Source organism: Lycorma delicatula, chromosome 5, assembly GCF_047948215.1.
Source record: "Lycorma delicatula isolate Av1 chromosome 5, ASM4794821v1, whole genome shotgun sequence".
NCBI lineage: Eukaryota > Metazoa > Arthropoda > Insecta > Hemiptera > Fulgoridae > Lycorma > Lycorma delicatula.
Window position 1 is genome coordinate 56188142 of NC_134459.1, and position 121896 is coordinate 56310037.

At 29.0% G+C, this 121896-nt stretch overlaps 2 protein-coding genes across 4 annotated transcripts; one reads left to right on the forward strand and one right to left on the reverse strand.

Annotated features, from left to right (window-relative positions):
* The first annotated feature begins 10065 nt into the window (after positions 1–10065).
* On the forward strand, positions 10066–24465 carry LOC142324435 (odorant receptor Or2-like). Of its 2 annotated transcripts, XM_075365266.1 has the most exons (5): positions 10066–10247; positions 13400–13499; positions 15121–15222; positions 17052–17207; positions 24340–24465. In XM_075365266.1, exons 2-5 carry the CDS (start codon positions 13470–13472, stop codon positions 24394–24396), a joined length of 345 nt encoding a protein of 114 aa, XP_075221381.1. In that variant the 5' UTR covers positions 10066–10247; positions 13400–13469; the 3' UTR covers positions 24397–24465. The 2 variants fall into 2 exon arrangements, with proteins under 2 accessions (XP_075221381.1, XP_075221382.1); XM_075365267.1 differs by lacking the exon at positions 13400–13499.
* An 8546-nt stretch (positions 24466–33011) lies between these two features.
* On the reverse strand, positions 33012–121053 carry LOC142324969 (venom protease-like). 2 transcript variants are annotated; one of them, XM_075366146.1, is made up of 8 exons: positions 120994–121053; positions 48529–48628; positions 42889–43266; positions 41351–41483; positions 38760–38923; positions 36509–36619; positions 35491–35645; positions 33012–33583 (listed from the first exon to the last, which is right to left on the reverse strand). In XM_075366146.1, the coding sequence occupies exons 1-8, from the start codon at positions 121036–121038 to the stop codon at positions 33425–33427; spliced, it is 1245 nt and encodes a 414-aa protein (XP_075222261.1). In that variant the 5' UTR covers positions 121039–121053; the 3' UTR covers positions 33012–33424. The 2 variants fall into 2 exon arrangements, with proteins under 2 accessions (XP_075222261.1, XP_075222262.1); XM_075366147.1 differs by lacking the exon at positions 120994–121053 and adding an exon at positions 99732–99886.
* Positions 121054–121896: the final 843 nt, after the last annotated feature.

Below are 121896 nucleotides of genomic sequence, written 5' to 3' on the forward strand. Positions count from 1 at the left end.
TAAAGACCGCTGGAAGATAGCGACGACGATGGAAGAAGCCCAGCAGTCGTCTGACGAAAGAGCGAAGAGACACTTTACCCTGTCTTGTCCTTTTCAGGGCCACAGGTCTTTTAAAATCTGTAAATTATTTACAACCGGATCTACAAAAAGGCAGGCCAAAACCAAAAAGTCCAATACCTTAGTAGAAAGAGGCTAAAGAAGAATGACGTAATTACGTCTCAAGATTCAAACCCGCCCCAGCGTGACCCGGCCAATGCAAGACAAAGAAGATGACGAGAGTGAAAAGAGGTTAGTAAACCTTATTTCACGAACCATCCTTTTTTCCTCTACCTTGCAATTTAAACGCATCTTTAGCACATGTGACTCCCTTCGGAGAAGGGAGTTTATTGCATCCACCAACAAGTAGAGTCCAGTTAGGCGCACTCCTGCTAGAACGAAAAACATTGGCACCGAAAGAACTTCAATGGTCGGACTGAAGGGGAATCGTGCCGGGAAAAGACGCACATGTATTGCTAGCCTCTTAAAGTCAGCCCAAGTAACGATTTTCAGATTGATCTGTAAGGATCAGAACGCAATTTACAATTCCGTCCATAAAAAAAAAAACTAGTAGATAACTGATATTAATAAACAAATACTTGTCCTATAATAAGAAAGACCAAGCAATAAGGGATTCAGTTTCTTCGATTAGTAGGGCAATCTTCCGCTATTCTTGCGTTCCGTTCCGGAGCGACAGTTTTTGTTTTTTTTTTCAACCCACCGGGTTGGTCTAGTGGTGAATGCATCTTCCAAAATAAGCTGATTTGGAAGTCGAGAGTTCCAGCATTCAAGTCCTAGTAAAGGCAGTTACTTTTTTACAGATTTGAATACTAGATCGTGGATACCGGTGTTCTTTGGTGGTTGGGTTTCAATAAACCACACATCTCAAAATTGGTCGAACTGAGAATGTACAAGACTACACTTCATTTACACTCATACATATCATCCTAATTCATTCTCTGAAATAATACCTGAACGGTAATTCCCGAAGTTTAAACAGGAAAAAGAAAGAAGTTTTTATGTTCGAGTTCGATGTAATGCGCAATAAACGCGATCACAGTAAGTGATCCCTTTTCTAAAGAAGAAAGACGTAATTACGGTCGCTCCAGCCGTGACCCGGTCGATGGAAGACAAAGAAATCAAATTTTAATTCACCAACCAACTTTCTTTCCACTACCTTACAACCTTGGTTCATCGTTAGCATATGCGACTCCCTCCCGAGAAGGAAATTCATTGCATCCTCCAACAAATTGGGTTCTATTAGGTGCCTAAGTAAATGTTTGATAACAAACTAGTGAAGAGTGTGTCACGAATGTTCCATTTCCACGAGTGTGTCACGAGAGTTCCAACGAGGGGTTGAAAACAAGAAGCTGTTCAGTGAGTTATTTGTGAACAGGAGTGAAAATGAAAGTATTCATTCATAAGTGTAGAGTATTTCTTCTGTAAACAGTAAAAGTGAATAATACTTGCAGAAGCAAACTGTAGATTTGCTTGTTTCTATCTTATTGTTAATTCAATATTAGTTTCTATTAGTTATTATAACGTTTTTAGTTAATCGAAACTGTGTTTGATATTTATAATTTAATTGTTATTAAATTAATTTTGTTTTTAATTATTTTTTTAAAATTTTTTTCATACTCGCATCAACAATTAAAGTCATTAGCGACTTATCAGTGTAATGTAACCGTACCGGTAAATTTTAGTCTTGAACAAACTCAGATCGACTACTCCTGAGACGTGTGGTTAATCAACCAACCATCAAAGAACGCCGGCCTTCGTGGCGCGAGTGCTAGCGTCTTGCCCTTTCATCCGGAGGTCTCGGGTTCGAATCCCGATCAGGCATGGCATTTTCACACACGCTACAAATTATTCATCTCATCATCTAAACAATACCTAACAGCAGTCCTGGTGGTTAAAAACAAAATAATAAAAACACACCAAAGAACACCGGTATCCACGATCTGTTATTCAAATCGTATAAAAGTCTTCATTATACCTTTATTAGGATTTGAACCAGAAAGCTTCGACTTCAAAATCGATTGATTTACGACGATTTTAATTTGAATTACTATTTTATTATTATTCATTATTTAAGTGTAATACACTGTACGTTGTAAGAAATATATACGTGTGTTAATCTCCCAGTATCTTTATCGAACCGCAAACACGCTGCAGTATGATTGCCGTGATTGGTTATATTTTATCGTTTTCTGTTTAGGAGAAACAAAATCAATTATCGCGTTTGGGTCACATTTTAGTCTGTTTACGCAACTTAACTCTATGTTAATAATGAATCATTATGTTTTAAATAATTTTTAAACGACTTTCAAACAGCCCTCGTTGATATTGTAATTTATATATTTATTATACTAAATGAATGAATTCCCATATATTTATTCAGCATGCCGGTGCACTTTCTTTCTTTTTTTTATCGACTGCTTCGGTCATTTGTAGCGTATAAAAAATGCCATGGATGGGGTGAATCTGGGACCTCAGGATGAAAGGCTGAGATCTATCATTCCGCCACGAAGAACGGCACTTTCAAATTTTCCTTATTATTTATGAACTATGATGTTTAAACAGATGTTTACTTTTGCCCTTTAAAATTTTTATATTCAGTCAGTAACGAAAATGTAATCATTGTCATAGTTTTCATACTAACATCCCGAATGAATGGACGAATAAACTAACGAAGAAGCCCAATTTTATTTAACGATGGAATTATTTTCTGGGTCATTTTATTTATTTTTTTGAGATGTCAGTTTTTACAAGCTTGTTCTTATCTTTGGAGCCTAGTTTAACCGATTTAATCCTTTACCGTTATTCCTTGTATTGTATATAGACAAACGTTTGTGTAGAATAAAACCGATATACCATAACCATTTACAAAATTTTTAACGTACAAGAAAAATGTATTTCCTTTATTCATGCTATTTTTTATACTAGTATTCAAAAGAGTTTGTGTTTTGTATAGTAGTATTTTCATACTATTTTTTTTTTTATGACTTAGATATAGAAAGGTTTAATCATAAATGTTTTATCTTTTCACAAAAGAATTGTTACCTTTTTATTTTTATCAGAAGAGAAAAAAGCGATAGACAGTATATAAATTTTTAAAAAATGTCTATTTCTAAAACCGTGAAACCACGGCTCATAAATAATTCTTTATTTTTATTCTTAGTCAGACAACAAAGCATTTGTCATGACATATTGTTCGCGGACATATCGCCTATATATTCTAAACTGTTCAACTCTACACTACCATTTCAGTGTAATTTTGATCAAAGTCTTATGTGTTTTATCTTCTAGTTTGATATTAAATTATCTCTTGTTTAAATTAAGATAATTGAAATTACGAAAGAACTAATTATATGAAGAAGAATTTGATACAAGATAAAAAAAAAAACAGAAAGTTAATTTTAACATATTTATTCCTGAGCGATTTAAGAAGTAGATTATTTAATAGTAAGTACGAGAAGATTAGTTGATAATAAGTTTTTATTTTTCAAATCATTTTTGATACTGTGGTTATCAATTCACATTTTAAGATGAAGGTTTTATCTGGATATTATTAAGAATAGCAGTTATGTAATAATACGTTTGTCTTACATTCAAAATTACGGAGAATTTAAATATTGTGTTATTCACTAATCAGGCAAGAACTGCCGATCCAATTTTAACAAAAATGTAAGATGAATTTGTCTTAAAATTTAAGCATAATCCAAAAACATTACAATGAAATTGTAAACCGTACGGTAAGAGTCTCGCAGATATGATTTCTTCCGCTCAAAAAACAACAATTTTTGTAATATAAATAAGAATGTTTTTAAAAAAATTATACTGTTATCAAAAAAGCTAAGACACTACATTTCTATTATCAAAATTTGTTATTAATTTAGAATTTTCTTTAAAAAAATTATATGTTAAATATATGCAATAGAAAATAGATATATAATAATAGATAATAACAATGTTTAAGCGTTCCATACAACAAACAAGAAATAGAAAAATTTGTTACAAAACTCTTACCGGACCGATTTAATTTATTAAACAACGAATAATCATAAGAATTGTATTATTTCTGTAAATCTGGTATGTCTTACATATAAGTCAAATTTTTGTTTTTTGAGCGGAAAAAATTATATCTGCGAGACTCTTAGCGTACAGTTTACAATTTCATTGTAATGTTTTTGGATATCACTGCGTTTTGTTAGATTGTTTTATTTTTATTTTATTTTTTTATGTATTACTGATTGTTATCTTATGGATTTATTTTTAAAATTTATTGCTCTTCTAGAGCAAACAAATATACATTTTTTTAAATTTCTCAGCCAATTTTTTTTTTTTTATAGTCATATCATTCACTTCATACCATATTTTACCTTTTTTAATAAAACTAATATAATGAATGACCTTCATGAATTGAAGATCCGTGATGTAATATTGCACTTATTACTTTGTAAGTGTAACCCTCAATTTTTGTAGTATCCGTGGACACAATTTTTATATTGTTATTAAATGAACTTTTTTTTATTTCTTTATCAATTATTTCAAATATCTAGTTGTAGAATAAAAGTTTTACCAGTCGAATTTATTTTTGTTTTATGCATCAAATCTTTGTTGCTACATTTGCAATGCTTCCCTACTGTTCGTGTTTATTGTGTTTTATTAGCAGCTATAATCTCTTATAAACCAATACTTTTATTTTTTTTAATGATATGATGGGAATTAAAAAAATTGTTTCATCTTCCGTTCTTCCATTTGCATAAGAGAATTTACTATTAAAACAAGCTGTTGTATATTTTCTTTTAAATTTTATTATTTCAAGTGTATTATCATGTCTTTGTACGCTACCTAGTACTATCAAGTGCTGCTACCTAGCGGCGCAATTCGTAAACCCGCCTTTTTGAGGAAAGAGTGACATGTCCCGCGGTTCATCAAATGGAAGAAAAAATGTTGTCTAACAAAATTCGAGGTATTTTTTAAAAGTATTCTTATTACAAATTTAATTGAACTGAAATCTGTTTTCATGATTATTTTTTTATTTTTTCCCCATTCTCATTTCACTTTCAAGTTAGGTCATGTTTAAAACTGTAAACATAGTTCGTTGACTTCACCATGCCGTCCAGTTCTGCGGACTCTTACCGGCGAAGTTCTAACGAACTCATGATTATTTAAATTTTCAAGTATTCAAAAATTTTAATTTAAATTCAATTATTCAAATAAGGTATAAATTAATTTAATAGCTAATTACCTTCAGTTTCTTAAAAAATGTATTTAAAATCATAAAATGAATTTTTTCTCAAAAAATATTTCTTAAAAATATAATGAAGAAAGGGTATCCTGAGCGATATAATTGATAGAACGTAATATTTTATATAATTTCAACATACATGAGAGTTTTCTGTACACAACCAATCAATACTCTCTCTCTCTCCCTCTCTCTCATTAACCACGAATTCTAATAGAGTAATTCAGATAATAGCTTTGTATTGTATATGTTACAACGTCGACGGTACGCCCTTGGTTAACAGCGTTGCGGTAGATTTTAGAGCGAGGATGGACTGTATGTGTTCATAGGTGATGAATGAAGACAACCTTGTCCTTGTTGATTAAAGAAGGATTGTTTAATTGTAGGCCGTCTTGTACTTGTTATTATTTTTCTTTTATCAATCTCATACACATTATATTTGTATAAATATAAATATATATTTTTATTTTATTTTATATATTTATAGTGATGGTCGTATAACCCATGAGACCCAACAAAATATATATACATCATTGAAATTTAGCAACACGGTACTGATAGGAGAGAAAGAGCTTATAAAATAATTTAATTCCAATTAAAAATTCCGACTAATGATACAGAAGTTGTTACGTTTTCACACCCTCTTGCGTCGGGTGCTGAAACCTAGCGGTGTCTAGGGTTCCCACGGCAAACTATGGTAGCCAGACCATCACGCCACTCTACGTCGCAAGCTGCTCCCGGAGCAGTGTACGTAACCAGTCTGCACTCATACCTGCTCCAAGGCGGTCGCGTCCGGATAGACTTTCTCAATTCTTGTTCGGCTGAACATTACTTTAAGTTTTATTTAGTTTATGTCTGCTGTCTTTAATGTTAAGTTATAAGTTACAAGTGCTATGTTACAAAATTATTTTAAACCGCCAAGACGGCGTACAATTAAACAATCCTTCAATAATCAACAAGGTGTTGTCTTCATTCATCACCTATGAACACATACAGTCCACCCTCGCTCTAAAATCTACCGCAACGCTGTTAACCAAAGGCGTCCCGTTGACGTCGCAAGAGAAGTCAAATACGTTTTATTTTTCAACAAGATTCCTATTCTACTGGATTAAATTCTTTTTACATTTATTTCATTCCCCACCAAAAAATTAAAGAATTAATTCACCATTAACTTCGCACAGTACTAATTCCTATTACCAGTCCTCGAATACCACAAAAGATAGTTTCTATAGATTGAAGCCCTACCCTGAGAAGAGACATCCTGGCAACCAAAAAAGGTGGTCACGATGATGGGAGCCAGCTTTAAGCTGCATTCAAGGGGAGGGCTAACTTACAGCCACGTCACTTAGAGTCGACCAAGACAATGTCTGCAAGGCGATTAACGGTTCCCCCTTAGTTAAAAATGGTCAAAAAAAAAAGTTTGAAGCCCTACTTCTGAACACCCCCCCCCCCCCCCGTAGGCTAATTTTTGTAAAGCACTAGGGAAAAAAGGCAATATTTTTACCTAAGCGAAAAAATCTTATATTTTGTAAGCCGATTATATTTTATATGTTTAAAGACCCAAAAATCAGGTGTATATTTAATATTTCTACTGTTTTCGACCAATTATTTAAATAATATCGTACGATTTAATAATAAAAAAAATATTTTTTTGTGAATTTACTCTAATGACCTGTATTTTTTTTTGGATATTTTCGCCTTTTTAATAGCAGTACGCAGCAAATGTAACTGCAATTTGATGCCAGTTCTTTTTATACGTATAATATTTAATTACGTGTTTTTTTTGTTGGTTTGCTTTTTCTTTTGTAGGTGAGCAACATTGGTTATTATTCTGTCACTAAACAGCATCAATACGATCTATGTCACGAAAATTTAAATATATAACTCTTCTAGGATATGATAAAAAAAATGGATCGTTAAAAGGAAAAGGTTTATTTTATTTTATATTGTTGTTTGTAACAATTATCGGAAACATATTATTCGTAATACAGTACTGGGACAATATGGAGGATAAAATAAACGCTTTAAAATCACTTACGCTAATTAGCGTTATTGGCTTCATTTCAGCTACTTTGGTTATAAATTGGAAAGTTTTTATAATGACCGTTGAATTTATCGAAAGTAATTATTACAAATTCCCTTATAATTATACGACGGAAAGAAATAATTTGTTACAAGATCTCAAGGTACATCTAACGAAAGAAAATGATTTCACTCGAAATACCGCGATACTTTTTCTCCTTACATTAAGTTTACTACCAGCTGTTAATGCAATAACCGTACTGATGAGTTCCGATTACAGTAATATAGATATCGAAAAACTTCCTTTGTCATACCCGTGTCGTTATCCCTTCCGATTTAAATCGTTATTTTTATATTTTGTAATATATGCGTTGCAATCTATTTTCAACGCGTACGTGACGGGTTACGTTTATGTAATTTATACAACTACTTTTAACTCGATGCAAATTGTAGCTAATGAAATGAAATTACTTTGCTTATCGTTAAAAGAAATACAAGATATGTTTTCTATCAGAAATATTTACAATAATAAAATTACATCAATTATATATGAGGATCTTCCTCGACAAATTTGTACAAAATATGATTCTGATGTCGATGAAAATACACCGAAAATATATTTAGAAAATGAAGTTCGAATAATGAAAGATTATTTTAGTTATTTTATTCGACATCATCAATATATTTTCAGGTAAACATCTATAATTTCTCTTAATATTATAAGTTGTTCACAAAGAAACAGAACTTATCTTAGCAAGTCACACAAGTTGATTAATCAACTTGCTTGATGTTGCAAGATCACGGACATTTACGTAAAAAAAATTGAGTAAAAAAAAAGTTTACTATAATTATTACGTTCCACTGACACGGATATTTTATTTCACCTTATTTAGAAAAATAGATTAATGATGTCATAAAATATGTATAAGAACATGTAACCTTTAAGAACATCTAATGAATTTTTAAACGGCTATTAGCTGATATTTCTTTTATAGGATTTTCATACGTAGATTTGTTCAAAATTATTCGAATCGTATATTCTATCTTTAAAAATATCTTCATAGATTCGATAAATTTTTAAATGTAAAAGTAGGGGTTTCCTAACTATTGTTACCGATTATCAAACATAGATACAGACGCTATGATCTTAACCACTCCACTATACCGCTCTATGAAACGTTTCAAGTATTATTTCTTGTTAAACATTGCATTTAATAAAGTTATTTTCTCTGCTACTACTCGTAATTGAGGTAGTTAGCCCATTTATTGAATTATGTCAGAAATAAATAATATGAAATCGTCCTTAATTTAAACCTTTGCAATAGAAAACGTTAAAAACAAAATTAAATATTTTTCTTGTTATTATTAATCTACCGTTTATGACTGCACTTATTAACAGTAAATATGACAATAAATTTATGACTATTTACATACTTAATGTACTGCATTTACAAGTGTGTACTTTTCGTTACTTTTTTTATAATGATTCGATAAGTAACAGAGCTCAGATTTTTATTTCCTCCATCGCTCAAATTCCATTTATTCATAGTCCGGTTACGATATTTAAGGTCATTCGCCTTGCCTTATAAAAGGCAGAGTTGTCTTAGACGAGAGATAATAAAAGTGTCTCTTTAATAACTAAACACTATTATACCAGTAAAAAAAATTGAATTGTATAAAAATAAATTGGAGTTAAAATCTATCTTTTGCTACGAAATCGAAGGTTCTTTTGTTTGCAGTTAATTTTTATTTTGTTACGTCTGCATGTATGATTTTTTATTCGATATAATCAAGTTAAAAATTTTTCCTTATCAGGAATTATTTTTATAAAATAATGTGCACAAAATATTATGCATAAGAACTTTAATGAAAGAGTCTTAATGTAACTCCAGAAAGAGAAGACTACACGTGTTTAATCTCAATAGCAAGGTTACTAATCTATTTCAGCCAATCCAACCAATCGGGTGCAATTTAGTTAAAGAAATCATCTGACGATGAATATGCGGTAGTGAACCATCTTGTTGGATTGTTTTTTACTTTCTTCTACGAAAATTGTATTACAACTATTTGGCGCTAGGTAGTACAAGCTATATTTATCAGCCGAGTAAATGATGTGCTATGTAGATATGTGCTTATGGTCTTTCTACTGCTTCATAGCGATGTTTGTATTTGTATCCTTTTGCGAGTTTACGTTGAAGTAAAAGGAAATGATTTAAAAAGCATCAAATTTACGCAAAAGTTTCTTCAAAAAGCGAAAATTCAACTAATGTTTAAGCAAATATTTTGTTATCCTGCTTTTGGCCAAACACAAACATGCAATTCGAATAAACGTTTTAAAGAGAAAAACATTTAATTTGATGATGATGATGACAGGCATTCAATCGAACACACGTTTCAAAATATAACAAAAATGCCAACCAGCAAAATCGAAAAATAATCCACGACATTTGCGAGATTTAGAACTACCGTAAAATGTTTTACCATGAATTTTACTCCACGGCGGGAGCGCAACTTGCAATGCTAAATTACTTCCAAGTGTCGAACTTGGTGTTCAAACTTCATCTCCAGCATTCACTACTAGAATTGGAAGAGTTTATGGTTATGACTCTACAACGAAGCAACGGTCGTCGAAACATACGAGTCCTATGTAACTACGGTCAGAAAAAGCAAGTCAGGTTTGAAGCAGTATCAAATCAATATTGATTTGTTTTGTTTACTATGTTTTCATGCACAATAAGTAATTTTTACCAGGACAAACTATGAAAGCACAACTCTACATCGGTACAGTAAATTATTATTTTTTTTCTCTGACGTAATTGTTGATTGAATCAGTGCGTAGAGTAGACAAACCTCGAATAAACGTAGTAGCTAATTGAATCGGTGTATAGTAGAATAAGTATTGAATAAACATAAATTTGAGCTTGAATAAATATGTGAAGTAAGTAACCTCAAACATAAACATAACTTTGAAATTAGTAGTTGAGTAGTGTAATATTTCAACGCTACTTCAACTTCATGCAAATGGTGTAAACATGATTGTGTGTGTGTGTGTTCGTGTGCGTGTGTGTCTGAGTGTGTGTGTAAAACACAAGATATACATATATCTTGTTAAGAGATAGTTTTACATGTGTAACAGGATTTACTATAAAAGTATGTTGCTAATACGGGTAATAAATCACAAGTACTGTGGTTTACTTCCATCTATGGACATAATTCTATGGAATTGTATCTATGGACAGATTTCTTATTTAGGTAATAGATAGCAAAACCTCCTAATAAATAAATCGCTTGAGAGATGCTAGAAGATACAATGCATAATGAACATCTCAAATAGTAGATTAAGTAAATATTTTGAAACCTACATATCTGAATGACTTCATTACATTAATAATTGCTCTAAAGGATAGTAACCACAAATACAAGATGGAAAAACTTACTAATAAGTAAATCGCTTGAGAGAGACCAGACGATACATGTAAAACTGTCTACTATATAATGCTTCTCTTGTAAAGTTGAGTATCTGCAATGGATAAATGAATTCAGATAAGAATTACCATGTTAAACAGATACCATGAAAAGTACAATAAAAATCATTAATAATTACTTATTCATGTCTTCAAAATCTGTAATAATTATAGTTTATTGATTGGCTTACTAATTATTCCATTTGTAGTTTTTTATATCTACAACACATACTAGGTTGTCTAACCACATAAATATCAAGCTATATTAACATTGTAAGGGAGCGTAATTTTTATCTGGTATTAAAATTAAATCTCCTTGATATAAGTTTTTCTTAACAGTTCGCTATTGTTACGTTTGTGTAACTGATGTAAATAATTCTTAGACCACTATTCCATATAGATCGCATAAATTTTTAATTGACTGACAACAGCCTAAGCAATTAACAGAAGTTTTAGCGATATCAGGATGTAATTACAGCAGATTTGATAAGGAACTAACCAGGAATCAGAGGTTGTGAATCCCTGGAATCAAAAGATATAGTGTACAGTCAGTACAAATGAGTTCAAGGTAGCTTCAATTTGACAATACTGTAGATAATTCCTTGAAATTAAAAACAGTTTGTCCTATGACATGACAAAAATGATATTTAACACTGTTTATCCTGATTTCCCATAAGCCGACAAACTGTGGAGCTAAAGGAGGAATAAATGACCAATCTATTCATTGTGAAGGTCTTAATATTGTGTTGAAATTTCTTGAATTAAGTTTTGAAAATAATTCAGGTAAAATATTATTTGCCTATCGGTATGTTGAGCAGCTAATTAATTCATCACTCCATGGAGGGAGCGAATTCATAAAAAATATACAAATTTTTATAATTAGGTAATGTTTTATTTTAATATTTAGCTCACTGTTTTCATATTGTTATTAATTGTAGACAAATTATACAATAATTTAACTTGAACATTTGTATTAAGTTTACGTTACGTTTTATGAATATTACTTATACATTTCTAAATTGTTATATTAAGTGTTTAAGTTGACTCGGATATTACATTTTAAAACCCACCGGATTGGTCTAGTGGACAACGCATCTTTGCAAATCAGATGATTTCGAAGTCGAAAGTTCTAAGGTTCAAATCCTAGTAAAGGCAGTTACTTTTATACGGATTTGAATTCTAGATCGTGGATACTGGTGTTCTTTGGTGGTTGGATTTCAATTAACCACATATCTCAGAAATGGTCGACCTGAGACTGTACAAGACTACACTTCATTTACACTCATACATATCATCCTCATCCATCCTCTGAAGTAACCCTGATGATGGTACCAAAGGCTAAACAGAAAAATAAAAAATAAAAATATATTACATTTTAACTAACTAGAAATTATGTTCTTAATAGAGAGTAACAGTTAAAAAGAAGAAGCAATTTAATATAACAAACCCACCTAGTGGTCTAGTGGTGAACTCATCATCACCAATCAGCTGATTTTGAAGTCAAAAGTTCTAAGGTTCAAATCCTAGTAAAAGCAATTACTTTTATATGGATTTTAATACTTGGATACCAACCAGTGTTCTTTGGTGGTCAGGTTTCAATTAAGCACATATCTCAGGAATGGTTGACCTGAGACTGTACAAGACTACATTTCATTTACATTCATGCATATCATCCTCATTCCATCCTCTGAAGTGGTTCCAGAAGCTAAACAGAAAAAAAGTATAACAGACCAATTCGATAAGAAGAAATAATACATATTATTCCTTGATCGAACATAATCCGTAACATAAATACGCCACAAACAATTTTTATAAGCAGGAAATCACAAAAAACATAACAGTAATAAATCAAAAAATGTTTAATATTTATTTTAAAACACTAATTTACAAGTGTCTTCAGGTACAAAAATTGCCAAGACATCTGAATTACTACATAAAGATTTATATTAACTATTTTAGGTTAAAAAGAATAATAAAGTGTTAGTATTCAAATCCAGCTTAGGAATGAAAGATGATTTTACTTCTGATGCAACTTAGTTAAACAATAAGTATAATTTGAAAATTAAATCGAGATACCAAAAAAGTGGTTGTTTATAATTTTTTTTTGTTTTTTTTAATAAACTGTCAATTAAAAATTTTTAATTACATTGCAAAGGTTAAAAATATTAGAAATATACTCAATTTAGAAGTACCATATTGAAAAAAAGGGATGAAAAAGAATTAAAACAGACCACCTTCAGACCCAGAAGAAGGAAAATTTAAATAAATCTAGATAGGTAACTGGATAGGAATAACGTAAGAACCAATATAATTTAGCTGAAGCAAGCTGGAAGACTTCAGTGAAATTATATAAAAATCAGAAAACATTTTGATATTTATAAAAACACTTCATGAAATTGTTTTATAAGTCCTTGTCAATAACAAAAAATATAGTGTTGGTAACAGCAGTCAAAGTAATTAATGGCTAAGACAGGTCGTCACAATCTAATGACAAACAGGAAAACAATAGAAGCTACTAAATGAAGAAACCCCTGATAAACAGATAAGTGGCAATTATAAAAATACAAAAGCAGATTTAAATAAATATTTCATAGATTTTATTTATTTTTATTTTGCTTGTTTGCAGGAAAAGAAATCTAGTGAATAATGGAATTGAGTGGAACGTAATTGTACACAATTACTTGGTTTCTGTATTTATGTGCATGGAAATTTATTTTATTGTTCAAGTAACTAAAAATATTTTTATTATAAAATATGAATATAATAATGATAGATTAGCAAATTACATTAAAATCTTCATTCTAGTATTAGTACATATTAAAATTTATGTTCAGCAGATATAGTCCAATTAAACTAATCAATAACCTTTGATTGGTGGTTTGGAAAAAAGGCAGGTAGATATTGAAAAGTATTCTGTCTATAAATTTTTCTCATGACAATTATATTATAGACTTTGAGGATCACCACCCACTGATTAAATACAAGATATTGCAATATCGTAGTACAATAGAAGCTGTAATGACATCAGTCAGAAGTGCATTACTAAAAACTGTGGCAAACTGAAAGATAAATTACCTGGAACAAATTGGCAGAAGCATTATGAAAAATGTTTCACTCAATTAAGTAAATATGCTCTGAAAATCTTTTTCACAGCATTTGTTCATGTAGGCACTTTTAAATGGCATCAAAGCTGTTCAAATGCTGTCATGGATATTTCACAGAAACAGATAATGCAAATTTGTAATCAAATTTTTTTGGTGTATATCATGTTTGAGAAGGCTTGAAGTCTTTATTTTTCTTATCTTTATATCTAAAAAATCAAATTGGACATATATTTCAAAATCAAATTAATTAATTTAATTTAATTTAATTAATTTATAAATCAAATAAGACTGGTTATATTTGTAATCCAAAACTGGGATTAAGAGAATTTTATGCATTTTGCATTCAGTGATGATTTTTGTCTGTAGAATCCAAAGATCAAACTATCAAAGTGATAGATCTTTGCAATCTTTCATAACAACATTTTTGACATTACCAGCAAATTTTTAACTTAGATTGCATTTTTTTTTTTTTTTTTTTTTTTTTTTTTTTTTTTTTTTTTAATTTAACCTCCAGATCCACAGTTAGGCATTCTTCAGAGGATGAAGATGAATGATGTGAAAATGCCATGCCTGACTGGGATTCGAATCTGGGACCTCTGGATGAAAGGCATTTGAATAATCATTTCCTTCACAATGAAGTGAATTATCAAAGAGGATAATGACTCATGGACTGACTAACCTTTCAGGAGTATAGTGTGCAAAAATATTTAACTCAGTTTTTACAAGGTTTTGATTATAATTATTCCATTACTTTGAAAGTTTGTTTTCCTCACAATGAGACCCTATGCTTCAAGGCATAAAAAGTAAGGAACTGTTGCAGAGCAACATTTCAATGAAAATTATGAATTGCTAGATGTATATCTAATCTGAACGTAACTGAACACTCACTCACTTTAGATCTGTTCTAAAGAATTCTGTTGAATTTTTAATGATTGTAGTTGTCGATACATTGTATGGGGCATTTCACAGCTGTTCTCTATGAACGTTTATTGCACCTCTGTCCTAAATGATTGTGCACTATTCAGAAAGATAATGGTACTCCTGATAATAATGTAAATATATGTCTAAACAATGGGTTTTGCAAACATGAAAATAGTAGGAAAAAATAAGGTAGTTTAATTTTGAAGGAAGTGCTGTTTCTGATTTGATTTAAGTTTATTAATAATAATAATAATATATATATATATATACTACATAAAATATATGATATAAGAAATTTGTGTAATTTTTTTTTTTTTTTTAGAAAAGTGACATTTTATTTAAATTATCAGAAGGCTTGCTATGCATTGTTGCAGCTTATATGACTTATTTACTTGATGCAACCGGAGAAAAAGTCATTACTGAGGTAAATTAATACATTTCTTTCATATATGTACTGCATATAAGCTGTTCAATTCGAAAACTTAATATTATATCCACATATAAGTATATGAATAATTTTTTATTCATTAATATATCTAATGCTATTTTATCTATATTTAGTAGAAATAGTTATTCTTCACAATCATTGACACTCGATTAACAATGAATATGAATCTAGCAATTTTTTCAAATGTTAATAAGTCACCACCTGCAGTGGTTAAACAACTGACAGCTACATGTTCTTCATGAATTCAGGTTTTGTTGTATAAAACCTGAGTTAAAATATTGTATACACTTTGTACAGTAAACTATTGTGAATAGTCACAAGTATTAAAGATAATCTAGTACAAATGAACTGTAGATTATTTAATCTATTAACTCTTCATAGCATTGATATCTTTAGTTGCATATTTTGTAACTAAAACAAACATCAAAGTCTGATAGCAAATATATTTAACACAAGGAAGGGAAATATTTCTAGAAAAGTATTTGAATTATTCTGTCAAGTTCTACCACCAGATTTTGCTTGATTACAGTAAATAAAATTTAAGGGTGGTCAGTGTTTTAAACTGTTACCCATTTACTTCCCGTAAGTATAATAAATCATTGAAGATATTGATCACCAATATGTTACTGATCATTCAGAGTGGTTGTGAATATGTTATCATAATTTCTTATGGAGTATTTAAAAAATAGTCTTGTCAAATAAAAAAATTAGATTCTTAATATTGCAGGTGATTTTCCCTCTTTAAGTGAAATAACTTTTGAATGTTGTTATAATTTCTTAACAGTCTACTCACTTATTTGTTCACAAATAACAAATACATGACTAAAATATCATGTATAAAAATGGGTAAGTTGATAGTTCAACTGGAAGCTTCTATGTGGTATTAATCGATCCCTAATTGTTGCCCTGGATGGAGATTGATTGCTCAACCAGCAAATAGGTTCTTACTGCTTACAATTCTTGTCATGATACAATAATCACTTCATTGTATTATTAGCTGTACCCTCAATACTTCAGACATTTCAAGAAGAAATACTTCACAGTTATGTGTTTTTTTGATTTTCTAAACTTTGTCAAGTAATAAATTGCTCTGAAGTTGAGTTACAAATTTTCTTTAAGAAGCCTGATCAACACTGAACTTCATGGCCCGTTTCAATCTTAAAAAAAAATTTGTATTGTCACACATTTCAGTAAGTCAATAAAAAATCACTAATCAGTAATATGCTGTTTCTATACTGAGTAAAAATACTTCAATCTTTCAGGAAATTACAAGTACTTGAAGCCTTAAAGTACTGTGGATTTGTTTGTCTCATTTTTCAGCCCCTTTGTTCTTTACTTCTATGTAACTAAACAGTTTCAAGGATAAGGAAAAGCACTTAACCTAGATCAGTTGTTGCTCCAGATGTTGTATGAATTTTGGCTTGATACTCTGTTTTATCTGTTGTTCATTTCACATTCCCAAATTAAGACTGCTATTCTATTTCCACACAAAGGCAGACCTCCTAATCCCTCTTAGCCTTGATTACTTGTAATATACAAATTACAAATAACCTCTATCTTTCAGAAATATTCTTCTTTTGACAGTGAAAAATTTAAAGTATGCACCCAAAAAAAGCTATAAAAATACTCATGAAACATTTCACATCTCAAAAAATGTTATCAAAACTTGTTTGTTTTTGGTTGTACCAAAAAGTGAGTTTCCAGTCAATAAAAATCACTGATACTGAACCTAAAAATTATTGAAGTTTACTTTTAAAGTTATTTTCAGTTTAAAGAAAAAATCTTAATAAATATAAGTTTTTCAGGGTGAAACTTTAAGAAATGCATTATATGAATTTTCATGGGTCGATAAACCAGAGTGGTTAAAAAAATCTTTACTAATTATTATGGGTCAAAGTAACAGACCAGTTGAAATTAAACCATTTCGTCTACATGTGCTGAATTTAAAAAATTTTGCTATGGTAAGAATATTCTTATAATCTATAATAGAAATATTATATAAATATAGTGGTTACATAAATTATTGGTTATGAGGTCAGTATATGGATATTATTCATTCACCACTTATATTATAGTCCCCAAGCTTGATTTTGTCTCTGAGAGCATTTTTTTTTGAAAGCATTAGTCAAACACCATTATTAATTTTTTTTTTTTTTCATTAATAACATCTGTTTCTAAAGTCAAAGATAGTAAGCAACAAAACAAATATGAATGCATAACAAATCAACTATATATAACAAAAAAAATAAATAAATAAAATCTTCGTAGAAAATAATAATCTGATAAGGATGCTACATGACTTACTTGTATGCCTGTTAAATTACATATACACATTTTTTTAAATTGAAAAGTATATAAAATTTTATATCACTAATAACTTCTGATATTTTTTCTATTTTTTTTTTTTGTTATTGTTATTATTGATTTATTATTTATCATATTTTTTTTACAATCAGAGTTTAATAATTATTAATAAATCAATATATTTAAATTAAAAAAAAAAGGTAAAAAAAATAAAGTATGATCGAACTGATGTGCCTTCCCCTTTCAAGATCAAATTATTTCATTGATTAAATTTCATTTGACCATAACTCTTTAACCAATGAAAATAAGTACCACTTGTGTTATATCATTGAAAAGCTCTTAATGAGGGTTTATTATTGCAATTAAGAAAAAGTCCAAAATTCAAAAAAGAATTTGTATTCAGTTAAACGTTTTTGAGTTATGCGAGATGAAAAACAATGTATATATGTATGCTTATACTGATGTCACACCGAAACTAGTTAAAATCAATTCAGGGATGGTCAAAATGGATATTTCCGTTGAAATCTGAAAACTAAAAATTTTCACGATCACAATACTTCCTTTACTTCATACAAGGAAGTAAAAAATGAAAAACAAATTAAAAAACTACTTTTATATGATATAAACATCCACTATTTTTTCTTTTTGAAGAATTTGATAAAAATGTTTAAAATATTGACAAAAGTTCCCATTGATAAAATAATGTCAGATTTTTAATAGAATAATTTTGTTTTTAATAATAAAGCTTTTTTATTATGATTCTAAAATAATTGCCTCAATTTTGTGAAAACAACTTTACCCAAATGAAATCATGAATTGACTCTTTGAAGCATACCCATGGAAAGTTTTGTATCATACAAAACTACTTTTTACTTCCTTGTGAAAAGTAAACAAAATATTGTGATTGCAAAAATTTCGGTTTTCAGATTTAATTGGAAATATACCTTTTGAACATCTCTGAATCCATTTTGATTAGTTTCAGCATGATGTCACAGATTTAATATCTAGTTGTGCACCGCCCAATTTCATTGCAACTGACAACCAAAAGTGTCCAAAAAAGCCCAAAATTCAACTTTGGATTTTGGACTTTTTCTTTACTGCAGTCATAAGCCCTCTCTGAGAGCTTTTCATTCATATATCATAAGTGGTAATTATTTTCATTGGTTCCAGAGTTATAACAAAATAAAATTTTAATTAATGAAATATTTGGATCTTAAAAGGGGAAGGCACATCAGTTCGAATTCGACTTCAAGCTTTTTTTAACTTTTTTTTTAGATATATTGATTTATTAATAATTATTAACTTTTGATAGAAAAAAAATTTTACAATAAATAATAATTCAATGATAACAATAAAAAAAATAAATAAATATGAAAAAATTCAGAAGTTAATGAAATAAAATTTTATGTACTTTTAAAAATGCGAATATGTAATTTAATTGGCATTATTAAAAATCTAGATTCTGATCATTAGTATCCTTATCTGATCTTTTAGTATCTTTATCTGTTCTTTAGTAACAGATTTAGTGAAACATCTAATTATTTATTATTAATTGAAAATTATAATTTAAAATCGTATTATTTTTGGATTTTCTAGTTTAATTTTATCTACATTAAAGTTAACTATAGAATGACTGAAAGATAGACCCTACATGAACAACATATAAGCTGAGGCATACATACCTGCCCGATCTTGAATAAATTGAAAAAAATTCTTTCAGTTCATTACTTCTCTGATATTGTCAGACAATATTCTCCCTTAGTCAGAGTTGATCATCAATTCGTTTATTTGTTTTTTGTTGCCAGTCATTTAATCACTCTTTGGTTTGATATAATTCTTCTGATCATAATTTGTATGCACATTCTCTAGTTTTCATATTTTCTCTCTCTTTATATTCATCATCCTCTCTTAACTTTTTTCTTCCGTTGGTCTTAATGTTTTCTTCCTGTTTATATTTATATTCTCTTAATCTTTTTATTCTTTCTTTAGTTTTAACATTTTCTTCCCCTTTATATTTATCATCTTCTCTTAATTTTTTTTATTCTTCACATTTTCTTTCTCTTCATATTAATCTTCTTGTCATTTTTGTGAGATGTATTTCTTCATGTTATCTTTCTTTTTCCTGAATAATTGTTTCTTTTTCATTTTTGATTATTCACCAAATAATCCAATAATAAAAAGTGAATATTTTACACCATAAGGTCGAAATTAACATTTTTAACCAGCATACAGGAGCTCATTAAACAGAATAGTTTAATTATTATTAACTTTTATTTATACGACACACTAGAAATCTGAAACTTTTGTTGATCAGCAACTCACAAAGATATGAATAAACTTGATCTGGTAATACAAATAATAAAGGGACTTGAACTCTATCCTCATATTTCATATAAGATTGTTGAATTAATAATTGTATAAATATTTGATGTTAATAACTAATATTTCAGCAATTGTGTAACTCCACTTTATTAAAAAATTGGAGGATCATATCTAACTTTCAAGTGAAATAAGTTTAAGTAAAGTGCAGCAAAATTGGGTATATGTAATTTAATAGGCATACAAGGAAGTCATATGGTGTCCACATCTGATTATTTTTTTTTAATAACCACTTTGAAGAAGGTTTGTTTATTGAAAAGATTAAACAGGACTCTTCTTACATATAGATTATGCTTTTTTGATTATAGTCATACATAAAAATGATCAGTGTTAAGGCATTGATAACGGACGTAAAAATCTATACTTTGTAATTAAATGTTTTTTCTTAGTCTTTAAATATCTTTTGTTTTCCTTTGCAAACACGCTAACAAAAAAAAATCATTTTTTGACAAAATCATATGCATCAATAACAATTAAAGAAAACTTTACTTTCTATCAAGTATTTCGGTTTCTTTGGAAAACTCTTTTCTCTGTTCCTCATTTATTGAAGTCATGAATGTGCATGCCAGATTTATATTTTCTTAAAGAATATGAAGTAAACTTTCTAATAGTGATACATTTTTTCCCTGCCTCCCGGAACCTCACCCAATTAAGCTTGAACACGGTTCCGGGAGGTGCCTTTGCCTCTAGTCGCCAGACGTAGGAAATGCAAGGCCCGGCTATGCCGTTCCCGGCCTCCATCACCCAGCAATCGGGACTCGGTCCTTTGTTCTTCGCCTCTAACGGGGACACCCCCGAAGGAACGGCCTCGCCGCGACTCAGTCTTTTAGCTCAGGGGCTGGAGAGTCCACGCACTTCATCACACCGTCCATCCGTGCAAGCACGGACGAACGGCAGCTCCGTACGGAGCTGTTCCTCACCCCCCTCGCTTCCCGATATTTGAGTTGCAGTATTCCCGACACAAACCCCGTTATAGTGTCGAAGTCTACTAAACTTCGTAACATCGTGTGATGATCCTCTGTGATGGTCCCCACCTCGAGATGTCCAGTTACGGCAGTACAGTCGCGGCGTTCCTCGTCTCACCGCGGGCACTGGAATATGACGTGTTCCGGCGTGTCTAACTCCCGACAGTAGGGACAGAAGGGGTCTTCAGCCCTTCTTCGTCCACACAGGTATGATCGAAAGACCGCATGGCCGGTCAGGAATTGTATCAGCCAGAGTCCCAGTTCGCCAAACGTCCTCTCGGCCCACGGCTCAATGTGCGCGATCAAACGATGCGTCCACGTCCCTTTCGTGGACTTATCCCACATGGCTTGCCAATCGCTGTAGACAGTTCTGTTGGCATCGTCCTTAGATACACCCTGATAAATTTGCATACGAGCCGCCACCAGCTGCTGAAGTGGCGGCATCCCAGTCACCACCAGCACCGCCTCAGTCGAGACAGGCGTATGACGATGCCACCTTAAGAGCCATACGGCGCTGTACTCCCTCCAACAGTGTTCTGTTACGCCCTACCGCCATGGCTCTCTTAAGCCATGGCTCACACTGGCGCGCCATAAAGAAGAATTGAGTCCGCCACATGCGCGTACAGCCTCCTCTTCGACTTCTGAGGCCTTCCAACTTTCGATAATAACTTAACCAAGTTCTTGACAGTCTGCCCAGCTTTCTCACTCACCGCCTGGACGTGACGAGTGAATGACCGCCTATGGTCCAACCACACTCCAAGATATTTTGTGGCCTCTCGTGATTGGATCATCGCTCTCTCCATCGAAATCGGGAAAGCCATCAGTCGCCGCCTTCCCGCCATTGGGACAAATAGAGATTTATCGCAGAACAAATTGAGTTCCACCCCGGCCATCCACTCACTGACCATCGCGATAGCGGCATTCGCGGCACGTGTCACCTCCTCTTCGGTCTTTGCCACCACCACCACAAGGCTAAATCATCAGCGTAGGCAGTAGGGGTGACACCCCGCTATCGCAACCGGTGGACTTCATCGTACACGATATTCCATAGGTGCGGGCTCAAAACGGAGTACTGGGGAATCCCACAGGTGGACCGGAACCAGAGATCAGCGTCACCAAGTTTGTATACCAGCTTCCTATCGCTAAGATAGTCTTCCAACATCCCAGTGTTAAGATAGCCGCTCACACTCCACCCCCTCAGCGCTCGAAAGATGGAGTCCCAGCTGAGGGAGTTAAAGGCATTTCGGACGTATTACCACCGGAATCCTGCATGTCCTCCAAGTGCCCGCCGCTGCTGCATCCACAATCTTCATCACCGCGTCAATTACATCGACCGTCGACCACCCTGGTTGAAAGCCACATTGCCTCATGTGCAGCCCTCCGTTCACCATAATCTCCTCACGGAGTCTGGAATCGAGCATCCTCTCGAAAAGCTTCGTAATATTATTAATAAGGCAGTTGGGCCTATACGAAGTGGGTGCCTCCACCGTACCAAGTTTCTTTACCAATACCAACCAAAAGGAACCGCGGCACAGCATGGTATTAAATACTCGAAGGACCTATGCCGATGTCTCCTTCACTAAGAGGCAGACTACTTCGATCGTTATACCATCTGGGCCAGGACTCCTTCTTCTTTTTCCTGTTTAGCCTCCGGTAACTACAGTTTAGATAATTCTTCAGAGGATGATATGTATGAGTGTAAATGTAGTATAGTCTTGTACATTCTCAGTTCGAACATTCCTGAGATGTGTGATTAATTGAAACCCAACCACCAAAGAACACCGGTATCCACGAATCTAGTATTCAAATCCGTGTAAAATAACTGGCTTTACTAGAACTTGAACGCTGTAACTCTCGACTTCCAAATCAGCTGATTTTGGAAGACGCGTTAACCACTAGACCAACCCGGTGGGTTGGGCCAGGACTCCTGTGTAGTCTCATCCGTCTACTGGCCCGGACTAGTACCTCGACCCGAAAGGACGGAATATCGTTAACCACCAATCTCGCAGGAGGTCTTCACCATACGAGAACTGCGCTCTCATACTGGCCCGTACCTGCTCCTCTGTCAGAATCGGCAGCGATTGGCCAAACCTCCCAGTCACAACCCGGTATCCCCGGCCCCACGGGTCTCCATCAACACTGTCACAAAGTTCCCTCCAACACCTCCTCTTCGCCTGTTTAATGGCATATCTTAGAGCCGCCCTGTCTGTTAGATACTCTCGTCGTAAATCCTCGGAGCGTACAGTGTCCCATCCTTTACTACGTTGGTAGGCCCTTCTCCTGACCGTTGTGCAACCTGTCAATTTCCACACTCCACCAATAAACGTGCCGTCGCCTCGGTCGGGTGTAAGTCACCCGAGAAAGCCTACATTCGTCCACTGATATCTCTGCAAACAGCTCAGGAGACTCAACTCCGATCAGGTGCCCTGCAATCCTCCGGGAGAACTCGATGCAGCTTACCTTGGAGGTGACCATTCTCGCCGGAGGGTCAATTCTGTGACTTGTCAGAGAATCAAATATGATGAGCCTATGATCTGATAGGCATTCCTCCTCCAGCAGCTTCCAGTTACAATAGTCGCCAACACGATCCTCCGTAAGAAATGCCAAGTCTATGGCCGATCTTGATTCTCCCCATTGGAACGTGTCGCCTTCTCCGTTAATGCAGCTGAGACCCAGCAGACTCACCCGCTCACTTAGGTGAAGGCCCCTAATTGATGTTACTCGACCAGCAAATTCAAGGGACTTTGCGTTAAAGTCCCCCACCACCAGTACACTCCTGCTCCTATTCCTGGTGACATCTTCACTCAGATCGTCCAAGAAGGTAAGGAAATCCTCTATGTCAGTGTTGGGCGACTGGTAGCAGCTGTATACCACCAAGCCAGCAAGGTCAGTCCATATAAAGCCTCTCTCTGATCCCCAGCCAATCACTGGCACACTAGCCAATGGGAGCCCAATAGTCGCCCCAGAAGTCTGATCCACCATCCAGCGAGGTCCCCCCTCCATCGCCTTGTTCAGCTCAGATACCAGGATCACATCTACTGCCTCTCACTGAGCCACCTTCCAGCACAGATCCATGGCCTGTCTACACCTAGTGATACAACATTGTAAGTATTGTACAGTACTGAAATCTTATTGTCTGATATTTCAATAAGGTAAAATACATAATAATAATTGTAACTGCTATATCATTCTGCCTCAGAATAGGTTTAGAAAAATGATCACATTTTAACAGTTTTTCCTATCATAATCTCCTAACTGCATCCCGGTGGCTAGTGAGAATGTAACATTGACATTATTAATTATTTGTATTGATTCATGTAATGAATTTTAAGTTACATTGATTTTCAGAATTCATTTCCAAAATCCTTTAATTTAAGAAGTAAAGCATTTATTTGAAAAGATTTTTCCTGTAAATATAGCTAATTTGTTTGTGCCTCCATTTCAGGCTATAAATGCAGCATATTCTTATTACAACTTATTGAACACTTTCAATAAAAAATAAATTAAAAGAATTTAATACAAATTTATAACTGGTATGTAAAAAAATATAACTTTTAAAAATATGTAAAACTGTTAATTTTATTAATGACAAATCGAATGCATTTAAAGTATCATAAAAGTTCACATCTTAATGTTTTTTTTTTAGTTACTTTTGTAGCTTAATTCATGTCTCATATTGGTATATTTCACTTAGTTATCATCTTAAATTTTTCCTAGTAATTTATAGAGTTAAGTAGCTACATAATAAGAATGATAAAAAGTATGTTAATTGGGCCCATTCATTCATTACACCATTATGTTTTCTCATATTTTCATTAATATATATTTCATAAAATTTGAGTGTTAAAATGTGGGTTTTGTCCTGTTTATGCAGAATGTGAAGGTTGTAGTTTATGTTGGTAGATCATTAAAGTTATATGAAAATTCTACATTGCTAATGAGTGTTGTTATATGTTGTTCAATCATTGTGTGTGCGCGCGCACGTGTGTGTACATTTTTTCTAAAGTCAATCCTTACAAGACCTCCCCCCCATACCTCTCTATACCAATATATTGTATAGACAAAAACCAATTTGATCCACCCAAGTACAGAAATTAAAAAGTAAATGAGATGACGCCATATTTTTTCATTATTATTATTCCAGTAACGTTTTCATGGTAAGCCACTCCTCAGTTGTATTTTTTTTTTACTTTTAAGTTGTTTTTTTTTATCGAGTGTATACAATACACTCGAATACAATTAAAATATATAATTTGTTTATATATAAGTTCCAATTTAAAATTTAAAACCACTTATATAAAAATTTGACATCATATTTAAAAGTTAAAGTTAAAATAAAATAAAATAAATAGGATAAAATATATTTATACTGTGTAACCTGGCCAGCCAATATTAAAGTACTGAATGGATTTGAATTAAATTAGATGTATATATTATGATTATTTTTATCTGAAGGCTGCAATAGATGGCAACACTTTTTCAGATTAAAGAGTAATATCTAATTTAATTCAAATACAGTCAGTACTGAATATTGGCTGGCCAGCTTAAAGTATAAATATATTTTATCCTATTTATTTTATAGTGTAACACCGCTATAACGTTGTTATCGGGGTACTTACGTGACACCCGCGTTATAGGCTAACTGTGTTATTTCGAGAAGTAAATTTTAAATCACAAAGAGGACCAATTAAAAAAATAGGTAAAAACTCAATCAATAATGGTTTAATAAAAAAAAAGCCAATACAATATAATGTGTGCTTAAATAGAAACAAAAGTTAAGTGGGAAGATACGATATTTTTTTCTTTAAATGTAAATTATTTTTTAAAATAAGAATTTATTGTTTTTTGTTTTTTCTTTATAATATATGACCTTAACACTTTGTAAATGTAATAAACGACAGTAATCACTATCACTTTGTTGCTCCATCCATGTTATTACATTATTTATATTTTCCATAACGTCCTTTATTGAGGGTGTAGACCTCTCCGTAACAGCGACCGCTGCAACTCCTTCCCCTTCTTCATCCGACAAATTATCGTTAGGTTGTAGAACGAAGTTTACAATTTCTTCGTCGGTCATGTAATGGGCAACGGATGTTTAATTGTCTTCTTGAACTCACCGATTAAGGGTCATCTACAGACAATTCTCACCCGGTTCCAGTGCGTGTTCGTCAGTAAAAATATGAACATTTCCTGTTTCAATTTCTTCTGTATTATTATGTGACAATATCGACCAACAATTTTTAATTATAATAGAATTTACGTTACTCCATGCTGTTCCAGCGCTGTATACAACACTTTTTAATGACACAGTTTTAAGAAATTCTATTACTTGTAATTCTGAGTAAACGATAGCGGTCAGTAGCTCTCGTCGGTAATAACCTTTAAATGCCCGAATAATTCCTCGGTCTAATGATTGGATCAAAGATCCAATGGTGGTGGTGTTCTTGGGTAAAAACATTGCGATTAGTTTTTTGAATAAGTCAGTAGGCGGATGAGGAGGGCAGTTGTCAAGAAGTAATAAAGCTTTTTCTTCCAATTTTCGAGCTCGTAAATAATTTTCAACACAAGACACAAATTCGTCGTTAAACAACGTTATAAAAATATTACACTTCAAGCATTTTTACTATTTTTAAAAATAACCGATAATGGATTCATAATATCGTGTTTGAAGCAACGTGGACTGGCGTACTTGCCAATGAGCAACGGCTTCAGTTTATGATTTCCTGACTTAAAAAACACACAAAAGAAAAGTTATCCTTTCTTTGTTCATTTTCATACCAGACTTATTTGGTGCCCGCTTCGCATCTAATGTTTTTGTTGGCAATACAAAATCTAATAAATTAACCAACGTAATAAACCTTAACGATAAAGATAAATACAGTAAAAGCAGCTCGGAATAAATCACAATACGTAACAACATTCAAATACCATATGTACCTTGCACTGGCAACACATTGATGGTCGTATCGTTACAGAAAATGAGTCCGTCTGCAGTATATCATAAGATTTTCTCCTATTACCGTATTAGAATCATAGTTTAATTTTATTGAATAATGTTTCTGGGAATTCCAAGACTTTAAAATTGGTCGTGATTAATTGACAGAAGTTATATTAGAAGCGTATTGTTAACAATTTCAAAAGATTTATGGTGGGTTATACACCGATATCAAATACAATAGGGTGACTAGCATTTCTTCATCCTATTTTATTTCTCAGATAATCAGATATTTTTTTGGGGGACAGGTTATAATCCGTGTTATATCTGTATCCGCAGTATATCGAGCAGCGTTGTAGTGGAGCTGTACTGTATTTTGTTTTAACTTTAATTTTAATTTTTAATTAAGACGTCATATTTTTATATATGTAGTTTTAAATTGTGACTTAAACAAAAGATTATATATTCTAATTATTGTATTTAAAATTTTATTTAAATTTTTAATTTAAAAAAATTATTATATTTTATTTTTATTTATATTTTTATATATTTTAATTGTATTCGAGTGTATTGTATGGTTTTTAAAAAAAAAACTTAAAAGTAAAAAATTACAACTGAGTTTGTGGGTTACCAGAAAAACGTTATTGGAATAATAATAATAATAATAATGAAAAAATAACGTGTCGTCTCACTTTTTAATTTCTGTATTTAGGTGAATCTCATTCAAATAAGAAATTAAAATGAATTAATATTGAAGACTTTGACAACATAATATATCATAACATAATCTATATTTTATAAACATGACTTAAATTTTGGTTTAATTTGTTTCAACAACTAGCTGAACTATAAAAAAATTTGTCATAACTGAAATTATGTTATGAAAAAATGCCAAGTTGTATTCTGTAATGTAACCATGAATAAAGGTAACTGTAGAGAAATAAAAAAAAAATTAATCATTAGACATCACAATACAAAAAATTGGATTCTATTATTTATTATAATTCACCAACTTTAGTTTCAAAATTTGTTTCAAAATTTATTTTATAGCAACACACTTCTCTAATCATATCTCTCTTTTACCTTTTAGCCTCTGAAACCACCAAAAGGTATTACATCAGCAAATGAATGATGATGATGTGTATGACTGCAAAAGACTACACTTCATCTTTTGCATTCTCAGGTAGATCATTACTAAGATGTGTGGTAAATTGAAACCCAACCACCAAAGAACACCGGTATCCACAATCTAGTATTCAAATCTGTATAGAAATAACTGCCATTACTAGGATTTGAACCTTAGAACTCTCGAATTCAAAATCAGCTGATTTGCGATGACGAGTTCACCACTAGACCCCAAATTCTAGAAATGATCTCTAATCATATCTAATATTTGAAAGTTGCTGGTAGTTGTATTTAGGTTTAGTCTTCAAGCAACTGATTACAGTGGAAAGCTTCACAATCAAGACTCTGCAGTATGCTATATGTAAACAAAAACTATTACAATGTATAACCTAAAAAAAAAATTAAAAAAAAGGTTATTAATAAATATTTTTAAAGATTATGTCAAAATCCCTCCAGAATATAATGATATTCCAATTTTATATAAATTAATTATTTATTAAATTTGAATTTTTAATAATATAATAAATAATTATCTAAATGTAGTTTATTTTTAACATTAGTATTTATTGTATAATAAATAATGACTATAATTTCTTTTTTAACTTTTTAATAAAAGTAACATTAGACAAGCAGTTTACTTTGTAAATTATAACTTTTATCTGAAGGCATCAAACAGAATTTTAAAAATTAAATTCTGAATCATATGTCTTCTGTTGGAAAAATAGGACAGCAAGGCAAGTCATAGGTTCCTCTTATCTGCTGTGATTCTTATACAAATTTATTAAACAGCTGGCTAAGTGAGAAGCTTCACACGCCTTTTGCTGTTCCTCTGGTATGAAGAGAGTAAAGTTAAGAAATATTTGGATATTCTAGTCTTCCTTCAGCCATGAGACCTATTGAAATGATGAGTATCCTGTTCCAATTCCATCAGAAAGCTTTAGTGAAGAAAGCTATAGTGAATTAGAAAGAAATAAAGAAGAAGAAGATCCAGATTTCCAAGCCTAGACCTCACAAAATTAAGTTCAAACAGAACTTAATGATATGATGAATGATCTTAATTTATCTAAGATTCAAAATTGAAAAAGGTACTAGCTTCAAAGTTCTTTCTTTTTCCTGTTTAGCCTCCGGTAACTACCTTTCAGATAATACTTCAGAGGATGAATGAGGATGATATGTATGAATGTAAATGAAGTGTAGTCTTGTACAGTCTCAGTTCAACCATTCCTGAGATGTGTGATTAATTGAAACCCAACCATCAAATAACATCAGTATCCACGATCTAGTATTCAAATCGTGTAAAAATAACTGAATTTACTAGGGCTTGACTCTCGACTTCCAAATCAGTGATTTGGGAAGACGCATTCACCATTAGACCAACCCGGTGGGTTACTAGCTTCAAGGTTAAAATGCTGGAACCTCCTTAAAAGTGGCACCCTATAGTTTGTTTTTTCTACATTAGGCAACAAGAATTTTAGCACCTGCTCTCCTTACAAGATAATATAATGTACTGCAATGTTGTAAATTCTTTATTGGATTTACTAGGACAGTATCAATCAAAATCCTAGGGAATAGAGAGATTGTTTATAGATTTCTCTAAAAGAAGTATGAAGGAAAGCTATTCTCTTTCACAATCAAAATTAGGAACCATAAATTCTTCTTTCTTATGCAGCACTAATGAAGGAGACGTATGACAACATGAGATTATTACTGATGATTACTACGAAACTTTATAAAAAAAAAAAGGCTAAGTGCAAAGCTACATCGTATGCCCTTTGCTGTTCCTATTGTATGAAGAGAATAAATTTAATAAATATGTTGTGTACTCCACTCTTCCTTCAACCGTAAGACCTATTCCAATGAAGACTTCCAGTTCCACCAGAAACATAGAATTCTGTAAATCTCTGTGAATCTATAAATAATTTTTACCTAAAGTAACCCTAATCTATGTATTATATAGAGTCTTAATGCATGACAGATATTTGCTAAAATATTTAGTTTAAAAACAAATATAAAGAGCAATTGTTAAAAATTTAACAAGCTGTGTAATTATGGTGATAAATGTCTAAGTACTACTATAGGAGTAGGTGGCAGAGGTACTAATTTACATTATTTTGTAAATTATTTTCTAGTGTTAACACCTGTTAACAGCTCTAGTATGGTTTGACCACACCAGTTACAGGTTCCAAAAATTTCATAACGGTGTGATACTTGCACCAGCAGTCTGAAAACAAATTATTATATCTTTAGCAGATCACTGTTAAGTGTTTAATTGTCAACACTAACTCTCACAAATAAAGCATCAAACAATTTATGTACAACAATAACAGTATGAAAATAACCAATAAATAACCAAGCAATTGCAATATCAGAAAGCAATTAAAGAGTACAAGTATCATGTTTTAGATGAATCATATATTTTGCCTTTCCCCGTATACAGTAAAATTTGTTCTGATATTAGTGATGATGGCTTCAGAAATCACTTTTAAAAAAAATAAAAAAGATCTGTTAATAATGTTGTTAGAGGTGACATGGAATTCATTTCTCTGCACTTTGAATTTGACAGGCAGGGAAAGCATATAATGATTATCAAGATCAAATGAATTTCATCCATTTTGTCAAAATAAACTTACATAAGTTTATATTGACTGAGACCGCAAAAAATTCAAATTTTATACTACTCGCACTGTAATTTTTTCCAATATTGACAATGGTTTTATTATACAATAATGAAAGAAGTGATTGGGGAAAACTCCCCATTTTCTTTCGTATTAAGCTATCTCATTTTATTGCAAAACAGAATCTGTTTACAATTGAATATAAGAGTAACTAATTAAAATATCATTTCTTACTATAATTTAATTAGATAAAACATAAAAAAAAAATGTTTATGTTGTTGAATCAATATTTATTAATAACAATGTAATAAAATATTTTGAAAAAGGGTGAACTTAGTTTAATAATTCTTCTGTCAAGATTACTTTAAAGCCAGTATAATCAGTTATATAACAAATGTTATATAAGAAATTGTTGATTTACTATGTAAATTTAAGAAATATGTTTCATATACTAGTCTTCCTTCAGCCATAAGACCTACTCCAATGATGAGTATCCTATTCCAAGTAAGCTTCAGAAGTTAATAAATCATATAAAAACTAGATCAATAAAAAAGAGATGTATACCAGTGGAATTATGGTATGAGAGGAAGATAGATCCAGAAAATATAAATATTATAAGCATATCATTAAGTTCTGCTTGAGTAATTTTGTAAGGTTCTGTGCTTTCAGCTTGGAAATCTGGATCCTCCTTTTCTTTATAACTTTCTAATTCACTATGGCTTTCTTCATCATCAATATGTTCTTCTAAACTTCATATTTCTGGTGGAACGGGAACTCTTCATTAGAATAGGTCATACAGTTGAAGGAAGATTGGAATACGCAACATATTTATTAAATTTACTCTCTTCATACCACAGGAACAGCAAAAGGCATGTGAAGTGGCTTCCCACGTAGCCAGCTGTTTAATAAATTTATTTAAGAATCACAGCAGATAAGAGGAACCTATAACACATGTCTTGCTATCCTATTTTTCCAACAGAAGACGTGATTCAGAATTTAATTTTTAAAATTATTTTTGATGCCTTCAGATATTAGTTATTATTTACAAAGTAAACCGCTTCTCTAATGTTACTTTTATTAAAAAAGAAATTATAGTCATTATTTATTACCCAATAAATACTAATGTTAAAAATAAACTACGATATATTGATGTGTTCCTTTGTGTGTTTACATTCAGTGACTGATACTGTTATATTTCACTTATTTATGTGCTTATGATATCCTAGTTGTTTTATTGAGTTAAGAAAAATACATAATTAGAATGACAGAAAGTATGTTTCATAATGTTTGAGAATGTTAAAATGATACTTTTTTTCATATGTGAAAAATATCAAAGTTGTTATTAATGAAAGAGATGGTGAAACATTGAGGTAACTGTTATACATAGATTCTACATTGCTACAAAGTGCTGTTATGTATTCGTTGAATCTTTGTATGAAACTGCAGTGTTGTCTAATTTAGAAATATGAACAGTTACAAAAATTTACTTAAAAATTCAGAAGCATTCATTTGTTGATGATTATGATTTACGTTTATTGATTAGATTAATAACAATACTCAACTATTACATTATATCTCAACTAATTATTTCTCAGTTTTTTTTCTATGCTTCATTATAGACTGCCCCTTCCTATTTGTTTTTCTAATTTCTTCAACTCTTAATTTATATTACAAATAATATCATCTTTTGGATATGATTTATTGAAAATATATCCACTGTGTTACCATATTCATTTCTCCACCAAGTTGATTAAATTGACTGTAATCCTTATTAAATGATCCATGCTTTATATTTTGATGCATGAATAATTTCAGTATTGGTTATTAATCATATTTAATTTAAACATCATTGCTTTAGTATTCTAATCAAACCACCTTAAACAATAAATGTAAAAAAGATTATATACTTCTCAATTTCATCCTTATTTGTCAAGAAAAATGTTTTTAAAACATCATAATCACCATTTAATTAGATCCAAAATACAGAAATTTTATAAATTTATATATATATATATATGTATCTTATAAATAACAAATTTAAATGAATTACGTTAACTTTGACAACATGTTTACTTTACATAACAAGACTTAATTTTAATTATTGCAACAAATAGTTCAACTATAAAAGGACCTGTCATTGAGATTATGTTATGAAAAAATGCCAAGTTCTAAACTTGATGTAAATGTGGGGAAATAAAAGATAAATCATTAAATAGACATCATCACACTACAAAACATAGTTGCAAAACTTGAAAATTGATTTTACTGCAGCTCACCTCTCCAATCACACCTAGAACCAAGAGTTGCTGATAATTGCATTTTGGTTTAGTCTTCAAGTAACTGGATACAGTGAAAAAGTTGCACAAATGAACTGGTATTATGTTATATAAAAAAAAAATATTATAATTACATAATACATAAATGAAAAAAATCAACAAATAAGATCATAACAAAAATTTATTTCAAAAAATTTAAAAAGATGACAAATACTTCAGTTTTATATAAATTAATAATGTATTAAATATGTATGTTTTAATATATTTCTCTAAATATAATAAATAATATTTGTGATTTAATCTTATAATGTTTAATCTAATTATGTTTGTTTAGAAATAAATATCATAAATTTATTTAATTGCACAGCAAGTAAGGACTAACATTAATTTTTATAGTAAAAATAATAATACACAAGGTATTTTCTTTACACAGACAATAAAAATAAAATTCCATCAATTAGCAATTGGTATTTTCTGCGGATAAAAAATATAGTAATAAATAAAAAATGAACTGTCCTAAATTTTCAATAATGAGTGAGATATATTTAAAATAAACAAAATGTTTTTTTTAAATTATCAATTTTCTGTATTGTCTGCTATCCAGTCGAGATATTCAGTTATTCTTGTATAAACTCCTGGAAATCCAGGTTCCGCACATTTATGACCATATGAAACAACTCCATATAAATAAAAGAGCCCTTGTTGAGGCAACATTAAAGGACCACCAGAGTCTCCCTGCAACATTAAAAGCCATAAATTAATCACTGAGAAAAATTTATACAATATCTTGCTTTTTTAAAAACATAAAATACTTTATTAAATTCCTACACTTTGTGCTTTTACCAGCAGTTATACCCATCTGATTGGCAGGTCCAGGGGATATGTGTTTCCTGCTGCTTTTTTATCCTGTTAAGTATTATTATATTTTCATACCTTAAACTTTGTAATAAATAAAAACAATTGTCTTAAAATAATTGAAATGGGTTTTTTTCTGCTCTGAATTTATTAAAATAATAAAAATAAATGTTGGTCCTCGAATGTAAAATTATTTTCAATTTTATATAATATAGTAAACTGTATTCCTTTCTGCCTAATGATTTATAACAGCTGGACTGTTTCATGTAGTAACATTCTGTAGTAAACAGTATTCCACAGATAAACAAAGTTAAAGATTTGATACAATTTAACTGCATGTTACTTGCATTTATTAGTAGTTAGTAACCATGGTAGTCAGTGCCACTTAATATCTATTAAAAAGAATGTAACAGTTTATCTTTTACGTATATAATACAGAATATCCTACATTCCACATAATATTTTTTCAAATGGCACATAGCACAAAAATCATTTTGTGAGCAGTTATATACTGCAACATCCATCCCCCATTCTAGATATTTCTTTTTCTGTTCAGCCTCTGGAACTACTGGTATTACTTCAGAGGATGAATGAGGATGATTTGTATGAATGTAAATGAAATGTAGTCTTGTACAGTCTCAGGTCGACCATTCCTGAGATGTGTGGCTAATTGAAACCCAACCGCCAAAGAACAACACCATCTAGTATTATATCCACGATCTAGTATTCAAATCCATATAAAAGTAACTGTCTTTACTAGGATTTGAACCTTACAACTCTTGACTTTGAAATCAGCTGTTTGCGATGAAGAGTTAACCACTAGACCAGCCCAGTTTGCTCCCCATTCTAGATCTATCATGACCCAATTTCACATAGTTCATGTTTGCTAAGTATCACAAAGCAATTCCTCAGATATATAGATATTAAATGTGGTTCTAATGGAAATTTTTAGGTTGAAATGAAAGGGAAAAACCTAAGTTTTAAGTAGCTTTTAATATCCAAAAGAAAAAAACTCTTGTTCAGAATAACAACAAAACAAATTTTATAAGGTTTATTTTTTGATTTTATACATGAGTTTATCAAATGCCTCTAATAAATGAGCCACTTGGAAAGGGTGATACATTAAAAGAATAAAAGTAAAATAAAACAATTATTTATAATAAAGATTAATTAATTAATTTAAAAATGTAATAAAATAAGTAAAATCTTATAAATGTTCAAGTTCTTTTAATTATAGATTAAATATTTGTTTAAATTATTAATGAAATAATAATTAGCTATTTTATTAGTTAGCAAATTAAGATTAATTATTATTTTTTAAAGAATACTTGTAAATACATAAATCATTACATGTAACTTATAGCAAGAAAATATCATGGGTTACATTAATACTCCAGTATACTATCCACTTCATGGCAAAGAAATTCCAAAGAAAACTGTAAATTATCACATCACATTGAGAATTTTATGTAAAGCTACTATTGTCTGTCATAAAATACAGCCACACAAGTCATGGAATATTAACAAATGTTATGTTGACAATTACTACTAACCTTTTTCTACTAACCTATATTTTTTTTTAATTTATTCAGTATTTTTGACAGTGGTCATTTTATAATTACAGTTAAAAGGGCATCAATTTAGGAAAATAGTCAAAAAATCTCTACATTTTTTTTTAATGAATATGCTAAATCAAAGGATTCATATATCAAATAACTTAATACAAATAATCTCTAAATAATTTTTAACACAGTTATTGTAATTATAAGAAATGATGTAAAACTTACAGCACATGCATCTTTCTTTCCTCCTCCAGCACAAATAACTCTGTCATCAATAACTGCCGGATTCCTTGGCAATTTTGAGTAAGCAGCAATACATTCTTCTGTTGTCCTTACTTTAACCTGAGCTTCATACAGTTGTGTTGGATATGGCTTTGGACCTGCAATGTAGCATCCAAAAAGCTCATATTAAGAAAAGTTTGTTTCATGTACATATACAGAGTATTTCAAAAAAGTGTACATGGATATGAAAAATACTATCAAATTAGAAGTTGGTTTGCAGATTCTACCAATCAAAATGAACAAAAAAATAGTGTGTTTATTCCGTCTGTTATTTTGTGTTTTTTGAAGAAAAATGTGTATTTCAAGATCAGGTGATAAATCATTATAATACTTTATACATAAGTTTACACCAACTTTCTCTACTAAATAAAAACTTACGGTATAAACATTTACAGATTTAAAAATGGCAGTCACGTCAATCTTTTATATCTCACAGCCATTAGTTTTATCAAAAAAGTTTCATTAGTTAAATGTTAAGCCTTTTATTGTAAAAAAATGACATCTTATTTTTGAAAATTGGTCAACAAAAACTAAGTTATCTAAGAAAATTGTTGATTTAGTTTTCAATCGAATTTCATTTCAAATACTATTAAATGAGTGTAATTTGAGTGTTATTTTCTGCCATTCGTAACATTGTCACTCTAACATTCTTTAGTTGATGCGTTTCAGAGTAAATCCATTCTTAAAACTATTTTTAGTACTGTGTCTTCCTAAGTTGGTATCATCAGAAAATCTCAATATTAAACTCCCTCCATCCACACCCCCTACTCTCATGGTCTTTTCTTTGTCCCTCCTACTCTTTTTTAAATAAATTTAAAGCAGAACAGTATTTAAGGCCATGACAGTAGGGATGGCCATGACAGTGGGGTTGGGAGGAGCTTAATATTGCTATTTTTCAACAAACCAAACTTAGGAATCATTATTTCTTTAAATTGCCATTTTATAAGAGTAAAATACTCACCGTAATCTGTCCATGCTAAAGCACCCCATCCAGCAATAAATGGTGAGAAGCTTACAATAGACTTTGTTCTCAAATTTTGTGGGAAGGGCAGGCAGATGGGTTGGACATCAGCTGCAAAATAATTGAAACATACAATAATTATAAATAAATAAAATTAATAAGATTATATATATATATATATATATATATATTTGTCATCTGATCATGTATAAAATCACTAATGGTGACATGATAAAATGACATGTATTTGTAATGGCCAAATTATGTTCAATTTAAAATATGTTTAAAACAAAATTATGCCTAAAATAATCACAAAAAACTAAGATGTTTTATAAAATATTCCTAGTAATTACTGAGTATTTATAAAAATTGACTAAATTTAATGTGAGATTTATTGTTTATTAGATGGCTATTATCATAGTTATATCCTAAAACTTGTAACTGAAAGCCTTGAGACATACATATATAAAAAATATTATATATATATATATAATTGTAACGGCACATGTGAGATGTAAAATTTAAAAATGAATAATATTTAATGTGTAAAAAAGTAACACGGTCTGCCTGGGTAGTCTTGAACTCAATTGCCTGGTTGACTCGATATCTGGTGTGTTAAGCCCCGCAGCTACATCAATCTGCCAACCGTATAAGTGAAATTTATTCTACGTAAGTTGTGAAATTACAGCAGTTTAGTTAGTCGCTGCTAGTAATGCCACACCTGCATGAATTAAATACAGTATGCACATGCGCTTTAGTTACAATCATTGAATTAATTAAACAAAAAAAATATTGTATTTAAAAAAATGATAAATATTTTAAATTAAGTTATATGTGTAAGCTGTGCATCAGAAACAACCCACAGTTGTTGGACTTTACCAGAATGTGGCTTTAGTTGCCTGATGGGAAAGTCCTACAACTGTATTGTCAGCTTTTTTAAACACGAATAAGCAAATCTTTTAATATAATTGGAAAATGGTAAGAGCAAATAATATTTTTAATTAGCAAAAATCCTGAATTATATTATCAAAATTTTATTGTATTTCAATTTTAATATTTACATTTAAAATTGAAGTATTATTATGTAATTATATTCTTTATTTATATATATATTTTTATCTATTTTCTATTTCATTGAGAAGATTGCTACTGAGAAGGTTGTCACATGGTTAACTTCCCCTGGTAAATAATGTTTGAAGATCTCAGTAAGGCAAGCAATATAATATTAATAAAAAGCCTAAATTGAAATCATACTTCGTTTAAATTAAAGAGGATGTAATAAAATATCATTTAGAATTGTTAAAAATATTTTTCAACAGGTGATAGTTAATTTAAAACATTAAGGTTAATTTCATTATCTGAAGAACACAAAAGTTACAGTGAAAGTGATGAATTTAAGAGAAAATCTGCAAGCAATATTATTATAAAAAATACAGAAAAACTCTTAATAATTACTTTTATTTGAAGTATAATATTACATCTTGGGGCCACTTAAAAAAGAATAGGGTTTCATGTTAACAAATATGGGTTCCACATGTTTCTTTAGTAGTAGTAAGATTCATGTACACAGATTTTTAGTAAATTAAAAATTTTGATATTTTTATGGATTCACATTTATGGAATGATTGTATGTCAGCAGTAATTTCTGAAAAAATAGTTATCAAAAACCTAAAAAATTAAAATAATCACTTGTACCAAACCAGTCAATTTAATTATTATTTACTTGCTACACAATGCAGTACTTTGAGCTATGAGAAAGGACTATTACAGTCAGTTTTACTTTAAACAAATGATCAAACAGTCTTAAAGAAAACCCAACTAATGTATTTAATATAAAATTAAAAGACTTCTTTTATGTGTTTTTAAACAATAGCTACTGATAAAAAAAACCTAAATTTTTTTCCATACTTTATTAATTGTGAACTTAAGTACTACTACAATTTTAGTGGGTAACATCTTTAAAACTGTTGTGCACCTTGTGCACAACAAAGTATTATTACCTGTGACAATTATTTTTCTTTATTAATATGTATTTTAATTAATTCTCTTTTATATATATAATTTTCTACTACTTAAGGCTGCTGTTATTTAAGGGGTTTCTATATTTTACTAGATGCTTCAAGGCTAATGCTAAAACAGTTTTTTTTTTACAATAAACCTGTTTCTGTTGTGATCTGTAGAATATATAATTAATTATGATCTGAATAAAGAAATTGTTTATATATTTGTATGAAATTAAAATAAAACTTACGGCTGAAATTGACAGGATTTCTCAATCTTACAATTGCGATATCTGTTGTATGTCTAGCTGCATTGTAATCATCATGTACAAAAGATCTGTCAACTGGAATATCAACATGATTAGCTCCGTCACTAGTTGTATTTAAATCAAGATCACCTAAACGTACCATTACTCTGCCAAAAAAAAAAGATTTAATTACAAAATATATTTCAAAACTAAATTTTAAATAATTTTATAAATACCACAGATTTAATTTATGTAGATCTTTTTGTTTAAAAATAACTTTCTGTTACAGGAATTTTCTTCATTGTTTACCTTTTCGTTATTTATAACGAATATATATATATAAATATATATATATATATATATATTAAAAAATCAATAACTTAACCATCAAGTACAACAGAAAAACCTAAAAAACTAATACCAATGGTTGACTTTTACAGGATTCCGCATCATCAGTTAGTAAATAAGACCATAATTATATCAACAAGTAAATACAAAAAAGAATTAAAAATTTAGAAAATATAAACCCTAACAACCAAAACATTTGTGACAACACAATTCCTCTGTCATAATGAAAAAATTTTGTGGTTGTTAGGGTTTATGTTTCCAAATTTTTAAGTTTTTATTTCTTTTTTTTAGAATTGTGTACCGACTGCTGATGCAGGATTCCATGAAAGTCAATTATTGGTATTAGTTTTTCTAGGTTTTTCTGTTATTGTGTTTGGTGGTTAAGTTGTTTTTTTGATTTTAATTGGCAAAGTGTTCAGTATGTTGATTGATTATTTGGATTTTCATAAAGTTTTACATATATATTATATGAAATATAAACCATCAAAACACAGTAATTAGGTAAGTTAAACTTATAATATTAATTTACAATAGCTAGTTTTTGCGGTATCTTGCATCTTTAATTGGTATTAAATTCTATATCTATTATATTAAAACATATTCTCTTATTGGTTTGTCATATAATTTGAAATTTTGTTTTATATTTTGAAATTTTGAATAATATTATGAGCATTTATGTAAATTTTACTGTCCAGTACTGAAATGATTTTCTGAAATTTTTCTTGGAATGATTTTTTGGCCATTTATATTTTATAGAGTATTAAATTTTATTAGCACAGTGGCCAGTAAGTTAGTGAACTATTTGAATATTCAAAAAATACATATTTACAAAATATACGTTTGCAAAATCTTAGATGGCATCAACTGCTGTATGACATTTAAATATCATGTACACCAGTTAGCATTAAAACTGTATACCACAAAAAATTGTTAACTATTGATTTACAGAAAGTAATTAACTTAACATAGCTTTAGTCATTGGTATTTAATTTCACATTCTTCAGGTTATAAGATGCTACTCCATAAGACTTCCAGTTACTATGTAACCATTAGTTACAAGAATATAAGTATTTGTAAAAAGTTATTTGTTAATTATTTTATAAAATTGAAATAAAAAACTGACACATTTTTCTAGATTAAAACTGTTAATTAAAGCTAGTCAGAGTAAATAAATGTAATGCATAAGATTATATGCTCTTAAATACATAGTTATAGAAAAAAAAACATATACTTATTGAAAGTCCTTTTATTAAAGAGTAAGTTGCTGACAAATTTAAAATTAGGTTGGATTTTTTTTAGTAACATATATAAAATTGCCATGTGCACTCTTACTACACACTAAAAATAGCTATTCATAAGTTATAAATTTTAGTACTTAACAATAAAACAATATTATCATAATTTTTTTTTTTTTATTTAATAAATACGTAAATAAACGGTTGAGACACTATTCAGATTTGCTATCTCTGAAAGTAATGTTATTTGTATGACTGAAAGACTGTACATTTTAAATGAGAATAATTTGAAAAATAATGAAACTAATAATTATTACAAAAAAAATAATGAAACTAAATATATAATTTTATGCCTAAAAAAATTGCATTTAGTGAATTTAGCATACTGATGTGTAACAGTACATTTAACTTTGAAAAAGGAGGGCAGGGAAGCTTCTTTTCTCAGTACTTTATTTATCGCCCTTGAGATGGGATCTTATTGTTCTTGAGGATGACTAGTATATCTGTGCCAAAACTGTAATAGAAAATACCATCCCAAAAATGCAGTATTCTTTGATAAAGTTGTATCTCATCTCAGTTTGTCAGCTATTGTTATGGTTATGTTTGGGCACTAATGTATGGTTATATTTGGCAATTATATTATTGTTATGGTTATGGCACTAGACAAAGCAAAATGTTTACCAAACATACCTATTACAAAACCTGTAATATAGTGGCTTGGTAAATGTAATTTTCTGAATTGCAGTTTTAGGTTTTTAGTGATAAATTTCAAAACTAGATTAATAAAATAAATTTCTTCTTCTTAGAACAACGTACTCTCACCAAATTAATTTTTTTTGTATAAATAATTTTTGATTTTTCAAAGGAATAAATTTCTTTAATAAAGTTAATAAATTAATTCAATAAAGTTAATAACTTAATTTTTTTTAATAATTTAACATAAGTTATTTTAACTTTTATCCATAAAGTAGTTTTAATTAACTTTTTTAGAGAATAATATTAAATACTTACAGCCTTTTATTAGCAACACAATGAGCAGCTGTAACTACATGTCTATTAGTAACGAGTGCTCCTCCACAGCTCCATGATATTGGTCGTGTGTTACTACTTCTGTAACCCAATGCTACAACCCATGGCCACGCACCTGTAACCACATATAATTTGTTACATAAAACTGTATTTAATAAATTTAACAACAGACATATAAATTTCTCTTTGCCTAACTTGAGTAGAGTCCAATAGAAATGATTCTAAAGGAAAGGATTAAACATTAAATATATCAAATGAAAAAAAAACATAAAGCATAATTAAAGTGAAAGATAATCTATTATATATATATATATATATATATATATATATATATATATATACAAAGACTCAATAATGAGAATTTTACAAACAGTTTAAACAATAACTGATACATTTTTTTTAAGGAGGGTGGATAAAAATTAGTCATTGTAATCTTGTCTTTACCTTTAGCCAGCCAGTATCTTGTAGAAATTATGTTTAAGCTAAATATTGTAAATTTGGTAACAAAGTTTTTAAAAAATAATAGAACAATTGTTAATTCTTAAATGTTTTAAAATGTACTAAATTACATGAGACATTAAAAAACATACATAGGAGTTAAAATTTTCCAGTAGTTTACCCATTTCCTACAATATTCTCCATGATCAGGCTTGTTACAGATATATAAATTATCTTTAATTTATCATTAAATAAATTAAAGATTTATTTAATAATAAGTCATTGTTTCATTTAGATACCAATGAAGCAGTGATAGATTTTGATGGTGGGGCTTTGAAATGATGCCAAACCAGAGTCTTCCCAGTTTAAATTATAATCGTTTGTATATTTTCTTTGTAAAACAGGTTGTTTGCCCAATTTAAGTATATTTTCCACATTTATATTACTCAGGTATGTTCTAGTATATTTGTCATTTAATATAAAAAAGGAAATGCATTTTTTGTCTTCCTGCTACTTGTCTGGTTACATAATTGATCTAGAATGTACATTTTGATCTTTCATTGAGTTGTAGGATTTTGTTATTGAATTTTAGGATGTCTATCTACTTCATACATTAGACACAAAAAAAAGGTAAAAGTAAAGCTATTTTTCATATAATAAATAAAATCATTTCCAGCAGTAGAATTACACTAGAAATCTATTCCAACTCACATATCTTTGTTATTCTGTTCAAAGTGCAACAATAACAGAGTGGTACTGCAATAATAACTTAAATAAGAAAAAAATAATTAAGTTAATATCTTTATAGATTTAAAAAGTAAATTATGTACTTTACTTTTTAATAGAATATAAAATCAGGAAATAAAACAATAAGAAATATTAAAAAGTAAATTAATAAATTTACTTTTGTAGTAATAAGCTAAGACATTTTATTTGTCAAATAAGTTCACCATGATACTATTTAATGTAATCACATCATAAATATAACTGAAAAAATTTATGTAATATTTGATACTAATCATTTTAGATACTAACTAAATCTGAATGACTAATATGTGTAAAATATAAGGAAATATATTTACGTAGGGTTGCTGGTCTTCCTCCAGTAATCCTGTTAACTGAAGATTCAGTTTTTCCGCATTGACGTGGAAACTGTGATGGTGACTGATTATCTGATTCTATTAAACGATCATTTGTTTGTATTGGACGCTCTGTTGGTGGTGTTTGACGCTCTATTGGTGGTGTTGGACGCTCTAGTGGTAGACGTTCTTTTTTACAACACATTTTTGGATCTTTACCTTCAAAACCACATCTTGATTGAAGTAGAAAAGTTTTTGCCTGAGGATCATTTCTAGCATCATTTAATACTTTTAATAAAAATGGACATTGTTTTATATTAATACATGTTCCTTCTTCATCAAACGGAGTTCTGCACTCTGGTTCATCATTAGAATTAAATTCTGAAAAAAATGAAACTTCTAGACAACCTACAACCAACTGTCAGTAAAAAATATTTATTTTTTTAAAAAAGAACAACTATTTAAGTAACATAAAAATTTTTATTTTGAAAAATAAGACTAAACCAGACTGTACAGACCTGAGACTGTACAAGACTATACTTCACTTACACTCATACATATCATTCTCTGAAGTAATACCTGATAGTGATTCCCGGAGGCTAAACTAAGGGGAAAAAAGTTACTATAAATAAAATGTTATCTTTTAGACAATGTTATTAAAAATTACTAATGTAGCAATGTCCACTTTCATTGTTTTCAAATTTGTTGGTTATGTAAATTCCAACAAATACCATAGCTGATTAAAGATTTTTAAAAAATGAAAAGATACAAACTGTTTTGTTTCTACAATTATTTAAGATGAAGATTAAGTAACACTAATGGTAAGAGTTGGTGTGAGTAGAATGTGCATTGTGGGTTCAATCTTTTTTTGAAAATACAGTTAATAATGATCATTATTGTGCTGTTTTAACAAAGTTCATTAGTCAGTTAACAGAAGTGTTCATCAATCATGTTTGGTTCCAATAAGATGGCACCACAGCACACACAACTAACAGGTCAATAACGTTTTTACAAAATGTCTTGGTGAACGAATCATTTTGAGGGGTTTGTGGCCTACACGATTGTCCGATCTGATAACCTCAGATTACTTTCTGTGGAGGGCAGCAAAACAAGCAGTCTATCGTAACAGGCCATGAACTAAAAACCTCAGTAATGGCATGCTTATAAGTTATTACAGAACATCAGCTGTTTAAAAAAAAATTGAAACGTGTCCGGTGTTGTAATGATGTTGGAGGAGGTTTTTTCTATACCTTTTATAAACTATTCCAGTTATTGCAATACCCATTTCTATAAAGAAATGAGAAAAAAAATACAAAGTAATAATAAGAAAGTTTCATCATTACACAGCCATAATTCCAGTGCTCAGCAACTTTCCGAACACACTGTTTAAGTAAATTCTACAATAATATTTTATGTTCTAATCTGAATGAAGTATATATATTTAAAAGTGTTTATAACTGGTCACTTTACCATTATTTAAAACTGTGTTCTCTTTCTCTAATTTATGATTTTGAGCATCCATATCACAGAAACTGATATACCATATTAGTTAATAGTAAATTTAATTACTTTTTTATGATTTCAGATCATATTTCATTAAAGCTTATTAATTTATTTTATCTCATATTTTTTATATTAATGAGATAAATGACTGAAAATATTTTGACATACCTAAAAATTGTTATTATTTTAAATCTGGTTCATTTTATCAAAAAATATTTATGTTTGAAAAGTACTTTTGTTACTCTTAATTAATTATTATTAAAACCTTTATTCATATTTCTACTCTTGCTTTGAGACAAACTGCTACTTTAATTTTTATTTTTAGCAGTATATATATATATACTGCTTATACTGCTATATATATATATATATATATATATATATAGCATACATAGCATATATATATATAAAATTTGCATACTTACGTAAGTAATATATAAGTGCTAATATATTACAGTAGTACAATATACGAGTATAAGTTACATATATGTGGTTAAGTCAGAAAATAAGTTTCCCAAATCCAGCCAATTATGTTATGCTTAAAATCAAGGAAACAGAGAGACCAAAAAGAAAATGCATTTGTGGAAAGTGTGATGAAAATTTATTATTTAATCAAGTTTATAATGGGCCGTGAATGCTATTGGCAGCATTGTTTTTGAGCAACCACTTTTTCCAAAAGATTGGTAAGCAGTTACCCTGATGACAATGCTGGGCATTCAGATTTCAGGGAGCCCAACCACCCAATCATTTGAGGGAACTAGGAGAACTGGAGCTCCAGAGAAAAAATTAAACATACAAGGACAAAAGAAAATATTTTTTTGGTACATACGACATAAATTTACTTATTCAAATAGAAAAATTAAAACAACTAACATCAGAATTGAAAACAATAAATATTAGTTCTTCAAGAACAATGTGTAGATATAATGGAATCAGAGGATTCAGAATTTTTAAAGGAAAAATTGGAAAAAAGATGCAAACAATGCCACACCTAGGAACAGTGTTTGTAATAAATACTAAATCTCCAAACTTCTCTAAACTCAGTTAAAGAAATTAAAAGTATTAACCCAAGATTGTGTCTCTGCTGTTTATTAAATCAACCTATAAGACTTACACATTAATCAATTGACATGCCCCTATAAATGAAGACAATAAAAAAAATCCAGAAAAAGTAAAAGAATTTTGGGAAACTTTAGAGGATGAAATTACCAACCAGTAACATTAAGATACTAATGGGCGATTGTATTACCCAAAAAGGTAAATAAAAGAAATGTAATAAAATGATTGGAAATTATCCTATTCAAAGAAGAACCAATAAAAATAGTGAAAAATTAATAAGATTGTGTCAAAATTTAAGTTTAAAAATAATTTCGTCCCATTTTAAAGTACTACCCAAAAAGAAAAAGACATGAGTATCTCTAAATATAATGTCGGGCAAATCTCAATTGAATCGTGTAGCAATCTCAAACCATTGATACAAGGAAATACATAATCTTAAAGTAAGGAAATCTTTAAATGTAACTTCAGACCATTACCTCTTTCAAATCAAAATGAACTTCATAATAAAAAAAATCAGAAGGTTTGTCACTGACCTTTTCAATATTAAACAAGATGAATTCCAAAATAATCTTAACACTATGAATTCATGGGATGAAGCAACAAATAGTTTAATTCAACATCCACAAAACTTAGCTGATAAAACTCTTCACAAAAACACCCGTGGTGGACAGAAAAATGTTTAACATTAGTACAAAACAGACTTAACTTCTAGAAATTGTGAAATTTATAGAAAACATAAGAAAAATTTGAATTGTATAGTAAAATTAGAAAAGATACAAACAAAATTATCAGAAATGAAAAAAGGAAATTTTTAAAACTACAAATATCGAAATTAGAAAATTTCAATAGAAACAACACAAGAGAATTTTATTTAGTTTTTCAAACTAGGACTTCAAACTAGAGTGCACCAAGTGTGTGCTTTAAGAGGAAATATAGAACTTTGCAATAAACAATGAAGAAAATTATGAAATTCTAGCAAATTATTTTGATAATCGTATAAATTGTGAAACTCCTAAAGAAAGATTATCTTTCATTAAAATACCATGACATCAAATTGTAAACCACCAACCAAAGAAGAAATTAAAGAAATCATTAAACTAATGAAAAATAACAAAACTTCAGGTGAAGATGGAATTATTGAAATATACAAATGATGAATTTACAACAGGTGTAACCAAACTTTTTGAAAAAATTTGGCAAAATGAAGTTATACTGGGATGTTGGGAATCTGCTTTAATTCATCGTCTTCATAAAAAAGGCTCAAAAGAAGATGTAAATAACTATAGAGGAATTTCACTACTTCCAGTAACATACAAAATATTTTCTAAACTCCTAATAAATAGGCTACAACCATAACTTGATTCTAAGATTGGAGAATATGAAGGAGGATTTAAAAAATGTAGATCATGACAAGAACAAATTCTAAGTCTAAAATTAATAATTAAAATTCACATATTACAAAACAGACCAGTATTCATTTTATTTATAGATTTTCAAAAAGCGTATAACTTCGTGGATAGAGAATCATTAATTAACTGTATAGAAGAATAAGACATTGATTCCAAGACAGTGAACTTTTAAAAACTTACTCTTACAGATACAATTTTAAAAGTTAAATTCTGGAGAGAAATTAGCAAACCATTCCAAATCAAAATAAGATTAAGATAGGATAAGATTAGATAAGATGGGGAGATCAAGAGGCCTCATCAGTCAGTAGTTTATATTAAATGTATATTTTTGTTAGAATTGGTGTGAGATGAGTAAAAATGTAGTAAATGTTGGTACAACTGGAGCCTGTTTATTGCCTGCTCATTTGATTATTGCCAGTCTGTGTTGAGCATTGGTTTTTGAACAAAGTTACTTAATTGTGTATTGTTGTTTGTTAAAATTCAGTTAACTGTTGAAGAACATGTATTTGTGATTGAAACTTATTTAGAGATGAAGTCTCATTTTGTATGTTGTTGATTATGCTAAAAGAGTTCACTACTGTTAATGGTTCAAGAACTTCATTAGAGGCAACATTGTAATTTTAGATCAAGTGTTTTTTTACAGATAAAGAGTGGTTTCATCTTGGTAAGTATGTTAATGTTATGTCAGAACTACTGGACCTGAATACTAAAAACCCAGACAGTTTCTTTGAATCTGCCCTATACCCACAAAAAATAGGCGAGTGGTATACAACAAATAATAGTAGTACTCTTGTTTTTTTTTTTGAAAAACTGTGTATCTTGATGTCTACCAAGAAATTATTCAAAAGTTCATAGCCAAACTGCAAGAGGATTAGGGTGACTGCAGGTTGCAACCGTACAGCACCACTTGCCATACAGCTCATTCACTCTACTATGGAGATGCTGCAGGATTTTTCAGTGGAAGAATCATTTCTAAAAGATTGTGGCCACCAAGATCTCCTGATCTGACTAGTCCAGACTTCTTTCTGTGGATTACTTAAAAAAAAATTGTTTGTAGAAGCAATCCAACTGAAGACAAACATTACCAATGCCATCCAGGAAATTGAAGGATATAGCTAATAAGAGCAGCTAGGAACGTGGTCAAACAAATTTTCACATGCATAGAAGTGATGGAAATAAATTTCAGCACCTGTTGTAAATAATTATGTAAGTGTTTGCCAATAAACTATTATTTATAGACTAAAAAAAATGAAGGGGCCTCTTTTAAGTTCAGTACTCTATAAAAATATATGATGTTTATTTAGAAAACCCAGGTATTTAAAGATTATTTATTACTCATTTAGAAAAACATGCTAATTTCTTTTTAAAACATTTATGAACATAATTACTATGCTGTTTAGTCCAGAAGGATTGAATAGATTGAACATACTGTAAAAAAGTTAAAATAGTATATAAGGTGAAGAAAATCAGATTATATTAAAAAGATAATTGAGAATTAAAATATGAAGTACGTTAATACAAAGAAATTAGCACAGTATAGAAAGGAATGCATATTATCAAACCAATCAAAGTACTAAAGATAAAATTACTATATGCATACTATACTACAATATTACATGATGTATTATACTGTATAATTTTAAATTCATGTATATAATATGAATTTCCATACCTTGTCTTCTTTGTCTACCTTGATTAAAAAAATCAAATCCTGATGTATCACATAATGCAGTGAGTAAAAAAGATAAAATTGTTATCTTCCACATTTTGTCCTGCAAAAAAATAAAGAATATAATAAATGAAGGAAATCAGTAAAATATCTTAATTAGCTTAAATTTCATTATGATTAAAGATTTAAAAAATTTTTTTTTTTTAATTGTAACTATGCAAAAACAATTTTTTTCAGTATTAGCAGTATTTTAAGTGAACACTAAAAAATCTAGTAATGTTATCTTATAGGAAATGCAAGTAGGACACTTAAACCAATTCTGCCTCAATTATTTATATTCATTTTAATTTTTATAAACATGAACTAGAGGTTTTTGTGGGAAAAATAATTAGATTGATCAAGCAAGTTATTCAAGTTACAATTAAGAATGTATTTTTTCTTTTCTTTCAGTTAGTATGGATTGTACTTTGGTCCTAGGCAAAAAAAAATATCCAAAAATTAAATCTAAGTTTGCATATTGCATAATACCAAATAAAAACACATAAAACTACTTTGCCAGATTCATTGAAAAATTGAGCAACAGACAACTCACAAAAAGGGTAAAGTATGTGGAAGATGTTTTGAAAAGAAGAGTGAAGAATCTTGGTGACTAAGGAAATCATGAGATCTCAAGTGAAGTTTAGAAGATTAGTGGAATTTCTTAAGATTTATGTTCAAACAGTAGAAGGAAGATAAAGCAGAAGTTTATTAAATTTTTTGACCCATCAGGAAAATATCATTATAAAAAGTTATTCTACTTATATGGTCAGATAAATCCAGAAATTTTTGTCATAACATGTTCTAGCAGATTCCAAAGTGCAGTTTTTAAAGTCTTTTGACTCACAATAAAACATTATTATAGACAAATTACTTTTTTATCAATTTACTTCGCCATTAATATTCATTCATTCCAGTGCTATTTTGTGGCCTGAATAATCTGTGACAAATGAAAGAAATTATAAGCCTTTTTAGATTTTATATAAAAAATCCCATAGAAGATAATAAAGTCAAAAGATTAAATTGCTTGAGGCAGTTGTAGCTATAGGAAAAAGTAGTATGTTAGAAGAAATTTTCAATTTATTAGACTGACATATGTCTTGGTAAATCACCAATTAAAGAGTTTAAATTACAATTACAGTAGTTTTTAACTATCTTAAAAATATAAAATTACAAAATGTGTGTGCATGTATACACTCTGGATGAGTGTTTGATTGTGTCAAAAATTGAGTTTATATTTCTGACTCTTGGTTAGGCATTTTTCATGCATCAAAAAATTCCATTTCCATATGCCAATGACAAGCTTCAAGCTAATGTAGTGAGATAATCAAGCAAAAAAAAATTTCAGTATAAAAAATATAATATTTGATAAATTATTCAAATTCATTATAGGAGTATTTGAAAATGTTATAACTAAACGATATTGGACTGAAGAATGATATGGATCATAGACCACAAGATGCAAGTCACTATACTAAATATTTATTTCTCAGCAAAATAAAAAATATATAAATAGTACAAATATTGATTGTTGAGTGTAAACAAATTGGTGCCTCCATCATGCTCTAGCAGCATTACAAACTGGTTTTTCTCCAAACACTACTTACACTATAGAGAGTAATTAATACGTTGTATTTTATTACAACTTTTAATAAATTTATGCAAGATATGATTGATAAGATCTCAGTTTTCTTACTAAGTTATTTTTTACTATATCATGCTAATTTACTGCAATCTTTTTCTATTACCATTCTTCTATTTCACTGAAATCAGAACTTTAATTTTTAAATTATATTCTTTTACATCTGAATGAAACTATCATAAATGATTCATTTTACTATATCCTCTATATTTTTAACTGTTTTAAATTATTACATAATCTTTCCAATCATCTAATTTTAGTTATTTTCTATTATAACTCATTTAATTCTCTGTTTTACTGAATTTCTTTCCTCAATATTTCATTGTTGTGAAGTATTACATAAAATAAATATTTTAAGAATGACTTTTTAATTTTTGAATCCTGAAAACAATGGTAAATACAAAAATCTAGGCTGTAATTTTTTAACTGACGACAAATGTACTTGTACTTAAAGAACCTGGCTTCATCAACAAGCCACCAACCATGTGATTACTGTGTAACCAACACACAGAAAATGGAATATTCCACAGATCCATATGCTAACTATCTCTTGTCAGATTAACCATTCAGGCATGGCAAAGGTTTAGGTTGAGGTCAATGTTAAGATTCAATCCAAATTTACATTCTACAGCTACAGAATCCAATAGGCAAAAAAGAAATCAAGAAAAGGAAAACAGAGAGGATGATGAGAAAGTACAATCTTGTCATTGAAGAACAACAAAAAGCAAAAATGTATATCCAAAGTATTACCATATCCATACTGTCTTTAAGTTCTCTACTAGGCAGTGTGGATACTCTTATCAGTCAGAAATCTTCAAGACAGAGAATTTTACCTAGGATGAATGTAGCATTTTACTGTTGGAGAGCAGTAGTAATTCATTAATTTTGTTATTTATTGTAAATTCCAGGAAAGTAAGAAAAATAAAAATCAGTCAATGGTACTAAAATTAATGTATCAACATATTTCATACAAAATTGATTTACAATGAGAATGAGAAAAGTAATAATTATACTTGAATATGTTTATTTATGAACATTTATATTAATTAAGGCAACATAAAAAAAATAATAAAAAAATGTTGTAATTTTTCTGATTATATATTTCCAATATTATAGCATAAACTTTTTGTATCTACAGGGTAATAATTTATTTTAATTATCCCAAGAAATACAAAATGCAAATAATTAAATGTAATTAATCATTAATTTATATCTTCTGACCTTTTATAGTTTTTCTTGTTACATAAGGATACTTTTAATGAAATTCAAGAATATAGTATCAGTTTTTGTATTTTATATAATTGCAAATTTGTTAGCAAGGTCAAATGAGGTTAAACAACTTTGCCAACTGGCAGTATGCTTGCAAGTTTTTTGAGATTAGGATAAACTTGACAAAATGGAATGCTATGTCATCTGCTTAGCTATAAATTATTAAACATGGAGAAATAAAATACACGTAATACTGCCAGCTGGCAATATGCTTGCATGTTTCTTGTGGTTAGGATAAACTTGACAAAATGGAATGCTGTGTCATCTACTTAGCTATAAATTATTAAACATGGAGAAATAAAATACACTTAGTACTGCTTGTAGCATATTTGTGAGTATAAATATATTGTGAATATGTTTACATATATTTATATATATACATGTATAAATACACATGCATGTGTGCATGCACACACACACACACACACACACACACACACATGCCCACATGCACATATATATATATATATATATATATATAGAGAGAGAGAGAGAGAGACATGGAAGCATATTCATCAATTAATTAATTGATTAATCATCTAACTGATTAAAATCAACGGTGCTAAAATTTTATGATGTTAAAAATGTACTAAACTTAATTCAATTTAAAAGTTACATTAACCAGTTTAAAATTTAAAATAGTTGTCTTCTAAAGGGATAATGGAAAACGTAACAGCAGTTATGTCATTTGAATGGAAAAACCCGGTTATAAATATAAAGATAAAAATCAATGAAATTTATAGGTTGGTGTTTTATTTAAAATGCTTAGGATGTAATTTCATACACAATTGTCAGAATGAATGAAATAACTTCCATCACTTTTGCAGTTACCTTGTATATAGAAATACTTCACAGGTAGAACTATTCTTTTTATCATTAAAGTATCTTTTATTTATATAAGTTTTATTCTTACACTTATATTTACTACTACTAATATTTCCTTGCTTCTATTGATAATGACTATTTAGGAACCAAAATGCAAAACTAATTTTAGATTTTTATCCAATGAATTGTTCTTCAGCATTTTCTTTTTTAAATCTGGCATAGTTCATTACTTGATTTTAGAATAGTCTACTATTATCATCCAAAAACTATAATAAAAAATCAATCAGTGATATATATATATAATATACAATAACACATGTGAAGATGTAAAATTAAAATTTGATGTAATAAAGTTATTATCCAACACCAAGAGAAAGCTGATGTTATGAAAAATCATATTTGATATATATATATTTGATAGGAATATATTTGATAGGTTCCTAAAGGCACAACTTACCTACCACTAGAATTGTATGACTTATGATCACATTGTATTATCACACTGATAATACACTAATATTATCTCACTTAACTAAAAATTATTCTGCCAAACCCCTTTTGGAATGTTTAAGAAGTATAATTCATTTTATGGTTTTTTTAATTGTAAAAAAATGTAAAGATGAAAGTTATGAATATATAATTAGATAAATTTAAAAACTTATAGGTAATGTGTAAATTAAAATAAAAGTTTAAAATATTTCACTGATTACTTTTTACATATATCTATTTATTTACGCATGTATATTACAGGTAAAATTATCAACAATTATAACTTTTAAATTATATTTATTACATTATTATTCTATTCTTCATTAAAGACTGAGTTGAAACTTACATAAAACATAATTAGCATTTCAAATTTGTTGAAAATCATTTGTTTACTTTTCTGTAAAATTTCAGTGCGTAATCCAGAGATTAATATTACAAAGTGGACAAAGTGGAAATAAATGAAGATGGTGATTTTATAGGTAGATAATGTATCTAGTCTTATACATAAAACAATGCCACTCTCATATTCTTGTTAGCATTTTTTCTGTCATTATTACAATTTTCTTGTAACATTAATTAATTCAGAGTTTTGATTAATCTAACAAAATGTAGTCCCTGAAACCCTGATTATTAAATTTCTACTATATCCCATGAATTTAATAAAGAATTAATTAGTTACTTTAAAAATTGAACGAAAACTGTTTGGTGTCCTACTACATTATTTATGTTTCTCATAAATAATGTAGTAGAATATTTTTTAAGAATATTTTCAAGAGTGAAAACAAAAATAGATTTTTGTAACAAATAGTAACTCCCACCTATTTTAATGGATGTATTTTGCAATGATAAGTAAATATAGTATCATTAAAGATGAAAAATCTGAGTTAAAAGGAATATTATGTAGGAGATAAAAATTATAGTGACATCATTAGAAAAGAATTTTGTATAACATACATACACTGATTACAATAAATAAAAAAAAATCAGAGAAAATTGGAAATTACAGTTGAGCCACATCTACTGAATCATTAAAAATGAAATACTTAGTAGGTTATTTACCAATATTAAAAATTTATTATAAGCAAGGAACCAGGAAGGCAAACAAACCAAGAAGTATATACATTGCACCACCACATGTTATTTTACTTCTTAGAATATTTAACCATGAAAAGAATCACAATTACAAAGACCACAGAGTAACGAATGATCAGTTGGTAATTGCATATAAGTATTTTTATATAATTTTCCTTTGTGCTAGTTTACAATAATTTGATGGAACCTAACCGCAACAAAATTAGTTAAGACCAATAATTGCATTCAGTAATTATTACTAATCATGAACTCTTTCTAATATTGTTTAATATTTTATAATTTACACATCACTTTACTGCAGTTAAAAACTGTAGTTTCTTAGATTAATCATCAAAAACATAAAGAAAGAAGAAATATTAATATCAATAAAATTCAGCTTTACTTATTCCATTTCAATTCTATATTACCCAAAAATTGTTATATTTCTGAACCCCCATTTCTTTTTTTTTATTTCTTTTTTTCTTTTAATTTATTTATTTATTTTCCTTTTTAATCCAGAATTACGTAGTTTTATAATAATTGTTTACCTTATTACACTTAACTTTTGACTTGGCTCTTAAATTGAAATTTTTAAGATAATACAGAACTGGAGTAAACTGAGAACACATTAGATCCATATTCTGTAAAAAATAGTTATATTTATACAGCAGACCTGGCAATGCTTTGCTATTGCTACATTTGAATATATATATACCCAAAATAGATTAGATTAAATGAACACAGTTGAAAGTTTGACAAAACATTAAAAACCGAACAGTACAGAACTTCACAAAATACCTTTCACTTTATCCCTTTAACCCTTTCTCATTTTCACATCCACTTTCCTCCTCATTCTCCCTTTCACTTTGCCCCTTTTCTTTTTCCCTTTTCCCTATTTCCCTTCTTTTTTCCCCTATTTCCCCTTTTAATTTCTCTCTTTTTTCCCTTTTCCTACCTGTGACCTGATTAAGTCACAGGTAACTTCTAATAATGACAAACATTTTTCAGAATACAAAATTTCAGGTTACCTGTGAAAAAGAGAATTGATAGATCATTGGCTTGTTTACTGAGCTGAATATACACCTGACCCCGTAGGAGAAGACACCCTCCATGTGATGATTTCAGTCGCCAGGCCATCCCCTCCGTACCTAGCTCTTGTGGGCTTTACTGGAGGTTATCTTCAACACTTTGGCATTGAAATCTTTCGGTCTAGCTGCAGCCAGGATGCCATTGATGCAAATGCCACAAGTGACATTCTCATTGGTGTACTACTAACTACCATGAACTCATAAACAAAATACATCATGCCTAGTCTTAAATAAGACCGAATGGACTACACAGTAACAAAGGAACTGAACTACCTACATAAGTAGGCAAAAGCGAGTTCAGCATACAAATATTGTTGAATATCAGCATAACAGCCCACCAAAATGGAGAAGAAAGCAACTGGTATTTCTTATTACTCAGGCATTCTATGTACATTGTGGTCACAAGAAAGACTGGGACAAATAATGTAAAATAAGTAAATAATGTAAAATAAGTAAATATTATTCATGCTAAAAATACTTAAATAAATGTAAAATTAAAATTTTATATATACATTTTATATAATTTTATAAATTACCTAAATATTAATTCTTATAATTTTTTTTTTCTGGAGGCTCATCAAAATTATAAAATTATTAAAAATGCTACATTTTGCATCAATGAAAATTCTTTCATTTTTCTTAAGATTCATTGACCGATACATAAATGTCACTTTCAAGAGTTTTAAAATCAATTGAACAATTTATTCGTGCATTACAAAAAAATTTTCTTTTACAGCTGGAGTAAACCTTAACATTGGAATCCAGCTTACTTTGTCGATCCCACTTCTTTTATAATGCTTGTACGAATAATAAAATTAACTCTTAAATTAACACTTGTACTGCTAATGTAAGGCTTTTCTTATGCCGTACTCAACACAAAAAAAAAAAAATTAATAGAGTACAAAGTTGTGCTTTGTACAAAGATAATGTTATTAAAGATAATGTTACAATAAATTAAACATTTAAAATATTTTAGAAAAAAAATTATGTAAATTTTTCAGATGTGGTTTTCAATCAATATGTTGAAGGTAATCATATTATTTTAATCAATGTATAAAGTAAATATCATCATTAAATAGAAAATAATAGTATAAAAATATTTCAAGGTCTAATGTTAAAAATAAATTTAAAAATATCTAAAGTTCTTTAAAGGAATAGTTTATACAAAGCCCATAGATCTTACATAAGTACACCTTATATAGAACAACAACAAATAAAGCAACAAATTACAAATAAACTAAAATAGATCACTTGTATATATAATTATATCTTATAACATATCACTTAAAATAAAGAGTACATCATTTAATATTTATTTATTTCACTATAATTAACTATTTTACAAATTTGTACTTCACAGCATCATTTTTTGTCAGATTCAATATTTATAACCAATTAGTTGCTGTATAATAATAATAATAATAATAATAATAATAATAATAATGAAAAATACATTTTTCCTTTCACTTTCCATGTGTTTTATTGCGCTTGTGTAGTGGAAATTTGCAGGTGTGTTTATTGGTGTGTGTGTGTGTGTGTGTGTGTGTGTGTGTGTGTGTGTGTGTGTGTGTGTGTGTGTGTTTGTGTGAGATGTGATTTAACCCCTAAGGAAAGACATATCTGTGATCGTTCTCCTAAGTGAGCTGGTTGCACACAGGAGAGTGACCATTCCCTACTGTACTCAGTAGCTTCACAAGTACATGAAATAATAATAATGATTTAGATCTAACTTCTGATTGCAAAAAAACTGATTTTAATTAGTTATCTATTTTTATATTAAAAAATTAATCAAATCAATTTTTATTTCTTGTACGAAGTCAAGGAAGTATTGTTTTTGCGAAAAATTTCGTTTTTCAGATTTCAACAGAAATATCAATTTTGACCATCCCTAAATCCATTTTTTGGCGTGATGTTTGTATCTCGCATAACTCAAAAACGATTAGCCGTAGAATGTTGAAATTTTGTATTTAGGATTGTTCTATTATCTAGTTGTACACCTTCCCTTTTGATTGCAATCGACTGGAACAAAAGTGTCCAAAAAAAGCCCAAAATCGAAACAGTTGGAATTTTGGATTTTTTCTTAACTACAGTAATAAGTCCTCGTTGAGAGTTTTTCAACGATATACCATAAGGGGTACTTATTGTCATTGGTTCCAGAGTTATAGCCAAATAAAATTTTAATTAATGAAATATTTGGATCTTACAAGGGGAAGGCACGTCGGTTCGAATTCGACTTCATGTACATATATTTCTTTCAACTTTTGCTTTCTTAATTTAAATATATTGATTTATTAATAATTATTAACCTAGGATAGTAAAAAAAAATTAGTAACAAATAATAATTCAATAATAACAAAAAAAAAAAAAATGGAAAAAATCAGAAGTTATCAGTGAAATAAAATTTTATGTACTTTTCATTCTATTCAAAAATGTTTACATGTTAATAATTATTAATAAATCTATATTTAAATTAAAAAAGAAGATGAAGTCGGATTTGAACCGATGTGCCTTCCCCTTGTAAGACCAAATATTTCATTAATTAAAATTTTATTTGGCTGTAAATCTGGAACCAATGAAAATAAGTACCACTTATGATATATCATTGAAAATCACTCAATTAGGGCTTATACTGCAGTTAAGAAAAAGTCCAAAATCTACATTTTTTTAGATTTTGGCATTTTTGGAAACTTTTGGTCCAGTGAATTGCAATCAAAAGAGGAAGTGCACAACTAGATGTCACAACAGTCCTAAATCCAAAATTTCAGCTTCCTACGGCTAATCATTTCTGAGTTAATGCGAGATAAATACGTACGTATGTACAGACGTCACGCCGAAACTAGTCAAAATGGATTCAGGGATGGTCAAAATGTATAGGATATTTCCTTGAAATCTGAAATTTTTCGCGATCACAGTACTTCCTTTATTTTGTACAAGGAAGTCAAAATTAGAAGAGAAGTAGAAGAGAATAAATATTTTTATTAAGATTATTATAAGTTTTGACTAATAACTTTAAAAAAAATCCCCATCAACAGTAATTAATACTTCTATATTAAATGCTCTTACAGAAAAGTTTTGTTTGAATTAGTTTAACTTACAAAGAGAGATGGTTGTAATGTAGAGATTATAACTGCCACTCTTCAAAACTTATACTGCAGAAGTACAGTTAATTTAAAATAAAATTTAAAAAGAACAGTTAGGAGAGCAGGTATAATTAGGAAAGGGAAAGAAAATTAATGATTGTAATTAAGGTATTATATATGATCCATACTACTACTACTACTACTAATACTAATTATTATTATTATTATTTTCTAACGAAGAAGCGTTTGCCACCCTCCTTCCCTTGCTTGTCGGGGATGAGGTTGTAGACACCAAGCCGGCCGTGAAATATCTCGATATGATGATTGACCGGAACTCAGGTTTGATGAGCAGTTACGGAGAGCTGCCGACATAGCCTCGAGGGCTATAACCGACCTTAGCCGACTCATGTCGAACGTCGGCGGACCGAAGCCCCGCAGAAGGCGACTGTTGATGTCCACGGTATATTCCGTTTGTTATACGGGGCGGAAATGTGAGCCCAGGCGTTAAGATTTGAGAGAAACCGGAAGTTGCTCGCGCAGCTGCAACGCACTGCTGTCTTACGAGTTGTTTTCGCGTATCGGACCGTTTCCGAGTCTACTGTTCTGGTGTAGCCGGTGTCATACCCGTTGCACTTTTTCCGAGGGATCGCCAGGCGGTCTACTGGAGGGGGCAGGTAGGCGAAGATGGAGAGACCATCGTCGGGAAGGAACGGACCCGAACGTTTCTCGCCTGACAAGAGACCTGGGGTTGGGATCGTGAAAACGTGAGGACGATGGACATTAGGCTCTTTCCTTTGAACAGAGAAAGATACTTTTACAAAACAAAAATGATCGAAATCGAAGAAAAACGTACGAACCGAATTCTGAAGATCTCCTATTTTTAAAGCTGTTAAAAAATTATGTAAGTGTGCAGGCCCGTGAGATTATATATAAAAAAGACAGAATTGATTTTATATCAAAAACGTATTAACGTACAATCATTAAATTTCATGATCGCTTTTACGTCAAAGGGATTAATTCTATTATTCTGTTAAACAGATTTTATGAATTGATAAGGTGCTTCATCACGAATTGATCAGGGAGCAAATCGGACTTTATGAAATTAATATATAAAAATTATGAAAAATAAAGTCTATCGATTATTTTATTAGTAATTTTTGAAAGTCGAATTTTAATCGACTTATATGACAGGAAAGATAATTAATAACCATTAACGAATTTTCGTAGAACCTCCTCTACGCCTGAATATTTAAAATCACTAATTATCACAGTGGTTTAATGTATAATTAATTAATAATAATAATTCATTTTACCTTTCAAACATAAGCTTTCCATAATTTTTTTTTAAATTTTCACTCTATAAACTGAATGACTGAAAACATGTTTATAGGTTTTTTTTAATCAAGTGTAATCCGGATGGAAATACCTTTTAATTTCATTCCAGAGACAGACGGTAATAATTTAAATTATTTTCTCAAAGTAAATATTATATTCAATTGAGATGTTTTGAGCTTTGTTTTATATTTCTAGATATCTTAAGATGGAGCCCTTTAGTATTATATTATATTCAAATATAGTAAAATTCAACTTATAACAGATCGACTAGAATTTTTTATGATTTTTTTTTTTGCTTTATATAAGAAGATATGTATACTAAATAATAATGATTCCAACTTCCATTACTGTGAAAAGTTAAAATTATAAACTTATTTTTAATGTATTAATTTCGAATTTAATACTGTGGTGAAGTGCTAGCGTTTTTATTTTTTATCCAGAAGATTCATGGTAAGCTTGTTATTTTTAACTAGTTTAAATTTAAATTTTGAAATTCTTCGATCAAGCAAGCCTTTAGGCTTATTATGATGCATTAATTATTAAAAAATAATTTAAATCAAAATAAATTATATTACTTTCCAACCTTAAGTAACTATCAGCAAAATAACCAAACACCTACTCACTATAAAAAATATTAATATTTTAATTTATAATAAATTTATTCGGTTTATCTGTGTTATACATTGATTAATAGTATCCTAGATAAATGTTGGCTGGATTGTAACACATTATTACACAGCACACTATAATTATGGCCTCGAATTAGCGGATCTATATTAATTAAGTTAACTAACATATCAAGGTAATTGTAATATCTTCAATCATGTTAAAACATTTAGTAAAGTAGGTAGAAAAATTATGATTAATATTACTGTAAAATACGTAATGTATTACATGAAACTTGACCTTAATTTTGTAACTGTGGTAAATAAATATTTTCTGCATTGAAGGAACTCGAGTGATCATCATTTAACTCGATAAAAATATTTGTATTAGCTTATATTTATTAGAATATAATATTTAAAAATAACTATCATATTATGATATTTAATTTAAAATATACATTTGAAATAACTAAAAATAGTTCAAGGTCAAGCTGTACACAAAAACTTACGTACTGTACGAATAGAAAAATAGATAAATTTCATTTATTAAACTATAAACCTTAAGAAGATATTTTCCTACCTAATAGATGATTCATAGAATAATGCAATGACATGACTTTGTCATAAACAGAGCAAAAAATAAACTTAACAACTCATAATACATGTGTTAAATACATAAATTGTGTTAATAAGAATGTCCTTCCTACTTGGCAAAAATCTTTGTGAAATACCTAATAAATAGTCGGATTTCAGTGGAATAACTTTATGTGCTTTTCACGAAATCTTATATAAATACTACATGTTATCTTACCTATTAGCATTTACAGTAAAAATAATATTACACATTAGTCATAGAATATTCCCTCGCATAGTAAATTCGTTATTGCGACATAAGAAATGAGGTGTGGTGACATTATTAACGTTAAAATTAATCTATAAATAGCTATGTACGTCGGGACGTAAGTACATAGAATATTAAATTATTTCACTCGAGAAATGTACAGACCACTTCTTTGTGTGTTTAGAATTTGCCTTTTTAATTAAAACTGTTCTTAAGTAATATATTTATACCATCGATTTCAATATTTAAACTATTATTTAGCTGTACGACACCTTTACTCTGTTCATCACTTGAATTGATGTATAAAGAATATCATTACTCTCAGGAAAATCAACCAGTGCTTCTTGCACCGTAGTTGTTTTACATCACGTTACAACCAGGAGAAAGACTGGGTTAGATAATCTAACGCAGCAAATTATTGCGTCTGTCAAAACGCCACAGATAATTACACACCCTCTTTTCTCATTAGTAAAACCCACGCGTGCGCACATTCAGATATATACATATTACATACACGAAAATATTATTTTTTTAACTTTTAGGATTACACCGAGAATTGCATACATTTTTTTAAGTTAAAAAGGTCATTAAATTAAACTTCTTGAGCTAAAAAATTGTTTTTATTTTCCATACTGTCAAAATTAAAAAATAAAATACACAATAATTACCGTAAAAATAAGCTTATTTTAACAAAATTTCTCTTCTTTTAAATTGCATCAAGTATTTATTAATTCATTAGCCACTATTTTGAGATGATTTTTTATCAATTTTTCAGATCGTAACTAATAATTAAACTCATCTAAGAGGCGGTCAACAATATTTTAATTTTGGATTCTTTAAATAAGACAAAATAAACTTTAAAATATAAAAAATCGACTTCAAAAATTATACAAGAAATTTCGATTTCTAAAAATCGAAACTTAAATTGAAACTTTTTTTTGAAGTCATTTTTATTTTTATTAAGTTTATTTTCAACTATTTAGTTTGATTTTTATTACTTAAATTATGGATAAGCTTTGAAAATATTACTCGTATGAAAAACTTCGTTAATAAGAAACGCAAATATAAGAAAACTATGTCTTAATAAAAATAAGGGAAGTAATCTATGAAATAATGTGAAATAACTATCGTTGAATGTAAAGTACAGTTCTCAAAAATACAAGAATATATATATATATTTTTTTTTTTTTACTTAAAGCAAGCTTTAAAAGTAATTTTTATGAATTTCGTTTAAAAATATCGGAATTACAAATAGATATATTTCATTATGATTTGATTCATTTATAAATCTTTTTACTACCCAACATGTATTTTATGATATTTGTTTAATATGTATACTTAATTAACATATAATATATATATCTTGTGTAATATGTATTTTTATCGGTACACGTGTTATCTATAATATAAATTGTCAGTTGACGTGTTATGTATTTAATTCATTGATTAAATTATTTAGTAGATATTGGTTGTTATTCATGTTTTTTTTTTTTTATTTTAATGTGTATTATGGAAATAAAATCAAATAAATATTAATCCATAACGACAAAAAGAAATAAAAAATATTATAATTCTCCAATTTAATCGACGCGTACAACTATCGTCAAAAATCTTTAACTTAGGAAAAAACTGCATAAAATATTTTTAAAAAATCATCTAAATCTATTCATTTGCTAAAGAATAGGTTTGAATACAAAAAAAATAATTTCATTCTTTTACTGAAGTCGTTAAAAAAAAGGAAATTCATTTAAAGCATTTTCAGCATCAGCAGTTGTAGAAAATCTGAATACAGAAGATTTAATTTTTAACCGTAAATTAGTTAAAAATTATTTTTTCGCAACCTTAATCACATTCTAAACATATGAAATATTGTAAAATTGAATAAAAATTAAACAAAGGGAAGTACATATACATATTAACTAATTTAAAATGTTTTATTATATTTACGCTATAGTAATATTGTAACATCAACGAAGCGTAAAAATGGAAATTCCATTTTTGTGATAGGCACACTAGTAGAATGTGAAATACCGCAGGTAGAAAACAGTTTCATTGGTCATGGGAATTTTTAAATTACGAATATTAATAGTGTGCAGTAATTATTACATATAAAATTAGTTTACAATCTGACAGGAAATTTGAATCATAACAAAGATTAATATTAATTAGAATGGTTTTATATGTGGAAACTTTGTGCCCTAGGAATAATAATTGTGGATATTATAATTTTACAATTAATTTTAATGTTCAGTAATTAGGAAATTCAATATAACAAAAATTCTTAAGTATTACTATAAAAACTTAGTATTAGTAAATGCTCTTACATTAAACAACATCATTGTCTTTCATAAAATAGTATATTACTAACAAAATTCTTTAAAATGTTTCTTCCTTAAATTATACAATAAAATGTAATAACTAGTTTCTTTATACTAACTCTATCTTTGAATATTTTAGGTTAGTCTCGGACGTAATCTCAAATTTACACGAATATTAAGAGGAATATTCGATTTTACATTAAAAAGGTGGTCAAGGGTTTTACTTTTCCAATTATTATACAATATAACAAAAGGAAAAATTGCTACCTGACAAAAATGACCCATCGAGATATAAATATATATATAGGTACATATATTTATATAAATTACACTTAAAAAATTATGAAACATGAAATTTTCGTACTTAAGGAATCACGAAACATCGAGATAAAATCTACCTAAAAAACAGAAAACAAGAATTTGAGTATGTCTTATTATAGATTATAGATCTCTCCTCCCTCACTCAATCTCTCTCGCTCTCTCTCTCTCATTCTCTCTCTCTCTCTCTGTGTGTGTGTGTGTGTGTGTGTGTGTGTGTGTGTGTGTGTGTGTGTGTGTGTGTGTGTGTGTGTGTGTGTGTCTATATATATATATATATGTGTGTGATGAAGAAACTTGAAAATGATAGGATGTTTTCTACATAAGGTAAGGTTACATTAATTCTATTAAATGTTTTTAAGAATTCGTTGAGATACAGAGATAGTCTCTCTCTCGAAAAAACCTCCAAAGCGCAAATTTTATTTATCTTTTATCTACCGTTTTTATGCTAATCATTTTTGCAAAAAAGAACGAGAATGTCAGCTTAATCAGAATAAGGTAGCTTATACACCTGGAACGTATCGTAAGAAAAGAAGGATTGACTAAAACAATGCTAGAAGGATTAGAAGAAAATAGAAGCCATAAAAAAGTAAATATTATAGACGATCTGAAAGAGAATGGAACCTTATGAAAATCTTAAAATGTTAGTCTGGAATAGCGGAGAATGGAAACGGACGTACTGCAAGAGACCTATCTCAGGATAGAAAGCTATATGATGGTCAATTTTCTATAAAAAAATAATAGTAATTTTTATTTACTACAATTTTTATATTAGGCTTCTTAAATACACTATAAACGAATTAAATATTAAGATTAAATTAAAAAGAAAAAAAATCGTCAACCGAGTTGCTGGTTCTATTGTCAGCATTAGTTTTAAGATAAGACAACTTAGATAGAATTCGAAGTTATGATAAAATCCCTGAACAAGAAGTTCTTCAAAATCGATTTGTTGTTCTCTCGTGACACGCAAAATAATAAATACAGTACATTAGCGTTAATGCTCAAAATCTTTGTAGCCTATTTACCTGCAAATTGTTTCGTACAACTGTGATCAGTGTTGCATGAATAATTCTAAGTAAAAGAAAAAAATATTAGATTTAGATGAATTTAAACTCTAGATAAATTTGATCTGATTTGCTCGTTTTACATTGGGAAAACAGAAACATAGCTCATAATACTTCAACTGTGATTATAAACTAAACTAGCACTAATCTGCTGAATTTATAGTAGATAGGTTTTCTTTTTCTAATTTTTTCCAAATAGTTATATCCTAAATTCCAATACTAAAAGAGTTCTACCTCACAAATTGAATAAAACGGGTAAAATGTGTAATCCGAAAAAAAGAAAGTATTTAAAAAATATTAAAGGCTTTCGTAAAAAAGTGACGCATGCAGTAAAAAAAAAAAAAATTAAAACAGAAATATTCACGTAGAGAAAAGTTTATGAAACTACTTTAAAAAACCGCATTGAAAAATAATTTTGAATTTTGCACCAAGTTAACGGTTACAAAAATGTTTGATAGTTGATAGTTGTATTTTGGATGAAATTTAATAAAAAATAATATATTTTTTTAAATTATTTTTGTTTTTATTTTTTAATTTGATTAACATTATTCATTACTTTTTCTATTTAAGATATGGATAAGCCTATAAAAAAGCGACATCCACATGAAGAATAAGAATTGATTGAAATTAAAAAAAAAGCAAAAACTGAGAATCCTAATTCTTGATAAAAATCAATAAAAGAATGAAGAAAAACAACATTAAATAACTATTATTGAAGATGAGCTGACTTCTTGGAATGTGTGAGTTGAATAATATTTACATTACAAAATACGTTTTAATTTCTTTAGGAATCTTTTAATTTACTTTTTAAACGACTATTTTTCATTGAAATCACTGACAGAGTAATACTGAAGACTTGTAAGCACTAAAAAAATGATCACTTATTCTTAAAAAATAACAATATCCAACCGTTATCGTATTAAAAAACGGAACTCTTTTCGTATAACTGAACACAATACTTCGGCCTACAAGAAAAAGTCTTATTATTCTTCCGCTTTTAATAAACTCCCGAACCATTTGAAGAATCTTACCACTAATTTATTTAAAATATAATTAAAATATTTTCTTTTAAGGAAACAATATTACCTTGCTGATGAATTTTTAAATAATACTAATTAAAAAAGAACGTTTTTTCTGCATCCCGTTCAACGGGTACGTAAATATCTGCTCAAAATAATTTTCAATAGCGGTTTCTGAACTGTGAATTATTTTATAAAAAGTATTTATATTTAAGGTATTTACCTTACCATTATCTCAAGTGTTTTTATTTAAATAATTATTACACACTTTAAACACATCTATATTTATCTTATAATTTGTTTTTAATTTATCTTATATTAACGTAATCTGCAGAATGTTTCTAAATTCGTAGGCTGGCTATACTTTTCCGGATTCTACTTGTAAAACTAAACAAAAAATATCCTTAGGAAAAATGGCAACTTCTCCTTCGTTCTCTCCTTGTCCGCCATTTTGTTATTTTTATATAAAAATTTATTTCTCAAGTTTGGATAGATGAATCACATTAATATTTAGTAAGCGTCTTTATAATAAAGTTTTAAAATTATCAAAAAATAAGGACTTAAATACCTTCGCAAATTATAAAATGGCGGCCGTGATTATTTTTCAATCCGTTATATCTCCACAAATATTAATTTTTCAACATTTATGTTTTTGTTAAAATATTAAGCTTTTTATTTTGAACAAAATGACATTTTATTTTTTTTAAATCTATTAACAAATAGTCGAGTAATGGAAGAAAATTGATGTTGTAATTTTGTGTCATAATTATTAGGTTTATTATTATGAGATAGTTATTACTTAATTTGATACTAATTTACAATACTAGAATTAACAATAAATGAAAACAATTAATATTTAATCGAATTGAACGTAAAGTGGAGGACATGAAAACAGACAAAATTACAACAATTTTCTGCCATAAATAGACTATTTGTTAATTGATTTTTAAAAAATTAAATGTTATTTTCTTCAAAATAAAAGGCTTATATTTTATTAAATAACATAAATTTTGATGAAACTAACATTTATGGAGATATAACAAATTAAAAAATAAACGTGGCCGCCATTTTGTAATTTGTGAAAGTATTTAAGTCCTGATTTTTTGATAATATTAAAAATTTATTACCAAGACGCTTACCAAATATTAATGTGATTCATCTAACCAAACTTGAGAAATAAATTTTTATATAAAAATAACAAAATGGCGGACAGTGGGAGAACGAAGAAGAAATTGCAATTTTTCCTAAGGATATTTTCTGTTTAGCCCACCATTTTAGAAACATTCTGTGTGTGTGTGTGTATATACAAATTATAAAAGGGAAGATGCATGTAGTATTATAAATAATAATTACTATTTCTTATAAAGTTTAACATAATTATAACATATATTTATAATAATAGAACATATCAATGTCATACTCTTCCAATGTCATTTAAAACCTGTTTCAATAGACCTACATAAATCAAACATTAGATTTATTTACTTTGTGGAATTCCCTCTTATCCGGAAATGGTTCAATAAAACATTATTTCCAATACCAAGTCATAATATTCTTTTAAAAATAAAATAAAAAATCGTATACAATAATGATATTTCATAGTTACATATTAAAATCAATAAATAAAATTAGAAAATGAGCAAATTTACATAAAGAAGTCGAGGTTATTGGCAGTCTGCAACTTCTTTGTAACAATGACCTCTCAAACTTCTGAATAATTTTACACAGTCAAATACTTTCTAACGATATAAATAAATAATGAAATGTATTTTAATTCGAATTGTTACCCATATATTTCTCTTTTTTTCATAAGTAATTTATCTAACGTGGTGGTATATATGATTGACGCAAGCCATAACAATTGCTATTTTTTTTTTATTATTATTGTTGTTGTTATTATTATTATTATTGTTATTAGATAATGCTGAAATGCATTTGTATTATTACTTATATGTCTTCAGTATTATTCTGTCATTGATTATACTTTTATAAATCGTTCTAGAAGTAGATTAAAACATATTTAAGAATAATAATCAAAGGTTAACAAGTCTTATAATAGTAGGTTCAATTATTGTCTCCTTGAAAAACTACCTGAATTATTCTACGAAAACTATTGTAAAATAAAGGAAAATGACTTGTCAATGATATACAAGTACAAATTAATTAATAATTGTATTATTTAATTAATGAAATATTATTTTAATAATATTCTTTGTGGTAAGAAAAATTAAATTAAAATTTTATCATAGCATGTTCTTAGAAAATATATATCTATTTTTAAACGGTAGGTTGATTATTTTAATATCCTCCTCTTGAAAAATATTAGAATAAAAATTTATTAATCGTTATTATTTCCGAATATTCCCCTTTAGGAAAGCGCGTGAACTTTAGTCACTCATGGCTTTACTTCCTTCTCTTTTCTTTTCTTCCCAAAACCACTTCATCCGTTCACTATGTTTCTTCTTCTTCTTCCTCCATCCATCTTCTTCCTATGGCTTCTCTTTTTTGCTCTTGTACAATTTTTTTTAAATTTAATTTCATCCCTAAATTTCCTTTTGTCCTTGATTTCTTCTTCTGAGATGTCCAGTCGTTCCAGGTCATCTCGTGTTTCTTTAATCCTTTATTTTTTTCCTGTTTAGCCTCCGGTAATTACCTTTCAGATAATACTTCAGAGGCTGAATTAGGATGATATGTATGTGTAAATGAAGTGAGTTCTTATACAGTCTCAGTTCGAACATTCCTGAGATGTGTGGTTAATTGAAACCCAACCACCAAAGAACACCGGTATTCACGACTTAGTATTCCAATCCGTGTAAAAATAACTGACTCTACTACGACTTAAACGCTGGAACTCTCGACTTCCAAATCAGCTGATTTGGATAGACGCGTTCACCACTAGACCAACCCGGTGGGTGTGTTTTTTTTTTATCAAATGGACTTTAATTTACTTGCCTTGACGATGTTGAAAATTTTCTTAGTGAGTCTGTCTTCACCCATTCTGCATAAGTGTCCGTAGAAGTGGAGATGTCTTTTCCTAAACTTGTCGGTGATGGTGTCTGTGTTTTCATATAATTCCTTTGTGTGTCGTTTGATCCAAGTTGCATCTCTAAGTACCCATCGTGGATTTTCCTGAGGATTTTCCGTTCTTACTTCTCAATCTCATGAATTTTGGTCATCCTCTGATTACTGTAATTTCTACTGTATACAAAGACCTTTTGTATAATGAATCCATGTAAGTTTGTACCCTTTTGCGTAAAATTAATACATAATTTTACGCAATTATTATTATTATTATAAAATTTTATTATTTTAATAATAAAATAGTTTATTATTAAATTTTTAGTGACAAGGCATAATTTTTTTTATCATCAGATTGATTTAAGTCTCCTCCATTCCTTTCTATTCAGTAATAACTTCTTAGATTTAATTTACTAAGCATTTGGCACCGTTGGTATTTTAATACAATTGTATAAATTAAATTTCCACTTACCAAAAATTTAAAAAGTGTAAATCCTAGTACTTTCGGAGCTGTTTCTCCATCTTCAGGTATTTTCTAAAAGATGTTAATTTAAATTCAAATTAATAATCGTTTTTAAATTAAACTGTTTTGTTCATAATAGTCGGTTGTCAAGAATAAAATTAATTCGTACTCAATAAGACAGCAATCTCATGTTTGTAAGATGTTTAACTGTTAATTAAAACAGTAACTATACTGTATGTAAAAACTGTAATTAAAACACCGTACTGCAATTAAAACTTAATTAAAATTGTTTAACTGTTAATTAAAATGTTATGTTCATAACAGTTTTTTATTTAAAAACTATTATTTATTTGAATTTAAATATACATCTTTTAGAAAATCCCTGAAGATGAAGTAACAGATCCGAAAGTACTAGGATTTATACTTTTTAAATTGTTGGTAAGTGGAAATTTAATTTATAAAATAATATTTTAACATCAATATATTCTACATAATCAAAAATTATTTATTCTATATATTATATTTTACTTGCTCTACAGTTTTCATCTCCTACACATCCCTTTATAAGCTGGGTATTACCTTAATACTTTGCTCTCAAACCTAGTTCTCGTTATAAGATTTTACCAGAAATTTCTTTCCCTTCCAATTCGTGATAAGACCTCTTCATGACAATTTTTATTGATTTATTTAATTTTCTATATTTTCCTGTAACATCAGATTTTAAAAACTTCAATTCATTTTACTTATGCATTTTCTAATGATTATGTTTCACTACCATAAAACGCTACATTCCGTACAAATAGTTTCAAGAGCATAAGTTTATGATATACTTTATAATAAAACTTATAATTCAATATTACATTATTTATTTTGTCTTTATTTTTATTTCGTATTCTATGTTTATTTATAATAATAAAAAGAATTATTATTTTACAAAGTTTTTTTGTAGGGAAATACTGTTTTGTATTGTTAAGGAGCTTTGAAATTGTATTTGAAAAGAAATTAGTCTAAAGTATTTATGTTGTATATTTTTTTTGTTTTTAATAAAACCTTACGTTTAGTGAAAGTGTTTCTAAAATTTTTAATAGGTAAAATATTTATTAAAATCTATAGAATCAAGATGAAAATCTCCAATAAGTTTACTTTCTGGCGATTCTAATTTTTTTATTTAATCAATTTTTATTATTAATTACAATGCGTTATTTACTTTGAATAATTACGTAATGTTTATGCTTTGAATTTGTTATCTTTCTTAGTTTGATTGAAAATAAAATATATTTATTTTAATTTTTTATTTTTACATCTACATTTGATATCGGCAGTTTCTTTTTCTCTGGATGAAAATCTTTATGCTTGAGCAGTCTGCTTTTGATGTCTACATTACTTCATCCACCCTTTGTAATTTAATTAGCTAAACAATAGAATTCTGGATGATTCTGTCATCAATTGCGTAACTGTTATTAAATTTTTATTACACTCCTGGATAATTTAATGATTGATCAAACATTTCATGATAATTATTACATATTATTTTATGCTGTATTCTTTTATAAGTAAATTTTAATTATTTTGTCCAACGGATTGTCTTTCACATTATTTTTAGCAGCTGCAAAAAAGAATAAGTCGTTCAAATAAAATCGACGCCACTGTATCTCTACATATTGAAGCTGAAGAAGATAAATATTTCTTCAGTCCATTTTAATATTGCATTTCATTTGTTAATTTTATACAGAAAAACATTTTTTATGCGATTATTAGAATGTCTATTTGAATAACGTTCAGTCCCACAAAATTATAAAAATAGCCCACTGGGCTGGTCTAGTGATAAAATTCGTCGTCGCAAATCGCTTGTTTAACAGTTGATTTTCGAAGTCGAAAGTTCTTAAGTTCTTGTAAATATTAGTTCCTTTTATACAGATTTGAATACTAGAAACTGGATACCGGTATACTTTGGTGAGAGTAGGATTCAATTAATCACACACGTCAGGAACGGTTGGCCTGAGTCTGTACAAGACTACATCTCTTTTACAAGTCATACATAGCATCCTCATCTCATTAGAAAATAGAGAGTTGATTATTGTTCACTAGTACAGCTTGCAACGTATACATTAGATATAATAATAATAAATATTAATATAAATATGCTAAGAAACCGCAACGAAATTATTTTCCATCATCATTGACAAGTATACTATTATTTATCATTTAGCTTTATAATTAAATAAAAGAACCTTTTTAACTTGTTTTTTATTTAACTAGCCAGTTTCCTGGTGAAGCGATTTGCATACTTGCTTCAAAATTGATTGTATTTATATTCGATTCCCGGCAACGAGTTGATATGTTTTTAACTCACATTTCATTTTTACAACATCCTCGTTAAAATATATTTGGCATTTTCACGAAGACGTAACAATAAAAATACGTTAAAAATTAGTATATCGTAAAATATTAAGAAGAAATAAATCGTAAAATAGACTTCTATTATATGTTATATTTACACGGGTTTGAATACTATATCTGTTTAGGCAAAGGATCTCTTTGCCTAATCACCAAACTAAGGATATTATTTAAAAAAAGAGAGTAATATGTAGAACCGTTAGAAATATATAAAAGGAATCCGGACTGCAATAAAATTGAAGAACAAATTGACGAAAGGCAACAAATTTATTCAGTACCTAAAATTCTCTTACTTATTTTTTGGATTATTTTTCTGAAATGCACTCTATATGAGAAAATCACTAAAGTAAAGAATGAAATGTAGTTTTCAATTTGAAGATTTAAGAAATTTTTGTATTTTTTATTTTATTTTTTTGTGTTTTTTCCGTTAAATCAGTTACTAATGAAGATTTAATTAAAAGAAAAAAATTTACTTTGACGTGGTACTCCTAGTTAAAAATATCATTTTTTCCTATAAAACTTGTAATTTTTATTTTTTTTTACTTTTTTTATCATTAGCGCGGAAACTTCATCATCATGAACTTTTTTTTAATTTTTGATGAATATAGATTTCATCAAAACTATTCCATAAGACGGCAATAATCTTCTTCTTTAATAATGTTATTCATTCCTAAATAAAGCGGAAACAAACAGATTGAAAACATTAATTAATTTACTTTATGTTTGAAGACAATGGAAAAATATAATGATAAAAGCCTTTATGATATGTTGATCATTCCTCAAATACAAATTAAGAAGTGCAATAAATAATTATTTTAAATTTAGAACATTTTACTATAGTTGAAGCTAAAAAATTATTATAATTTGCAATCGCTCTGTTAGCTTGAAACTAGGAGCTTGGATCTTTGTTTTTCTTTTTAATGAAAAAAAAACCTGTTTTCACAGATTATATTAATGCAGAACTATTACTCGTATTTAATCCCATTATTTGATCCACAAATTGGATTAACGTTATAATATGTAGAAAATAAAAGACAAATTAAATAATTACATACATAATTTGAGTATTATATTTAAGTTCGATAACCGCTAACGTTAATGTCTTAACCTTTTAAATAAACCAGATAAAAAAACCGAAAACCTTTCGTCTTTCATAGTTTTTCTTGTCTCTCCATAAAAAAGGATTGTGCGTGGTTTTTTTTGTTTGTTGTATGTGCTCACATTTTTTTTTTAGCAACATATTTATTTTAGCTCACATTTTATTGGAGCAGAGTAGATCAATTGATGGTGCGCCGGGCGGCTGTACGCAGCGCACGAACGATTCATTCGTTCGAACGATCTATAGTTCTCGAACGATTCATTCGTTCGAACAATTTGTATTTTTTGATTTGAAGATTTATCTGTTTTTTCTTTTTCTGTTTAGCCTTCAGAAATACCGTAAAGTATTACTTTAGATAGAAGATAGAACGATTTATCTAAAATTACATTTGTATTTTGGGGATACAAAAGGAAAACATTGAGATTAGAGCTGGGTTAAAAAATCACAACTCAGGAATAGCTAAAAATATTCAGGATTTTGAAGCTTTCGTTGTAAAATTTTTTGTCGTTGTTAGTACGTTAGTAATGTTAATTAGTTACAATTGGCAAAAACATTTAACAAAATCATGAGTAATGAAACAAACATAAACAATGTAACATTTTCGCGGCGGGCAATAGGCCCGCCTTTTTTCTATTGATTTTTTAAACTTGAAATCATAATGAGAGATATCGCTTACAACGCCTCCCTTGAAGCTAATAAAAATTTTGAGTTTATTTTTTTTCAGTAATTACTTGTTTTCATCCAGCTTGAACCAATTTAAATCGATTTCACAAAAATATATTTGTAAGGATAAACATATTATAATTTGTTTTTTCTAGATTACTTTTTAAATAGTATTTAATGTAACATTTTTTCTACTTCTTCTTCTTCTAGAACATTGTCTATTCGTTGGCTGGTTACGATACTTATTATCGTAATCTTCTTCTTTTTTTTTTAATAATAATATATCGCCAGCCTTCGTGGCGCGAGTGGTATCGCGCTGGCGATTATTATCATAATCTTATCGCTGCTCAGAATAACTCTTCTATAGGTAGGATTGCTCAGAAGAAAAATTGGCTGTAGTTATGTTTCTTTGAATGATTAATACCCCATATAAGCTTCGAAGCTTGTGAATGGGAATATAAGATGGGAATTTTGCAACGTATGAAAAATTCCATGCCTGACCGGGATTCGAACCCGGGACTTCCGGATGAAAGGCCGAGACTCTACCATTCCACAATGGAGATCGACAGTTTGAAAACTAATGATAAAAAATAAATTACCGATAATTTTCTTCAATAACACTTTTAAATTTATAAATAAAATAGTAGAAATGAAAATGATAGGTAAAAAATCAGTTATTTACTTTTATTTTACGATATTTATTTAGCGTGTTTAAAAGAAACCTATTTTATCACGGATGTTCTGTATTACATATCATCCTTAGCGGATTATTTTATAACTTGTAATTTTAATAGAATTACTAAAAGAAATAAAACAGCAATTAAATGAACTACATAAACATTCAAAGTATAATAAATTATAATTTTTTTTCGTTTCTTTTTTCATTTTATTTTTCTTAGATTTTTTTAATGTAAATAAAATAAAAATTTATACATTTAAAAGAAAAAAGAAAAATAATTTATACATTTATTTATGACGAAAACATTTATTGAATATCTCCTATAATGTAAATGAATGGTATAGGAATGTAAATGAGCATTGTAAAATCTAAATATGGTAATTTTTTATAGAAGCTAATTGTTAATTCTGTCCTCTGTCCGTATCGAAAAGGACACTCTCGATCTTACAGAAAGCTAAAAAATTTGCCAAAAAATTTGTCCTTGTCCCAAATGATTACAACTAGATAAAACTTGTGAAATATATTAACTATGTCTCAAAAAATTATTTTTTTTCTAAAATTTTTAATTTTTTAAATTGAAATATTTTTTTTATTTACTCGTACATACATAAACACACCAAAAATTTGTTTTTCAGTATGTTGATTTTTCTTTATCAGAAAATAAATAAATTTTATTATAAAAAAATTATTTAATTTTACAACACTAACTCTTTAAAAAAAATGTTTTTGATTTGTTAATGAGATCTTTTGTATATATATATATATATGTATATATATATATATATACATATATATATGAAAATAATAAAAATCTTTATTTTAGGTTTTGCTTTAATATTTTCTTTTAATTATTTTATTGCTTTCGTAAAACCTAAACCAAAAAATTAGGAAAATTGGAATTGATTTGATTTAAAAATTTAATTAAAAATAAATTAACTGTATTTCAACAATTTTTTTTCTTATATAAAAATAAAAATTGATGTCAAAAATGTATATAAGAGCAAAACGATAAATTTTTTATTTTTCTTTACATTTTATTTTTCGAACTCAGGCCTTAATTAAAAACTAACAACTAAATCCACTTAATTTGACGCCGACTTCAGGCATTAAAAATTTAAATAAGACTTTTGAGATTTAAATAAGACATTTTGTCAGTTTTGTATTTAATTTTTTAATGAATCGATTTTTTTAGTTAATTTAAAATATGATTTCGTTCTTAAAAAAACAAATTTCCATATGAGAAAACTGTCATCTAAAAAGGAAAAGGCGAGAAATCAGTGTAATTATAAAAATAATAAAAGAAACGCTAACTAACGACGTAAAGAAACTACAAAGGAGTTTTTTCTGAAAAATGGGAATAAATGATGTATTCTTTTACTTTCTAATCACTTTTGTTTAAGATTCGTATCAAAATACCAATATTAAATAGTGAATATCAATTTATTTATTATTATTCTACAGTAATCTAATGTTAATAATGGTAACAAATTAAAAAAAAAAAAAAATATTTTCCAGAACACCAGGGAAATTTCCTTTACTAAATAAAAATAACTATAAGTAAGATTTAAGCATACACTAAAAAGGCTTGACCTGAAAACCTTCTCATTTTTTTTTAAATTTAGCTAAAAAGTAAGAATATACTTCAAATTAAAAAGAAAGTCGTTGTGCGCTTAGCACTTAATATGAAATTCAAATACTTATATCGACTTCTGTTTCAATGATCTAAGTTCAAAATTAATTATGCAATCTTAACTGCAAAAATGCAGGTGAATGAATAACTTTTACGATCTATTTGGACGCATACGGATCAAATATATTTTTGTACAAAATCTTCAGTTTCTGAATGAATACAACAGTTTTATTAAAAATAATAATAGTAAATGATTTTAGTTGCAACACCCTACGTAAAGTATTTACTGTAAATAATTGGTTCCATATCAATCGCTTTTACTTGAAATTCTTCCGATATTTAGCAGATAAATTAACTCACCAGATCAAAGTTACAAATTGACTGCAGGAAATTCCCTAATAATCTTATAAGACTGATTAGAAAAAAATGGGATTTTCATAGATAGAAAAATTAATATACATTCGTAGCTACTAGTTTATTTTTTAAAATTACCCTACTGTAAATATATTTAAACGTTATATGAAACCTCCATGTAACACATAACGATTTCAGTAGAAAGACAAAAATTTTCTTGTAGTATCAGATAAAAAAAAAAAATAGTCCTGTCACAGGTTGTGTTCTCTACAGATCCCTCCACAAACATACTGACATTTATTATCAGCAAATTTAAGACTTTTAAAAAATGTACACGTTTTTTAAATTGCGAATTTATTTAGAAGAAGTTTTTTTAAGACCAGCTACCTATTTTTACGTTATTAATTTTTATTTTTTTAGAAAAAAATTTTAATTAGTTTATTTTTTTTATAAAAAATGAATGTAAGAAAATATTTCATCTTTGTAATTGACTTGAAAAGATGGTTCTCAATTCAATTTGTATGTTCTTTCTTAGGTTTTTTTTATGCCTAAATTTTACCTTAATACATTGGATTCAATGATAGTTTTTTTTAATTTGTAGATAAACTTCTTTTAATGTTTTTTTTTTTTTTTAAAGTTTTCAGGTAAATTAAATTGAAGAATTAAATATTATAAAATATGTAGGAAATTTGAAAATATATTTTTTTTATTATTTGGTATTTCATTGTTTAGTATTTAGTTTTGTTTTGTTACCGCGTAATGATATATATATATATACACACATGTGTGTGTGTGTGTGTGTGTGTATCACACGAAATTTCAAGAAAATTGGTTTAAAAAAATTAAGGTAAAGTTTATTCACACATTCCAAAGATACTCATTAGTACATTTATGTCACTCTCTTCACTCCTATACTTATTCTTAAAAATCACATATCTTATTCCGATTTTGCATTTTTTTTTTTTAAATAGGTCTACGAATATTTAAATAAAAGTAAAATTAACAAAAGTTGTTAAATAACACAAACCTTTCAAAAAATATAAAACTCTGTCTCAGTAAGTGCGTCAGAAGAGCGGATTTCCAGTTTCAGTTAAGAAAGAAAGGATATTGCACTGCTGTAATTATTTTTGAAAATAATAGTGCTTTGGTGTTTTTTTAGCTTCGGAGGGTTTTTTTTTATTTCCCTCTATGTTAATATCATATATTCTTTATAATACTGCTAACTAAAGTTTGAATAAACTGAATTGTATAACAAAATTGTCGTTGTTGCGATCAACATATTTTTTGTTAGTATAAGGATAGTAACTTTGGTATTTAAAGATTCAATCAAGAAATAATCTGAGTGCATTGTCTAATTGAAGATAGATAAGGGAAGAGTTTTTGTATGAAACCATCGGTGTCAGAGGAAGGCGCGGGTATCTCGCTTCCGCGAATCGGTTGATTTGATAGCTGAGTGTTGTAAGTTATGGTAGGTGGTCGAGATTGGAAAAGGCCGTACGAAGGCGATAGTAAGTTGCTCCCTCCCCCGACACATCTTTAAAAAATCTGATCAGGCGCAGTAACGATTTCTACAAATTCTTAGGAAATTCGCTAATAAAACCGATTGAGAAAACCTCATTAAGAGGTAAAAAGTATATCATTCAATTCTTCTTTAAAATTTCAACTTTGTGAAGTCGGCTCCAAAATAAGTTTAACTAGGGGTGGTTAATTGCTTTCAATTTGAGGTGAAGTTAAAAAGTTGTAATTTGAAGAAGAATTTTAGAGGGAATATTTTTCACTTTTTAGTGCAATTTTAGGTTAGTTTTTTAATTATTTTAGTCTTACATTTTGATTTATTTAATAGTTTTTAAATATATTTGTATAGATCTACACCATTATTAGTTTGTGTGTGTGTGTGTGTGCGCTCGCGCACAAACACACACACACACACGCAGAAATGTATATATACTTTTTTTTTCAAAGTTATAGTAAGCTTTCATTATAATAATAGCGTACAATCAACAAAATGCTGTCAGGTTAGTCTGTCCTTGAAGAAAATTATAAGCATTTACAAACTGACCGCCGCTGTTTCATGAATTAATAGTATAAATAACGTAAACAAATTTTCATCATTTCTTAAACACAAATATCGAATATTTTACGTCAGTAATATTTATGATTTAAAATTATAAGTATTACGGATGTATAATGTTAAATAAATTTCAGCAAGAAAATAAATATTTATACAAGAAAATACCTTTGCTGTGTAAAATTATATTTCTAAATCGCTTAAATAATAATTAATACGAAGTTGTTAATTTTTTACCACGTATTGAATGTTCAATGTATCTCTTAAAAATGTACAATGTATTTTTTTTTATATCCGAATGCATAATCGTTAAAGTTATAAAAGACTTCATATGTATACAAATCAGTAAGCTTGAACTTAGTAAAGAAAATTATAAATAAAGTGATTTTCAGTTGTCTTCAAGTTGAATCAAAAATATATCCAATATATATCACATATCCAATATAAAGAGTTACCGGTAAATTTCAAAGGCTTATTATTAAGAAATTATGTTATTATATTATATGTTATTATATAACTTCTGGGATAAATACATAAACTATAATTTAAGATAACCTGTGATGTATTTATACTTTACTAAAGTAATATTTGTCCTCAGAATGTAAAAATAATTATTAAATGCAGCTTTTTATCATTGTCTTATATTGTCATAAATTTAAGGTATCGAATATAGTCAGGTAATTTTTTATCATTATATTTACTTTGTGTGTATATATATATATATATATATATATATATACATATATATAATGAAAGTAATTTTGAAAATATTGAAAATATCCTGTTCATAATACAAGGAATAAATAAACATAAAATAACATAATTTAAAATCAATTCAAAGGACCTCAATCGAAAATAGAAACTTAATTAATAAAAAAAAGAAAATTTTCAAAATATAAAAGTTTAAAAATGGATATATAAGAAATTTTTAACAAATAATGCTTTCAGTTAACAAATTCCTTTCGTTTTAGAACTTTCTTAGTGTTATTTAGAATATTTCGATAAGAATGTAAAATATTTTCTTCTTTAATATTCTTCTTATGCTTCATTAAAAACAAGAATCTTTTTTTTCAAAAAAATAAATGGAAAGCCCTTATTAATGACTCATTAACTAATTCATCTACTTTCTGTAAAGCTAAAAATTAAAATATGACATACTTATTTTAATGATAAACTTTAGAGAAAGTAAACGAAAATTATTTTTTAATTAAAATTTTTTTAGATATTGCGAGAGGGTACTGAGACCGGAAGAGGTAGAAACTTGAATACTGGCAAGGATAATCCCGTTAAGTAATAAGCTACCGCTTTTTTCCTCAATCTTTTTAAAGAGGTGAAAAGGAGTGCAAACTGATTTTTCAAAACCAGTTTGTCTCGTTTAAAATTTGAGATACAACACTGATTTTGTTTTAGAAATATTTGCTCTAACAATACTCAGAGTAATATATTCTCAACATTTAGAAATTTTCCTGAAAATCCCCGGAAAACAGGATTAAAAATGTATTCTTTAATCTTCGTATATTTTCTGCAACTTCCATGATAAAGGTTTAAATTTTGCTTACATAATAATTACAACATATTATGAAAACTTATCTCGAGTTTTCTTAACAGACAATCCCTAAAATGTTGAAGCTGATTTAATGATGGGTTACCTCTTTCCCGTATTTTTTTTTCTTTTTTTTTTTCAAACCAGTCTTTATATAAATCCAAATCGGCTCTGTATTTCTTAATATTTGAAAAAACTTACGGTTTCGTTTCAGCCAGCTCTAAAAGAATGAAAGAACAATCAGTCATCAATTCCTTAGTTCCTCGGATATTTCAAACATATTAAATAGAAACTAAAATTTAAGCTAAAATTCTGCGTAAATTTATTTTACGATTTCCATTAAAATAATTTTTAAAAAGATGAAACTGGATTAATAACTTTCGTGGTTTTATTTATAATCTAAAAATCCTGAAAATATTTAACAAAAATAACATTTGAACGATAAAGCTTTAATACCCATTCATACAATTCGGTTAGAAATCAAAATTCAGACTTAGTTACTATGCAAATTGCGCATTTATTTGCGAGTAAACAATGGTCTAATTGAACTTGATTAGTCAAAGATACCTAAAGACGGTTAAAAATATTATATTTTCCCAAGAATACTTCAGTTGGAGTATATGTATTTATTATATGTTTAATAAAGTTTTCAACATTTTTATAACATACCAAGAAGAAATTCGAGTTTTAAATTAAATTAAATATTTTTAAAACGCTGACAACAAAGTTATAATACTTTCTTGGTATTGATTACACATTAAAAAAGTTACCTAAGATTTTTTTTGAAGTGGGGATAATTTATGATGAAGTTTTATTCTAAAATTATCATTATATTTTTAAATTAGTCAAAAAAGTTTTAATAATTCTAAAAATCGGTATTGTGTTGTTTTTTCTTCTTCCTCACCTCCAAAATCACCTTCGAAGGAAGTTTTTTGATTTTTCTACGTTTACTATGTTAAATGGAAAAAAAATTTAAAAATTTCACTGAAAAATGTAAAACCAAAAAAAAAGTTACCTAAGATTTATTTTTTGCGGGTAGGGATGAATTATGATGAAATTTTATTGTAATATTATTATTAAAATTTTAATAAACGAAAAAATCTTTGAAAAATTCAAAAAATCAATATTCTTAAATCTTGATCAGCTTCCCCACCCTAAATACTGCCCGCAAAGTATTTTTTTTTTTTTTGGTTCCTTTGCACTACTTCTATGCCTAGAAAGACATAAAAAAATATATGCAATAAATAAAAAAATAGTATTTTTCGATTTTGGGGGAAGGAGAAGTTTTTTGGCAAAACGATATTTTTTTAAAATGGAAAAACAAGCATGCACGCATGTACTGAGCTTAATATAAAATGGGATTGTGTTTGATTTGTATCACTCAAACCTCCCCCCACCCCCTAGAGATATTGACCGCAAAATATTTCCCTATATATGTATAAACACACACACACACACGAGTCTCTGTACAAAATTTCATCAAAATTGGTTTATCCAGTCAAAGGTTATTAATTTTCAAACACACCAACTCACGTACCTACGAAGTCCGTACGAACATTACCCCTCTCTTTTTTCTTTTTTGGGGTACCTGGATCATGAAACGTTGAGAAATGCAAAAAAACCCCCCATACCCTATTTTTTTTTACTGATTACCATACTTTCCTTCTTACAATATAACTCTAGAGTTATGATTCTAAATAAGTAAAAATCATATTCTTATATTTCTACCCTACCACTACACTTTTTTAAAAAATATATACTTTTTAAAAATTAAAATATACAAACGTATGTGTATATATATATCTACACGTTTGTATATTTTAAAATATATTCGTGTGTAAATACTAAAAACAGGATGTTATTAATACCGTTACGTTGTAAAAGATAACGAATTTTTTATATTTTATTATTAATATTACTTAAATATTCAGTTAGATAATACATTATCAGAATCTATTGTTTTTTTTTCATTTATTTTTTAATATAAAAAATTTTTCCATTTTTTCATCTTCTTTCCTTTATTTATCTATTCTGATATTTTCATAACTTTCAATTTTTAAATATGCAATTTTTTATTAATCATATTAAATAGATTGGTGTATTGTCTTCCCTGGTCGATATAGTTTAGTTGTACATCATTAACTCTTTGTCCGATTTATAAAGATAATCCCACTTTTATATTTTATATTATACATTCCAGAATTATTTTATGGGCATTGAATTTGTTCATTTTTCAAATTGTGCATTTAAAATTTTTTTAAACTTTATTATTAAAATGAAACGTATAAAATGTTTGATTTGTTCTTCTAAGAGGGCTATTCAGAAAGTAAGGAACGTTTTGGAATTTTAAAAAACCAAGTACAAGAAACACTTTTTATTATATACATGTGAAAGAGGGACTAAAATACTACTTTTCAACATAATCACCATACAAATTCAGGCACTTATCATAGCGATGGACAAGCTTTAAAATTCCTGTGTCATAGAATTCTGCCGCCTGTGATCTCAACCACTCAATGACGCACCCATCTTGCACAAAATTTGTGGTAGCCTAGCTTCTGTGAAACAATTTCAAACAATAAAGTCCGTGAAACTTGTGGGAAACATAGAGAAAGCTCCGTTATTGTGAAACGGCGGTTTTCACGAATCTTTTCGTCAACTTTGGAGACCAGATCGTCAGTCACAATGCTCGGACGTCCACTCTTCTCTTTATCGTGAACGTTTGTTCGGCCATTTATAACTGAATGCACCACTTCCTGACAGAACTTTCACTCATTACGTTGTTCCCGTACACTTCACACAGTTCCCGATGAATTTCTATTGGTTTTAAGTTTTTTGCCAACAAAAAACGAATCACAGACCGCACCTCACAACTGGGATTTTCGATTGCAGCACACATTTCAAATTTGTGTATAAAAAAAAAACGGACAGTGAGGAGATGTTCCCGTTGTCACGGCTGGACGCTGACTGAGGTGCCGAGCACGAGCACACCAATATATACGCGACTGGCGTGCGCCTGGCGACGTCAGGTGGAAACATTCCTTACTGTCTGAATAGCCCTCGAATATTTTTTTAAACTTAAATTTTTTTAGTTTTTATATTTTAAAAACTTTTTATTTGATTTTAGATATTTATTTTATTAAATCATATAAATACTATCCGCTCATGGCTCGCTTCCCTCACCCTTCCCGTTTCGCCTGGATCCCCGCTGTGTTCATATCCTCATGGTTGTGGGAATAATACTAATAAATAAAGATTAAAGTATTCAGACTTTACAAATACCTGAAAAAGAAATACTAAAATACAAAAAACAGAATAATAACTACTATAATAACTAAAGTATACAGATCTTTGATGAGAAAATCACAACTTCACTCCCAAAGGGACTAGGACCCCAATCTATGGCTTAAAACTTTACCTGGGATAACACAAATGTTCCCTGAAAATTTTAAATCAATCAGTCGGTTGGTTTTCGCGTGATGCTGTTGCAAATGAACAGACAGGCAGAATCCGCAAAAAACTTTCGCGTTTATATATTAGATATATACATGTAATGAATTTTATGGTCATATATTGTAATTTTTTACAATATTATATCACTTTAAAAAGGTTTTCCCTATATTTATTTATATCAAATTTAATTTAATTTTTTTTTATTTTTAGTAACTGATGACGGCGTTAGTGATGAAAACCAGTTATTTTTCAATTTTACAATATTTATTCTACGGCTGTATTATAACGTTTGAATTTCGCGGCTGGAACTTTTATCATATGAGGGTCATTATGACACTGATGTTCAACCAATCAAAAACCTATTCTTTTGAATTACTGGCCAATTAGAAGCGGGTATTATTTAATGTACCAGCTGTTTTTGTTTTTTTTGTTTTACTTATATTTTAATCCAATTAGCAATCAGAGGTTAATTTTAAAGTACATAAACATGTAACTAAGTTTCTATACTACGCTGTTTATCCTTTTCTTAAATACGTCGGATTCTGAGGAAGAAATATCTTAACACCGCTTGGTATTAAAGAAAAGTCAGAACTTGTAATTAATAACGTATTGCCGTTAAATTGTATTGTTTAATGTATTTTTTGAAAAATTAAAAAATAAATATTCGTAAATAATATATTCTATCTATCACTGATTTATATAAATAATCCCAATATTTTCTCAGCTGTAGAAAAAATACGATATGCAACTCCGTATAATGGTTATTAATGTTATATTGCGAAATTTACGATATTCGCCAAGGCTTGTATCGTAACATAGTTCACATTTTTGCATTAATTGCTATCATTATAGGCTTATTATTATTGTATAATGTAGTATATTATTTTATTTTAAATAATTATTTCTGCTACGTAATAAAATCTACGTAAAAGAATGTTTTTAAATGTTATATTAGATTTTGGTTTTTTTTTATATTAACAATTTTAAATATCTTTGAATTTACCGTATATACAGATGTGTGTGTGTGTGTGTGTGTGTGTGTGTGTGTGTGTGTGTGTGTGTGTGTGTGTGTGTGTGTGTGTGTGTGTGTGTGTGTGTGTGTGTGTGTTTATATGCGTTTTGTATATATGTCTGTAATAAGTACTTTGCTGAGACAAGATAATAAAGTTTTGGCATTTTTCCAAATAACTTTTTAAGAATATAATAAACTACATATTTTTAAAAATTCAGCGAGAAAAAAATATATAAATATATAAAAATATTAATTTGTTTATATAACATAAAACCGGATTAATAAATCACAAGCATTAAACTATGTTTTAATATTAATTTATTAATAAATAATATTATTGTTTGTTACAAAAAGAAATCTTATTTGTTTCATTTTTTTTTTTAATCCGATAAAATAATTAATAAATTACTATAATTTAAGTTGGCAATCTAAAACGCAAAATGAAACCTCCGTTTAAGAGTATTACAGAATACATGAAAAAAATCTGTAGGAAGAATATAATAAAATATTACTGTTAATGAATATTAAAATACGATGTTTGTTAGTGAATAAATTTATGACTAAAATCTATCTAAAAGATTATATAAGTATTTTTTAATTTTTAAAAAGAATCTTTTTTAACTCTTCTATTACTTTATTTCTTACATTATTTATTTTTTACTCGGTAATAAAGTAAAGTTATATGATAAACGCGACAAAATTGTAAATCAGAGTAGCTCACATTTTATTTGTAACATTTAATAATCGAAAAATATTTCAATCGTTTTCTAATAAAACTATTCAGTTACAAATTTGAAATACTTGCGGTCAAATAATTAAAATTCAGAAAAAAGAAGTTTTATTTGAATAAAGGTTATTTTATCTACAGTTTTACTACGAATAATAACGTAAATAAACGAGTTAACACCAAAATTTAAGGGATTCCCGCTATCAGCTTCATTGAAATTAAAAAGCATGATATGTGTGATACAAGCATTAAATTATTTGCTTAGTTCATCGACCTAATCAAAAATTATTCATATAATGAAATTACCAGCTTAGAAATTATTCAAATGTTTGAAAATAAAACTTTCCATGAATAACTACGGGTACGCCTATGGAAAATACCGGACAGGTATAGAAGAAAAAAAAGGTGTCATCAAATGTTTAGTCCAACGGTTAAAGCAATGGAAAGAAAGCTGTATTATACTCAGAATTATTGTTCTGTTAAGTATATAATTTTGATTTTATCGTTAAAACCGCATCATTCTCTCTCACATTCATAAAAAACTAAAAAAAAAAAAATCATAATTACTAGCTTTTTTTACATTATTTTTAGATCGTGTTTAATGTACTTATTAAAAGTATACAGAAAAGATTGTACGACAGCTAGTGTTTCATGCTAAAGAATAAATTTATATTTTGGTATTTCAAAGAATTGTACGACCAAACGTATCGGTAACCGCAGACGTTATAATTTGGAATTGAATATCAATTATCTTTACATTGGATTCAGTTTGTAACCTTCAACTTAAAGAAATAAGCTGAATATTTGCAAAAAAAATTTGTTACCTACGTAAATAATCAATATTCATTTTAAAATTTATTAATTTTATTATCATCCCTTACTAGATGGAGATAATTTATAGAATGAATTTTTCCCTGAATAATAAAAATAAGCATAACACATCGATTTTCTATTTTAACTACAGTACTTGTTGCAATTTTTTTTAGCTGAGATACATGTAAAGCATCCGAGGTACAAACGAAATTAATTATATTTGCTTTCTCTGGGAGTAATTCATGTTCATCACACAACCGGTATCTCTGGTGAACAGTGAAGATGTTTCATGTAGGTCTAAATGTCATCAATACTTCTTTGTTTTAGGCTTATTATTCTGATATACAACAATATAATCGGCTGATTGAAGTCAGCGGGAATAAACTTTGTTCCCTACATTTTCTAGAGACATGGCAAAATTGTTATTTTTGAGAATGCCTGTGCTATTTTCAGAAATGACTATTGTAATATTGACTATTCTAATGACTATTGTAATATACGGTTATTGAATGTAACAAACGTAATCTTTAGAAAATATGAATATCTGAAATAATATTAATTATCATAGTTTTAATCGCTGAAAATTTTATTTAAGGTATTTTTTTTAAATTATAAGTTTCGTTATTACATAAAAATGTTTTCCGTAATTTTCTGCTTTCTTAGTTAATCAAATAAGAAAAATAAATATTTATAATAGTTCCCAAATTTATTTTCGTAAAATTTCCTCTTGAGCAAATTGATATTTCCACCTTCTATTTTAACGTAGGCCTATCTTACCAAAAACAATATTCTAAAATTCAATTACGTTTTTTTCTTGTTATTAAATGACTTATTATGATACTTCCTTATTAGTGAGTTTTGCCATAAATACACTTTATAAATACTGATACGAATAGCTACAGGATTAACTTGTATTAGCGACGATTTACAACTGCAAACAATTGCTATTAACTGTGAACTCGATTCTACCATTTCAGTTAATAAATAAAAAACGTAAAAAACACAATGATAAGAAACCTAACCTCAATTCTGTACAGATAATGTAGGTTGTCAACTTCAAAATATTTTGTGCATCACCCAGTATTAAAACCTTTTTTACTTCTTACTGTTTTCTATCATTCTTTTTAATGTTTTTTATTACCACTTTTCACGGTTTTTTTTTTTTTTTTTTTAATACTGTTACCAGATAAAGTGCTACAAAAGCCCTGTAAGGATAATAAAATCTAGTAGTGATGAATATTTTTTACAATGCAATATATATATATATATATATATATATGGTGATAAATATTATTATCAGCGTTGAGTAGTTTGGTTGATTAGTTGAGGAAATTTCACAGAAACATCTTCGGCAAAACAGTCGTTATTAATTTATCTTCTTAAGTAAAAAATAACGATGAGCTTTTTTAATCATTAATTTTAATCAAAGATAATTCTGTATTTATATAATTCTACGCCGTTGAAAGAAAATTAGAATTCCCAATATTTTGTTTTTATTTTCTTTATCTTTAGTAATGAACCAAGAGATGACGTACAGGACCTAATAGAATCCCAAACTTTATCTCAGTATGTGCGTCCGTGTGAATATGTACACACACACACACAACTAATAACAAGTTTAATAACACAACTCAATCATTTAATCACTTCACAACAGAATTATTCAAGGGCACTAATATAAAATTACCTTATAAATAATAATTTTCTATATAAGAACTACTGACTGGTTATTTTAATTTTTATTCTCTATACAATTGAAATAATAATATTTCTTCAATTAGCAATAAAATAAAAAATAAAAAAAAACAGTTTCAGATTTATATATTGTGCATTGTGCATACTACCACCATATTCACGTCACTAATAGATTCATTTGATGATAAAGAAAAAACCACAAGTTACTTTTTACAACCGGAACTGCTTTATCAAAAAAGACAAAACAAAGAAACCGCATTTAACTGAGCTTTGGATAGTTATTCTGCCATAATGTTTCTCTAGGCCAACCGTACTTGTATTGATTGTATACATTATTTTAAATATATATCCGGTATCTCGGATATATATGTTTATCTCCGGTAAATCGGGTGATCTGACTGGATATTTAACTCCAGTATATTTGGTACAATTTTCAGTTCGGATAGATAAAAACACGTAAATATAATTTATCAACTCTAAATTTGTCTACTTTATCTAATAATGGATTCACATGCTGTTTAAATCACCAGAATTAAAAAAAAATTGATCTCAGAAAGCAGAGCCAATTGTTACTTGTGTTAGCCAAATGTTATGAATGGAGTGTCCTGTTCTATGGAAGTAAAGCATGGACTTTGAGAAAGAGGTAAAGGAATCACTGGATTGAGGCTTTTAAAATGTGGATACAGAGAAAGCTGGAGAAAATAAAAAGAAGTATGAAGTGAAAATGAGGAAGTAATGAACAAAATCAAAGAAGAAAGACCACTTATGCAGGTAGTATACAAAATAAAAGGAGAAAGGAAGCAAGGAAGAAGAAGAATGAAATTAATAGTTGAAGAGAAGCTTGGAAACTACAAAGGAACGAAGGGAGAATGCTTGCGACAGAAACGGATGGGAATAGCGGTGGCGGAAGGAACATACCAACAGGCAACACCAGATGATAATGATGACAGAAATCACTCAAATTTTGATAGTATTTTGAATTTCAAATAAACTAACTGAATAAAGAAAAATTTTATATTAGGTATAAGAAAAACGCTTTGGTAAGATAATTTTTCAATATTAGTCAAATAATTTTTTTAAATCTATTTATATTTGAACGTAAATGTTGCCCTCAAACATTTTTTTTCTTTATAAGCAGCTGATCATAGAATTGATTGACAATTGGTATCGGAGAAGTGTAACTACGTTACACAGATGAATGGTGTTATGAAAAAGCCAAAAAAATAATCATGATTTTTTTCACAAACATGAAAAACTTAATTTTCAATATACATTAAGTGTAGTTGACAATATGTTTGCCATTTTTTATGTAATGGATTTATTGAGTTTTTCTTTTTTTTCACAAAAATGACTGAGTTTTTGTAAAGAGTAATCCAATTTTTTATCAAGAATTTTACAAATTTTCTTAAATGTTATTGATTTGTTAAACTTTATTATTTCTATAGATCTACTGAAATTAATTTGCCGTTCTTAGAACTTTCCGATTTACACTGGGGAAAAAGGAAAACGATAAGATCGAGGCTTTTTGAGATGTGCGTTTCAAGGAGGATGGAAAAGATAAAATGGGTGGACAGGGTAAATAACGAAAAAGTATTAAGAAGAATAAAAGAAGATAGAACTATATTTGCGGCTACCAGAGGGAGGATAAGAAACTGGATCGGGCATATAATTAAGAGAATACAGTTCTTGAAGGCTCAGTTGAAGGTGAAAAAAGAAGAGGAAGAAAGATGCTGAAGTTAATAAATGACAAAAGGGTAGTGAAGGCTATGATGAGACGTAAGGATAAACATGGGACAGAAACAGATGAAAACAGTAGTGGCGCCAGAGACCTGCCAACAGGCAGAACACCATATGATGATGATAATAGGATTGGGTACTGACACAAAGTTTGTAGGGAGTTTATCATTTTGTATATGTTACAATCATTTTTTTCTAAAGTTATGAAAAGGATAACACGACGTCCTCAGTTGTATTTTTACATAGCCAAATTTATTACGAAGTTATGAATACGTAATTTAATGAAAAAAAGTAGCTAAATGTAAAATAACACAAAAATATTTAATTGCCTCCTTATAATAAATTAATTTATAAACTGAATTTCTTAATGTATGCTTGTTTTGTCTTTTACACCCATTTCCTGTTATTAAACAAACAAAACTTATCTGATTTTTTACTACTTGACGCCCTTCAAACGGTAGTCAACTAAACGAGGCCAATAGTGTAAAATGTATACAAACGATTTCTGAACAGAGTGGAAAACGAAGAGACGAGCTCTGATTCAAAAGAAGTAATACAAGGATGTATCTGTCCCCATTGTTTTTCAACTTGTACATTAAAGTAAAGCAGTAGAGAAATTAAATTAAATAAAAATTTGAAAAAGAAATAAGAACCCACGAAGAGAAAATAAAGATTTACTTTTAAATCTTAATTATGATTCTTTTATGAAAATTCTTTTGGCAGAAATCAAAAATCAGTTAATTGAAATATTGAATAATATAGTTTCATTAATCGAAGATAAATTCAATTAAAAAGTAAAGAAGAAGTAGAAAAAACTTACGAAATGTAACTGTTAAAAGAGTAATCAAGAACTAAATAAAATACTATTACAAAGGATGGATGACATAAGAAAAATACACAAAAAAATAAATTGGCCAATATAAGAAAAGCTTTCTGGCACATTAGCACTCCATTTATATTATGTATAGATAAATAAATTATGCCAACCTCTGTGGCATGATTGGTAGCGTCTCGGCCATTCATCCAAAGGTCCGGTTCGAATCCCGGTCAGGCATGGTGGCATTTTCACACGCTACAATTGTCATTTTATCTCATTCTCTGAAGTAACAACTAACGGTGGTAAAGGAGGGCTAAAAAAATGGTTTTAAGTGCTTAAAAGCAGTATAGAAAACTGAAAGAAAAAAATAATTAAAATCAGTTGGATAGATAAAATGTGAAATGAAGAATTTTTAAGACAAATTTGAGAATATAGAATTTTTTGACTGAATCTTGTTAAAAGTACCAATTGGTACGCCAATTAACCGCTTTATAATAACGAAATATGGGCACTAATAAAGTCGAAGTCAAAGGTAGATGAAAAGAAAAAGAGAATTTCATATCAAAATTTTATAAATAACCCAATTAGTTCGGTTGGGCTATTAAAACATACCCACCGGTCTTGTGGTGAACGTGTCTTCCCAAATCAGTTGATTTGAAAATCGAGAGCTCCAGCGTTCTAGTCCGAGTAAAGGTAGTTATTTTTATCCGGATTTGAATACTAGATCGTGGATACCGGTTTTCTTTGGTGGTTGGGTTTCAATTAACCACACATCTTAAGAATGGTCGAACTGAGACTGTACAAGACTACACTTCATTTACACTCATCATCCTCTGAAGTAATATCTTTAGCTACCACCGGGTAATTCCCGGAGGTAGCTAAACAGGAAAAAGAAAAGGCTATTAAAACGTCCGGATCAAATTAATTAGATAATAGTGGGCTGTGTAACGGAATTGTTGTTCATATTTTTTTTTTTTTTTTGTATTTCTGTTAGAATATTACTAGCTGCAGAGGCTTAAGAGCCGCTAGCTAGCTGCAGAGTGCTTAGCTGCGTAGGCACGCCCTCCGCAGCGGAGGGCAATCCGCCCGGGGGCGGATTGCCCTGGCGGGCTGCGTCTCGGAATGGGATTATTAGGTGTCCAAAATTGATTACTTCTTGTGTAAAAATATTTCTTTTTGAAAGATGAAAATTGATAAAACGAAAATTAAATTGAAAATTTAAACTTAGAAGTTGATACTAACGAATTGGAATTTTTCCTTTAGTGATCGGTACATTCCTGTGCCTACGTTTTGGTTATAGTTTATTATTTTAAGGATAAAAACAATCACGTGAATCAAAAAAATATACTACTAATATATATTTCGCTTTTATATACGATATATCGATATATAACAATATAAAAAGCATACACCTGACCATCACCAGACGTACTGACGAATCGGAATTTTTTGCTAGTGATCGGTACATTCCGGTGCTAAGCTAAGGGGGACGGACACACACATAGACCCATATACAAATGCTCTTTAGTAGGGTAGGGTTTGATAACTTATTTTTTAGTATAAATGCTATAATAATTGTTAGGTCGAAATTAAATGTAATTTTATTTCTTTACTTTTAAATTAAAAAAAAAATTGAACTGTAACTTCAATACTTTTTATTTACTAAATAAGTGTTATTTTTAACTTCTTTCCGTTAATAGACTTAATCGGTCCAAATTGGGCATATACGGTTTTTACCACATCTTTACGTTTTGACATCTAAAGAACCCAAAAAACCAAAAATCCGGATGGAAATTTTCTGGATCTTCGTATGTACATGTGTGTTCGGTGTGTTGGTCTCTAAATCACCTTATATCTTATATCTTAAATAACCTTTCGAGAACTACTCGATTGATTTTGACAAAACTTGGTCAGATTCTATATATGGAGCACTGATACCACTAAATTTGCAACTTAAAAGATCAAGTAGGTGAGGCTCACAGCAAAGTCACCCTAAGTATCTCAAGATTTCACCTAATTAAGGTCTTATTTTTCTTAGGCACATTTGTTGACAAAAAATAATAACATTTCAAAAAACATTTTTGCAGAATGTCACCCCCATCCCCAAAAAATGTTCTAAAATGCTTTAAATAAACTAGCGCTAAGTGGGTGCAGTGTGTCATTAGTACCCCCTCTCACCGCCACTAACTACACTACGTGCTACTAGCTACGTGCTACACTAGCGCTCCTTGGGTGCTAGTGTAGCACTGACGTACAGCTACTGTAGTCGTCTTATTTTTCTTCTCTGTTTAGCATCCTGAACTACCGTAAGATATAACTTCAGAGAATGAATGAGGAAAATATGTATGAATTTAAATGTAGTCTTGTACAGTCTGAGGTCGACATATTCCTGAGATGTGTGATTAATTGAAACCCAGCCTCCAAAGAACACCGGTATCCACGATTCTGTAGTCTTCTATGTTGTAAAGTCACATGTAAGCGGTAAAATTAAATAAATGAATTATACATAAAGTGCAAAAAAGTATTTAAATTGGCCGCAAGTACCTCACACCCGCGCGAATGAAATGCGGTACGCGCGCACGTTTTATTTCGAATTGATTCTAACTAAAATTAAAACTACTCGATTTAAGTTTCCACATATTTTTTTTTACGTGGTTCTTAACCTTTTTTAATGTAAAAATAAAAAATCAATCATTCAAAAGAGGAATTTCATATGTTTTACTTAATTAAACAATACTTCCTTTACTTCGTAAACGGAAGTAAAAAGCGAAATTAGCTCTAAACTCCACCTTCTTTCGGTTGGTTGATTTTGGATTATTTCAGCCTTTTTGTGAAGCATTGAATTTATTTAGTAAAAAATATTATTTTCTTTCTTTCGGTAATTATTTATTTTTACTTCCTTGTAAGAAATAAAGGAAGTATTGTGATAGCGAAAAACTTCGGTTTTCAGATTTCAACGAAAATATCCATTTTAACCATCCCTGAATCCATTTTGACTAGTTTCGGTGTGACGTCTGTACGTTTCTATGTATCTCGCATAACTAAAAAACGATTAGCGTAGGATGTCGAAATTTTGGATTTAGGATTGTTGTAATATCTAGTTGTACACCTCCCCTTTTGATTGCATTCGACTGAACCAAAAGTGTCCAAAATAGCCAAATTTTTTTAATTTTTATTTATTTTGCAGTTCTCTTAATTGCAGTAATAAGCCCTCATTGAGATCTTTTCAACGATATATCATAAGTGGTACTTATTTTCATTGGTTCCAGAGTTATAACCAAATAAAAACTTTTCAATTAATGAAATGTTTGGCTCTTACAACGGGAAGGCACATCGGTTCGAATCAGACTTCATTTCTTATCCTTTTTTAACTTTTTTTTTTTAATTTAAATATATTGATTGATTTATTAATAATTAATAATCTCTGATTGTAAAAAAAATTACAATAAATAATAATTCAATAACAATAACAAAAAAAAAATAGAAAAAATATCAGAAGGTATTAGTGAAATAAAATTTTATGTTTTTTTTTTCATTTAAAGAAAATGTAAATATGTAATTTAATAGGCGTACAAGGAAGTCATGTGGTGATCACATCTGAGTTTTTACTTCCTGTAATAGGTTTAATAATTTTTTTTTTTTTTTGTTATTATTATTTAATTTTAATTTTATTGGATTGTTTATTTTTTTTTTATTTTGTTCTGGATTTAGAGTTTATTTTCCTGATATGAAAAACAATGATACTTGGCAAATAAATATAAGAACATATAAAATACAATATGAAAATGGAGAATTATGTTGATTTTCTTACGAAGATATCGATTGATTTTATTTGGTAATATAATATCCACAACCTGATTGATATACCTTACAAACTATATTTTTTTTTAATTCTACCTATTAACCCACTAATTAAAACATGGAAGACTTGTTATTGATTTATTCAATAACTTTGATCTTTCTCTAAATTATAATAATGATTTTTGTTCTTATTCGCGTACTACCCTTATTTTTCAATTAAGTGTATGAAAAGATGAGTGGAAAATTTTAATTCAAGACATAACAGACGTCAATAAAGGAGAAGTTTCGCAATTCGACTTTGCCATTGCATGCATTGACATCTATGGTTCTTTTTATTTTGTAAAGATACTTCTCTTTATGATCTCGTATAAGTTATGTTTTCCTTAATATTAGAGAAAGATTTTATAAAAGAAAAATATATGATCTCAAAGATGATTTGAAGGTTTTTTATCTCTTTGACAACATCGAAGCTTATATATTGGATTCTTATAAAAAAAAAAAAATGATTTATACCTGAAATCATTCTAATATTTAAAGTATTTTAATGGAAAACAAGAAAATTTTTGTGAAATTTTAAAAAAGGACAATATATATTCCTGCACTCCAGAGAATCTTACGTGTCTTTTGATATTAGTTTCTTTACTTCAGATCGTTTTCCCAAATTTCTTTCTTACTAAGTTTGGAATCTACTTTTTTCTACGTTTTTTTAATAATAATTTTTTGACGGTCTATCCATTTTTTAAATAAAAATATATTATTTTGTAAATTTTGAGTTTTTAAAGGGTCAAATTTAAGGGTCGGTAATTACTGGTCATTAATTTGGCGTGGTTAAAAAATCAAAAATCTTAGAAGAATTAATCTTTGTTATTTTATAGTAATAAGAAATTATATAAATTAATTGAAATAAGATTTTTTTTTTGAAGTCAATTTTAATTTTTTTTTTAAAATGTTTTAATCTTGTAACATTTTTTATTGATTTTGATGTTATTAATTTCCTTGAACTTTTACCAGTACATTAATTAGCTAAATAATTTATCGGTATATTTACATAGAGTATATATTTGCTTATTTAAAAACCTTCATAAATATGTATAATCTTTTAACAAAATATTATTCGATGTAATTTTTTTCCTTCCTCCTCTAAAAAAAATATTTGAATTTTTTTCCTTTTATATGACGTAATTTTTATCAATAAAAACAAGTTTTAAAATAATAGTAATAATATAATTGTGGTTTGCTCATCAATATCTTTTACTCGCGTAAAGTATACTATGTTTATCTTTTTTATTTCCCTGTACGAAGTAAAGGAAGTATTGTGATCGCGAAAAATTTCGGTTTTCAAATTTCAACGGAAATATTCATTTTGACCATCCCTAAATCCATTCTAACTAATTTCAACGTGACGTCTGTACGTATGTATCTCGCATAACTCAAAAACGATTAGCTGTAGAATGTTGAAATTTTGGATTTAGGACTGTGGTAACATATAGTTGTGCACCTCCCCTTTTGATTACAATCGATAGGGCCAAAAGTACCCAAAAAAAGCCAAAATCCAAAAAAATTTTGAATTTTTTCTTAACTGCAATAATCAGCCCTCATTGATGGTTTTTCAACGATATATTATAAGCGGTACTTATTTTCATTGGTTCCAGAGTTATAGCCAAATATAATTTTAATTAATGAAATTTTGCATTGTACAAGGGAAAGGAACATCGGTTCGAATCGACTTCATTTCCTTTTTTTTACATTTTTTTTTAATTTAAAGATATTGATTTATCAATAATTATTAACCTCCGATTGTAAAAAAAAAAAATGTGTATGTAATGTAGTAGGCATACAAGGTTTTCTGTAACAACCCTTGCCGTTGTTTAACTTTAGTATGGCTAAATTGTTGACCGAATCGAATTCGAAGTCTGATTGTAGTATTTGAAATTAATTTTTTACAAAAATAGTTGTCTGTCTCTTTCAATATTTCTTTCTATTATCGGGTTGCTTTAAATCCAACGGTGTACGGCGCGAGGATTTAACCAACATAACTACATCCATTGTTACAGTGTACTCAACGCGATTTCATCTACCTCCGATTTAATTGATTAAAAAACATAAAACAAACAAAAAATAATAAAAAATGAAAAACACAGTTTTACGGTCACTTCCTCGTTGTGTTTGTCGGGTAACACTAAGAACCTTGCAAAATACTTTTGTAACTGTACGAAGGACGGGTAAGGCAGCTAAAACTACTATTTTTAACATGAGAGCGGACTATTTTGAAACTTACATAATTCAGAAAGTTTCGAGCCCTGTGCTGACCAAACTGTTGCTTTGAAGAAATTACATTACACTGATAGTTTTTATAAATTTAATAGGTTTTAATTATTGTTTATCAGTATTATTCTCACAAGCATGAGTATAATGAACATAGTGAGGGTCCAGGAAGCGGAACCCCCAGGCTAGTTGGGAAAGGTTCGCTTCGCTCGCCCTGTCAAGTTTGTTTTGAAATAATATCATTCAAAAAAAAGAAAAAGCAAAAGAAAAGGAACTGATACAAAAAGAAAAAAAAAGAGTAATAATATTAAATTGCTCGTAATTAATGTATACAAAAATAGTTTTTTTATAAATTGAACACCTTTATGAATGCGAAATATAAACAATATGCATTCAAAAAAAAAAACCGTTATTTATAAAAGAGATTTTTTGTGGTAGAATATTCTGAAATAAAGAACGAAGTTGATTAACAATATCTAAAATCAATTACAGAATTAAAAATAAAGAAATAATGAGCAAATAAAATAAAACAGATAATTTAGGACGCTGAATTTAATTAAATATTTTAAAATTTTTAAATATGTCTGTAGGATTGAAGGAATAAATGTGTCAAACTAATCATTATGCTGACACTGTGTCTATTAGCCACTGTATCTTTCAGCACCAGATGGAAGACCGCGCGTCTTGCACTGATTCCCATAGGAAACGGGACCCAGAGTTGCCGTCCTCCTACTATGTATATTGCTACTATACTTTGATTATTATTGGAGGATACTGTTATTCATATAACATCATAAAATATATTGTTATATTCTCATAGAATGCAAACAGACAACTGCCTTGATTGGATTAGAAAGAAGAAAATTTTCAGATCGTACTAGCAAGTGAACTTTTATTAAGTAGACTTACTACCTCTATAATGAGGCAATATACATTCAGATAATAAATGAAACAATTAATGAATATTAATGAAAATTATGAATGCGAAATATATATATATATATATATATATATATATATATATATATATATATAAATTTAAGTTTTTAAATGAAACTCAAACCAAAATTATATCTAACGGCTATTTTTTCTATTTACAACAGAACACTATGACATAAGAAAAACTTTTTATTATAGACTACGAGTTCGTATTAACAATCACTAACAATTTTTTTTTAATAATTACTTATTATCAATCATCGGTCAACATTAAGGTAAATAAAAATATATATTTGTATTTAAAATAGACTTAAATAATTTTCAGTTTTGAGGTTAATATATTTTTTTATTTTCATCATAATACACTACCTCTAATATCCATTCATAACTGAAATACAGATTACTATTATTATTATTATTATTTCCGGCTCACTCGGCCGTGCCGAGCGGGACTTCGACGACGTGGGCGACTTCCCGCTCTTCTCGATGGAGGAACTGGAGGGAGTCCTACGGTCGCTGAAGGCCAGAAAGGCCCCTGGTCCCGACGGCATACCAGGCAAGGTACTCAACCTGGTGGGACGCTGCAGGCCCCGCCTGCTTCTAGACATGTATAATGAATTTCTAGAGGCTGGGGCTTTTAGTTCCAGCAGATGGAAGACCGCGCGTCTTGCGCAGATTCCCAAGGGCAAAGGAGACCCAGAGTCGCCGTCCTCCTACTGCCCAGTGTGTATGCTTGACGCAGCTGGGAAGGTATTGGAGAAGTTGTTAAAGAAAAGACTGGTTGCATCGATTAAACAGGCAGGTGGCCTGTCACCCAACCAGTACGGTTTCCGGTATGATCGGTCGACCCGTAGATGCAGTTCAAGAGGTTGTTGAGGCAGTGCGGTGAACAGAGGACCACAATCATTTTACGCGCCGTGTGGTCCTTCTCATTACGTTGGACATGAAAAACCTTTCAACTCTGCACGGTGGAGCGATATGATTCAGGCCCTGAAGCATTCGTTCCATGTATCTCGATACATCCTCAGAATGGTGGACGCACACCTGAGGAAAAATGAAGTCTGATTCGAACCGACGTGCCTTACCTTGTAAGATCCAAATATTTCATTAATTAAAATTTTATTTTGCTATAACTCTGGAACCAATGAAAATAAATACCACTTATGATGTATCGTTGAAATTCTCTCAATGAGAGCTAATTACCCCTCATTAAGAAAAAGTCCAAAATCCAATTTTTTGGTGATTTGGAACTTTTTGGGCACTTTTGTTTCAGTCGATTGCAACCAAAAGGGGAGGTGCAAAACTAGATGTTATAACAGTCCTAAATCTAAAATTTCAACATCCTACGGCTAATCTTTTTGAGTTATGCGAGATACGTACATACTTACAGACGTCACGCCGAAACTAGTCGAAATGGATTCAGGGATGGTCAAGTTGGATATTTCCGTTGAAATCTAAAAACTGAAATTTTTTGCGATCACATTACTTCCTTTTACTTCGTACAAGAAAGTGAAAATAAATATTAATAATAATAATATTATTATTTTTCTTTTTGTTTAGTTTAAATAGAGTTTTGCGCATCGACTTAAAGGAGCGCTCACACCTTTTTCGATGTCACGTATCATGTACTTCTTCCCGCATAAAAGTGTGTCTATAAATGCAATTTTATCATCCGTATATGTTTTTCATTTATGATCTTCTGTTGCCAGTGATGATGATACGATAATGATATGACCCTTATTTTATATATATATAAAACAAGCTGACCCAACGTTAGTTTCTGTATTTTTTTTAATTATAGAAGAATAAAAAGTAAAGCAATATAAATGTAGAAAACACATCATATATGATCCATTTAATTAATTTTTAATAAAATAAAAATAATTTATTTTACTTCCTTGCACGAAGTAAAGGAAGTATTGTGACAGCGAAAAATTTCGGTTTTCAGATTTCAACGGAAATACCCAAGTATGAATCCTGAATTCATTTGACTAGTTTCGCCGTAACGTCTGTAAGTACGTATATATCTCGTATAACTCAAAAACGATTACCCGTAGCATGTTGAAATTTTGGATTTAAGACTGCTGTAACATCTAATTGTGTACCTTCCCTTCTGATTGCAATCAACTGGACCAAAAATGTCAAAAAAAAAGCCAAAAATCCAGGGGATGGCACATCGGTTCGAATCAGACTTCATCTCCTTTTTTTTTTAACTTTTTTTTTTAATTTTAGTACCTTGATTTATTAATAATTATTAACATGTAATTAATTATAAAACGATTTTTACAGTAAATAATAATTCAATGATAATAATAAAAAAATATGAAAAAATTAGAAGTTATTAGTGAAATAAAATTCTATGTACATTTAAAAATGTGTATATAAATGTAATAGGTGTACAAAGAATTCATGTAGTGTGCACATTAGAATTCTTTAATTAAAAATAAAGATAGATATTTTTATTATTATTATTATTATTATTATTATTATTATTATTATTATTATTAATTACGATATTTTAACCGATATAAATTATTTTTTAGTTTTTCTAGCTAAGATAAAGATAAAAAAGCAGATTTTCCCGAGATGAATGTCGGGAAAATATTTTTTTGATTTTAAGGAAAAAGTAATTTTTTTTATTTACCTTTGGTGATATCTTCGAAATTATCATTTCATTAATTAAATTAATAAAAAATGAACAAAATTAAGTAATTTTTAAAGAAAAATAATAATTTTTGTTTTTATGTCATTCATAAACTATTGAAACTTTTTAATTTTCCTTAGAATCATAAAAGTTGTTAATTTATGAAATATGGAAAAATGTAAAATGCTTGAAAAAATAAATTATTATATTTATAATGAAATTAATTCGTGTACGTAATAAGTGAATTTGTAGAAAATAAGTTGATTAATTATTGTAGATAATGTTTTTTTCATAATGTTTATATTTAACAATACTTAAACAATTTTAAAAAAATGAATACAGAATCTTTTTTAACTCTCAGCAAGGAATAAAAATATAAATATGCTCACCTCATGCAAATAAAGTATGTGGCCGAAGCGTTATACACTCAGTAGCTAACTAATGCCCCACTACGAGTTCACCAGAGACCGGGTCTTTTTAATTTGTTGGTGACCTTCATATATTCCCCCCGACAACCATAGAAGATACACATAGTCACTGTTTTCCTGGTAACACCTGTAATAATGTAAGAACAACTGAAAGAATCTACCTTCTCTCTACATTTAACCGTTTTTTTTTTCTTTTATGGTTAGTTAAAATGTTATATTTATTATAAATTAACGCTTTTTCACAAGAATGCTGTTGAATGATAATGAAAAGCAAGTCGATTGTTGGATTGTTATTAGTATTATTTTTATAATACTGGGGATTCACCAATAAAAATTTACGGAATTATTAATAAAAGAAATCAGATGTAAATGATAAAATACTATGACAAAAAGGGTTCTATGAATTTTTCTTATAAATAAAAACTATAAATCTTCCACAACTGTATTAGTTTTATTCTATTTTTAAAATAAACATTATACATTCTTTTAATATCCGTGTTATGCAAACAATTTATATTAAAATATTTTTAAACTTTTGCATTTTTAAATAGAATATATTTTATTACACCAGGAAAAATAAAATTACTCATTTAATAGTATATCATACATTTATATCAACTGTTATAGTTTTTCCTTGTTGATTCATTAGTAGGCTAATTTATAAATATGAATCAGTGTCACCACAGGAAACAGAAACGGATGCAAATGTCCATCAGACGGCTCCTTGAGAAAACAGCACCAAAAGTTTAGTGAAATTTTTACCTAAGCTCATTCATCTGTCAAAATATTTAATACTTTTTTTAAAACATTTTATAACTTTTAATATTGAATATAATTTAATGTTAAGTTTACATAATGTTACAAAAACAGAGAAGGGACTTATTGCAGTGGATGTAAACTGTATAAGGAAAAGATATATATAAAATTTTAGTTCAAGTTACACAGTGAACCTGTTTTGCAATTACTTTTAAAAAAAGGAGAAGTTCTTATTCGATCCGTATATATATATATATATATATATATATATACTAGCGGACCCGACAGACGTTGTCCTGACGCGGCAATATTCTGTAATAAATGCACACACATAAATATATGTAACTTAATTAAGTTAAAATTAGCAGGAATGTGTTCTAAATTTCATTAAAATGACTATTAGTATGATATTATCAGTTTGTGATTGTTGTATTATTGTAATGGATTTATTGATTAATTATGTGTAGTATGGTTAATATTTATTTTCACTAAATATTGAGATGTCCGATGAAAATTGAATTAAAAAATCGAAACGTCGTAAAATTAATAATTAGTGAAATTAATAAATATATATATATATATATATATGTACTAGCTGCTCAGCCCAGCTTCACAGCCAGGCATTGCTTCGCTTTGCTCTTTAGGGCGTAAAAGGAAATTCAGTTTTTGAAAACTGATTTATTTATTGTAATCGTGTAACAATACATAACTTTAACTTTAATTATAAAATTCACAAAAAGTTTACAAAATAATTGTAACTGTTTTCCACACAACCAATGAGATACAGCCAAATGTGCGCTGTTTTTATAATCTTGAAAATTTTTTCAAGATACGATTCATTTTTGCGCGTCAAAAATAACTGTGTATTACGAAAAAATTATTCATTTCGATTTCTTATTTATATTTCATAATTTTAACGTTAGTCCTTTACTTGTACTGCTAGCAAATACGCTGACTGAATTTTTAAAATTGGTGACACCGTTCCGGAGATGCAAGTAAATTTCGGAAAAATAACGGACAACCGAATGATCCAGAGTACTTTTTTTTTTCAAACGTTAGCATATGGTAAAAAATAAGCCGTTTGAATTTTTAGAATTGGTCTTACCGTCTCGTAGATATAACTGAATTTCGGAATAAGATAATGTACGGATAACCGTACAACCGAATAATCAAGAGAATAAAAGAAAAACAGAAAACCACCCTTGCAATAAATAGAAACTTTTGACCGACAATTAGATGTTTTTGTATACCTACGGGGTCCTTAATTCTGCATTTCAAAGAAATCAACTCCGTTTATATATATATATATATATATATATATATATATATATATATATATATATATATATATATATATATATATATATAGATTAGTGATCATTCTTTTTTAAAAAAAAAGATTTCTCAGATAGACAAAAAAAATGTTTTTTATGTTTCTCTAAGTGTGATACCATTTCTTGAATTTATTTTTTGCCTACGTTACAGATCTGTAAATACAATTTTTCTATCACCCTTAGTTGTAAATAAATTATGCTTGAAAAAAATGAAGCGAAAATATAGTTAAAATGTATAAAATTTTGCATGGCCATACCTGTGTTACAATGATTTCGCTGATGTTTTTCTTTTATAAATAGTCTCAAGCACATCCCGAATTAATCTCCAACAGTAATCGGCTAGCATGTAAGTATTCTATTTCCCTTTATAGCGGCTTTCCATCACCGAAATGTCTTGGAAACTTTCACCGTGTTCGTCACGTAGGTCTCAGAGGTTGTCCGAAAAAAATCCCAGATGTTAGTGGAGGAAATGTATTTTCAGAAATGTTATATCCCATAGCTTTGTATGAAGTAAGAAGTTGATTAACAATGTCGTGGTAATTGTCGGATTTTTATTTGTCGAGAAAATGTTAACAAACGTCTTTAAATGAAGCCCAAGTTGCACTTTCTACATTATTTAACATTGAGTTAAATACATCATCTTTGACCAACTCTCTTATTTAAGGACTAACAAATATTCCTTCTTTAATTTTTCCTTCACTTACATTCAGAAATTTCTGCCTGATGTACAAAAATCTAGGACGATCCTTCATTGCTTTTACAAAATTTTTCATTAGTCCTAGCTTGATATGGAGAAGGGGTAAAAGTATTTTTTGGGTTTCATCTAAGGGCTCATAAATAACATTTTTCCCATTTGGAATTAAGTTGTCTCGTTTCGTCCACTCTTTTGTAACATAATGTTTATCCCTAGCTCGGATGTCCCATTCGCAAAGAAAACACGTGTACTTAGTATAGTCTAACAATATAGCTATAACTTTCAAATCACCACATATGTTCCAGCTATGTTTTTTTTTTAATTTATTTTTTCAAGAACGTCTTTCATCACATCGTATGTCTCTTTCAAATTAATACCATAAGCGATTGGTATCGAAGGATATTTGTTACTGTTGTGGAGTAGAACCACTTTTAAAATACACTTGGACGAATCTATAAAAAGCCGCCAGTCCTCAGGTTTATGAACTTGTCCTAAGTGGAACATAAGCTCATAAATATGGGCAATAAACCAAAATATTTTCATTAATAAAGTACTGAGAAAGTCTTTCTTGTCTGCTTCGAAAGCTCGAGATTTTTGTACTTTTTTGAAGTAAATTCTAACCTTTCAGTCTTGGTCCTAATAGTTCAGCTTAATTTTTTGATAAATTTAAATCCCTAACCGAGTCATTTAATTCACCTTGTGATATAAGATGTGGCTTATTGGAAAATAATTCAAAATCGAAATCATTGTTGTCTTCTTCAGTACTACCTGATTCTTCATCCCTGCTTTCGAAACATACATTCACAGCTGGCTCAGAAACTGGAATAATTTCACTGTGAGGTACAGGCCTGACTGCAGATTGCAATGAAGCATATTTTACAGTATTTTTAGACTTTTTAGAAATTCCAGGCACACTTGTTCAACAAAAGTAATAATCGGTTACATGATCCTTTGGTTCACGCCAAACCATAGGCATACCAAATGGTAAAGCCTTTCGTGTACCTTTCAACCATCCTCTTAAATATACAGAACAATTAGTGCATATTATATCACGAGCCCACGGGTCTTATCCTGATTACCGATTTTATACTGAAAATACAAATGATAGCTTTTTTAATTAAAGATGTAATGTTTTTTCTATTTGATTTTACGGTAAACTCACCACATACATAACAAAAGGCATCCACAACATTTACACAGTTTCGAGGCATTATGACATTGCACTATTAACAAACTTAAGACAGCAATAAGACTGAACAAAATTAATTCATTCCTAAATCCAGTGCTTCATACAAACAACACAGCTGTGATTTCAGCTACATGTTCTGACCTGCACAGATTTGATTAATCCTGTCCATGAAGGCTCACTCTTCAGTATTAGATATGTCATAATATGTGACAATGATATGGCTTAATTTTTTGACTAGTATTGTTTATTTATAGCTTACAAATTATGTTAACAAAGTTAAACAGTAAAAAATGAGCTAACGAAATACAATACAGAAGCTTAAAATGCTACGTTGAAAAATGAAAAAAAAATCCTTTAATTAGAATTTAAAATTTTTTCAAAAATGGTGGGTGATAGAAAGATTCTGATTTCATATTCTTTTTCAGCATAAAAAACAGATTAAAATCATGTATCGCATGATTTTAATGATTCTGATTTCATATTCTTTTTCAGCATAAAAAACAGATTAAAATCATGTATCGCATGTTAGCAAACAAAAATTACATTTATCAGTGCAGGAACAAGTATGGTTTTATCTACATGGAACTCTTTGGACAATTCTATCTTCAACTTTAAGCAAAAAATGAAATCAAATCACATTCTGTCAAGCTTAAATTTTCGTTCGATCGTTTTCCTACTGCATGAAGTTTCTTTTATATTTCAATATAAAATATTTTCTACTCTATTCCTAAACATATTTTATGTCGAGCTAATGTGTTTTTGCAAACCATTTATAAATTAGATATCAATGAAAGAGATGTGATGAACAAAACGTATCACAATTTACTTTTATATAGTATTCTTAATAGTGTTTCGTATCTTACTCAATTCATCCAGTAGAATTCATATTGAAGATTAATTTTTTTTTATTTTGAAGAGAAGGTTTTCTGGTATTAATGTAACAAATTTTTCCAAATAGCTTGAGGTGAAAATTTTTCAGATGAAGAATTTTCTACATAAAAAACTCAAAAATATGTTTCGTACATTTTTTGTCATCATTAGGTTAGTATCGGATCGCTTCAGTATAATGAAACAAACATCTGTTAACTTAATGTATTTAAGTATTTTAAGACTTTAAAGTATTTTCGCACGAATATACAAAAAAAGTTAATAAAAAAAAACTAAAAATAATGCTTAATCTAGTTTACCAGAGCGCGTTATCTCATATTCAGTTAAAATCATTTGAAACTTTTCTCCGCATTTACTTTTTTTTTTAAATACAAAAATTTTTTAATTTATTTTAATATGTACCGTTTTTTTTTTTTTCATTTTAGGCAATTTCTAATTTAAGCATATCATATTTATTTTAATGAAATAAACTTTTTAAACAGTTTTTACAAAAAAAGGCACTAAAAATTGTAGAACAATCCTTGTTTTTTCAAGTGTACCTTAAATTGCAACCTTTTGAAGTCGGTGTCAAGTTAAAGATTAAGTTGCAGTTGTATGACTACAGTAATTTGGCGCTGATTTCTTAAAATCAAAATTTAGAAAAAATTTTGAAAATTAAATGTTAAATTAACTTTAATGAGACGATATTAAAATTATATTAATAATAATATAATCTCTATATTGATAAAATTTATTTTCCTACTGATTTAAAAAAAATTACGAGGCGATTCGTAAGTATGTAGTACTTCTTTGTACGAAATAAAGGAAGTATTATAATCGCAAAATATTTCGGTTTTCAGATTTCAACGGAAATATCCAATTTGACCATCCCTGAATCCATTTTGACAAGTTTCGGCGTGACGTATGACCGTATGTATCTCGCAACTCAAAAACGATTAGCCGAGGATGTTGAAATTTTGGATTTAGGACTGTTGTAACATCTAGTTTTGCACATCCCCTTTTGATTGCAATCGACTGAACCAAAAGTGTCCACAAAAACCCAAAATCAAAAAAATTTGGATTTTGGACTTTTTTAACTGCAGTAATAAGTCCTCATTGAGAGCTTTTCAACGATATATCATAAGTTGTACTTATTTGAATTGATTCCAAAGTTAGAGCCAAATAAAATTTTAATGAATGAAATATTTGGATCTTACAAGGAGAGACACATCGATTCGAATCCGACTTCATCTCCTTTTTATATATATATTTTAATTTTAAATATTTTTTTTTTTTTTAATTTAAATATATTGATTTATTAATAATTATTAACCTTCGATTGTAAAAAAAATGTATAATAAATAATAATTCAATAAAAAAATATATATATATGAAAAAATATCAAAGTTATTAATGAAATAAAATTTTATGAACATTTCATTTTTAAAAAATGTGTATATAATTTAACAGACATACAAGGACGTCATGTAGATTCCACATCAGATTTTTTTTTTCTTTATTATTCTTTATTATTTACTATTCTGTATTATTTTCTCTATTCAACATTTTTCGATTGTTCTTTTTACTTTGTCAGTGAAGTTTGTTGATAAATTTATTTGAAATAACATCAGTATAAGAGTATAAAGGAAAGATTTCATGTTCAAATAGTCGATCTTAAAATACTTTTTTTTTGTAATTGAGATTAAAATTTAAAGTTCAATTGTTATTGCTTAATAATTTATTATTGAAATCTTCTAACATTCAAAATATTATACGAAACATCAAGAAACCGTTGTGAAGAATTTAGTTAAAGACAAATCCAAAAAGTAAATATAGCAATTTTTTTTTAATACGCTTTTGATAATTTTTTTTTTTACGCGTATTAATATGCGAATAAACTAAAGGTATGAAAAAAGGTTGGCAAGAGTTGTGGGTCTTTCCCGTCACGCGGCTAAAGTTACGTTCCGGAAAGTCCTAGAACTGTGGGTTGTTTCTGATGCATAGCTTAAACAACTTCATTTAAAATATTTATCATTCTGTTTAGATATAAAATTTTTTCGTTTATTTAATTCAATGATTATAACTAAAGCGCACACTTATACTGTATTTAATTCGCCCGGTTGTGCTGGTACTAGAGACGACGGTCAGCACTAAGTAAACTAATGTAATTTCAAAAGTTGCATAGAACAAATTTGCTTGTACGATCGGCAGACTGGTGTAGCCGCGAGGCTTTTTGCACTAGTTACCGAGTCAACCGGGCGATCTAGTTCGGGTCCCATTAAGACTTAGTTACTTTTTTTACACTTTAAATATTATTCATTTATTTAATTCTACCGCTCGCCTGTGACTTCATAACATAGCGGTAGTTTAAAGCATTTTTTGGGGTGGGGCTGCGATTTTGCAAAATGTTTTTTTGCAGATATTGTTATTTTTTAATTGTTAACAAATGTGCCTAAGAAGAACTTACCTAGGCATCTTACTCAAGAAATCTCAAGATATTGTGGGTGACCTTGCTCTGCAGTCTCACCCCCTTGACCTTTTAAGTTGAAAATGTAATGGCATATATATATAGAAGTAATGTGACTAAGTCTGGTCAAAATCGGTCTAGTAGTTCTGGAAATGTAAGGTGATTCAAGGTGACACAAAACACCGAAGACAAACATACATACGAATACCCGGAAAATTACCATCCGATTTTTGAATTTTTTAAGTTTGTTAGGTGTCAAAACGTAAAGATCCGATGAAAATCACATATACCCAAATCAGACCGATTACAATACTTTTCCTTCTAGAACTACAGCTGTGCAATGGCGCTACCTAGACGGGAAAGTACTCGTAGAAACACAGAGGGAGTCAAAAGTATGAAAACCCCGTTCGAACTATTTTAAAACCGTTCCATATAGAATACTGTAACTTTCAGGATAAAGTATCGGTCAACTATTTTATGAGAATTAGAATTTCAGCCCCTTGATGGGGGGTGGCTCAGGAGTTATAACTCAAATATTTTAAATGGTAACGCCCTTTGTGTTATACATCATTTTAAAGGTCTCTTTAAGACAAAAATTGGTGTAAATAAAAGGATGCTAAGATGTCTATACCCAAAATGGCGGCAGAATAAATTTGGATTTTGAAAAAATTACATTGATAATTTTCAGTATTCATACCGTTTAAAAATCTAACACATCATAAATTACATAGAAATATCATTAGGAATTACAGCCCGATTGTAATTCATAAATATTTTGAATTCTTAAAATTTTGCGTACAGTACATATATCTAATGTCCATTACATATATTTAACATGATATTTTATTTTAAACAAAATTCTAAATTAATAATAGATTTTGATAATCACTGAGTGTCTTACCTTTTTTAATATCAGTATCGTTTTGTTAAAAACAGTTTTTTTATATTACAGAAATTTTTGTTTTTTTGAGCGGAAGAAATGATATCTGCGTGACTTACCGTACGATTTACAATTTATTGTATTTTTTTTTTTTTTTTTAATATCACTGCGTATTGTTAGATTACTCTTTTTTTTGTGATTGCTATCTTACGTATTTATTATTAAAATTTATTGCCTTTCTAGAACAAACAAGTTGAATTTCACGGCCAATTTTTTTTGTTGATAGTCATATCATTCGCTTCATACCATATTTATTCTTTTTTAATAATACTAGTATGACTTTCACAAATCGAAGATCCGTGATGTAATATTGCACTAATTACTTTCTAAGTGTAACCATCGATTTTTATCGTTAAATTTGATTTTACCAATCGAATTTATTTCTGTTTTTTTTTTTAATGCTTTTATTTACAGTCGCATCAACAATTATAGTCATTAGCGACTAAAGTAACACTATCATGTAGTATTATATAAAACAACAAAAATCATAAACAGTAAAAATACACAATAAAAAAACAGGAACAATAAAGAATAAACATATACAAGTAACAACAATAAATACAAAATAAAATACATAAATCACACAAAAATAACTAAATCGTATTCATTGCACTGTAGAAGAGGAACCGCAGCAGACGTTTTACACCTTCGTTCTGGTTTAATAGAAATTTCATATCCGAAACCAAGTCTAAGTTTTGTCGGATGGTTCCAAAGATTGGGCAATCAAACAGCAGCTGATGCACGGACCATTTGGCCTTGCAAGCCTCACAGATCTTCTGAGGAAAGCCAAGTAGATGATCGTGGGTAAGCCTGGTGTGTCCAATCCTTAGCCGAGTTAAGATGACTTGGTCCTTCTGTTGCTCGGGGAAATAGGTTTCTCGAGCACATTCTCCCGGATGTTATGTAATGCCGTGGAAGGACTCAGCGCCAAAACCACAATTTTACACGGACTGATCTCATGAAGTCTCTCTCACTTGTCGATTGTACTCGGATGCCACTTATTGCAGCTCTCTTGGCTGCCTCATCGGCCCGTTCGTTCCGAGGATGCCACTTTTTTTTTTTTTTTTTGTCTTCAGTCATTTGACTGATTTGATGCAGCTCTCCAAGATTCCCTACCTAGTGCTAGTCGTTTCATTTCAGTATACCGTCTACATCCTACATCCCTAACAATTTGTTTTACATATTCCAAACGTGGCCTGCCTACACAATTTTTCCCTTCTACCTGTCCTTCCAAAATTAAAGCGACTATTCCAGGATGCCTTAGTATGTGGCCTATAAGCCTGTCTCTTCTTTTAACTACATTTTTCCAAATGCTTCTTTCTTCATCTATTTGCCGCAATACCTCCTCATTTGTCACTTTATCCACCCATCTGATTTTTAACATTCTCCTATAGCACCACATTTCAAAAGCTTCTAACCTTTTCTTCTCAGATACTCCGATCGTCCAAGTTTCACTTCCATATAAAGCGACACTCCAAACATACACTTTCAAAAATCTTTTCCTGACATTTAAATTAATTTTTGATGTAAACAACTTATATTTCTTACTGAAGGCTCGTTTAGCTTGTGCTATTCGGCATTTTATATCGCTCCTGCTTCGTCCATCTTTAGTAATTCTACTTCCCAAATAACAAAATTCTTCTACCTCCATAATCTTTTCTCCTCCTATTTTCACATTCAGCGGTCCATCTTTGTTATTTCTACTACATTTCATTACTTTTGTTTTGTTCTTGTTTATTTTCATGCGATAGTTCTTGCGTAGGACTTCATCTATGCCGTTCATTGTTTCTTCTAAATCCTTTTTATTCTTGGCTAGAATTACTATATCATCAGCAAATCGTAGCATCTTTATCTTTTCACCTTGTACTGTTACTCCGAATCTAAATTGTTCTTTAACATCATTAACTGCTAGTTCCATGTAAAGATTAAAAAGTAACGGAGATAGAGAACATCCTTGTCGGACTCCCTTTCTTATTATGGCTTCTTTCTTATGTTCTTCAATTGCTACTGTTGCTGTTTGGTTCCTGTACATGTTAGCAATTGTTCTTCTATCTCTGTATTTGAACCCTAATTTTTTTAAAATGCTGAACATTTTATTCCAGTCTACGTTATCGAATGCCTTTTCTAGGTCTATAAACGCCAAGTATGTTGGTTTGTTTTTCTTTAATCTTCCTTCTACTATTAATCTGAGGCCTAAAATTGCTTCCCTTGGATGGATGCCACAGTGGGCAAAAAACCGTAACAGTACCACAGTGTTATTTATCCTTGAAAGGATATAATGAATAATCTGGACGATGGATTCAGAAAGTTTGCAGCTAAAGCTCTCAAGTACACTCCTAGAGTCGGTAATTACTAGAAAGCTGTCATCGCTACGGGTTTCGATAACTTTCAAGACGGAATAAATTGCAAAGGCCTCACAAAAGAACACAGAATAACAGGCATTAAGTTTATATAACATCTTGTTGTCAGGGAGTGCAATAGAACAGCCACATTCGTCGGCCGAGACAGAGCCGTCTGTGTAGATGAGAGCGTACCCATTGTACTTCTTAGCCATGTTGTTAAATTGGTCTCTAGCAGACTGGAAACCTGTATCCCGTTTACGACTTCCAGATTGTAAGTATACGATCTCTGGAGACGCGCGTAACCAAGGGGCGCCGCATCCTATTATTCCCTTTTCAAGGATCTTCGGGGCAGGCAGATCTAGTTCTTGGAGATAGCTATTTCTGTTTTATTTATTTCTTTTTTAATAAAATTAGTATAGTCTCTTGTAAACTAATATTTTTATTTATTTTTTGTGAAGTGACGGGGATTAAAGAAAGTGTTTCATCTTCAGTACTTTCATTTACGTAAGAGCATTTACTTCTAAAACAAGCTGCAGTATATTTTCTTTTAAATTTTATTATTTCAAGTACATTATCAAGTTTTTGTACGCTACCTAGTACCATCAAGTACTGCTATCCAGCGGCGCGATTCGTAAAAGTACCGTAAAATGTTGAATAAAATGACATATTCGAGTCCCCCGGTTCATCAAACGGAAAAAAACGTTGCCTAACAAAATTCGAGGTATTGTTTTTTAAAGTATTCTTTATTACAAATCTAATTGAACTGAAATATAATGTTTTCACGACTATTTTATTTATTTTTTCCCCATTTTCATTTCACTGTTAGGTTAGGTCGTGTTTAGACTGTAAACGTAGTTTGTTGACTTCGCTATCTGCAGACTTACCGAAGAAGTTCTAACAAACTCTTGAAAACCCGACTACTAATTGTACACACCTACCTAAAATAATTATGAAAAACGAACAAAAAATAGTTAAATTAGTCTTTCTTTCTTTTCTTACAGGCATTTGCCAGGATTCATGAAGTAATTTGTCAGCGATGTGAAATTTAATATTATTTCTTCATTTTATGTTATATTCGGATGCCTGTTAGCCGTAACAAAGTGGAAGCAATTAAAGTCACCATCTCATATAGCCTACACAGACACCCGACTACAACATAAAATTTTATACATTTAAATTTTAAAATGTAATATTAAATTTCTGATCGCAGATTAACTTACTATATACTGAAAACATCCCTGTAAGAAAAACTTGTTTAACTGTACCTAGTTCATTTTTCATAATTATTTTAGGTAGATGTCTAGAATTAGTAGTCGGTTTTTTGTTGGTTTAGTAATAATTATTTTAGTTAGCGCTTTTTTGTTTCCATAACTTTACCATTCAATACATTAATTATCTAGATTGATACTAGTGTAAGTTTTTATGTTTCTCAGAAACGTTGTACCATTTAAATAGAAATTTGTATATTAACGACGATACAATGTAACACATACCGACAACATACAGCGTGCAAGCGGGCGTTATCCGAGATGCTCTCTTGCTTCATTTTGCTGAACACATTTTTCGCTTACATCTTGAGAATTTATTAAAAAAAAAGAAGATTTTTCTAAAAAAAAATCACAATACAAAAAACGTTTGTTTTATTGTTTTTTGAAATGCAATCATTAAAATTTTAAAATAGCGTAATCTTTTAATTTTGTCCCCCATTGTAGTGCCTCCCTCTTTAGTTAAGACAATTTAAGATAACCTCTTTTATTTGCAGAACAAAGACCTGTTACTACCCAAAAGTTGGTTGTAATTGATTGGGTCTATGAAGCTACAGTTGGGGGCAATCAAACCTACCTAACAATTAAATATATTACATTCCTATGTACGTAGTCAGGTAAAAAGTGCATGCGGGTCAAACTGAGAACTTCCTTTTTTTTTAAATGTTATTAAATTGGTTTTATTTGAATATAATTATTTATTTTCTCACCAATAATTTATGAATTTAAATTAATGACTAGAAGAAATGTCAGCAAAATTCTTTTAACTGACTAAAACAGGTTAATATTATAACAAAAACAACAAATTTGTATAAGATATGAAAAATAGTAATAAAATTAACTGAAGCGAACGTTTTTATATGAGGAAAAGATTTGCATCTAACGAACAGGAAAGGTGATCCAAAACTAAAAAGAAAAAAAAAACTTGTTTTGATGAACAGTAGTAACTCGACTAGAGTAGATATAGTATTTATTCTGTTCATAAAAGTAACAAGATAAGTCTAAGCAACAACACCATCCGCCTTCCATAAGCGGCATTCAACAAGACACTACCACTTATTACAGAATGATTCATGCTACTCGCCTAATATGTACAGCAAAAGCTTATTTTAAAATTTTTGTATGGAGCGAAATATTTTCCCAATAAATTGATTCTGCTGGTTATAACGAAATTATTCTCCATCCTATTCGAAATATGGAAGGATGATTTTTAAAGTGGTGGGGATTGTTTCTTATAATATTCTAATAAAAATAAGTATTTTCTAATAGTAATTCTAAGATTAAGCTATACTTTATTCTAAAAAGGTTTTTCCAAAATAATCTGATGTGGACACCAAATGACTTTCTTGTACGCCTATTAAATTACATATACACTTTTTTTTTAATGAAAAGTATATAAAATATTATTTCATTAATAACTTCTTATATATTTTTCATTTTTTTTATTGTTATTATTAAATTATTATATATCGTATAAAAGTTTTTACAATTAGATGTTAATAATTATTAATAAATCAATATATTTAAATTTAAAAAAAAGGAGATGAAGTCTGATTCGAACCGACGTGCCCTCCCCTTTTAAGATCCAAATATTTTATTAATTAAAATTTTATTTGGCTATAACTCGGATACCAGTAAAAATAAGTACCACTTATGGTATATCGTTGAGCTCTCATGGAGGGCTTATTACTGATGTTAAGAAAAAGTTAAAAAATCCAAAATGTTTTGGATTTTGGACTTTTGTGGACACTTTTGGTTCAGTCGATTGCAATCAAAAAGAGAGATACACAACTACATGTTACAAGAGTTCTAAATCCAAAATTTCAACATCCGACGGTAATCGTTTTTGAGTTATGCGAGATACAAACGTACGTAAAGACGTCACACCGAAGCTAGTCAAAATAGATTAAGGAATGGTCAAAATGGGTATTTCCGTTAAAATCCAAAAACCGAAATTTTTCGCGATTACAATACTTTGTACAACGAAGTAAAAACCATTTCAATGCAAAATCTATTTATTTTAACGGTTTAAAAATGGTAACTAGAAACCAAAATTTAAGCTGTTATTTTTTATTTTTATGAAGTTTCAGAGTGAGCAACCCCATAAGAATTAAATTTCAATCAAAAATTTTTCATTTCATAAAAATAGTTAACATTTACGTAACGTATTCCAGTGTTGACAATGACAAAATTTTATTTTTTTAGATTTTGAGCGTCACCGAATCTAACAGTTATTACAAATAAATCTCAAAAACATTCAGAGAAACTGTACCCAATATCTTTTACGAGAGCTTCAGTTGTTAGCATTTTATTCTTACCATACATCAATAAATTTTTATGATAGTACTTCCTAGAAATGATGCAGATGAAAGTATGAAGGGCAAGAAGATACATTTTATATTTTCTCCAAAACCCAGTTTTGTTAACTATAGCACTGTGCTAGATACAGTAACTTGGCATGGATCCAGTAGTGATTAACGTATAGAAGCGCCATGAGACAAGAGGGTATACGTAAAAGAAAAGAGTGGATCGTGAGAAACAGACGAAATGAACAACAAAGAGGAACTACCGAAATAAGGTAAACAATAACATCCAGAAGTCCTTATAACTCTCCACAGGCAGTGTGCAACCATTTTGCTGTATTTCCTCGAGTGATTTTTACCCAGATTAGAGTATCACATTAATAATTTTCGTTTGCTGTTAACAAGTATTAAGTGAAAATGTGTGTCATTGTCATGGTGGAAACAATTTGATATCATTAAGTAAATGTTATTGAGTAATAAATTTTTAGCCGGAAAATTAGGAATTATATATATATTTTTTCTTAACTTTTTGGTGTTTCAATATCAGACTTAGTACATCTTTTTTCTAAATAAATTATTTTATTTAATTTTAATTATTTTATTAGAAAATTATTTTAAATTACTTTTAGATTAGGAGTATTTTTTGTATTTATTTATTTCTAGAAAATAAGAAATTATTTTCATTTTTATCAATGGTTGTTAATAGATTAATTCGTACGGTATTCCGGAAGTCTCCTGATATCTACAGCAGTTTTCTTGATTCGAAAGTTGCGTCCCTCGTTCGAAAAATCAGTATACCTATGCATAGATCAGAGTATGTTCTTAATTAGACCCCAAAAACAGAATGATGTCTGATTTCGAAGAGCTGTCGGCGTTAAAATACAACTGATTCAGCTAAGAATTATCTTTCCTACCACGGAAGGCTAACTTTCTACGTCATATCGACAAACTAACGGCTCAAATTAGGATCAGTGTAGAATTTTTTTGTTTTTACCGGTTCGATGAAGAACCTTGCCTGTTTTTTTTTTGTTTTTTTTTTTTAATGAATTTAACAAACTGATTTTCTACAACGAAAATGAATTAAGAAAATTGTAAAATATAGTTGAAAATAGAATTATTAATCGTAATTGATGATAGCAGAAGGTTTAGCCAAATTCTAGCACTACGTAAATCGCAGTACGATGATTGAAGGCAGAAACAACGCCACCTAATCAATTGCCCTGAAAGCACTGTCCAAGAAAGGGAGCGCTTTATTCAATGATCACCTCAGAAGCAGTGGGAAGATCACATGCTTATAACTCTCAGCAGCGGTGGCTAAATGACGGAAACTAACCCTCCTCCGCACCTCTTCTTATCCGCTGTCAACAGAAGAGAGTGTCCTTCAATTTAATGATCAACGCTTGATCAAACGTAAAAATTTTATTTTTACAAGAGAATCGTTGCACATGCTAATAGAAAGTAACCTTAATCAAAAATTTCATAAAAATCGAAAAATGCTTATGGCCGTAACTGCGCCCCAAATATATCAACAGATGAAATGTCAAAAGGTCAATTTTGTACAGGATTTCGCTCAGTCAATAAAGTATGCCTATTATTCATGTGACAGTATAATGGCACAGTTTGTCCAGACAAGTCAAATTTAAAGTTATTTTGGCGATCACAAAAAATATCGAAATGAATTTAGATGTTGTTCATAGATTGATCATCATAAATTCTAGATCATCATTAAGTTCTAGCTAACTTTGTCAGAACCATAATTGACAGAACATCAAAAATTATTATTTAATATAATTATTTTTTATGAATTTAGAGACCAACTGTTTAAATAAAATGTTTAATTAACTAGACTGTGTTATTCATCTAGATATTTGTTTTATAAAAATAATTTCAATAAAATTTTGAAAGAGCTGTCAACATATAAAGTAGTATAATTGCTTTCGTCTATTGACTATACATGTGCGATATAGATCACTTTTGTATCATGAACAATTTTGGACTCAACCCTAACTTTTAGGATTAAATCCTTTGTTAGTGTGCATTTACAATGTAAGAAGAACATGTACACAAATTTTCATCAAATTATCTTCAGTATTTTTTGCTGAGCGCTAATTATAAATCACTAGTAACATGTTTTATATATACATATACTCGTATACTAGCGTTCCTCCGTCGCAGATTCACCCGCGATATCAATTCGCCTTCACCAGCAATATTTTTTAATAGCACACTTATTTATTTATTTATAAACAAAAATTATTTAATCAAGAATATTGTTTTTAGATTTTCATTAAATCCTGATAAAACGGTTAATAAAGATTTTTATGAAAAATATAGAAGGAATATACAATAAACAACGAATTGTTGCCCAACGCTTAAATATAAATGTCCTTAATACGGCCCGGTTTAGAATATAGGACTGAAAAGTGCTGTTGAGATATTTTTATTTCAAGACTACCTTATAAACTACATTTGCATTTTTTTTTTTTGTGCAAGACTGAATAAGCTGCTTTTTCGCGTAGCATCTGTGAATCTCGCTTGTCGTTTTCTAGATTTTGCCTTGGTAGCAGATGACGCTGTAAAATGGTGGTCAGTTAACGGCAAGGATTCGTATGCCTCAAAATGACCATGTGGATATATCACCAGAGAAGCGCATCCTTAGTATAGAGTAAACGTCGTTACCGAAAGTCGTATGAAATTCATTGCTGTAAACCTAAAATATAAATGGAAATAATCTACCGGCTCACACAATCCTCCAAAAGTCGAACCTTTGGACATTTGAACGAAATATTCATCATAGCTCGAATAGTTGTGACCCCAATTATTTTCCGTCGTAGTTGAAAATTCCTTCCAATTATATTCTAGTACATGAGATGAGAAAGAAATCGAAAAAGATACTCACCATCTCCTACAATGGGTATGAGGTAACAATTCTACATTAAAATTTAAATATTCTATGCAAAATTTTATGCATCAAATTAAATAATACATTTTTATTATGGGCGTCACGGCTTCGCCTGCGCTATATGGTTATTTGCGTTTCCCGTCGCGTTCAGGGGATATTTAGCCGGTTATGGCTCGTTTCGCTTTCCCTTCCCGTCCAGCCAGAGGGCTCTCTCTCATCCCCTTGGATCCCGCTGTGTTCGTTAAACTCTTGCTTGTGAGAATAATAATGATAAATAAAAATTAAACCCTGTTCAATTTATTAAAAAAAAAACAATCAGCGTATAATTTCTTCAGAGCATACTATGATTAGTGCAGGACTCGAAATTTTGAGTGATCTAAGAATGCGGATTTCAAAACAGTCCATCTCCATCTTAAAAATTTTAGTTTATTAGATATAACTGTTTACTCGTACGTTTTACAGGTAAAAATGTACTTTGCCCGGTTCTTAGCGTTATCCGATAAACACCACTAGGAGGGTGACCGTACTTCGATTCTCATTTTTTTTAAATCTTTTAATTGCTTTTATTTTATGTTTTTTAGCCAAGTAATCAAAGACAGATATATCCAGTCGCATCGCACATACAATAACAGAGCTTGTGTTGGTTGAGCCGCCGTACACTCTTGCATCCCTCAAAAAATCGAAATTCAAAAAAACCCGAAAATTGTTTTTAAATATTTATCTGAATAATATTTCCAAGAATAAATCTAGTGAATATCTCGTTTAATGTACTCGGAAATGGGGAAAATTAGCAATCACTGTTCAAATTTTTTTACCTTTCTTCACCCCTTTCAAGGTCGAATTTCGAAAAATCTAAAAATTGTTTTTTTAGATATTTACATGAAAGTTACACACACCAAAAATGAAGATGATATTTTCGTTTGTTACCGAGAGATTAAAAAAAATAGTCGGGTTTCAAAAAAATTATAAATCCGTTTAACCCCGTTAAACTCAGAATTTCAAAATATCTAGAGATTAGTAATTAGATGTTCACATGAAGATTACATACACCAAAAATCAAACTAATATCTTAATTTGTTACCGAGAAATAAAAAAATAGTAAATTTCATTGTTACCCCATTTTAATCTGTTAAACTTGGAATTTCAAAAAATCCTTCCTTATTGTGCACTTACACCATAAGAGGAACATATTTACAAATTCTCATCAATTTAGCTTAAATAGTTTTTGCTGGGCGTTGATGAATCAGTCAGTCAGGACAAGTTGCTTTGTAGGTATATATATATATTTAATTATATGATTACTACTACTACTACCACTACTATTATTATTACTACAACTTCTATTTTTATCACCAAATATTGTATTAAATATATTATAATCTAACACACCAAACCTAGTTTTATGAAGAAAGGATGACATCAAGTGAATGGAAGATATTTTTCAAATAAAAATGTCTAATGAACTTTTGAATGATTTTTAACTCTATTGCCTTTTACTCTATGGAGAATTTTTTTATTAATCTAGTCCCTCTCTCTTATTTAGAGCTAATATATTAATTTTGTATTTATTTTAGTTTTGTATATTCATTAATTTAGAGAGATTTACAAAGAAAGTAATTAGAAAAAGGAGAATAGAAGTTAATATAGTAGAAGAGGCTATTGCCAATATAATTGTAGAGTATTTTATTATCCTAACAACCTAAAAACATTAGATGTTCCAACCAAGTATTAATACAATTGTACATTTCAACCTGGCAAATGGTTTTATATATATATATATATATATATATATATATATATATATATATATATATATAAGTCATCCTGCAAAATTCTACTTGTCTTTATATGACAGTACATCTGAGCTCTAGACCCATATTGTACTGCAGGAGAACAAATAAAAGCAGGTGGGAATCTACTTTCAGAAGAATTATATGAATTATTTCAGGTCATATGAGATAATGCCAATAGAATCAATAGAATATGAAGAAACACTATCTATAACAGTGCTCAAAAAGAGTACAGGGTATAATACAACAACTGCAGACAAATTTCTTTGTTGACTGTCTAAATGAAATGAATTCACATTCAAATTAATTCTGGGGATTACCAAACAAGATGTAGGTACAGCAGAAATTATAATCGATAATAAACTGCTTAAGATTTATTTTTATATCTTAATATATGTAGAGAAGTTAACACAGTTTAATTCTTTTTTTCTACAAATACTCATTTACCTAACAATACACAAAAAAATTTTGATTTAAAATTAAATGGTACAATATACAGTGTATTCAGAAATTCGCTGTGCAGTGTGCTTTAGAATTATGTGATGCATTCTGTTCTTTTGCGCTGAGTTGGTTGCCCAGTGGGTTCGTTGACTGTTGCTCAGTAACAAACCAAGAAGTTAGTTGTTTTTTGAGTTGCGTTTGAACGTGCTTCAATTCATTTCATGTTGTTTTGTTTATCAGAATTGAGCTGATGTTGCAAGAAACATAATGGTTCTTTTGATTAAGGAATGAATTTTTCTCATTAAACATGTCTTTTGTGAAGGTGACAAGTATATTAATTTAGTGAAACAAGTTTTCTGAAAGATTTCCAATTACTCCTGTTCCTCACCACAATGGAGTTCAAATTCGTATTAAAAACTTTCAAGCAACAGGCTCTATTGAAGACGCTCATCGAAGTGGATGACCACCTAAACTAAATGAACAGAAGCTGCTTGATATTTCGGATGCTATGGCCGAACGTCTGTCAAAGTCAATGCGTAAGTTAATGCAACAGCAAGATATCAAGACTTGCTATTGCAAATAAAGCTGTAAGAAAAGAACTGAAACTTTTCCCCTACAAAGAAATGTGTGTTCAAGAACTAAAACCTACAGATCATATCAAAGGACTAGATTATTGTTAACAGTTTAAATGTTTTATAAACCAAAATTCCACAGGTATCCTCGACATTATTTTTTTTACAGATGAAACATGGTTTTATCTGGAAGTATATATTAATTCACAAAATACACGACTTTGGTAGACAATTAACTCCCATGAATAATACAAAGCAAAAGTTTAGCCTGGGTTGATGTGAGCAGAATACGGATAGTGGGTCAAATTTTTTTGATTTAAATACCGTTAATAGTGATCATTATTGTGCTGTTTTAACAAATTCATTAGTAAGTTAAAAATAGTAGAAAAAAATCACGTTTGGTTCCAATAAGGTGGTGCCACAGTGCATGCAACTAACAGGTCAAAGAAATTTTTGTAAAATGTCTTTGGTGAAAGATTTATTTAGAGAGATTTGTGGCTTGCACAATCACCCGATCTGACTCCCCCATATTACTTTCTATGGGTGGCAGCAAAACAAGTATTGTATCGTTACAGGCCATATATAATTGACAAACTAAAAACTACAATAACGGCATAAGTACAAGACATTCAAGAACATCAGCTGGTTAAAGTGTTAGAAAATAAATTGAAATATGTTCAGTGTTGTATTGATGTTGAAGGATGTAATTTTCAACACCTTTTATAAACTATTCCAGTTATTGTAATATTTGTTTCTATAAGATAATGAAATAAAAATACAAAGTAATAATAAAGAAAGTTTCATTATTACACTTCTGTAATTCCAGTGAACAGCAACTTTCTCAATGCACTGTATTAAAATAACCTGAAAAATGAAGTAACTGAAGTTTACATGAAACAGCTTTTAACTGAAATTATTTTTAGATTTCTTAACATAATGAGATGACTCAAGTTTATTTACTCAAAGATGAAAAATACATAGAGTATAGCACAAAACTATCACTTCACACTATTTGAACACCTGCTTATTGCAAATACTAAAATATAGACTTTTTTACCAATTTTATTCTTTCTTTTTGTCACTAGTGCTTCTCTATCATGCAGGGATATTCATCCTTGTTTTAATTTTTTTCCCAAAGTTATTCCATGAAAATAATAATACATTCTGTAATCCACTTGATTTTGTGCTTCTTATTTTAAAATCTGGTTTTAAACATTTCAAACCAGCTTTGATCTATCCATTACTACATTTTATATTATTATTATTCATTTGTATTAAAACTAAAAATTATTTAAAAAAATATTACAATACAAAATTACTTTAGTGGTTATTTATTAACAATACTTTCAAGAAATACTTACTGTACTATAAAAAAAAAACAAGTAGTAACTGTAATTCAGAGGCATTTAGAGTCCAAATCAGTAGCTGGTGATAATACATAACCTTTGACATTATTTTGTTGCTGCCTATGAAACATGAACATGATTGATAACACTGGTTTAAACAATTTTTTGAACTGGAAACGAAGTAGTATATAAGTATTTTTCATGCTACATCAGAATATGTATTCCAAAATACTGTACTCTATATATTATATTTTCAATTTATAATCACCTAAATTCATGTGTTTTAACATTATAATTTTATTATATAAAATAAATATGAACTTGTTAGTACTGCTTTAGTAAATATTCATGTTTGATTTCTTATTTAACTAACCGTATAAAATTACTATATCAAATATCAAAAATACTTATAATCTTTATTTTAATTATCCTTTTCAAGACCAAGATAAAACCTGGGCTCCACATGCAGCTTACATCAGATGTCACATTAAACTAGCTCAAAAGTTACTTTTAGAATAGAAATGATATGGTGAAAGCCAAAAAATCATTGAGACTATTATTAATTTTATTTAACAAACATCATTAGTTTTACATTAAAAATAAAAGTAGTATTGTGTAACCATATGTTATCCATATATAGTATATAGTATTGTGTAACCATCAGCTATGAAATCAGTATTTATAATACAATTCCAATAGCACCAGTTACTTGGTAATAAATTTCTGACACTGATACAGTTTCTTCTAGCACTACTGCAAATGCAACAAAACATTCATACCAGAAAAATCAAATGCTCATCCACACCTCATTAAACAAGCATAAATAGAAAACAAAATATAAGAAATATTTTACTCCAGATGGTGTAATTTGTTGCTTCTGGCATTTATATTTGCTGTGATAATTAGCTTGTTCATATT

Bases quoted from the DNA above. Each gene is read 5' to 3' on its own strand.
- LOC142324435 (XM_075365266.1), top strand. From the start codon at position 13,470: ATGTGCATGGAAATTTATTTTATTGTTCAA. The intron at 13,500-15,120 runs GTAACTAAAAAT...TTTTTTTTTTAG, and splicing joins AAATTTATTTTATTGTTCAA to AAAAGTGACATTTTATTTAA. The intron at 15,223-17,051 runs GTAAATTAATAC...TAAGTTTTTCAG, and splicing joins GAGAAAAAGTCATTACTGAG to GGTGAAACTTTAAGAAATGC.
- LOC142324969 (XM_075366146.1), bottom strand. From the start codon at position 121,038: ATGCCTCTGAATTACAGTTACTACTTGTTTTTTTTTTATAGTACA. The intron at 48,629-120,993 runs GTAAGTATTTCT...ATTTTTTTGCAG, and splicing joins TGTTTTTTTTTTATAGTACA to GACAAAATGTGGAAGATAAC. The intron at 33,584-35,490 runs GTAAGTTTTACA...TTAATGTTGCAG, and splicing joins GAAAGAAAGATGCATGTGCT to GGAGACTCTGGTGGTCCTTT.